The sequence below is a fragment of the Numida meleagris genome, chromosome 2 (assembly GCF_002078875.1).
Source record: "Numida meleagris isolate 19003 breed g44 Domestic line chromosome 2, NumMel1.0, whole genome shotgun sequence".
Taxonomy (NCBI): domain Eukaryota; kingdom Metazoa; phylum Chordata; class Aves; order Galliformes; family Numididae; genus Numida; species Numida meleagris.
In genome coordinates, this window is record NC_034410.1 from 49,088,649 (window position 1) to 49,232,827 (window position 144,179).

Genomic DNA, 144,179 nt, shown 5'->3' on the forward strand with positions numbered 1-144,179 from the left:
CAACCTGTTCCAGTGCCTCACCGCCCTCACTGTAAAAGACTTTTTCCTTATATCCAACCTAAATCTACACTCTTTAAACTTGAAACCTTCATCCTGAAGACTTCAAGAACAACCTAAACATGCTACCTGAATCTGAGGAAAAAAAAAAAAGAAAACAACTTCACTTACCTAACTCCAGTACTGAATTCATGGTTGGATCAGATGTTAATTTGCTGACAAACAACACTGAAATCCTGGGCTGAAGCCTGTTGTTCTTTAAATAACGTTCAGATAACACCTGCCATGGCTGCAAGGTGAGGACAGTTAATTTCTATATGGAAACACTATATGGAAGCTGAAGGTAGGGTTCAGCCTTGGAAGGCAAAACATTTGCTTTCTGAAAATAACCAAACCTGTTTATTATTTTCATTACATAAATGAAAACCCAAGTCTTTCAGATCACTCCTCCCTCTTTTGTTTTTGCCACTGATTTTACCACTGTTATCACTGCCATATAACTCTGGTCCTAGCCTAGGCTACAAGGAGAGGAAATATCTACTATTTTTAAAGCACACCACTCCATATATTGTAAACCTTAGATACCCATTGCAGCAACATACACAAGAATTTTTGGATTGGCAATGTTTTCTGTTTTGTTTTTTAAATGTAGTTCGCAATTGAGTTGTTTCAGCTTACAGACCACCTCCAAACCTATGGGCTTTTCTACTTATAGGCAAAGGGAGGTTCTGCCCCTCTTGTTAAGGGGTAATGGAAAGTGCATTACTGACAATCCCAGTTATTCCGGTAATAATTTATTGCATCAGTAAGAACAATCCTTTGGTACCATTCATAGAGAGACGTGCAAATGAACCAGAACACCCACAGGACACGCCATTCCAGAAACTCGCAACGGCATGCTCAAAACTTTTCCACAAAACCAGTAGTATGTTTAACACTTCTCATCTTATCTGACACTGTGCATCTTTTTTCCCAGGTAACTTTACTCTGTATATACTTATCTCTCCCTCATTTTCTTCGTTTTCCATTTCAGTTGCTTATCTGGAGCCTGTGGCTTGAATGAGAAAGATGGGGAAGAAGAAAATGCAGTTCAGGAAACACAGAGCATAGGTAATGTTGTCAGCACAGAGAGGCCTCTTCTAAGTCTTTACATACTGCTTGCTTGATCGTCTTGACTCTCTTGCAACAGATAGATGGTCTGATCCAAGTTAGAAAGCTTTTAAGTGCTTCCATTACTCCAATAAAACTTCTGCATCAACCCCAGGGGTGGCCTCCAGACCCCAAACCTGGTTTGCCCCAGGGCCACGCACACACTGGGTTTCCGTTCAGAAAAGCTTTCAACAAAATTGGAGCAACTTTAGTTAATTTGACACGTTAAATTAGAAGCCAAGTAACTACCTTACTCATTTGCCCAACAACTTCACGGTGACGCTGTGTTCTGGGCTGATCTGGAAGCTGCAACTGAGAAGAGCAGGTCCATCTGACACAGCAGATCTTTGAGCCACACTTAACTCTCCCATCACTGTACCATGATCTTCCAGCACAGCCATAAGACAACATGTAATTATCATGGGCTTAACAATGGCTTCTCTAAAATGTCACATGGTTTTAGGTGGCCAAGGAGAAAATAGCTGTCATTGTTCTGCAATGAAGGAAACGTCTAGAGATGTCCCTCCTAAGTTTGAGCCAACGTGCCTTTAAAATTACTCTAACAAAGGAAACTGCTTCAGTGCTTACAGGGGAAGACTACAATCCATGTAAATGACAGCCTGCAAGAAAAGGGAAAATTAAAGTTGAAAATTAAAGATCAGAGGCACAGAACAACATCCAACTTGATGCTTACTTCTGTTCTAGCATCTCTAATATGCAATGTTATGAATATACACAACCAACTACAATTTCAAGTCCCACGCTCACGGACTTTTTGAGAACCAGTGAGGAACACAAGGATTCCTGTTTTTGGGTCTGGATGTAGGGAAGCAGAGGAAGGGTTGCCAGTTTCTGCTCATCTTGGTACCCATGATGAATCAGTAATGAAATTGTGAAAGTCATCATTTCATGAAAAAGCAAAAAAATAAGTTGCTCGATTTAGCAAACTATATATAGAGGGATTTTTTTTTATTTTTACTTTTTTTTTTTTAAGCACAGCTATGGACAGACAGTAAGATTGGATGCAGGATGTCTGAATTACAAAATGAACTAACCTCAGCATTCAGTCAAGCTTTGTCTGGAATCTCATTTTAGAGGACCAGATACCAAGTAGTCTGTAGAAAACTACTTTTTAGTACAGCTCATAGAAAGAGGGACTATAAATGGCAGAACTAAAAGCTGGGAGGATTTGCAGATAATGTTTTATAGTAAATTTGAAACTGTACATTGCTAATAAACATCCGCTTAGGCACTGAGATAATACGGGAGTAAAAACCCCACACATATTTCATCAAAATTAAGAGATTAATTCTTAGAACACTAGAGGATGCTCAGTAAACATTTTAAGTCTATACAAATAGGTCTATAAATAGATCTTTTGGTTTTCTACGCACGTCTATGGGTGCACAAAGTTATACATGCAATGTACATTGACTGCATGTCAAACTAGAGGAAAGTTCAACCTAAAAAAATCCAAATACATTCTCTTGCAGTATAGCGTTCTAACATTCCAATATGAACAAACTTGGGATCCTCTAACCTTTGGTAAAAAGTCAGCCAAAACTTTGATACTGCTTTTAGCTACGGGTGTCTAAGCAAGGATATTTTATAATAAGAGGTATTTGTGGCCTGGAGTATCTCAGTTTATAGTTGCATTAGCACTACTATCAGTGGCTGTGATGATACTCCAAGAAACAAAAAATCACCACTCGAAGTAAAGCTTTCATTTTCATGCCTTCATCCTCATTTTCTCTATTTAAACTCTAAAGCAATGCCTTATCTACATATTCTCTTCAAATATATCTAGAAGCAGTTAAAACTTCAGTTTGCCCAAACCCTTGCAGTTATACCTTTCCCATTATGTTAAGAAATACTTATGTGATTGCTTATGAGTAATTTATAGAAGGGAAAATAACTTCTTCGAAAAAGTGAACTTGGGGAGCATTCTTCTGATTTAAATTAAAAAGCACAATCAAGGATAACTCTGTGATCTCCCTTGCATTCTTTAATTATGTCACTTAAGGGGAAAAAAGCCCCATCATTCATTTGCTCTGTCCTTCGCATGAATATTACAGAGCGTTTCAGTTTGGCCTGCTGCACTTAGGTCATACTTGACGAAGTACAGCCCATAGCCAGTAACCTTCATGTAAAAGGAAAAGAACAAAGACAGAACACATGAAGAACAGGCTATTTGTAAAAAGAGAAAAGTACAGTAAGTGATCATAATGAAACTCACTGTCAAATGAACAGATCTCTGCATTTAATTTCCCGAAGCCTAGGAAAATCTATACCTTACATGGAAACCTGAAACACGAAGTCCACGTTTTGGGTTGCTCTAACAATAGTGATAGCCAAATCCTACAAATCCCCAGCCAACCAGGAAGGAACGTGCATTTTTCAGAACCAAACGTACCCTGTGAAGTCTGGTGCAGGCTGCTGATATATCTGGCAACACAATGGAAGACAGGGATCAGATATACTGCAGAAGCAAAAGCTTTTTATAGCTGAAACCATTAGAAACAAAAAAAGTAAAAAAAAAAATCCAACAACTGATGTTAGATACAAGGGTAAAACAAATACTGCAAATAATAAAGCAGCATGAAGAGATTTTGCCCAGCAGCAACTGGATATAAAGATGCAGCTCCGGGTCCTCAGCTATCAAAGACAAGGAACAGATTGAGCATCCCCAGAACAGAGTGGTGCCTGCTCCAGGCAGATACATCAGCAGTGAACCACTCCTTCTTAACATTGCTCACAGCACTTGTAAAGCAGGTAGGGAACCTGCATTAGTAGGGGGGTTGGACTCGATGATCTCTTGAGGTCCCTCCCAACCCCTGCAACTGTGTGATTCCATGATCTTTCAGGCAGGCAGTATGTTCAGAAGGCCTGCTTATGTTCACAGATAAGATTGAGATTTGTTGTTCCTACAGACACTTATCAAAAATCACATTCATGGAGGATCGATCACCTTGAACCACTTAAAACCTTAACAAAACAAATGTCTGTACCTGCTACACTCTGATGCCAGCTATCAGCTCAGTATGCATCTGTTTTACAAGTTGCGTTCCCTGGAAAATAAGAGTATTTCCACTGATTTCTTATAGCTTGGTGTACTTGAACAGCTCTTGATACGAGAGCAATTTCAGCCTGGAAACATCTCAAGTAAGGATGTCTTGAACAGGAATGAGAACAAAACTGGTGGAGCCTTTCAAAAGAAAAAGCATACAACAAGAAGTTCCAAAATTATACAGTAAATAAACTTTATTTCATCTCAGCTCCTGTCAGATTAGTGCTGTCAACAGTCACAGATCAGCATATGATACAGTTATGTATTAACTATTTACAATTTACAGTAATGTAGTTTTTTTCCAGAAAATATAAGTACAAAAGCTAGGAGTAAACAAATGAGGTACTGCAATTTGGATTTATTGTAGGCAAAAGCATATAGGAAGTGACCTTTAGCAAACAATCAGAAGATCAAATTGGTAGAGGAGTAGTCAAACAAGAGTGCCCAGTTCATCCTAAAGTCACCTCAACTGCTATCCATCCAAAAATGTATTGCACAATTCATTCAAAAATAAAAAAATAAATAGAAGAGACAAACCATTTAGTTCAGCTCTTAAAAAACACCCAGTGAAACCTGTATAGAGATACAGTAGTGGGCAATTCCTTCCTAGGATAGTCTTTTCTCTCCTTTAAAAAAATAACCTTTAACACAAAATAGAAGAGAGTGTTCAATAGAAGAGAAAAAAGACTCATCCCCAGATAACCCCTGATTAGCGTTTCTTGTCAAGGCAGTTTTAACTATATTCATGGTCCAAAGGTGGTGCTGAGCTTTGGTTCTTGCTGTTCCATTTGTGACCTTGAATAATAGCTTTTCTTCTCGCCCCCTGTCAAGGGGCAACAACAGAGATACGAACGTATTTCTAAGCAGCATCGTTATGAGACATTCTCACTGCGATTTCTTCAGGATGGTCGTAGCCATGACTGGAAGAATAGAAAGTTAAAAGAAATGAATAGATGTTACATTATTAAGAGCAACTCAGAAGCACTCAATATTAATAATGACATTATTATTAATTGATAGAAATAGGAGATGCAAGAATTTCAGATTAAGTCAAATGACCACATTATTAAGCAATTTTGATTAAGTAATTCCATTCTGATATTATCACAACAGTTGGAAAAGCTGATTAAAAAAAAAAACAAAAAGACCTGTAACAGAATAGTCAGAAGTATCACTGGAAATAGTTAAGTCTACCACATTGTTGCATTTCAAACCACTGAAAGACTCAAGACAATAGTTGTCCTCTCTGCATAAGGCCTGTCATCCAAACTGGAGCCAAGTCAAATTTGGGGGCTAGCAAAAATGTCATTACTTCCACAACGAAGCCAAAAATCACCTTAATTTCTAAGTTTTATGCACAACAGAAAATTATTCCTTTTGCTAGCTAGCTACTAATACAAGTCGTAAAAATATTTGAGGTAAACTAAACAACTACAATCTGATAATGAGGGCTGCAAAGCTTCCATGCCTACTGGCTTAAGCTATGAAGCTGTAACAGGCATTTGCTAGCAATAAAGCCAAAAAAATTGGGCCCTCCCGTGACAGCCACCAAAGTAGGCTGAGAATGCATGAAGCTTTTACACCAGCATTACAGACATCACAGCAAGAATTTAAGTTTCAAACGTGCTTTCTGCAATAATGTTGTAAAAAGCTTTGTTCTATCATTACTAACAATTCAATTATTTTCAACAGAAGGCTAGAGAAAATAGTTGCTGATTTTGTCAAGAAGTGATCAAGGCATAGTCCAAAAGCTATTGCATTTTGAGTGCAATAAAGTGCATTTGCTATTGTATTCAAAGTGAAAGGTTTAAAAGATCACAAAATAAAAATAAAGTGGAGACCATGAATGTTAGCTAAGAGGTTTTTTTTTTTTTCTCTTCAAAACAAATGTTGTAGGCTGTATTGGTAAGAGAAAAAGATAGGTCATCAGCTGCACTGTGGGGTCTGGCAATGGAAAGCCTGGTCCATTTTGGGTTAAGGGGTACAGGCCAGGAACATGTGCTGAGCCAGGCACTGTGTTTCAGCCACTAGTCAGTGACTGCTTCTGCAGTCATTGATTCATGCACTGAATCAATTTCTGGCAACTGTGCAGAGCTTTTCCATTGCAAAGGATGAAGAAGAAAGTTATGCTGACCATATCCTACAGAACTCATCTGAGGAGTTTATTAAATATCATGCTCTAATGATAATTTTAGGCAATGCAAAAAGCATTACCAGTGCACTTGCATGTTCTGCTCCTCTATCAACAACTACTCTTTCACGTTACTTGTTTAGCTAGGTTAGTCAAATGCAAACTTTACCTTCTGATCTAAGCCATCTTTTGCTTTTCTGTAACACTACAAAAAGTGTTCCACTTTCTTCATAAAAATAACTTAATAAAACCTGGAAAACTGCAGAGTAAACTGAAAGCACAAAGCTCCCCAAACTGTCCTCCCTAATCTTGGTGCTCTACATTCTCTTGACACAAAGCCAAGGTTCTGATTCAGAAAGGTACTAACATTTAAATGCCATCACACTCCAATCATTCTACAGAGGATATTTCATTAAGTTTTTTTCCAAATAACATATTCTCATATTTGTAATATGTACAAAATTCATTTCAGACAGTGCAGTCATGTTCATAACTGACTTATCTATTTGCTTATTCAAAAAACAAAAAGGAGATCAGAAAATGAATAAAATCAAGTACAATAAAATTCAATATTACATACCATTTGATTTTAAATAGATTTTTCTCCTATAACTGAGATTTCTGCAGCTCAATCAACATTTCAAGTTGTTCTTGTATCTCAGAAAGATTGATTTTGAATTCATATTTACCATAGTCAAACTTAGATTTGTAATGTAAGAATAAGACAAAGTTTATCATACACTTACATAACAATGTTTCAAAATGTTTTTAATTAACAAAAGCAGGCAAGAGGGGAAAAAAAGCAGAAGAACGATTAACATCATACTACAGGTTTTTATTTCCAGACAAAACAAGTACATATTAGGCTTCACTCACCCACATGCTAACTAAGCACAGACTGATGGAATATTCAGAAGATACCACTGCGAGGTGAGGCAAACTACAAAGCCAGGAAGAAAAGAGCTTATTGGACTATGTGGTAATAGTGTAGGTAAGAACACTGTGAGCATCTACTGATTACAGATGAGATTGTTACAGTTAGATCACGATAAGTAGGTAGCAAAAAACATAGTGCAGGAGATACACTGGTCTAGCATATGCTTATTTATTAAGGAATCTGCTAAAAGTTTAAGTAGAAACCTCTCAAGTATATTCCCACTGTTTAAGGCAGACTCAGATGCTTAAAGGACAGATACTCACAGGCACTTCCTAATATGCACATTTATTCCTTTTCAGTAGCACAGTTAATTGACAATTTACACATTAAAATTAGTTTTAAACCTTTTGGCTATAAATTAACATACAAAACCAACTAAGCTTTATGTTAAAAATGCACATTTATATTATAAGTTTATAATGTTATTACTCGTGAGATCTAAATGCTGGACATTTTCAAATACTGGTATCATCCTGGTATTGTGTGGAGAAACACGATAATAATGTTAGTTCATGTCAGCAAACAAACAAAACCCAAGCATATCTCTTAACAGAATAATTTATGACTCCTCCACTTGTTTCAGTCTTGAACAGAATTACAGAAGATTCACAATAAATATTAATTTGTTCGGTAAACAAATGCCACTTTGAAATTGAAGACACAAATGACTATGCCTTTCATTTGCTGTATGTACAGCATGTCCTAATATTTGACTTTGTTAGATGTCTTTTTTCATCTCTTTGTGTACTTGGAAAGGACAAAAAATGACAGGCTAAATCTGAGCCAAGAAACACTGCTACATGAAACCCAAGAAGTTTCTCATTAGGACATCAACTTTGAATTTTGATGTCCTTAACAGTCAAAGCACTTGCAGCCCGGAAAAAAGGTTCACTGTATGACTAGCCAAAATTTAGTCCCAAGTACCAAAACTTGTTGGATTAACATAAAAGTTTTCTTTAGTATCAGAATTTGTTAACAGCTCTTTTGGGAAGACCAAGATTCAAATACCAAAAAGCACAGCGAACTGAAATACAAGGTCCAACTCTAACCTCACTTCTGACCAACTCAAAATGTTCCTAAAAGTATTAGTAGAGTGTAAAAAAAAAAAAAAAAAAAAAAAGGAAGTCAGCTTTCCAACTGAAGACTCTTTCTTAGACCTTAGGAAGGCCATAATTATTGCTTTATTTATAACTTATAATTTGTCATATTATTTTGGAAGCAAGAGTAGTGCGAATAACTTGAAATAATACGGCAGAGATGAGAAAGTGGTTTAAATAAAAGCTTTCTGAGAACAAAAATAGGATGATTGGGACGCACAAGACATTAGTGTTATACTTCTATCAGCATTCACACAATTTTAAAAGTATATTAAGTATTTAAGATTGCAAGGCTCACAAGGCTACAAAGTCTACAGAAAAATGTTGAAATATCAAACACTTTCCTCATCTGATACTTCAAGCTGATGAAATGATGGAAACTTTTTTTATTAAATTCATTTCAAGCGTTCAACAGGATTTTTATGCTGATGTAGTAGCATTATGAGAAGTGCAACTACAGGTGAAAACATTCAAAAATTGATTTTGTTTCTGGAAGTGTTCAGTATATAAAAAAGGCAAGTGAGAAAGAGAGAACACAGCTCTTTTTCCCACTTAAATATTGTCTAAATAATTGTCTAAGTATTGTACTGCCTAAATATTGTACTCAGCTGATCCACAAAGAGAAGGATCGCAATATTGACTTCAGATACAACATAGGCAAAACTATTACTGCAGTTTTTGTCTTAATAAAAAGTAACTCCACTATATAAAGCAGTGAGAGTAATACCAAGTAAATGTTTATGCTCATATACTCTTCATCGGTTTTGGCCCTGCTTCTCAAACCCCAATTCAGCTCTTCAGTAAATACCAAGTAGTAATATATTTAAAATGGAAAGACAAACAAACAAAAAACAAACAAAACCCATCATCACATACATTCCAAAACCACCAGGATTGAAGCTGGTACAGTTCCACTCTATCTCTCAAAAAATTTAGTGGTAAAAATAAAAAATAACATACAAATAATAATAAAAAAAAATCAGGCAGTATTTAATTATCTACAATTAAAAGGAATCATTCTCTATTCAATGTTCCACCAATTTTACTCTGTAATGCATGTATCTATGCAGATTGATTGTTATCACTTTATTTCCTCCCCCACAGTTGTTCAAGGTCAAATTTTGCTGTTGTATTACTCAGCACCACTGACAACAATTTAGTACTGCAGCAAATATTTAAAATTCTTATTTTTCATTTGTCCTTACTGAGAGTTAACCTGACATATTTTGATGCTTCTCTAGTACAAAAACAAAAAACTGAACATTTATTCTTGATGTATTCTTATTAGGATACTGACACAAAACTCCATGTATATATTCCACTACTATTGCACAAATCCAAGGTGAGTGAGCTAATGAGTGTTCTATTCTACGAGCAAACGTTGTTCTTGTTTTTGTCAGATATTATACTCCAGGGCTGAAAAAACCCCTCTCTTCCTCCATTTTTTTTTCATAAATAGCCATGAATCCACAGAAACTTCTGAATTTAAATAACACAAATATTCTCTCAGTTAACTTTTTGGTAAGAAAATTAACCTCAGAATAGTAGCTTTCACGAATGTGGATTAGCCAGAAATTCTGGTTAAGAAAATATGCTTGGTTTTCTTCTCATTTTTGCTATAAACTCAAACCTACTGCCAGAATTTGACATTCCACCAAAGGGAAAGAGGTGGAGCAAAGGAGTTCTCTTGAACGAAGAAAGTGTGAGAGAGATCAAAGAAAGTTTCCAATTTGTTATTCTTGCAGCATCATCTCTTGCATGAACTTAGCTTATTGGTACAACTTACCAATGGTCGTGCATCTTCTCGTTCTAGTATCTTCTGGGTCTGATCAGCTGGGAACTTCAGCACTGTTGTTATAACCTTGGCCATTGTCTGAAAAGAAACAGATCATCTATAATTATTATCATGTGACCTAACATGCTTTGTAACATTTTAAAATACGCTTCACTTGAGAATACTGGGTGTTATTTTTAGTAATGTCACCAAAAAGCACATTGAAAGGAGTTAAAAAATAACCACCAGTTTCATGTTGTATTTGCACAGCATGATACATTACGTAAAATACATGGAAACCAAGACGAGTCTTCATTTCACATTGTCACAAACTGCAGCTACTGTATTACGATGTAAGCTCTGTAGTATCCAAGTCCATTAATGAAGACAGCACACTTGCAAATCCTGCTCCTACTACATTTAATGTTAATGCAGCCTTTCTGAAAAGCTCATTTGAGACACGTGGCACCTGAAAGAGTCTTTATGAATTCACCTATATTCATATCACCCAAATATTTAGTAAAGAAACATAAAGAAATGAAACACCAGGAAAGATCCAAATGTGAGATGTAGAACTGCAGTTATCAAAATATTGTTAGCAGGTACACAGTAGCTCATAGTTAAATAGCAAAACATTTACACAACCTCAGATGGAACGTGTAAGAATGTCAAACCTTCGTGCAAAGCAAGCGATTATTTCCCTTTTAAAAACAGACTAGTGGGAATAAAAAATTCCAAAAGGCACAGAACATGGTTCTGGTGACTTTCACAATTAAGGTCAAAGAAAGAACTGCAGGGCAGCTCAAACAGAATGTGATTGCTACAGAAGCAGTAGTTGTTGCTCTTCAAGAATGTGGATGAGATAAGATTGCTGCTCTTAAAGTCCACTGTTTATTACCAGCCTCACATGTGGAATGAAGAGGGAGACTGTAGCAACAAAACAGCCGCAGGTCAAAAATGACCCAGCTAAAAGTGAGAGGTAAAGCCCTAATTCGCAGCAACTGCTTCTGTCTATAATTAATTAGGGATAAATATTGAATAAAACAAGTCCTGTTGAAACCTTTCTATTAAAAAAGCTTCATTTTAACATATTGGTAGCTCCCATAATTAAAAAGAGTTGGTAGCGCAGTTCCCAGATACAAAAAGGAACATTCCCAGTGCAACAAACAGACCCTGTGCTTCTCTCATCTCTTTTGCCAAAACCCTGACCACAATCATCTGGGACTAAAAGATTAGAAAGTACTGAGTTTAGAATCTATGCAAACTGTTTATGATTGATCTACCAAGAAAGCCATCTCTTGACAATTTTCCACAGGACACAATGGCATGCAAATGTTAACAAAAAATCTACAAACACTGCAAATACTCCTCCATGAAGGCAGAGATATCATGTGCCAACTTAAACAGAGGCTAGAATCTTCTTTCCTGAATAAGTGTGTTTTGTAATTCATCGCTCTCAGTGACTTGAAATTTTCAATGTTATTGGGGCTACTATGGAGATTCTGAAGCAGAAGAACTCAGTGCTATTCACAGTTGTGAGATTAGTTCACTAACAGCCTACGTCACTCAAAAGAACAAAACAGTAACTGTGAACATACACTGATGTTCCTGTGTGTGCATCCCTGTACCTCCTTACTGACAGACTTGCAGCTCTCACAAATGTAATAACCAGTCCTATTTTAAGAGATGCCAGCTTGCGTTTCTTTCCGAGGTCAATATATGCAGTTACGTGATCTCTGTAAATAATGTTTTCACAGTGACACCGTTCACTTTGAGAGCTGCAAGTCAAAGCCAAACCCTTCAAAAACCATGCAGGAGTTTTACAGAAATATCCCTTGTCATTCTGCAATGCACAAAAGCATGGCCAGGTGCCAGAAAAAGATTTGTATGAATTTATCATCTCTGATATGTATGCTAGAGAGCAGCAAAGCCTGAAGTAAGTCTGACAGAACACAATTCCATACTATTCCATTCTCTCATGTATCTAGGCGATGGAAACACATTTATCAAACACATACAACATTCAGACTGACTTTCTGACCTCAGAACAGACTCTAAACGGCATAAAGAAGTTAAAAGGAGAAACATCTGCCAAAACGGTCCTCCAGGACTTCTGTAAGACTTAAGATTAAGTGTGCAGTACAGCTGGACAGTTCAGCTGTTCACGTGCTTGTGGAAAATGCAGTTTTATTGAACCTAATTATGTATGCTATGCATCTCAGAGTTCAGATATTCTGAACAAGGTATACACTTAAAGTTGGTGATCTCATTTCATAAACTGAGCCAAGAAAAAACGAAAGGAAAAAAAAATTAAAGAACTGCAGGGGAAGACAAACACCCCCCCGCAAATACAAATGTGTACATTGGTGAAACAGTTTACAAAGATTGTGAAAGGCTGCAGATTACAAGGGTTAAACATCATAGTCATAATTCCTGAGTCTTAGCTACTGAACCACTATCAACCCTCATCATTTCTCCTAGCTTTCCAGCACTTCTGCACAACTGATGCATTCATTCATCCCTCCACTTAATACAATACCAGAACTGTTTACCAGGCTGCATAAATGGCAAACTGTTCAGGACAGTTTGCACAGCTTCTATTGAACTGCTTTCACTGAAGAGCGCATCATGCCCTCAGAGATGTCTAATTCCACTGCAGAACTACCTTGGAGACACAGAGTGTTTTTTGTACTCTAAAAGGAGATCCTGCTCAGAGGAGGGCCACTAGAATGGTCTGGGGAATAGACTATATATCTTGTAGAAGAAAAACAGAAAAAAATGCCTTACCTGGTCCAGGAAAAAAAAAAGCTAAGAGGGTACACCTGTACCAAAGAGGTTAATCTCAGGACAGATCTTTTAACTCAATTAAGGTGTTGGGAATAAGAACTGTATATTAATATGCAGCCTAAATGCATTCATAAAGTATTAAATGGATCACAGCAATCACATCACCATTTATTATGGATCCCCAACCAGTGTAGCAGGAAGAAACCAAGCTATAGTTGAGTAAACTTAAGGTATGAGATACAACCCCGAGAGCAGAAGCTAAGCTCAGCATCTTCCAGTCACATATCCAGTGGTTGAAAAGCAGCACATCAGATCAGCTTGAAAGTACTACTTGAAGCAAAAGTGAAGAAACCACCAAAATACCTTCACATTTGAACTACCAAATATGTTAGCCTTCATTGCATTTTAGTTTTTCATTAACAAATGCCCGTATAGCTACAACCTTGATCAGCTAATAACAGCAACAGACAATACCAGAAAACTTTCCTTTTTTGCAATATATTAGAACACTGATCCTCAAATAAAAATTGCTAAGATGTTATTAGATTAATACGAACATACGATAGAGAGAAATACAATCACATTCAATTTAAGTAAGTTTATCATTCATTACCTATCTAAATCTGATTTCCCAAAGCTAATAGCTGTAGTGCTTTGAAAATTGTTTATTATGCTTCTTTATTTGAATTAAATTCACTTCCTCTTTCACATATATCAATTTTAAAACAATGCCTTCACAAGTTATTACAGGAACTCAATGTCTATCTTTTCTGATATAGTTTTTCCCCAATACTCATCCGTTTTCAGGAGCCTGTGTGCAGGAAATGTTGTAATGGCATCTTCTAATTAAACTGAGTGTAATCTCCAGGGCAAATACATAAACAAATATATGTATCTTTTAATCAAAGCAACTGAAGGAATGACAGAATGCTTGCTACCTGCATCAACAATATACACTAGTCATCCATTACGGTCTCAAAGGTTGGGTGAAGTTGGAACCTAAGTTGGAACATGACTGACAAAGTTTTTGTTGTTGTTGTTTTTTTTAAGCATTTTCTCATGCTTAAGTCTTTCACAATTCAAAAGCATAAGATCCAGTAATGTACGTATTTTTCTTTAATGATTTCAATCAGATGCTATTAAGCTAAGGTAAGAGAGCCATCCAATGAGCCACAGGCCTAAGAACAGAAGCTAACTAACAATTCTGGTTTTTTTTGGATCCAGGATTTATAGTTTTTAACAAAAAGGGAGTTAATAGCAAATTAAGGAAAGGGATAAAAAGAAAGAGGAATCCTGTAAGGAGAAGAAGTCCTGTGTAGACCATGTTTTATTACATAAGGAGCACAACGAGAACAAACCCAATTAACAAAGAAACCTACATAAAACCTTTTTACTTAATAGCAGTCCAAGCTGAAAGCAGCAAAAAGAATGGAAGAACTCCAGGGAAGAAAAAAAATATATTCATCCACATAACATTTATCATCCAAGAAAAATGTTTGTGTTATGACATACCTCCTTTGAACCTGGTCAATCTCTTAGCATCAGTATTGTTACAAGCTAGTAAAATTCCTACATGTGATATCATTCCTAAGCTTGTCAGCATACAAGGAGCCTACTGTGCAGCTTTTCTCTGCTTTTAAAAGTAAGTTAATACTATCTAAAGAAGGTACAGAGATTTGGGAGCCTAATAAAAGATCTTTAAGGAACAATTTAAAAAAAAAATATTTCACCATCTTCAGAGCTAGTAACAAGGTAATATTTAATACAACTGTTACTTAATCGTATTTGGACCAAGATAACATCACAAGAGTAGTTTGCTAATACAGTGCATATCAGCTTTCGAAGTCCAGTAAGCTTGACTGACAGCAAAATTTCTGCTGGTAAAACCAGACCTACCTGTAGAGGTATTTGTCTCCATAAGTACCTTGGTGAGGGATGTGACAATCCCTCCCCCTTTCCAGTCCAGTGTTCTCTCCTTTCAGTTCTCCATGTTTTATCTCAGTGTTCCCAAGAAGTTTATAAAGACATGGACCAGGCCTCTTTGTAAAAAAGCCCTGAAAGTCTGTTGAATCTTTTTACAATAATAGACAATATGTGATAAATCACCAACATCATGGCACTTCAGATCTGTACAGCAAGGAAGCTAAACTTTGTTCTAACCCACGTCACATCACTGTATACAACTCTCCATACCTTTGTCTCACGACCCATCATATATTCAAAGAGCACTTTCCTCAAGTATTCAAACTCAGTAGGCTCTCCAAAGAGAGAAACATCAGTATGATGAAGATTTCCATCTGTGTAAACAAAAATAAGTATATTTATACTGAGAGTAACTCATAAGAATGTAAGTTACTCATAGTCAGAAAGTGACTGGAACAAAATGTAATCAACTAAGAAACACTGGAGTAGTGCCCATAATTATGCCAGATGCCTAAAACCTACTTAGAGCAATTTCCTGAAGCTTAAAATAGAATGGATCAGTACATTTAATAAAAAATCCTCAACAATGTACTACCGATGAAACTTTGTTTTTAAATGAAAATTCATGCATCTTTTCTTTTTAACGCATACCAGATAGACTTAAAACCTATTTCTTTAGATTCTGCTGTTTTTCTTGACTATGAGTTGATTCCAGTTTTGTATCAGTGCATCTGAAATCAGAAATTATAGCAATTTAGCTTTCAGAGTAAGTGCAAAAAAGATAAATTGATATAACAGATTCTGAATTTATAACAGTTAAAATACAGGAAAAGTAGATGTAAAAAAAATGAGATAACTACAAGTGTTAATATTTTTTCCGGTGAAATGTGTTTTATTTGTATTAACTATAGGGTTATCAAGGAATGGTGAACAACTGTAGTATGAGATCAAGACAGAAACTTCAGCTGCCTTACAGACTAGGCATAAGACAGGAGATACAGGATACATACAAGGAAACAAAAAAGGAGTACAAAGTTAAAAAAAGAAAAAAAAGAAAAAGGCATTCATGAACATGATAGGCAGTAGTATACCAAACTATGTCTATAATCAAGTTTTGCAAAGACAGCAGTGAAGGATAACTTTTGTGAGGAATACTTATGGAGAATAAACTAATAGCTTAGCTTATTCTTACCAAGCTGAAGATGGAAGATAGAAAGATGTATACTTTAACGTAAGCCCAGCATCACAGGCCAATGGCAAACTACATTAGGTGTTTAGATTAGATATCAGACTAATTTGGACATAAGTCTTGAGAATAAGTGGACTTATGATAGAGAAGAAATGGTCCACAGAGAGAGGTTAAAAATAATAACGAAATTACTTGCTTGAAGTAACTCTGCAAAACAACTTTTTAAAGGAGTATTCTCAATAAATATGGTCAGAGCAAGAAAAGTAATAGTGCAGTAATCAAGATGTCAGAGCAGGTTTTCTTGCAAAGGACCTTTAGTTATAAGAATAGCAAGAGTCCTGACATGAAACACAAGAAAGACTTGTGAAGTGTAATAATTGCATAGTTAAGATTTTTAAACAGTCATAAAGCATGTATTTAGTTAGGTAGGGGATAATTCCCCTCCACCCTATTTTTACTGGAACTGTCTATATCACTCTCCCCAAAGATACAGAACTGATACAGAATGCTGATTCAGAGCTGTTTCACTCGTAAGACATCAAACAAAAATGCTACGTGATTTGCATAAAAACACAATGAAAGCGTTTCGAAAAAAGATTCTCTGAATGAAAGCATATCTTTTAAACAAACTTACGTGATGAAAATTACGTGCATACCTCTGTACGGTGTTCCAACTGATGTGACATACATTTTCTTCTCGTAACTTTTCAGTCTGTCTTCCAGTACGTGAATCTAAACACAGAACAGTCAAGAGTGGAACTGTTAAAGGTAAGTTGGAAGTAAGCAGAAGAAGTTTCAGCTAGAAATCATGACATTCTAGTACAGCAAAATATATTTGCCCCTTAATGCGTTATTAACAACTGTGCCTAACTACCTAAGGAAAACTGGGTACACCTGTATATAGACACATGAGAATATCTACATATATACATATTTATATACCCGTATACATGTGATATATACACTATATAAATATACATACATATCACAGAATCACAGAATTGTAGGGGCTGCTAGAGGTTATTGAGTCCAACCCCCCGCCAATGCAGGATCCCTAGACCAGGTTGCACAGGTAGGCGTCCAGGCGGGTCTTGATCGTCTCCAGAGAAGGAGACTCCACACCCTCTCTGAGCAGCCTGTTTCAGTGCTCCGTCACCCTCACCATGAAGAAGTTCTTGTGCACATGTGTGCAGAACTTCCTATGCTTCAGTTTGTGGCCATTTCCCCTTGTCCTATCACCACGCACTGCTGAAAAGTCTGGCCTCATCCCTTTGCCTCCCATATCTTAGATATTTATAAACATTAATCAGATCGCCTCTGAGTCTTCTTTTCTCAAGGATGAGAAAACACAGATATGAAATTATTTACTTATTTTACCTACAACCAGAAGATTTAGTTTAGAAAAAGTGGGGAACCATAATTTCACAGAGGGCATTCATACATTTTTCATTCTGCAAATGTTTTTGATTACCTGCACCATGAACATTTGGTATTTTCATACCCTGGGAACTGAGGAGTATTTTGAAAACATGCACAGATGTATGAGTCAAAACTATTTTACATTTATTAGTATCATACTTCCTCTATGTAGTTGTGCTACATCATCAGTTGGAAAAAAAAAACAACAACCATGTAATATTGCCAATACAAATCAGCAAAAAATGTTTCCCCCTTGTTCAGGCAGCACCCTTACCTGCTCTTTGAACTCCTGCTCTTTCAACTTTGAATCATTGACTAGTGTTGTCTTCTGTGCCAGCTGTGCCTAAAAGAACAGCCACATACAGAAAACTTCAATAAACTGCTGAACATACCTCTTTAATCAACTTCTTTTGTCTTTCAGTTCACACAAATGTATAAGCAGTACTGCTAGTTTCAAAGTGTTGCAACAAAGCATCATCTAGAATGTAAAAAAAAATTCAAAACTTACCTGAAGTTCTGCTATTGTTACCTAGAACAAGAACAACAAAAGTCAGATGAAAATGCAAGTGAGAAAAAAAATACTGAATATATCATTCACTGGAGATAACTTGGGGAAAAGAAAGACTAATAAGTATCATTCATCTCACTCTGATTAATCAAAGATGATAAAAACTGATATGACCAAATCATACATATATGCTTATATACTTATAGCAGCACAAAAAGTCCTTTTTAAAGCTTATTTCTACTGATAAGTATCAAAGTTTATATTTAAATTCTCTCAAGTCTGTAATACAATTATCATGAAGGTAACTTGAAGAACCTAACATTTCCAAATATATAGTATCCCTAACAGTGCTTGCTATCAAAATGAATACTTTTAAAATAAGGTTAATACGAATTTTCTGATCAATGACAACACCATGTATAGTTTTCCTCGTCTCAGTGTAAAAACAAGTAACATTTTTGTCTGTCAAGGAAGAATTCCTCTAACTAGAATGTGTTCTCAGAAAGACAAAAGCACACAGACACTCTTCCTTCAACAAAGAATTCTCTGTCTATCCTTGACGTATTCAAAGGTCTACTTCAGTAATCTTGGGAATTTCAGTTAAAAGAAAAAAGCACATTCAAAATGAACCAATGCAATTTCCTTTCCTTCTTAAAAAAAGAAGAAAAACCTAACAACAATAACAACAACAACAACAAAACACTTAGAAGGCAAAAAATCCCCACCCTACCCCCCCAAAAAAAGGAACAAAAAGGATTTTTTTTTTTTTTTTTTAACATCTCATTAAAAAATGTAGTATCAAATACTGCAGATTAGCACAGGCTCACTTTGGAAGACGATAACATCTAAAAGAATAAAAAAATGTACATGAAGGTGAAGTTTAGAAATAAAATCCAATTAGGTTGCAAGTGTAGAATTTTATGAAGACTAAAACACTTCATAACTAGAGACATAACAGTAATGTTAATGCCAGCTCACATTTTCACTGTTCCAATGGTCCTTTTCTGCCATCCTTTGCTTGTACTCGTTTTGCAACTCCTCTAACTGTGTCTGCAGCTCATGAACTTTCGTTGTCATTTCTTCCTCACGAGCCTTCAAATTATAGGAAGAAATTATTAGTTAAACAATAAATCATCATCTAACCACTCAAAACTTAATGACAGCAGACTGAATGCAAAGACTTATGCCATACAGAGAAACAGTACATCTGAAATTCAGTATAAGGCTTGTGAAAAAAAGCAAGGACCAACCAACCACAGGAGCTTAACAAGATTTGTTTCTATGGTTTCTTTACACACTTCTATTTAAAAACTCTCAAAAACTAGCATAGTTAATTGATTTTCTCTCTCTCTCTCTTTTTTTTTTTTTTTTTTTAACACTAAGAATCTAAATTCCTTCATTTTCTGAACAACTGTCCATTGAAATAAATCAAAACTGCACACACATCACTTAGTCATAGAAGGTAGCCAAAACACCGAAAAGAAACAACTCAAAAAGATGACCGAAACTTCTGTAAGATATGACTTGTACAAACCCCGGAGTAGATGATTTAGAGTTTGAAATTTATTAATAAGAGATCATGTGGGGTTCCAACATGCTATGGAATCCGTGTTTACATTAACTTATTGTCCTATAGAGCATCGGGCATACTCTGAAAATATATAAACTACACACTATTCAGATTAATTACAGTTGCAAACTAAGACTTAAATAATCCACAGAACTTACCCTTATTCACATGGGAATATGCACCTGAAATTACATATTTCAATTTTACCTTAGACAGGCTTAAGATAAACTAGCTGGAGTACATAATTTAATTTTTCTCCAATTATACACATTAGTTTACCTATAGAAAAAAGACATCGCCCTCAAGTTATAGGCTATATTGATTTATAAGTCCATAATTAGGGAGACTTTAATTAAATCCTATGTGATAACAGTGCTTATAAATGATAAGCAGACAGCAGGTAAAGCAAGACAAAGCACCAGCGAACCATTTTATAAAGAAATCATATTAACAGAATGATTTATTCTTGCTAGTCTTTGAGGATACATACTCACATCAAGTTAGTCTAATTTTTAGCATCATTTACCTCATTTAAAATACAAGAAAAAGCCACGAAGTTATTTTGAGCAAACTTCTTTCTTCCAACTGGCATTATTTTTGCTCCACCTCCTTACAATTTATGATTGAGAGAAACCTCTCTGCATAAATTTCTTGATGCAAAGTTTCTCAAACCTGTCATGAGTCAAGTCAGGTATACTTACCTGTTACTACTACTGTATCTTAACATTAAACTGATAAAATCCGTACATCTGTGGATGCACACGTTTCTATTTTCAGTAGAGACCTCAATGAATATAACAACCACCAAATTTAACAAATATTTATTCACTTCTATGATTCTTGCAATTCTTTTTCAGAATTCTCTGTACTGGTGCAGGGATTCTTGTTATTGTTTCGCCAAAGTAACAACAACAAACACTCACAAATACACAGTTACCTAAAAAATAAACATGTGGTCTGTAATTTAGAATATCACACTAATGCTTATTGTACCTTAAACGTCATTGTTCATGCCTCCAATTACAACAAAGTCAAATTTGTAAACTTGCAACACTATGAACTCTACACAGCATGTGTGCTTCTCACATACATACAGACTAAATATATCAGAAAACAGAAAGGAATTATACCTTCGTGATTTCACATCACAGACCTATTCGAGCCTTCACAGTAAGAACTTGAATGGCAACATACTGCATATCCAGGTATGATCTGGAATGAGTATAAATGCTCTAGAATTGTGCAATTTAGATGAATGTCATCAAAAAAATTAACTTCTATTATGCTATTTTTCTGAATTCTGTGATAAAAAGAAAAGAAAGGGGACCCTATTAAAATCCTGCCATATCCACCCAAATTGCCTAATGTTCAAAAATAGAGCAGAATATATAATCTGCCCGCAAATTCAGGACTTTTTATTACGAAGTATTCAGACATAGCCCTTGGGACTGAACATAAACAACGGAAGTTTTCTTACAATTATTACAAATGGTTCTACTCAAGAAACAGTCTTTTTAAAATTATTTGTGCAAGCAGAACTAAAATTTCCAAAATTAAAGTCTGCATCCCAATACAATAACAGCCTAGCACCTAAAAACAATTCAGTCTGTTGTAGTACATTTGCTGTACCTAAACTCCTACTTGACTAGAACAGAAAGCATCCCTGGAGGGTCAAGTATGTTTGATACTGAAGCTGGCTGCTAACTTCTGGTTAGTATGTTATCGGAGCAAGGCTTAGTCTATCTACAAATGTTACAAAGATAGACTGTTCACTTAGAAGTAGAAAATGGAAGTTTTACTTGCAAAGAAAAATTGCATCGTGCATAGAAAAGAACCTTTAAGAACTGTGGCACCAATCCAGATACCGTATGTCATAGAAGGGAGCTATGCTGTGAGGATGCCTCTAACACTGCATTTAAATCCTTTCTAGAAACAACAACAACAAAATCTAGCGGAACTGAAAATTCAACTTGCTTGCATTTGTCATTACGATCTGGAGCACAGAAAAACTGCTGGAGGAATTAAGGACCTATCACAGATCAGAGTTGGGGACAGATTTTTGCTGTTCTTACACATTCAAAATACAGAAAAATATTTTAGTTGGAAACTAGGTCACCACACAAGTAAAGTATAAGTCAATCAGCGAGATTCAAAAGATCTTTGCTAAAATGCATTACAGTTTTCTGTCCAGTTCTGCAATGAAAAAAGAAAGGTTACTATGAAATGTATGCAGTCATATCATTTTTCAGAAAGATACCTCAAGGATTTCTTCATATTTTTTCACAGTTCTTTTCAGATCATCATCTTTTTCTGCAATTTTTTTATACAACTGTGTTGTCTCTATCTGATGATTTTCTATCAGTTCAGATTCTACCTCCTGGGCTTTACCTATAAAAAAAAAAAAAGGAGGCAAAATCAAAAGGCATATCTATTTGGATAAATTAAGTCACAAAATTATTTAAAAAGCTTAAAAAAAAATTGAAGTAGGTATCTATAAATAAAACCCTTCAGGAAAATTTCTTTTTCACCACACCAGTGACAATTACATCACTTGATCCTAATCCATACAAATTTTATTGTTAGCATTCTGGCATCTGGATCATGTTTTTCTGCCTAATGTTGGACCTTCTCTAGAAGTTATGATTACAATCAATATTTACCAACTAATTGCATCTCCTCCTCTATCCAGAGAAGGGATTTGAAACAGCTGCAAATTTTCAGAAATTCCTCACTCTTAGGAGCACTTTCAGTAACTTTGAAGTCAAAAGATACGTTCTTTTCCAACCCCCAACTTACATTATGGTGGCAAAAGATCAACAGTAAGAAAAAAAAAAAAAGGCTGAAATACACTGTACTCTCGTTATAAACACATGACACAGCTATCAGGCATTATGCTCTGCTTGTGCCTGTTAGTGGTAACAGTGAATGAAGCCTATAAGGCTCAGCTGATTCTATTCTGGTGCAGCCTCACCTCAAACACTGTGAGCAGTTTTGGGCATCACAATATAAGAATGTAAATCTATCAGAGAGCATCCATGGGAGGGATATGAGAATGGTGAAAGGTCTAGAGGATGAAGTATATGAGGAGCAACTGAGGTCCCTTGGTTTCCTCAAGTCCGGAGAAGGGGAGGCCTCATGGCATTCCGCATCTTTCTCACAAGGGGAATGGAGGGGCAGTGCTGAGCTCTACTCTCTGGTGACAGAAACAGAGCCTGAGGGAACGGCACGGAGTTGCATCAGGGGAGGGTCAGGTTGGGGGTTAGGAAAAGGTTCTTCACCTGTGGGTGGTGGGCATGGAACAGGCCCCCCAGAGCAGTGATCATGGCCCCAAGCTGTCAGAATTCAAGAAGTGTTTGGACAATGGTCTCAGATGCAGAGTCTGAATTTTGTATGGTCCTTCGTGGAGCCAGGGGTTGGACTCCATGATCCTTGTGGAACCCTGACAACTTAGTATGTTCTATAGTTCCCACGTTTCACTGAAAGGCTTCCTTCAGTGCCATACAATCAACTATGCAGCATTACAGGTCTGCATTGCTGAAGCCAAAGCAATGCTGCAATGGAAATGCTTTCATCTCTAAAAACACTTTTTTTTTGTACATATGAAAAAAAATTTAGTATCGATGGCTATCTCAGGTATTTGTTGCCATGACAAATACAGACACAGTGCCAGCTCAAAGACACTGTCAGCAGGTACAAGAAGAAAAACTACATACATGTTTTCATGTTAACATACATGTGTTACAATTAACATTTACTTGTTTGCTAAGCAGAAGTTTTCCCTGATTTCTCCAGGAAGCAGCAAATCATTACATACGTATCTTTATCAGAATTCCAAGTAAAATATCTTCTCCAAAACACCTCGGTACTTTTCAGCCTTTCCTGTTTACAGTTACATTAGTATATCACTTACTGATTGTCTCTTTTACAGCTGTTTCCAATTCCATTTCTTTTTGAGCAAGCTGAGTATTGAACTCTCTCATTAGCTGCTTTAATGTAGAGTTGTGCTTTAATTCAATGTCTTCCTGTTCACATCTGTACAAAAAGTAAGAAAAAATTCACAGAGAAAATAAAAGTTTTAAGAGTATGAGAACAGTTTAGCAAGGGAAGAAATTTGGGAAAGTTTCCAAAATTATTTTAGAATGGTTGACTTTGAATTCTGTGAGATTCTCCTTCCCACTTAATGCACCTGGAAGACACGTGCTTCATTTGAAAAAAAACAAAAAAAAACAAAAAAACTCAAAACAACCACACCGGAATTGAACCATTTTGTGTACTCCCATTCTCCTTCCCTCAAATATACACATTTTTTGCTCAAAAACTGGAATTAAATGGGTAGTTTTTACGACATTCCTTGCCTGACAAACTATCAGAACACAGAACAGCATACTGCATTTTTTGCAGTACATATGAACAATTCTTGGTACCACCTGTTTTCCTCCTGCCACCCCCGTTCACAGTCTGAACTTCCAACTGATATTGAGATACTTTTCAGGGTAGTGACATGAAGCTCTCAGAATTGAGCTTTAATAAACTTTGTTTCTTGTTTCAGGATACTAACACTCTCTCTTATGTTCTGGTAATGCTGAATAATCATCACTGAACAATTCAAGTAGTATTATTTTGTCAAATGAGAAACCATACTTTAAACTGATGAATGAAATAACGTTCTATTTGTTCATGAAGTGCTACCATTAAGTTATTCCTTGCTTTCTGCTTAAGTCTATCTAGAAAAAAAAATCACAGATAAATACGAGTCATTGTTTCATTGTTAAAAATTGAGCTATAAAAAGGTCTTCTTAAGGTTTAAGTGGTTAAAAATAAAGAAAGGAGATGTTAACCAGACCAGGAATGAAGAATTTACCTGATTTTCTGCTCCATTTCTTCTAAGGACTCCTTCTTAAGTATGTCAAGCTCCTGTTGATGTTCTTTTCGCAGAGTACGCAAGTCTTTTTGAAGACTGTTTACATCTTTACGTAGTTTCTGTTTCTCTCTTTCAGTCTCTTCCAGTTTAGCCTGCAAGTCCTTCTGCTGGTTCTGCATATCATCTAGCAACTTCTGCAGCTCCAAACCAGATTTAGTCTTTTCTTCAGAATCTTCTTCAAAAGCTTTCAAGCGGACATTTCTTTCTTCCAGCTGTTGCTGTAAACTTTTTAGGTTTTCTTCATATTTCAAGCTTGTATCTTCCATCTCTATCTTGTGCACTTCATTTACCTTAGCTAGACTATCTTCCAGTTCTCTCACCTTCTGTTCTAAAGAGTAACTAACTGCCTCTTTTTCCTGCATTTTTTTCTCGAAATCTCCAATTATATTCTTCATATCCAGATTTTTTTGTTCCTTAGCTTTCAGTTCTTCTCTACTACTCGCTAAATCACCACCACACTGAGCATGCTCATCCACTAACAAGGAGTACTTTTTAGTCTGCTCTTCAAGCTCTTCCCTGAGGCTTTCAGTCACACTCTGCTCCTCTCTATGCCTCGTCTCAGCACATTCCAGTTTTTTAAGGAGTTCTTCCTGTTTGTTTTGCAGTTCTAGAAGAGAGTCTGCACCTTCTCGTTGGTTGCTTTCATACTTCTGCAACAACTTATCTTTTTCTGTCAAGTCTTTCTGTAACACGTTAATTTTCTCTTCGTACATCTGTTGGACACTCTTAAGTATTTCATTTTTTTCTTGCTCTACAGCAGCTTTTGCACTCTCTACTTTTTGCAGTATTTCTCTCTCTAATTCTGTGGAATCTCTTGTTGACTTCAACTTTTCTTCTAGGGATTCAATTTTGGCCTCTCTTTCCTGCACTTTTTGTTCCAAATGTCTTACCTGATTTTCTCTATCTTGTTTTAACTGCTGTTCCTTTTCTTTCATCTGAGACGTCAATTGCTTTCTAATAGAAACAATTTTTTGCTCTGCCTTCTTTTTCAGATCTGCCAACTTAGTGCTGTTCTCTGCATTCAGTCTCTCTTCTAACTCTTTCAGTTCTTCCTCTTTGCTTTTAAGTATTACTGATTTCATTTGATCAAATTCTCTTTCTTTTGCTTCACATTCAGCTTTCAGTGAACCTATTTTCTTTTCAAGATTGAGCACTTTTTCTTCAGCCTCCCTAAATCTTTCATCTTTTTCGAAAGCAACCTTCTCTGCCTGCTGGAGTTGCCAAGCTACCTCTTTCTGCTCCATGTCTTTTTGTTCATTACACCTTTTAAGTTCCTCCATCAAGGAATCATTTTCTGAAGTTTTCTGAGCAACATGTTCTTCTAATTCAGCAACTCTTGCCACTTGGATTTTTAACTCTGCATTTAAGTCGCTTTCTTGTTTTTCTACTTCGTTTTCCTTTTGTTCCAACACACTTTTTAAACTATCCAGAACCTTGCCTTGTTGAGCCAGCTCCTCCTTCAGTTTATTTAGCTCTTCATCTTTTTTATTGGCTTGGGTATTGCTTAGCTCAAGTTTGCTCTGCAAATCTTTAATAGTTTCATGGTTTTGTGTAAACCTTGTTTGTGCTTTTGTCTTCCATTCTGACAGCTTGGCTGTGCAATGATCTACCTGCTCAAGAGCCGATGCTTTTTCTTGACTCAGTAGCTCAACACTGGATGATAACTCCTGTACCCGGTTTAACAACTGCAACTGCTCCTCTTGATGTTGCTTGCTTAACAGAGAGATGGCTGCTTCCTTCTCTGCTACACTTACCATGCTTTCAAGTTTAACATTAAGCTCATTCATTGTTTTGTTGAGAGTTGAGATCTCTGATTCTTTTTCCCAGAGTTCCTCTTTCATCGAGGTGACAGCATTGATATTTTCTGATAACTCTTTCCTGAGCTGCGTTATGCAAGTTTCTTTTTCTGTTGCTGCTTGCTTCTGATTCCCTCCTTCTTTTTGCAGTTGTTCCTTTTCTGTTACAAGTCCTTCAATATCAGCCCTCATGGACCTAATTACATTGTCCTTCTCTTGCAGCTGCTGCATTGACTTCCTCATTTTCACAATTAACGCTTCTTTAACTCTTGTAGTTTGGCGCTCACAATCTGCAATTTTGCATGTTACTACACTGACTTTTTCATTACATTTTTCAATTAATTCACTGCTTTTTGTTTGCAATAGAACTTCAGCACTCTTCCAATAAGCATCTAATTGTGCTACAAGCTCCTTAAACTCAGTTTCTTGTAGTTGAAAAGCCTCAATTTTTTTCTCATAATTTTCACGATCTTTATTGTGAGAAGACTGCACAGTTTGGAGTTTCTCCTCCAGGGTTTTCAGCGTACCAGCCAGCTCGGTAATTCTGGCTTTGTCCTTTTCTTCAATTGCTTTCTGTCTACTGATCTGTTCCTGAAGTCCTGATTTCTCTTTCAGGGACTGACTAAGATCACCCTCCAGCTTTTGGAGCTGCACTTTCAGGCCACTTTCACTATTTGACAGGGCAGTCATCTGAGCCAAGGACTGCTTTAGTTCTTCTTGCAATTGCTTCAGGGTCTCATTCCTCTTCACCTGCTCCTCCTTCAGTCGGGTTATTTCTGTCCTTGAGCCCTCCTTCTCAGCACTGAAGGTGGCAAGTTTCTCTTTCAGATCTCCAAGTTCCTGCTCTTTCTCTTGCAGCTCCATTTCATGTTTTTCCTGGAGCTCCTCAGCCTGCTGATTGAGTTTCTTTTCCCAACTCCGGCTAATTTCTTCCAACTCCCTCTTATGGGCCTCAGCAAGACTCTCCAGTTGCTCTTTCTGATTAGACTCCAGTTTTGACACAGCATCACTGATTCCGGCTGAGCTGGCATGTGCCATTTCCAACATTTTAGCATTGAATTCGCTCTCTTTCTGACTGAACTCCAATTGCTTATTTTCAAGCTCTTTTTTTAGCTTAGATTCCTGCTCAGCAAGTTTCTTTTTGAAGGTTTCCTGCATATCTTTTGATTTCTGCCTCATTCTCTCCATTTTGTTTTCCTGACGTTTTAGCTTATTTTCATAGTCTCCTTGTAAAGTACTAATTCTCGACTCTGTGGCTAACAGTTTCTGTTTAAGTTCTTCCATTTGTTCGTTCTGTACCTTCTTTATGCGTTCAATTTCACTTTCCTTCTCAGTTAGACTTTGCTTTGCCTTATCAGCCTCTTCCTGTAGATCCTTCAGTTGAGATCCATACTGTTGTGTTAGAGACATTACTACCTGGGTATTTTCATTGCTTTGCTCTTGCAAATGCTGCTTCAGGTCACGTACCTGAGAGATGTACAATTCTAACTCATTCTTGACTTCATTCAGCTGGGATTCAGCTCTTACTAACTGCTCACTAACTTGCAGTTTTTCTCCTTTCAGGTCCATCAGCTTTTGCTGGAGCTTTGCTAATTCCTCTTCGTAGAGCTTTGCCTGCTCGTTAGAAGTATTCTGTTGGGATTGTGAAGATTCCATTAGCCTTGCAGACACTTGGACAAGTTCAGCTTCAGATCTCTGTGCAGATTCCTTAAGTTCTTGCTCCTGTGCTTTTTTTTCCTCCAGCTGTCTCTCCTTCTCCTCCAATGATTGCTTCAGTTGGTTCAGTTCCTCCTTCAGTACCTTCTCAACTCCTTGAATAGACATCTCATGCTCTTTTAACAAAATTTCAACCTCTTCTTTGTGCTGATTCCTCTCTGCTTCCAACTTTACCTCAAATTCTTGCTTTGCCTCACCTACTTTACTTTTCAATTCTGAGAGCTCTTGTTCTAAATCCTGACGTACTTTTAGTGCTTCGGATAGCTCAGAAGACAGCGTTTCTAATTCTGTTTGTTTTACGTCAAGTTTTTCTAATGTTTTTTCATTCATCTCTTCTATATGTGTACGGAAAACTGTTTCTTTCTCTTTCAACATCGCATCTATTTCTTGTTCTTGCTTCTCTCTCATTTTTTCTATTTCAATTATATGTTGCTCCTGTAAAATCTGAAGTTTTTCTGCCCAAAGCTTTTCCTGCTGCTGCTTCATGTTCTCCAATTCCTCCTTGTGTTTTTCAACTATATCACCCACTTCCTTATTATGCTGCTTTTTTTCAGACTCCATCAGAGCGCTTAATTCCTCTGATCGCTTTCTGTCATCTTGCGAGCATTTTGCAAGAGAGCTCTCCAATTCAAGAATTCTCTGTTAGAAAACAGTTTTAAAAGAATACAACTATTTCAAATGTAACAAAATGATCACAATTTGGCAAAAAAAACAACCAACAACAGGTTCACGTAGGAAAACAGCGTCTATAGTTTCAGGTAACTTTTTCCATTATTTATAACAAATACATTTTTACATCAGCCTTTAATTTATCTGGTTTGTTATCAGCCTTGCTTCCATTAAGTTAAGTTAGTTAGCTAATGGAAAAAAGAAGTTCTATTCCACTGCAGTGAAAATAGACAAAACAAAAACTTGAAAATAATTAATTCAAACAAATTAATTCATGCAATGTATAAAAGAACAATGTTCTTTATTTGTTTGTTTAAGAACAATTAGGACTAAAGTTTCTAGAGTCTACAAGGACTATTGGGCTTTATACCAATATACTAGTTTTATCTTAATTCCACCTCTTATTTATCTGCTGCTGCAAAGCTGAAACTCCTCCATAGACAAAATTTGCACCTTTTAAGTTTGGGAGTGGTTGAACAACATGCAAACTTGCTTTAGCAGAAAATACAATCTTTCCTGTGATGTAAAGCAAAAAACACTTCAGAAAATTAAAATTAATTTACTACTTAAGCATCTTTGTAAGTGTTCATATGGTAGCAGTACCCATAAATTAATCTGATCAAAGTACTGCTCTCCTGTACCACGCACAAAAAACCTACATTGACGGACATGAATTTATATCCCACACCATGATATAAAGTGAATGAGTTGCTGTATTTTGAAATCAGATCTTTTAAAAAATAAGTATAAGCTGCAGCTTACTATGGCAACACATTACGTTTTGGTCACTACTAGAACACTGTGTAATTAATCCAAACCTGGTCACATAAAATCTGCATTATTTGTAAACTTGTCAAAGTTAAGAATGTACTGAAAGGCACTCTTAGAAAATGTTTACTTTTCTGTAATATTTACTCACAGTTCTAAAAGTCTCTACTTCCTGATGCATATCCTGAAGTTTCTTGTCACATTCTGACTGTATTGCTTTCTTCTGCAGCTCTAGTTCTTCTAAGGCTAGGGATTCCTGTTGCTCTTGCTCTTGAAGGGTTTTTAAACACTCACTCTGATTTTTCTCCTGTATCAAAATGAATAAGACAACACACTATAAAGATGGTCCACACCTTCAAAAACAGTATAATAGGAAATTTACAAACAGGTTAATAGGAATCATATAGTAATCTCATATTTTCTATTCATACAAACACATGGTGTGTATTTCTGTGAAAACAGTTATTATAAATCATTTCCATTTTCTTTACTTGGCAACCATTTGCCCTCTACTTTTTTTTTTTTCCTTTACCAAGACAAACATAATTCAACTCAATCATTTCACTTTTGTTTGGTCACAATTATTAATTGAGAGCAACATCTTTGGGGAATAAACATCTGTCCCCACTTGACTCTGCTAAAAGACTCTTACATTTCTATTTCTTATAATTAAAAAGTAACCTTATAAACAAATAGAAAAACATGCTCAGGAAGAACAGTCAACATCCTCTCTTCTAGTCACTAACCATCAAAGAAGAGCACTAAAGAACACCTAGCTGTTAAGTGAAACTGTACAATGAGCTAAAGTAGACTACAGATTACAGAAAAGAGCAAAGAATTCCAGTGATCCCTGTCAGCCTGACCTACAAGGATTCTTTTTTCCAGAGATCAACTGCTGCAAATGTGTAACTCTGCCAACATAACATAACCAGACATAATGAATTTTAATACTTCTCATTTAACAACCTCATTCTTTGTACCTCTTTTTCTCTAGCTGCTGTGGCCGATCTCCAATAATCCAGACGTAGAAATTAAAAAAAAAAAACAAACAATTCTAACAAAGAGAGTTAAAGAAAAAAACAGTAATAATCTTTCACAGAACACGTAGCTGTCAGTGATTACCAACAGTGATTCATTATCATTAACTCAGTATGGATCATTGTAGCTGCTTATCTTTAATGCTCTGAAGTCTTTGAGCTCCTTGTCTTTTGGCGGGCACCCATATCTGAGTGCACAAGGACTCCCATTGTGGAATGGGTCAGATTTAAGACGTCTAGTACCCACCTCACACTCAAGAGAAATGACTTTCTACACATTTTAGGAATGCTTACAAGAGCTGCCTTCATCTTCTCCCGGAACTCTTTTTCTTGAGCCTGCAATCTCTCATTTAGCTCCTGATCTTTGGTAGCTATTTCTTTTTTATGTAATTTTTCCAGTTCAGCAACACGATCTTCTGAAGACTTCTGTGAACCAAAAGTCACAAGAAAACCTTATTTCAAAACATTAAATAACAAAACACTTTGTATTACTTCTCAATAAGAAAAACAGAGCAGAGAAAGGAAAACAAAAGTATTTGTTTCCTTTTTGTAAGTGACAATTATTTGAGACACTTACTAGTAATAAGCCCTGTCAGATGTTATTTTCAAACTTGAAGTCTTCCACAGCTCTTGTAAAAGAAACATCACATTTTCTAAAGGCTCTTCTACAAAGGTGAGCTTACTGTTTTCTGTTTTAGTTCTGATATAATAACAAATTGGAACACGAGCTTCAGTCTGTGACTTTCCCTCTATTCCCATTATTTCATGAGCCAGAAGAACATCACCATTTGACCTACTTAAATGGCCATCTACAGCTTACATATATGCTTCATTTATGAATAGCATTATGCAAATAAATCACTCCCCCAAAGCATCAGTGAAAAATTAGTAACACAACAAATGTCAAGACAAGAACTGCAGTTTACAGCTTAGTAAGACATGTGCAGTACGCATTTGATACTAGCTGAATAAAATTTGCTTTGATCAAGTAGATTTTAGCTATTCTTAGCTAGTGATCAACAGTTGGCGACAAGTTCTTAAAACTTTTACGTGTACTGTGCTAGCATAATTATTGGAAGTTCTCAGCATTAGAACTCAGAATCCTGTATATTTGTGAGTTAACTGACATTAATTTCTTCATCTGTAGTATATATCAGAATATATCCTTCTTATCATCTCTCTTCAAAGTCTCAAGTGTACTTCTAGTAAATACTTTTATTAAACACTGTGAAACTAAAAGCAATATGGTTCATTTTACGAGTAACATAGTGATCTTAAACTGACAGTGAAAAAACATACAGAAAGTTTTCTATTTTCCTTTATACGTTAAATAAATCTTTAATTTCAGATATTTTTCTACAATGCTTTAAACAGCTAGAATTTTATAATAATGTTCTGATATATTAATGCATTTTACAACTATAGCTAATTTGTAATTTAATGATTGGGTTAAAAAACAGCAATAAAGGTGAGTTTCAGCTTTTACCTTCATAATCTCAACCACCTCTTGCTTCACTCTGGTCAACTCCTGCTGAAGATTTACCCTCTCCTCCTCACTTGCCTTTTCTACTGCTTTGATTTTTTCATCCATTTCTGCCTGTAATTTTTTCCGGGCTTCTTCTGTTCTTTGGGCAATACTCAGAGCCTTCTCAAGCTCTTCAAAAGCTGTAAAGATTTCAAAAAAAAACAAAACAAAAAAAAAAAAAACCAAAAAAAAAAAAACAAAGTTAGTGAGCTTAGGGTTAGATCAAGAATTCACATGAGTTTATTATCTAGAAAGGATAAAACTGATAAATGGCCGTGAATGCCTTGGTTGTTTTTGCATTTCAACAGCTTCTACTTGTTCCCCTAAAATCATTATAAAGTATATAAACCACATAAGTGAAACTACAGCTCCTTTTCTGGCCATATGCGCTGAATAGTTTTGTCACTTTTCACTAAATCATGAAAGAACTCCTCCTGAACAGAATACTGAAGTACAATACCATTGTTCTTAATTCACCTAAAAACTGTTCCTTTCCCAGGGTAACCTTTATAATCTTCCCTTCAATATTGTGTAGAGATGAGTTTTGCTAATTTCATTCTTTCACTGTCTACATTCAATATAAGCTGCTATGAACACAATTAGAAGGGACACTGGAAAAAATGTGGGTTCATGAAGATTGTCTTGTGCTTCTAAACCTTGAAAAAAAAAATCTAAGGAAAAAATATTAGCATTTGTTCTGAAAAGAACTTGAATATTTGTAACGTTTCAAGGAACACAAGCAGAAGTAATGACAGACACAAGTCTGCTGAAACATACCTTAATTTACATGTCGGAAGCAATAATCTCACAGCTGCTTTCTATGATAACAAATATTCTAGCCTATTTCATTCACTTCATAGGTGATCATTTAAATACAGAAAGAAAGCAAATCAATTCCTGAATGGAAGCTGTTTTGTTATTATGATTTTTCAATACCAGTATCTGAATTCCTCACTGAAACAGATGGCACAATCTCCACAGATTTACAAAAGACTAGAGTGTAATCACTACCAAGGAAGTCCCTTTTCCTGAACATGAGAAGCCTCAAGACAGTCTCAAGACAGCACAGTATATGGTACATTCTTTGCAGAAATTAACTTTGGCAAAATACCTCTGTAAAATCTGCAATCATAGCGCCAGTATCACGTTTGTAGTTTAACAGAGCACAGAAAAACTTGGATATTAGTCTGGGAAACAGACATAAAATCACTTTTTAAGATGTTATTTAGTATGCTCGCCTTTCTTCCACTTAATTCTAAATCCGAAAGACACACAGCCCCCGTTTCCTTGATACACCATTACTTAGCAGGCGTTCACAACAGTTACTGCAATCCTTTTTTGTGAAACAAATATATACAGTTAACCATATTTAATAATATTCAGGTATGAATTTGAGAAGTGAATAATAAGTTCTATTCAAAATCTTCTGATAACATTCGAAACCAGTCTTTAAGAACAAACTGCACTTTCTGAGGCAATGCCACAAATACATTTTCAAGTTACTTAAGTCCATAAAATTGCATTCACCCAATTTCTGACCTTTTCCAACTGTTTTGCAAGGAAGCTTTTCTCTGACTTCTCACAGCAACAGTTATGTTTTAGTATGCAACAGGTCTGCTATTGACCATGACAATACCAAACTACATAATCATACCCAGTTTTTCATTCCTCATTCTACTCCAATACCTCCTTACAAAGTACTTCAAGAACTCCTTACAAAAGTCTAAGAGATTATGTCAAAGAGCAAAACAGTGTAAAGTATAATGACAGCATGCATGAGGCCTATAGCTCCTTATGAGAGGCAGCCACCCCGTTTCCAAACATGTTCTTCATCATCCCTATTGAGGCATTTGCCACCCAGGGCCATCAGGACTCCACTCCTTCTCCCTGTGCCCCAACCCATGAATGCAGGCTGCACCACTGCATGTGGAGACCGGCAGCGACTGCTCTCCTCTTCCCTTAGCACTATCCAAAGCACACAGAGACAGCCAAGTCAGCCTAAAAAGCCCTGCAAACTTTTACCAAGTATAATTTGGAAAAGAAAACCTGCATCTAATGGATTTTAAGTTATTTCACTGTTTCACTTTCTGATTCTTGCTATGAGTAACGAAATCTTCATTTCATTTGAGAAATCTCTTCCTTCCGAGAAAGGAAATCTAATGCATTTGCCACCGCCCACAAACTCACTGAAGAGAAGATTCAAATTTGCGCTAGGATTGACTACTGATAAGAGAAAGCTGAGCAACATGCAGGATGACAGCTGCACTGCCATAATTGCAAGCAGGATGCTAACACAAACACTAGGCAGAGCTGCTGGATGAAACGTCAAGGGGGTATGAAAGCACAAAGCAGCAACACTTCACAAACACACATGGTTCTGTAAAAGTTAAATTATATGCATCTCAGGCACTTTTAGCACTTCAGCAAAACAGAACATTTTAAATTAAAGTAGTTAATTCTAGTGTAGCATAATAAGCGAATTTCAAACCAGTAGATGGCTAATACCAGGGAGAGAGAACACAGTCTAAATGACTACTATTACTACTATTTTCTAATCTACTGAAGCTTTTAATTCTACTGTGGATAAAAGCTTGGAATACGAAGCCTGTGTTTTTATCGAAGTACATCTATCCTGAATCCCAAGAATAAAGTAAAGACACTGCCAGTGCTCTTCCCAACCAGCTAATGCTGAGAAAAGATCCTTCTATCTAAGTTATTGGTCTCATACAGGCTCACTGGCAAAACAGAAATGCTAACTAACACACCAACGAAGCCTCAGACAAGTCTTGCAAGACTTCATTCATGTGACCAAAGCAGACCTTGTAGTTAGCCTTCCTGTGCAGAATATAAAATTAAACAGAGCCTGAGCACAGCCTAAGTGCCCAAGAAGGTTGCAGAACTGATTTTTAGAAAATGTGCACCAGAAAGTTAACTGCTTTACATACACTACTCCCAAGTATCAGTCCCAGCTCTCCCTTCCTTGCCTTGGCTACCCTGTGCAATGCCAGTTAGTACTGCGAAGGCTTCCAGATCACCCTTGTCAGTGCTGCAAACATGTATTACGTTCAACTGTAGTGCCATCTACTGCTGGAAACTGTGCACAAAGCACACAACAGAGATGGCAAGAGATCTTTACATTTTCTTACTGAAGGCTGAGAGCAGGCATCTTGTCAAAAAGCTACTTCAGAAATAAAGGTTGAATTAATTTCCTATAGTTGGTTTGTGCAGCTATGCAGGATTCTCAACACAGAGTTGAGGCTTTTTTGTTCTCTGTAGAAAGGTGCAAAGCATAAACTAATTAATCTTGCAAAGGAAATGTCATCTGCAGAACAGCAAAGTGAAGAAATATGAATTCACTTTCTAAAGACTGCTTGTTTATTTTACTTCACAGAATATAAACCGATCAATTAACTGCATTCTGAGAAGTCAAAGAAGACTTATGACAAGAAATGACGAATAACAAACTTCAGTTTAGCAATTAATTTACAAATTCTAGTAATATTATTGTTAAAAGAAAATACAAATAATCTACATAATTTGACAAGCATTCACTAACAATTGCAGTTGCTTCCAGTTAATGAACTGCCATTGCCTGAGAAGCACAGAATTTACTTTTAGAGCCCAGACCAAGCACCCAATGTTCGATGTAAGAAAAGAAAGCCCTTACCCCAGTCCTGTTCATACAAGGCTTGGGAAAGGCACCATGATTCACTTATTGGCATGTGTGGATGCACAAAAACAAGATGCTCTGTGAGATTTCAATACAGTGTACCTCTAACTATAAACAACTGAACTGCAACATTAACTGGGGACACTCAGTTATAGTTTACATGATGTGCACAAAATAAGGATATGCACTTTATATTTCAGTACACAAAAATGCATTAACATTAAGTTGTCACTATTCTTTCTTATATTAAATCAAATACTGGTGCTTTTCTGCATTGTCTAATAATTAATTACAATAAGAAAGTCAGGCACGTGACACTGAGAAAATTTGAAATATGAAGTAGCCACAAAATACATCAATTTTTGTCCTAGTGCTATACTGCAGGTTAAAGTAAATGCCACGTACAAATGTATCACACCTTATCTTTATTTTGTGGTAATATAGATGAAACGTAACACTTCTGCAAATACAATATTGCACAAAGGAAATCTACAATGTATCACAATATAGAAAACAAACAAGTCTACAAACAAAAATAGTCTCAAATACACTAGGCAAGAAACCTAACTTTAGACCTCAGATACATAAACCTATCAAGTTCACAGAAGTTGTGAAAATCAAAGGCTGTGACACAGAACAAATTTCAAGCTTTCCCAATATTCATGGTGTTTTTTCAAATGGCAGAACTATGTGTCACAAATTCTCTGGAATGCATAGGAAAACCTAATAAAGTTCATTGTACTAATTTTCCAGATTGTTCTATTGTTTTAATACCCATTCCATAATGGGTATGTTCCAGCATAAACATTACCATAAGCACTTAAAAATAAAAAAGAACATTTAACACAGAAATCTCCTCTTTGTAATGTACTCAATACATTATTGACGAGTTAAATTCCTTGTCAGTAGTTATTAGTTATTTCTTCCATGAAGACAGATAGAATCTGAAAATGAGTTAAAAACTAACTATGCAATAGTGAGGAAATACTGTACAAACAGGAGTGTGTGGATTTTAGTTCCTCATTAAAGGTTTCTACCACTTCAAAAATTGCTGTGTTTCAGACAACATCAGCAGTAACTTCATATCTGTGGGATGTTAACACATTCTTGAGTTAGTTTAAAAAAAACAAAAACAAAATATAATTAAGCTTTCTAGTCTCCAAGAATTGATCAAAATCCTACTTCAGCAAAGGACTCAGTGATTTCTGAAACATGGATTTCAAAGCTAAAAATTTTCATGAGAGGGCAGGGAAGGAGGGCACCTAATCAAAATATTTGTTATTTTCACAGGTTGTTCAAAAGTCTTCTATCTGACCACTCATTGCTTTGTGTATCTTTATGTTTCCTTTGCTGGTTTTGGAAACTGAATTTGCCCTTCTGTATCACAAATTCACATTTAAAATTGAAAGTTCTGATCTAAACTTAGGCAGATTTAAAATAAACTGCTACGAGGTGTATGCTTTGAACTTCTCAATGCTTAGAGAGAAAAAAATACCATACTGTATGCTTTATGCAACTGACGCATCTTAGCTTCTGCCAAGACCGTGAACTACTTCCTCTAAATGCCTATGAGAACAATCTAAAAGTTTCTGTAAGCATTCTGTTAGATACTGTGCAAAATGGATTTCACTATCTTTGAAGGAAAAAAAATAAAGCTGGGAGGACTGATTGAAAGTACACACAATTAATGTTATCAAATTTCCAACAAAAGCAAACTTGGGTGTGTAATAATTGTATAAACATTAGGTTACAAAAGCCTGAAACAGTATCATCACTGATGTTTTATTAGGAAAAAGATCTGAAATCCTTCTGCTACGATTACTGAAAGAAAATGTTTGTTACGGTTATAACACATCCTTCTGTTTCTAATTCTTCCAAAGTTCTTATGCATTCATTGCTATGTTTTCTATAGCAAATATAGATGGCATTAGTATGATAATTCTTAAAGAAATTTATTTCTGAAGTTTCTCTCCTAAAATTACATCAATGCCAACACTATGTCACTCTTTTCCACTACAAAGAAGGTACAGCTGCTTTGGCAGTTTCCTTCCTTGCTCCAGTTGAACTGATAGTAGAGTATCACACAAAACAGTGAATAACTAGTGACCAGAAATGAAGTTAGTAATGACATCAGCAGCAGTGATGTAGCAGAACATAAGGAAAAAAAGCATGTTTTAATACCCATTCCAAATAACGCCTGATGAAAAACCGCAAAAAGACCATGCTGAAGCTTTCTCATGATCAAATACGAAAGCTAATAAACTTCAGTGTCTTACCAGCTCTTTCAGACTTCTCTTTCTGCTCTTTTAACTCCTCGCCTTGTGTAGTTATCTGCTTGATCCGAGCACGCAGCTGGGCTACCTCTTCCTCCTTCATTTCCAATGTTTCATGCATTTGTCGCTTTGTCTCTGCAATTACCATGCCCTATGGAAAAGGTCCTTGTGATAAAAGCTAACGAACAAATAAAATGCATATCGAAAACAATTTCAAGCTAGGGCACACTCCTTGTTAGAAATAAACTTTAATCCATTAATGTAATATCAGCAATCATGGTATTTTTGAATGTCAGAAAACAGAAAATTCTAATTAAAAGACCACAATAGGAATGATTTTGAAGAGCCAAAATTTATCTAGTGGTTAAAAGTACTCCTCCAGGAAACAAGGACCATAAGAAAAATTTACTTTCTTGGGATAGTAGATAGATATTTCTTTAAAATACGTATTCCGTAAACTAAAGGCACTATTGTGTGTCTGCTTCTCCTTAAAAAGCAAGCTCAGATGATGAGTGTTAGTCATGTTGCTTGTTACACCACCACCAAAAGTTACTCCAAGTAAAAACTGTGATTAAGAAAAAAAAAACTTTTAAGGATCAAAAGTGGAGAAACTCTTCATATTCCTAAGAAACTACAGCTACTTCATTGGGTGTTTAACTCCTTTATGTTGCATCTCATCCTCATTAGATTTTTTAAATCTTGCACTGAGGTGCGTAACCATGGGAGTCCACTTGCTTATCACTATGCCTTTTCAAATTATGTCCTACATAACATGCTTTTCCAGTATTACGTATAAGTTAAGAGACAAATATTTAAAAGTACCTACATAATAAAATTCTCAGCTAGCTTAAATGATTTACTTGTTAAAATTGCATGCAAGCCAAACCAAACTAGGTGACTAAGAACAGCTTCAAATACCATTAAGTCAGATACTTCAAGTTTAACCACTCTTCTTCCCAAACTACAGTTTATAGAAAAATTCTTCCTTATTTACCTTGTCTTGTTCTAGCTGCTCAATCAAATTTTTTGCATCACGCAGCTGTGTAATCAATTTTGTCTTCTCAGCCATGTGAAGGTCCTAAAATGAAATTAAAAAAAAGAGCCCGTCTACAAGAGCTGTAAATACCACCATCCACAAGAAAATGCCTTCTGGCAAGCACTTGAGGTTTGGCTTTTAGAAAGAATGATTTCTAGATCGGTACATGACCAAAACTTGTTACATTAAAAACATTAACCAGGCTAACAATGAGGCCCTGCACTATGCCTTGGAGGTAAAGCAGAGAACAAAGTTCAGGGAAATGAAAGCAGGCAGCTTTAGAATTACTTCTAAATCTTCCAGTCTTAGGCTGCCTCACAGCTTCCCTAACAATTCAGGTATCCGAAGGCACAGGTTTTCTCGTGGATGTCAGAGCCTCAACAGTAAAACGGGCAAGAAATATGCCTAAGGCATCTGCTCCACTATCTGCATCTTGGCTTACAAGATGATCTTAGCAATGCAGCATTTTATCTGTTTGTGCCCTATGAATAAATTCTGCAAGTACTGGAATTCTTACGTTGTTCTTGCAGCTACCCACAAAGTCAAGAGCATTTTACCTTCATTTTCTCCAACTCCTGAAGTCTCTCTTCCAACTGTTCCTGCAGTGCCTCTTTCTCGTTGGTTAGCTGGGCACAGCGCTCCTTGTGTGACCGAATCATCTCCTTGCAGCGCTGTAGCAAGTTCTCTTGGCGCTTCACCCTCTGATTAAGAGTTTCCAGTGTTTTAACAGAATCTTCATTACCCTCTACAGACAATATACCAACATTACCACGTGCACACTTTTTCCAAAATGCAGATCTACTTTCATAATTCACATAGTGGGTGTCTCACAGTTTTTAAAAAAAAAAAAAAAGTTGTGCAAAGTTTGCAAAACTTCCTAGTGACTACTTTAAATGCATTCCAGGTCCAGCCAGAAATCATGCACACACATACACAAGATGGAAAATGCAGTCTTAAACTCCAAATTAATCTGCAAATCCCCACATGCAAAGCAAATCACATCTCTGAATTGCCAAGCAAACTGACCCCTGTTTTCACAGCGCTGGGTACAACATTAATTCTTGTAGAGCAAGGTTGGCAATATTGCATTAGGCAGGAAAACGGCCAAGTTCAGCATCTTTCTAAGCTATGCTCTTCCCTGTATGAATAGCTTCTCATAGCTAGAAAAGCTACTCTCTTCTCTAGCCTATAGATAATATCTTATGTTCTGTCCTGGTGCTCTGAACAAAGGATCAGACACATTCTCAGCCATTCATTTCATGACCATAGGGTCTTACACACTACAATCCTGAAGCAGACTTGAGCAGAGGAAACATCCTGAACTCTAATTCCTGGGGACTAAAAGTGTATGTTACTTTCTAAGTAGCACATGCTTAGGAAAGGCATGACACAGGGTGAGAAAATCTTTGCTCTAACACCACACATTATCTAAACAGAAAAATCATGGCAGATCCTGAAAGAAGATCATTTCAAGATGTATGTTCATCTCTATCCGAATCCTAACTTTTATGAAGTCACGATTGATACCGTCATGGTATACCAGTAATATATTATCCCAGGACCAATAACCAAATCTAAACAACGCTGGGACTTCCATAGCTCAGACATCTCCTGATGAGAGAAACACTTAAAAGAGATCAGTCAACAGCCTGAGTATCAAAACTGATCTTTTCTTCTACTCTTTCTGGAAAAAACACACACACAAAAAGGACAGGAAACTGGTCTCTTCTAAACCCTAGGGATAGTTCCTTGCTTACGGGAGACAGAATCGTTTAATAATATTAAGTGGGGACATCAAAACCCCTACTGGCAACAGTGATACTTAACATTATTCATAAAAGCAAGATAGACCATAATTGAATTCCTATAGAAATTCAGCATCTTTGAATGGTTATTGTGTCCTCTAGGTGCCATTCTCTTTCCAGAAAAATGATCTCATTTTAGAAAACATGTTGTGCCTTAAATACTCTTACTCCATGGTAAATAATAGCAGGCTTATTCCCCCCAAATCAAGATCTCTTAAAAAAGCCCCAATACCTACCATTGCTTCCTGGTTCCGTAATATTTTCTGGATTGATTTCTTTTGTTTGACTTTGAGCTTGTGGTTCAGATTGGTTATTTGGATCAGGTAATTCAATTCCTATCTGACCATTCTGTAGCCTCTGTTTCAGCAACGACACCTAAACAAAAGGTCCTTTTAGTTAAAAGGAATGGATTCTAAGATGACCATGTTTACATTTTCAGAACAAGAGAAAGTTAAGAAAACTGTTTTCAGCAAGTAGAGAAAGGAAAATTCTGTCTGGTTATTTTTTTGCATTTTTTAAAATCATAATTATGTTTCGAAGCAACAAAAAATAGTGTAATTAGGAGTGAAGAAATAACGAAGACCAATTAAGGAAAATCCATACATTTTACAACAGCATTTCCAGCTCAAGTATCTGCTAATGTTATGTTCTTGATAACAAAGACATTACTAAGGTATTTAAGAGAAGATCAAACAACCGTATTTAACAAGAATGAGATTTTTCCAAAGGTATTCTAAAGGTATCTACTCAGTTTCTAGAGAATCTGAAATTCTAAAGCTTTAAAACACAACAGTGCTTATAATAAAACATGGACACTCAGTATAGGAAATTTAAAAAAATGTGGAAAAAATAGTTTTTAAAAAAATCTCTTGGGTTTGCTGTTCTACCTGAGTTTGCAGAACACTAATAAGTTGATCCTTTTCTTCTAAGGAAGCGTCAAATTCCTCCTGGAGATGTTTCTTAGCTTGCTGATCCATCTGGAGCTCCTGAGAATCATAAACAAACATCTCAAATGAAAACTGAAATGTGAATTTAAAAAGCTTACCTATGTATTACAAAATATTAAAAATATCTCATTGCAACTGTAACTTCAGAACAAAACCAAAAACCATCTATTTCTTTTACTAAACAGTGTAACAGGAAAACCCAATTCTAATACCAGCATTTAAACTGTAAGAGATTAGATCTGATGCAAAATTATCAAGGATTCTCTCTTCCAGAAAACAAGTTTGTGTTAGGATCACTTCAAGTCTATTCCTAAAAACTGTTTTCCCCATACACGTCTCCTGGGAACTGAAGAATGCACTTCGGTAAACCAGATTCTGCATTTAGTCACCAGATTAAATCAATATAAACAGCAGAAATATAGATTTCCCTTATGCTCATTCAATACGCTAGAATTGTAATATGACACATGCCATCTGTAACAACAGAAAGTATTTTTTTTTTTTTAAATCTTAAATGTGTCTCAAATGAGACAGAGAATGCCAAAAAACTTCACAGTGGCTTCACTTGCTACTTAATTAAGAATTCACTTGGCTGGACGCCTTTAGAAACTTGTAGATGTAGCCTAAATATGTAAGCAATATCTACACGACGTTATAAAATACTTCCTTAAGGCAGTTTCTGATTGCTTTTAAAGTTTATCTACTTTTTAATTATTATTTAAATAATTAGTTGTTATGATGATAAGTGTATACAAATTTGCATTCAACTTCTTATTGAGAGAACCAGAACCATACATGTTTCATTCATGCACTGCAAATCACTTTTTATACATGTGTTTTTAATTTTTGGTTTACTTCATCCACATGCACCTTTACGAGGAAGAGATACCCCAGAAAGCCAACAGTTCTATAATCATTTTTCTGCAAGGGTGCTGCTTGTTGTAAAAGCAAGTACCACCTGTAAATATGGGATCTGTTAGCCAGGCTTAGCTGTATCACAGAAAGCGTAAAGAAAGGATGAAAAAGCAAACAAGACAAAATACAAGGCACTGAATGGCTCTCCTGCTTTGCTTTCACCCAACTCCCAGTCTCACTTTTATGGTCTCCTGCTATCTATCCCTTCCCCAGCCAGCGAACGCCAACTATCAGATCTGCAGCGGTGAACACTGACCCTGCTCGGCCTCCAAAAGGACAATGCTACATGGCAGCTTCAAATAAAGCTGTTCCCCTCTCTTTTCAACTAACTACATCCACTTCTGAACCACATGCAGTCTCTCGTTCTCAGCAGCTACTGATCACACCTCTTTCTTGTGCTTCTGAGCTGTAGAGGCAATTCCTTCCACAGCAAAGACAACAACAAAATGTTCTGAAACCAACACTGCAATGGACCTCTGCATTCAAAAGCCCCTTCTGACCCTTGTCTGAGAACTGAGGCACCAATCACTGTCGATGAGGAATTTTTTTTAATAGGAAAAACCCAGTGCAAAAACCTAAAGCAAAAATAAATACTTACATCCAAGCATTACTTGCACCATCAGTTCATAACAAGGAAAACTTAATTTGTTCTTGCATGGCCTCCTTAGAACAAACTTGTCTTATCCAACTCATTTATAGGAAGAATAGATTGTATGATGAAGGACAGCTCTTTTGGTTTTCTTTTTTTAATTAAATGCTGATAATAAGTGGCTACATCAATTAATGATGAATTTCGTAACATTTTAGTTTTCACAGTGGAATTTTTCCATTATATTTGTATGTTCTAAATACTATTATTTTAAATTCTAAGAGTGTTTGACTTCATGTTGTAATGTTATGGCTTTCAGAAGACCAAAGAATTGGTTTTTGAAGATTTTAAATTAATAAAAAAAATTTAAGTCTTAGATTTTAGGAATCTTTAAATCTGTAAGATTTTTAAGGAAAAATAAACTTTATATCAAATATATATTTTCTATCTCTTTTTAAACACACTAGGCATGATTTCTATACACACACACACACACACACACACACACACACACACAAATACATCTCTCTCTAAACAAAGAACTTTGTCAAAAGATGTTAAAAGTTCGGTATGCACACATGCAATCCTTTTCCTAATAAAAACATCTTAATTCAAAAAAACAAAAGCCTCTCAAACTTTACAAAGTATCAGTACACAGGAAAACTAAATCTACAGGGGCATATATCTATATACTTGACACGGAATACATTTCTCACATTTGTAGCAAACTGGAAAGAAATACTGACAAGTCAATTTGTCTGCAAGGCTGTGGGTATTTCTAAAATTATTGATATCCTAGAAAAAAAACTAAGTAAAACAAAACGACAAAAAAAGAAACCATGAAAAACCTTCTAAGAAGTGCTTGTTGTTTGTATTTACCTAGTATAATTATTTCTCAACATTAAAAAAGCTAGAAGTTGCAGAGCCACATCTAACGCCAGGCCCAACAACACTGCAATAACCACATTATTGGCATTTCTACCAATTTCACAACGAACAGAAAAGCAATTCAGTTGGTACTATGAACTGCTCTGCCTTAGACTGTGACAATAAGCTGCTGAATGGGAAATAAACAAGAGAAATAGCCCCATGTCAGGCAATAAAAGCAAGCAGTTAAAAACCCTGCTGTGCAATAGGAAATATTTTCCAAACTGAATTTAAAATCAAAAACTAGGCGCAGAGAAAGATTCTCTGCATATATGGTGGAAAGTAAACATTCAACCAATAAAGAAATTTACCTCTCTCAGTTCTCCAATTCTGCGAAGTGCTTTATCCTGACTTTGACTCAGAATGCCCTTAAAAAGGAATAAGCAACACGTGTATCAAATCTAACTTCAGGTACAAAGTATAAATAAATTCATAGGATTGCATTTCAGCAGAAGAATTTACGTGTTTATATTTTTTTTTCTTTCAAATCAAACTTGATGCATAAATATCATAATAAACTGCCAATTGTGAGTTGGCAATCTATTACCTGAATTCAGTTGATGCAGTCAAAAAGGCAGAAGTACAACAGCTTCACAGTTATTTACACAAACCAGTATCAGCTGAGATTTCTAAGGGTGCCAAGCTAAGAGATAGCTTTCTGTTTGTTTTATTTATAAATAAAATACACAAGCATATGTAAACATGTACAAATATACATAAATGAATACAAAGGACTGAAAGTTAAATGTGTACTTGCACTATGTACTTCAAGATTCAGTAAAATCACTCAAATACCAGAGGAAGAATAGTAATGCTTACCTGTAGCTTCTTCTTCTCTCGTTGGATAACTTGATAAGCAGACACTAGCTAAAATACAGAAATCAGGAATAATGACGATAATGCATCCACTTACAGATATCAAAATAATTTTCTTAGTTGTATCACTATCTGCATTTTCAAACTCCTTACTTCATTTGGAAAGCTCTTGTGACAGAAATATATGAAAACAATTGTCTTCTGCAACGTTCACTTCAAATGCTCTAGAGAAAAATAAGGTCTACTTGTCAAAACAAATAGGTTACTCAGCATTCATGTACAGTACTCCCTTCACTGAAAATAACCCTAAGAACTTCCAAGCTTAAGTACAGGTGGTCAAAAAACTACATCAGAAAGTTACATCCCAGAGAATTGCCTCTATGGGAATGTGCACTTTTAAGGGTACACATCCTAGAGAGTTTAAATTTAAAAATGATTTTACCCTATAAAGTACACTTTAAACTCTAGGAGAAAAAGGTTTGTGTAACAGCCGATGTTCTCATCCCATGCGCTTTGCACATACCCAAGCAGACAAAGAAAGACTGGAAATGAACAATATTTTTCATTATAAGCTGACAAAAGGACTTCATGAGTAACTGCACAATTTAGTTTAATTAAAAATCTGATCACAATTGCCTAAGCTGTCCAAAGCTGAAGAAGCATAATGGCACTTGGAACTAGAATACACACTTCTCCAACTACTGAAAAATTATGGGAAAATGAATGCAAAACATCAAAACCAGAAATATGCAAGTCAATAAATATCTTCAAAATGTTGTTTAAAATAAATTAGAACTTTTCAGAATTCAAAGCTACTGTTAAATTTGAGTCATGCTTACTTCATACTTAGAAGAAAACAAAGAACTACTATGAATGATTCCTTTTAACATATTATTGAGATGCCAATTCTGTGATCTGCTTTCAACGAGAAAAATTTTTAAATCTTAAAATTCTCACTATATGCTCAAATGCCTTTCTTCCAAGCTCCAACATGTCTTTAAACTGAATCCAAAGAACTGGAGAAACTCACACACACACAAAATATCTTTTTGATAGAGAAAATTAGAACTTGCTGGACAGACTGCACTAAAAACACAAAACAAAATCTACACATTGGAGAATTTTCATTTTAGCAACACTTTTTTACCTAAACCATTAAAAAATATAATCTTATTATACTAGCTGGAAGATAATGAAAAAATAATAGGAGATAACAATGAATGAATTAATGAAACACAACTATTTTTTAAGACATATCTTAAACACAGTAATTGCTGTGTATGTCTTACATTGCATGGATTTTGACACTGATAGCCAAAAATCTACATAAATATTTCTGTACTTGTGGGTAGCACATATTTAAATAACTGTTAAAAAAAAAAAAAAAAGATGTATACATTTAGTTTTAAGTACAACAAAACATATACTTAAAAAAATAGAAGTCAAAAACAGCCTGGACAGTTTTACTTTTCCAAGCAATTCAGACAGTGACGAGCAACATTACTATCATTGCTTTCCACTGAAAAGGCAAAATAATAATAAAAAAAACTTAGAAGTGGTATACCTAGAAGTTATGGGGAACAGAACTTGATGTCTGAAAACAAAGGGCCTGCCTATGATAAATGCATGGAATGAAGTACACAGTGTAGGTGTACTTCAGAACGAGTTTCAGAAGCAAAGTATATTTGACATCAAGTCAGCACAGGTCATGCTCAGCACCACATTCAACACCAGCCTGGGTACACACTTTCACCAGAAAACCTCCTGGACCTGTATCCAGGCATAAATCCGAGGAAAACACAAAGCAACAGTCAACTCATCTCTGTTGCCAGCAGCAAGTAATTATTTACAAACAAGAGATGAAAAGGGAGAAACTTTCACAGGTTGGAGAGGCTGGTTGACAAGAATCTCATGAAGTTCCACAAGAGGACACGCAAAGCCCTGCACCTGGGGAAGAATAACCCCAAATGCTCAGTTGGGAAGCAGCTCTGCAGAGAAGGGGTCCCGGTGGCCACAAAATTCAATGTGAATCAGCAGTGTGCCCTTGCTGCTTAGAAGGCTAATGGTAGTCTTGGGTACATCAGGCAGTGCACTGCCAGCAGGTCAAGAAAGGTGATTTGTCCACACTATTCAGCATTGGCAAAGCCACAACTGAAGTACTGAGTGGTCCAGTACGGGGCCTCCCAGCACAAGAGAGACCTGGACATACTAGAAAGGGTTCAAGGGAAGGCCACCACCAAGATAATGAAGGGATTGGAGCACCTCTTCAATGAGAAGAGGCTGAGATTGCTCAGCCTGAAGCAGAGAAGGCTCTCATCAATGTCCATAAATACCTGACAGGAGGGCAAAGACTGAGCCAGGCTCATTCCAGTGGTTCCCAGACAAGAAGCAACGGGAACAAACCAGAACACTAGAAGGCTCCCTCTGAATAACAGGAAGCGCTTCCATGCTGTGCAAGTGACAGACCACTGGCCCAGGCTGCCCAGAGAGGTTGTGGAGACTCATCCTAGGAGAACTCCAAAAGCCGCCTGAACATTCTCTGGGTGGCCCTATTTGAGCAGGGGTTGGACCAGATGGACTCTGAGGTCCCTTCCTACCTCAGCCATTCTGTGATTCTGTGAAAAGTATTTCCGCATTATACTACTAGCAAAACTTTCGGCTCGTCAAGGCCAAACATAACCAGACTTAATATCATAATTAAAAGTTCATGGTAGCTATAATAGGATCCAGCTGTTCCAAGCAGAGAAAAACTGCAGAGAGAAAATGATGACCCACTACTGCGCTACGCTAGTCTTATCCGTCCTCTCCATTCAGTGCCATTGCTTACCTCAGCATATTTCCCTCTGTAGTTGCCCAAGCTGCGCTCCATTCGGCGCAGTCGCTGCAGCAGCTGCTCCTTGCTGAGGCTGTCTGCATTTCCTGAAACCTCCTCAGTCTCACTTTCAATGTCAGAAGGTGGATCAAAGGTGGGACCAGCTGCATCCACATCCAGCCGATTCAGTGAATCTCTTGAGGATGTTCGTACCAGGGACTCTTTAGAAGAAGAGCGGAACAGGGACTCTTTTACCGGGCTTCGAAACAATGACTCCATAGAGGGAACTCGGAGCTGAAGACGTTGGGTGAAAGACTGAGCATCACTTGGCTGCAAAAACCCAAAGCAAGAAGTTACTTCTGCACTGTTTTTCGGCAGGCAAGACACTAAGGCTGAGGAAACAGAGACCTGAGTATGGCCAAGGAATCACTGTCACCCAACAGAGTGCCTTAGAGATGACACCAAAAAGCTACCATTCCTTTAGTAGTCACCTCCCTCTGTGGAAAAGCCAGGCATGCAACTACCAGGTGCGGGCAGTTTCAGAGAGCAACTAAATTCAATACACTGCAGCTTTCATTTACTCTCCTGGAACCGTGTATTTCTGTGCAAACCCATTAAGTAGTGAATACGTAACAAAAACAAATAGCTACATTTACTTTTTATCTCAAATTAAAATATTATATAAACGTGACTCACTTCTTGAAGTATTAAACAGAAGCTTGCATTTATCTCAAAGATACAAAGACCTCTTCCTATGACTGAGAAAATAAATAAATTGTAAAAGTCCTTGTACAACAGTTCTAACATATAATCTTGAAGAGTCTTTTTTTTTTATTATTTTTAATGGTTTTATGACTCTTACACAAAATGCAATTACTGATTTATGCAACACAAGTCTTTGTGTGGTTTTAAAACAGCAGAGCCTATGCTACGGAAATATACACTGCTGGTGCCACAGCAGTGACATTACAGTGCTACCAAATGATGTAGCCCGCACAAAGGCTGGAATGCACACAGTAGGAATTGCTGCTAATCCCACTCCAGGAACCCAGACCTGTTTCTGAATCGTATTAAAGAATGACATCCACCCTTATCACTAGTGACGACTTTTTTTAAGCCTATCAATTCTTTTCCTTCAGCTAGAAAGTAACTCTATCTTAATACCATCTTAGTAACGTGCCAAAGTACTTCTCATCCCTTCTCCAGCATGTAGATGCACATTGGGCACTTTGGCTAAATTAATACAAATGAAACATGGCAGTGAAAGACAAAACAAAAGCCCCATAAGTACCTGAGGGAATGCTGGCTCACTTCCATTGTTTTCAGTCGATCTGGGAACTGATTGCTTAGGTAAATTCTGCAGGAGGAAAAACAACTGTTAGAAGGAATAGGCTAATGACTAGATTTCATTATTCCTACAAGTAACACCCATGCTTTTTTCTTGTCTGTGTTTCTAGTACTTTCTTTTAAATGTTTATTACGATATGTTCATGCAAACAAGCTAGTTTGTTAAACTCAAAACAGACTGCTGCAATATAGAGAACTACAAAGCAGCTATGTGTGCGTAGATTAGTATGAGACATCTGCAAACGCCAACATTTCCAATTAAATTATTCATAATGATTATTTATGTAACATTTATGCAGAAATCAAAGGAACATCAGAAAAGGACAAAACAATAGTAGGGAAAAAAAATATTGAACTGGTGGCCAGTGGTGTTTACAGCTGATGTGAGGAACACCAAAATCGCATTATCCTCCTTTACTTAAGGAGGCATAGAAAGAGGGAAAAAAACACAAAAACTTGCTACCTGGATAAAAACACTGTTAACACTCTGTTTAAGACTCCAAGAAAGCACAGAAAGAATATTAGACTTTCAGAGAACACATCTTGTACAACACTCAACACATACATTTTTCTGTACTCCCAAATAAGGAGGGGGGGGGGGGGGGGGGCGCGAAATCTACAAAAAACAATAGATTTGTTTTCATTATGGATTTCAGACGTTTCTGTCCTTTGGCTGTTCTGCTGTTCCTATGCCCTGTGCTCAGATGCTTCCTAACCCGTACGAATTCAGACAGCTTCCTAGTGCTTAAGTCAGGTCAGACTGATGTAGTAGAACAAGCTAGAAACTCTCTTGGATATTATTTTTTTTTCCCCAAGAGAAGCACTGAAAAATATTGAAAAAGATATAAGGAATTACATTAAGAGCAATGTAACTTTCTAATCAAGATGCAACTTGAAATTTATATGCAGTCTGTAAAATCTAAGGTATACATCCAGATAAAATTATCAATTATCACCTGTATATCTGCTACATGATTACGCACATAACCTACAATCCGTGCAGATATGCATGTAAGCATAAGCATAAAAGAGGAATGTATTAGAAAAAAAAAAAGGGGCTTCAGTATGGTTTGATATGGACCAAACTCAATAAAGTATTAAAATAACACAGAAGATAGAAATCTAAACAGCTAAGGAAGCCTGAGAAATTAACCGTCACCCATACAGACTCAGACTAGATGAAATGAGCAATAACAAGCCATGTAAGAAGTCTGGCTCGAGCAAAATCTGCATTCAGTTCAATAGCACCACATTGTCATGGTGGATTTAGTTTTAGTGGATTAAGAGCTCTTACTGGTTTTTAAACTAAAGCACCACCACATTTTATTCTAGGCTGCATTACCTGTCTCTCATTTCCTAACTGGAAAGCTAACAGTAAGGGTAATTCAAATAAAAATCTACTTTCTGCTTTATAATTTATAATAAAGCATCTATTTTATTTCAGTAGTGATAGCCCAGGTCTGTTACTGGACAAACAAGAGAGAAAAGACATACTTTAGCAAGAATTACACACTAAATACATCTTTCAAAAATCAGGTATTCTGATTATCATCAGTAGAGTTAAAGGAAGCCACACAGGGTTCGTACATCTACTTTGCAAGGATAATTTAATAATATTTAAGTCATTTTAAAACACAAGAGTAATTAGGTTTATTAAATCTAATAGGGCATTTATAAACACAAAAAAATTTCATTTTCAACTGTTAAGATCCTTTAAAAAAATGCCATCTCTAAACTAAAACTAGTGCCACCTCTTTTAAAGTTTTCCTCTTCATCGCGCTGGTATTTTTGCTTTCAGCCTATGCAAACAGAAATAGAACCTATATTTAGGATTATATTTGTTGTCAGAATAAATCACAAGGACACACTGGTTATCTTTCATATAGAACCTGGACCCTCACACATACCTAGCTGCTGCAGTTCTAACTCCCTGTGCTCTAGGGCAAAGGGTCATTTTGCCATATCCAGAAAATGAAAGGTAAGCATGAATAGAGGTTGCTATATTTAAGTATAGATTCAAGAGGCTTTGAAGAGCTTAGAAGCCTTTCATAAGCCTCAAGAGTTGTTTTGGTGAAACTGGAAGCAAAGAGCGCAGGCATTTTGAGTCTTAAAACCTGTAGAGCAATGACAGGCTTTCTGGAGACCAACAGAAGTCTTTCTTCCAGTATTCTCCACAGCATAACACAACAACACTATCTATATCCAAAGACAGCTATGTCTACAATTATTAATAAAAAATTTGCTTTCTGTCATTATCATGGATAAACCAGAGCTCATTTTTAACTGAAACCCTTAGGGGATTCTAGTGATATCTGTACTTCCTTACATCCCAATTCCTGAAATGCAAACTAATTTATCTTACTATTTATTTCCCAAGGGTATAAATATTTTCATGTGTCTAAAAATTTAAAGCTTAAGTATCTGTATTTAAAAGCATTTTACTGTCCTTCCTCTCTTCCTCAAGTATTGCAAAATATTCCCCTCGTCCTGTCACTATTCATGGATCACACATCATGTGTACATACAGTTAAAATACCAGTCTGTTTTAGCAAAATTTATTTACATGTTTGTGTGCTGATGAAACATTCATTCTCCTGTATCTTTAGTTTACCCAGGGTTCCCAAGTGTTTATCTTTGGTTTTCTTCTATTTGTAATTAATTAGCACTCCTCTTCCTTAAAGACTTCTCATCACTATTTTCTCTTCTCGCACTGCCCCCCTCCCAAATTCTTACACTGAGAGCAATCCTTTTCAAAAGGTTCAGAGAATAAAATCAGTTTTATAGGTAAGATTATCAAATACTCTTTGGTAACACATTAACTATAACTCCCACATTATAATTACTTGCAGTGTACGCAGTTTTGTACATAAATATACAACATGGTGATTCCTGTCACTGAAGTATATACAGAGAATACAATGGCAACTTCAGAGCACTCACATAAACGTATTCTTTTCAAAACGCAACTGTACAAGGGATGTGCTGCAGTGTACTGAAAAACAGTCTATAATTGTTTGTGCTTAATTTTTATCTGCAGAACTTAAAGTAACTATTATTGGACCTTGAATGCAGTCAAAATACCTAGAAACTAAGAAAGAAAAAAATGCATAAAAATTTTAGTAACTACTCCAAAGCTAGAGATTTCAGTAGTATGAATGTCAATTTTGTCACTCATCAAAAAGCTCAATCTGGAGAGCACCATGTTTGGGCTAGTAACGAAGCTGTGCTCTGAGATAACAAGCAAAAAACCGTTTGGCACATACAAAGACTTTCCACAAATCACCTTTTCTAGCAGTTTCAGTCTTATTCTTTTTAGCTTGAAACACAACCACAGCACAACAGAGCGTATACCCTGTTATAGCTTTCAGTGTCTTTTCATTTTCAGCCTCTGCAAGAGCAGTAGGAAAGGACTCGCTAAATCAGAAAAGGAAAGTAAGGAATCATAAATCGAGGGTGATCTGTGACTCTACAATTTTAACACTATTTTGAATCACTATGCACTCAGGAATGCCATGGCTCTGAAGCATGTGAAAGAAGATATCCCAGTTCCGTGGCAACAATCAGAATCATATAGCTCTGTAACTGCATGTGTCAGAAATTAGAAGGCCGCTGCCCTTCTTGTGTCTGCTATTTTCTCTCCAGTCATCTTGTTCTCTTCCAACCAAGCTTCTCTATTTGCATAATTTGCATATTATGCAAACAACACTTACAGGCAAAGAACTATATATTTAAAATGAAATCTAACAATTTATAAAAAGAGATCATTTAGCCTCACAATAATACTACTCAGGTTACCAATTAGAAGTAGCTGAATTTCTGTATCTATGTATGATAATGATTTCTTACTGCCATCAACAGAAACTTACATTGAGCCTCCCACTGTAGGCAGAAAAACACATGTAATTTTTAGACACAGAAACAATCTCAGTATTTATCATATTTATTTATCTTGAAATACAAGCATACATAAAATGAAGAGGAAGACTTTCAATAGCATTATTGAATTCTAAACAACAAGTATGCAAATTGGTGCAACAATTACTTAAAAGTTGAGTAAAATATTGTTACCCATGTAACAGAAAATGTGTTAATTTTTGTGTTACAATAAATTCACATCATACAGCACACCAGCCAGGAGCTATCAGGTACTAACTCAGTGAAATTTAGTGCAGGGTTAGCAACAATGTAGTTAAGATGCCCTTGTGAGAACAAGCCACAAGCAACACTACGTTTGACTTCTAGTACAGGACTCTCCCGCCTCTCCTAAAGGCATCGCTAAGAGGGGTGGGAGGACTCACCACACCGTCACTCTGTGGCTTAGGTTGCTTGGCGGGATCCAAAGCAAAGATAGTATACTCAGAGAGAAAAGCAGGCTCTGCTATCATCCCGGCTAGAAGCTGTCATCCAATGCAGAAAGTATGAAAATAAATCAAATGGTAAGGCAAAGAATGTTGCAAAATTCTACTGTTTTTCCACACCATTAAAAACATCGTAAAAAGGTACAGCAGTTTATGAGACAACAGATGCCGATAGAGGTAGGACATGAACACAAATTATGCATTAGATCATTCAGTTCAAAACAGCCAAAATACAGTTCTGATTATGTAGAAGAAAGAGAAACATACAATTTTTAAAAAGTATCATAGCCAAGCCCAAAATAATGAAAGCGTTTCAGGTACTGACACTTTTTTTAAAAAAAAAAAAAAGTTCTGTAGGTGACTTGCCTTCTGATACCACTGAGCCCTCTTTGCTGTCAAAACTACATGTGAAAAACCCACTATTCTATCAGTTACAAACAACGTATGTTTCATGATTTTTTAATCTTCTCTTCTAATACTCTTATACATTAGAATCTTAGAATCCTAATCATATTGAATATATATATATATATTCCTCCAAAATTATTTGAAGTACTAGCAGACTACTACTTTATAAAAACTACACAAGTTGAATTTTTATCAAGTCAGTACAAGAGAAAGGATTTAGACTCACAGAAACGAAATATGTGAAGAGATTCTGGAAAACAAATTCAAATAGGATGCAGATGTGCAAGGTAATGCAATTTAATGCTGTTAGGATGCTGTGACAGGTTTCAAAAATATTCCTCTTTCATGATTGTACTTACAGGAGTTCAAAGCTCAACTTTCTTACAACCTGAGATTTCAAAATGTGTTTTTTTTTCATTCACATTATTTCAGAAAATTTTATTTTACTTCCAGTTACTAAACAATGTTTTAGGTATAAATTCTACCGCAAATTAAGGAGAATTTGATGCAAGGTACTAAGGAAAGAGATGGTCCCACATCTCTGGCTCCTAGCTTTCTTGCCCCAGGCCCGGGCCCTCCTGCTCTGTGCATCCATGTGCTGAGCTTGGTCACGCTTTTTAGCAGCCCCTCTCCCATCCTTTCCGAATATTAACTTCTCTATCCGATTAATAAGCTGACACATAGTCACATCAACAGAAACTGGACAGGCAGAGAGGTGCCGCTGATGGAGGGTGGGACTGCTTCTTGCAGCATTAAGCGGTCATCTGATAAGGAAGAGAGCAATGTCAAACTCCAGCCACATTCTGCTGAGGATAGGAATTACACTAACACTTTCCACAAAGGTAAGCTCTGCTAAAGCTCCTGCTAAAAAAATGTTGACAAGAAAAGCGCTACTAAATCCAGAAAATATTTATAAGTGGTAATTGTTGCAGAAGCTCATAGCCCTGACCATGTCATGCATTTTGAACATATACTTCTGAAAGAATATATGCCAGAAAAAAAAAAAAGGCAAATATTATGAATAGAGAAGTGTATAACCACACAGCAGCAGTGCTACAAGCAAGCCTGATGGCCTCATGAATCAGAAGTACGTAAATTCTCAACAAGAAATAAAACATTGATGAAATGTTTAAGACAAAGAATGCTTTATATGTTTAGACAACACCAGGTAGGGTGATGAAACATCATTCTGAAAGCACCTGTAAATAGATTATGGCAAGCACTACTAACCAAAAGATTATGAACATTTTTAAAATGGAACTTACATTATCTTCAGCTTAGATTACTCACTTTCAAAACATGACTGCCGAGGACTTAAAAGAATCCAGATGGTTCTAATTACCATTTCCTAGCAATGGCAGGCTAATGCTTGCTTCTCAAAATATTAGGCCATGCAATTTCACCACAGCATTATTTTGCTTAAACCAAATTCCTTGCATTACCCAAACAACTTGCATTAAAAAAAAAAAAAATAATCTTATTTCACCTCTAAGAAATTCGTCTTCATCTGAAATAAAAAATGTGGACAGTCATCTGTGAATGGTTGTTTTTAGTCATGACCTCAAGTCCATGTCTGTATAAGCATAATCAGGTTCTAGCAGGAGGCCAGAACAGTACCAAGTCTCACAAAAAAAAAAAAAAAGCCTAATTAAAAAAAAAAAGCCAAACAAAATCAAACAAGAAAATAAAAACAACTCCCCATGCCCAATCATATGGGGAAGACAACAAAGAGGCTTAAACAATGGAAAGAGTTGATTTTAAAAATTCATTCCAGCTACTTGGTAGACAATTGACAGGGACTGCATGCAACTCTTCCTTAGTAAGATCAGCATTTCCAAGGTACCAGCATCTGCATAGCCTAAACCACCCCAACGCATATTACTAATTGTTACACTGTTAACAATTCATATAAGCTTTCTTATTTCTTATGCCTACTACTTAAGTTTGCAGACATACAACTCCCGGGTCTCTATCACAACTAACAGTTTACACAAATGATAGAAAGCAATTAACAATACTGCTGAGTTTTACAGATGATGATCAGAAGCCTGAAGCAAGAACATCACTACATTACCATGCTGTTGCTTGAGCCTACTGCCAAGAAGAAAAGGCTAGCACAAAAGGGAAGGAACAAACCCTACAAATAAAGTCAGGTAGAAGACAACAATATTGTCTGAGGCAGAACAGTAATCCGTATTCTGAGGCAGAACAGAAAACCATATGAAAACGAGATTGCAAGATACTTCATTCCCAGTAACCAACAGATGAGCTTCACACTTCAAATGGCTACAAAAGACAATCACAGTGCAAGAATGATATTTACTGGTTTAAGTAACCCCTTTAAAGCTGGCTCTATCTTCTCATTAATGAACTCATCCTCTGTTCTCAGATGTTCAGTGCTCAACACTGAAAATGTTTAAGTAATTGCTCAGACTTTTTTATACACCAGCAACTCATTACCTGGTATGTTTATATAGTTATATTATAGGCTGTTGGAGAACTCTTATAATTACACTACCTAATACATCCCAAAGTATACATCTATTTTTATTAGCACTTTTTCATTTTTAATTAACAGTTCCACATGGCGTTAGCATTAGCTGTCTAACTTTTTTTTTTTTGTATTAGTCACTAAAAATGATTCACCCATACCCAGAAAAAAAAAAAATACAGTCTGCCAAAGCTAAACAGCTGTAAATATTGCCACAATGGGCTCTTGTACTTCAGAATTGGGCCACTCCTAATTACCTTAGTGACTTCAGAAACATCAAACTTTATCTACTGCCATGCTGTCTAACATATCGTTAGCACTATATCAGTCTAACACCAGTTGATGTAATCAATAAAACTAGACAAGTGGAGAATCCAATCGGTCTGACGCATGCTGGGAACAGATAGAATTTGCAAAGATGTAAGTAATGCTTTAACTAGTCTTCTCTAATCCTCTGAATGCCATCACATCGCCCTTGAAGCTTTTTAGAGAAATCCTACTAAAATCTTACAATGTTCTATGCTTTAAGCATGCTCCAGGGTAAATGAACTCGCTATTCTATACTGACTTTTAACTCTGGTACCAAATTAAGTGCGTGATAACGCTGATCTTTTGTCAGAATACAGAACTTCTGCTTTATCTTACTGACCAACAATAAACATTTCTACCTTTCAGAGAATGTTACAAATGAGGTAAATTAAGTAACGTACCAAGAGACCAGATGATGCTACACTTACATAACAATACACAGTACCTGAAGAAGTTAATATTTCTTTAGAATTTCAGAAATACAGTCTCTCTAGCCCTGAAGTCTGACCTTGGTTAAGCTGTCTCATTTGTTCTTTGAAGACAGTCTGAATCCCAGAATCAATCATGTTTATAGTTTTTGCTATTCCTCCTCTCTCTGAAGAATTACCATGCTCAAATCTTCTTTTGTTCTGATGACTCCAATGAATGGGATACATAAACTAAAGCAGATATGACCCTACATCAAAGATCTTTCTTAGTAGGCTGTGAAACAAAACACAGAATTTAATGGGGATTATAATGCAACCCAAATCTTACTGGTCATTGAAGATGGGAGTAGTTGAATAAATGCATGTCACATCTACATAACACTTCCTTGACTGTCAAAAGCAGTCATTGTTCCCTTTCAAAAAAAGGAAGAGTTACTGACGAATATGCTGCTATGCAAACTTGCAGATTCATACATCTTGTTAGTCAAGTACATCATGGTGTATGTGCATTTCCAGTATATTAATGCTTACAAGCTTCCCTAATTCTATGTGTACAGTTTTCCATGTATACGCGCACAGTAAAACACAGGAAAAGGGACTATACTACAAGCTTGACTAAAAGACAAGCCAGCAGCTTCCTCATCCTGCTTAAGGAGCCACAGATGTCAGCTATCAGGTGTAACTAACAAAAGTCATTCCCCAGCAGTACAAAAAAAAAAAAAGGAAAAAAGTTTACCTGCCCAATATGGAAATAGCCAGATAAGTTGTGAATAATTCAGTGATTTGCTGATCTTACACAAATGTTTATTTTATAGGTTTGTGCAATTCATAACAATAGTTCTACGCCACATTCTTCCTGTGTTCACGGAATTAAAATACTGGAGAAAGAACTCAAAGTTCAAGAGTTCTCTCTACAGTTAAAAAAGTCTCAATCTCCAAGTTCAGAACCGTATTTTCAGGAAGAGGTGATACAGAAATTAAACAGCCCTTTCCTAGTTTGCTTTTATTTTCATGAGCAATCCAAACAAATCTGTGCATGCATCAAGAGCTATAAAAAAAACAAGCTTCAGATAAGAACTAGATTATACAGCCTCTAAAATTCAGTTTTAAAGTTGCATGTAACAAAGAGACAGATCCAAATCACACTAGTCCTGCATGGCAGTATTTATTTGGTAGTACTTCAAACTGAATGAATAAATGAAAGATGCAGCACTAACAAAGGTAACAAACAAAAACTATTTCCAGTTTTGCCTTGCTTTATTATTAGCCTATGGTAGAAAAATGTTTCACTTTACTTTAAAACAGTCAACATAAATAAGACTGAGAAGACCACTGCTACTTTACCTTTAGCTCTAAAGGAAGCTAAATATACAGTGCTCTGCTCTTACTTCCACAACACTCCTGAGGATGTGACTGATATTTGGACCTGGATAACTGACAAGTTCTACACAGCAAGCCATCAGCTGTTCACTCACACTTGGTGGCTCCAAACTACCTTTGTTATCTTTACCAGGCAGGCATGACATGCAGTCATACTTGTACTACATAGGTAATAGGCTGCTCCGAAAGTAATGACTCCCATTTATATCCATGGAAACTACAACAGACACAAAGAGCACAATAACACCATTTGATTGACAGAGCAAACTAAAAAGCTGCATGGCTGTGTAGAATGTGGCTTGTCTTTCAAGTTGCTGTTGCCACTACCAAAACACACCACCCACTGCTACACTGTGCTCACATGCACTGGTTGGTGTCCATAACCGTTCAGCAAGTGTCAATGAATATCAATAGGTGCCATTTTTTCTGCATGGAGGAATTCAACAACACACCTTTGCTCCAGATGCACTTCCAAGTCAGACACCATTCTGTCAGACTGCCCCTCTGCTGCCATCTGTCACGCGGCAACAAAATGTAATGGAATATTGGTGGGAAGGTTTAACCTCTACCACCATATCACCAACACTCATGTCTGACATAGTGGGCCGAAATAATAAAATAGGAGGCAATACTTTCGGAGCAGCCCTTGTACATAACAGACAGAAAATTCTGAACTTCCTGGAAAGATGAGTGTGACTGATGCATCTGTCCTCAAATTCTGTTCAAGAATCAACGCAGTTACATATTGAAATTTGAAAATGAAACCCTATTCTTCCCTGGAAAAGACTGGAAGTAGCTGGAATTCAGGTTTAATCATGCAGATCTGTTTTGAATAACACCAAGTCCAACTCAGAAAGCCCGTAATGGACAACTTCTTTGAAGAAGTTCTAGGTAAGTATTAATATATGCTTTTATCTCACATTCAGGCCATATTTTGCAGCCTACTTGCAAGAAGAGACTTCTGCTTTTTCCTTATACAGAAAACAAAATGAGCTTCTCTCTATCCTCTGTGGAGAGTCATAGCTTCATTAAAATAGAAGCTGAAGACAAAAGAAGGTAGGAATAAAAGAAACTTACGCTAGTGTTCCATAAAAGAAGAGCACAAGTTTTTAAAATCTGAAGGAACTCTCAATTAAAAAAAAAAAAAAAGGAAATTTATCACTGAAGAATATCAAGAAAGAATGCTTGTCTGCAGGTTTTATTGTAATTCTATGATCACGTTCATATTGTCAATTACAATTTTAATTCACTCTGATTTTTTCAAATTCTAAAAATATTGAGTTTACAAGGTTTTAACATGCAATACCTGTAGTCTTGATATTGTAGCACCAGAAGTCTGAAAACATGCATCTATTAAAGTATCTATTAATCTATACATATGTCAACGGTTTACGGGCGTTAGGCCTGATTCCGTGACAAAGGGGAGGGGGGACCCAAGGGCCCACGTCCCGGGAAAAGGGGAAAGGGGAAAAGGGTAGGGAGATGGCCCTGAGAGCAAAGAACAGCGGCAACAATCTGAGGAGAAACAAACTAATTTACTAAATAAAATATCGGAATGCAAAACAACATACTATAATACAATATAATTACAATTTAAGCTGATAAATCCAACACAGAGAGAGAGAATGTCCCAAAATCAAGGTAGGCCTTACTCTACTACTGACGATAAGACGGCTGGAGAGCGAGGTGCTGCCAAGACGAGAGACGGCGGAAAAAGGGACAAGGTCTCGTGATCTGCAAGTTTTTATACTGCGAGCTTCTATCTTTTCCCTCCGGCTGGAAAATGGTAACAGAGGAGCAAAGTACCGTGGGGACTGTAGTAGTCCTTCTCTTCTGAGAACTAGGTATGTCCACTACATGATGTTATGATGTGGAATACCAATAACCGAAAATCACAAAACCATGACAACATACTAAAATATAATAGACCGGTGAGAGATGAGAAAATACACACCAGAACTCCGAAACACTGCAGACTTTTATTTGTTTAAGCCTTCTATAACAAGTTGGTTAGTAACTATTCACGTTCTACAGAAACATTTCATCATCCTTCAGAGCCAAACATTTTCAGTGAACTAAATGTTGTCTAGCCTTAGTTCTTTGTAACATAATTGACTAGATGTAATAATATATGTATAATCAAACAAGAACACTGTTTAAAATGCGCTTCTCCTACCATACAATTAGTATGCATATTTTCAGAGATGGTCTGTAGTATCTGCCTCTATTTTTAAGCTTGATAAATACTGCCACTGAATCGAATTTTAGGGAAGTTCAACAGATACACCTGAAAGACTTTCTCCTTTTAACCAGTCTTAGTATTTATGAGGGATATTTGGAGAAAGAAGCTTTCACGTCATTTAAAAGCAGATTTTCATTCCCTTAGCATCCTCTCTGCCTTCAGAATTTTAATTACAGAATGTGTTTCATAAGTAAAATTCTCATAACAATTCCCTATGCCAAGGGATAACTGTAAATCTGGGGTCACTTTAGTACTCTGTTTCCATTCTTAATCTTATTTCTCCCTCCCTCTCTCTCTCTCTGATCACTCCAAGTGTAATCACTGTATTTAGAGCATGATAATGTTCTTCCAGCAAAACCTGGCATGTCCTGTGGGGGATTCTTTGCTTCTTCTGTTTGTTTTGAAGAGTAAACTAGAAAAAGCGAATTGGGGCATCATAAAATCAAATGAAACACTAGAAGGCAAAACTGGCAGAAATGAAGAACAGTGCAGGAAGCATTGAGATAGATAGATAGATACAGGTAATGTCAGAAGAGCTCAACATATTTGAAAATGTTTCTATTTCTTAAAATACTATGTTATCACAATGGCAAAGAGATAAGGCTCGTTTTTTTGTAAAATATTTTTTATTATTTCAACTAAAGAAGAAAAGCTTTTAAGAACATGAACCTTCTTCAGATACAGAAAAAAGTAGCCATTCTCAAAACTAAATACAAGTTAAAGAAAACTACTCTGAGTTTGACTCAATGAGTAAGTTGTACTATTTGAGTGGACAAAAAGTTGGTACTTGTATAATAAGAGGGATGAGGAGCGTAACCACTTATTTTTTTCCCTTATTATTTGCCACTGAAAACAGAGGAAAATTTTGTGTTGGCAGTGCCTAGTCAATGACAGACAAAACCCAGTGAATCAGTCACACCGACAAATGTCACTGTGTCTCACAGCTTTACTAAGCATATCCCACTAAGCTTTTGCTGCTTAAAAGTGTCTGACCACCCTTGCCAAATCGTTCCTTTAACCTTTACCACACTCTAGTAGTTGTCTTGAGGCACTTAAAACAAAAACAAACAAAACCAGCAAAGGACTTTGCTAAAATGCTTAATAATTTATCATGGGTTACACTGCTTGCTGACACTATGGAACACCAGTTAAGAGAAAGCCTCTCCCAGTGACAAATGAAAGTCATTCTATATATGCAACAGCACAGAAAAAAGACGTTTATTAAAAAACTTAATATTGCTGTGCTAAAGCACAAACCAAAACCGCTAGATAGCCTTCACCTTGCTTCTGCTACCACTGCAGAAAATAAACTGTCAAGCTGCAATTACTGGTAGTGTTTTCAACAGTCTAAGACAAATTTCAGGATAACTGGTTACCTCCTGAAGAAAATGTGTTAAAAATTTAAGTAGATGGGCCCACTGTGGGAAAGTGTATCTTTTTTCTCTTTTCCCCAGTCAAATCCAGAAAATTTTGTTTTATAGCTAGGAGCTTAAGATCTCCTCTGACAAATTTCACAGAATCACCAGCATTCCCTGCTTTACTGCACAAATCTATTTTCACATTCTCTAAATCAGGTCTTACTTTATTCATTTTTAATCCTGCCATTTATTAAAAAAAAAAACAAAAAAAAAAAACCACAGTGCTCAATCTGAACAAGGATGAGTGCAGATTATCTCTAGTTTGCTTATGCATGTCATTGCAAATTTAATCATATTTTATACCTGATAATTTAGGCTGGTGTTTTCTTGTTTATGTTTTTTTTTAAATTTGATAATTATTACTAGTATGGTTAGAAACATTCATAAGGGCTCACTTTAATACTTTAGACCACTCTGCCTAATTTACCCCTACAGGTAACAGAACTCCCCCAATTTTTCAAACAAAAGGGACAGAAAAAATAAAAGTTAATCTCTGAATGTAACTTCTGTCATAGTAGCTTACTGAGTTTAGCTCAGGGTAAGATTTTTAAAACTTGGAGAAGGATTTTAAAAGTTTCTTAATCTGGGAGTTAACCATTACAGCTTAAAAGTCCATTTCACTAGCAGTCAACACCATAAAATTTAACCTATAAATTAAGACCGTTCTTGTTTATAAATGCACAGGAAATAGACTGAGAAACAAAAAACATGTTAATCAATACAAAGCTTTTTTTTTTTTTTTTTTAAAGGTAATATTAAAGCTAAAAAAAAAATACAGAAAATCAGTTCTCAACTGACCTCTTTGTCTGGTGTTACAGTGCTTTCATCATTCTGCTCTACCAATGAAGACGATCTGCTTCTTTTGTCAGTTGGTGGAGGAGACTTGGGGGGGACCTATACAGAGATCACATATATCAATAACTAATAACATTACCAATTCAGAACTAATTATTCCATGCTTAACTTATTTTAACAATTACTAGCCATAACATGTCAGTAAAGCCCTATGCACATCTTCCTTCTAAAGAAACCAAAATCAGCTTTCTATACTGTGACAATTGTACCTCAATACAAAGTCTCAATAGCAGAAAATGTCATGAAACATGCAACAAAATACTTATTTTGATTACTAGTGACCATGGTGCTCTTGATCCAGACTTGAAACTCAAGCTTCATAATACAGTAAGTGTATATTAACATTTGTTTAAAGTATTAATAATTGTTAATGGCTCAAAACTTTTGCACACTGACAGGGGTTTGATCATTTACATAAGGAGTATCACCTGAGTCCTTTAAGAAATTAATAAAAAAACTGACAGAAGAAAAAATTTTTAAAAAACGGCTCAAAATAAAATAGAATCTAAGCAAAAGAAAAGGGCAGCAGCAGAACATGACACATTTTCTAGTGTCAACACAGATTTGTTCCTGTCAGCACTGAACATCCATTCAAAGACATTTCACAACTCCACACCGAGTGAGGTTGCAACAAGCCAAGCCAACCCAACCCAAGGGTAGCTTGCCAGCCTCATGCTTCAACGTTCACTTGGAGAACTTCAATATTAAAGTAAGGAACATTAAAATATCACCAAGTTTTACATACGAAGCAACTAATGAGTGAGAATGCAACAATGTAACCAGAACTAACAAACAGTGTCATGAAGAAAAAAGCCTCAAATCTTTTCGAACTTTGTTGTAGCACATAAATTCTTCCTTATAACTATTTGCCAGGACAGCTCCACATCTTGCTCCAGAGGAATCCACAGTTGGAACAACAACAGCAACCTATTCTTGCCAGTAGCCTGCTTTCCTCTTCCTCCCACTATCTTGCTTAAAGTGAGTTATATGAAGAAGACATCCTCTAGCCCTCACCACACAGAGTGAAAAAGGTTTCCAAATGTTCATCAGCACTTAGCAGCTGTTTCAAAGCAGTACGAAGGCCCCTCTTTACTCTGCCCTGGGTGGCTCTGCATTTGTTACTGCTGTGTGCACTCAGCCCTCCGGACAATTTTGGGCGATTTCAGAGGCACTACACAGGGCAGCAGGAGCGACTGTTGATGCTATGCAACGAACAGCACAATTCTGGAACTGAAGTTTGGAAGATCTAACAGATGCCTGCAACTGCAAAAGCAGTTTTTTCTCCCTGTCAGCAGTCAGAAGCTGACGTGTCCTCCATCAGAGAGATTTTCAGATACAGGGAGCTAATATTCATTAGCTAACCACTCACATGGAAGGGGAAGGCCTACAAAGACCTGGTGAGAAAAAGCACTCAGATGAATGTTAGGATGGGAGAAACGGTACCTGCAGGTTTAATGAGTGTTAGGGTGGTAAATACAGCCTCAGACACCACATCCAGAGCACAGCTGACAAATTCTGTGTCCCTGGGAGGGGATGGCAAGTGAGGCCTCCCTGTGTCAGGGTACATGAACAAAAAGAACAAAAATGAATGCAGATACAAGTCCCATAGAACAAAAAATGTTGAATGTTTGGAAAACTTGGGTTGAAAGTGTTTCACTAGGAGGTAGCCCATAGTCTCTGGATGACAGAGCACACGGTAAACTGAACACAGTTTATTTATGTATCCACTAAGAGCAAGGTAACAGAGGAACTTCATTCCCACACCCTTGCAGGGCTCCACTACATTCTACATGCCTCACTACCTTCACCCTCCTTCCTCAGTTACAGCATTTATTTTGAAATGGGGCACAAGGAGCTAACAGATCAGGCTATTTCACTTTTAGGAACAAATTTAATGCCCATTTCCTGCTAGTAGTACCAGAGATGAATCGAAAAATAAGTAACATTGCAAGAAAACTATTTCACACACAAACAAATATCTGTTCTTGTTCTGCCTGCTCCTCCGAGTTACACAGTCCGCCCATAGCAGCGCAGACTAGGTGAAAGTATCTTATATTGGGTTTCATAAGACTTATCAGTGCTAACATTTGTCAATGTTAAACTTAAACAGCTAAGTAAAGACTACAATATATTGAACTGTTGAGTGTGGATGTGAGAAAAAAAAATAAATGCAACCACATTCACTTGGGCCCAAATTTATCCACAATGTTGATTTCTAGTAAGTACACATATAGTGAGTGTCCTACTAACTGGGTGACAATATTGTGTACAGAGTACTGCAATCTGGCTGTTTATAAGTGAGTTTTGCAGCTCTCCTTCCACTGTACTTGAAAGTTCAGCACATATGCCAACTAAGAGCACTATTCTGAACTATGACAAAAATGTACTTTTTCAACTCTCTAGAGACTCAAATAGATAGGAAAGGTTTTAAAATTAATCTTGACAAGCTACAAAGAGCTTTGCAGACAATCCATCTCCAGAAGTACTGCCCCTCCTTGACAAATAAGCAATTAAAAAAAGTATTAAGTAGCTGTATGTCAGCAGGGTCAAAACCAGGAGACCACATAACACCAGATCACGCATGCATCATGTTACACCCAGGCCAGACACAGGCAGCTGATGGCTGATCTGTCAGAAGACTGCAGTTACTGCCTGCAACCTGCCATTCTACGATGCTGAATTTACATCACTTTTACTTTGTTAGATTGTGAGATTTAAAGAACACCTAACCCAGCAAAAACCCAAAGAGGCACGGGCTGCCAGTATCTGTCTCAGCACAAAGTTTGAGAAAGTAAAGTTAACTTGTCAAGGTCTTTCTACCCAAATCTGAACTGGCAGAGAGAAGATTTCTGCTTCAGCACATTCATGAAATCATCACAACATTTCTGGCCACGGCCACTACCAAAGAGACTGTGCACACAGCAAATTGAACTTGCAGTACTTCATTATGAAACAGTTTCTAGAAACCAACACTAATCATACACTTCTACCAAGGCACAGGTAAGGGAAAGAAAAAAAACCTAAATTATTACTAAAATAAATGAAAAGCTAAGAGCAAAGTTTTTCTCAGCTTTTCCACCTTTGAAAAACACCAATGGGGCTAAGGCGAGCAAACGAGGGAAGGGCCTCCAAACGAGGGAAGCAGAAGAGACTCGGGAATGAGAAGGGCAGACATTAGGATGACAAGTGATATCACTGCCGGGTTACGATTCCAGTGCATACGAAAGCGCACACCCCCTGCACCCCACCATCTCACTCAGCGTGACGTCCAAGATCGAGACCTTTAGCCCACCCCTCAGTCAGTCTCCGCAGGGCTGGCCGCAGGCGCAGAGCCCCGGGGCCCTCCCGCCTCCACCCGGCGGCCCCGAGGCGGCCCCAGAGGTGCCGCCGGAGCGCCCCGTGCTGAGGGAGCCGCGCGGAGTCGCTCCCCCGCCGGCCCCCAGAAGCCTCCGGGCCGCTCCCGCTGCGCGGCGGGTCAGGCCCCGAGCCCCACCCGCGGTTGCCAAGCCCCCCCAAGGCCGCGCCGCCCGCCGGGCCCCTCAGGTACCTGCGGTTGGAGGGGGGCGGCCCGGCCCCCCGCGCCGCGCGGCGGCGCCTGCTCCTCACTGATCTTCTGCTTCAGCTTCTTGAACATGGCGGCGGGTCCGGCGGCGAGGGGAGCGCGCTGCCTCCCTCGTCGTCGCCGTCGCCGTCGCCGTCCTCGTCCTTGTCTCTTGCTCCCTGCGGTGAGATGGCGATGGGACACGCTCCCTACCTTGCTTGGCCGCCTCTGCCACCTCCCCCTTCCCTGGTCCCCCTTCCCTCAGCAGGTGAGCGCGCTACTGCGCCTGTGCGGCCAACGTGGAGCCGAGGGCTCGGGGCGGTACGGGGCGCAGTGAGGCACAAACTTCCCCCGGGAATTCGCTGCCCTTCGTTCAGGCCCGGCCCGGCCCGGCCCGGCCCGACACGACACGGCAGCAAGGGTGGTTGAGGGCCCGCCCGAGGCCCCTGGGGGCGGGCCTGGGAAGGGAGAGCGGTGACGGTAGTTGGGAGGGTGGGTGAATGGGCAGCGGTAAATGCGCGGTGTGGCGAGTTAGGGCCGAGATCTGAGTGGGAATTGGTTAAAGGATCTTCATCGGAGGGCGTAGAACAGGCTCCCCAGGGCAGTGGTCGCGGCCCCAGGCTGCTTGAGTTCAAGGAGCGTTTGAACAATGCTCTCAGACATTGCGTTTGGATTTTGTGTGGTCCTGTGTGGAGGCAGAACTCGATGATCCTCGTGGGTCCCTTCCAACTCGGGATATACTGTGATCCTATGACTCACCAAAACGCCACTCAAAGGTTTCTAAACTCTTCCTTACGTGACGAAGCTCTTCTCTGAGGCACCCGTTGCTGGGTGTGTGAAGATCTGTGGACAACACAAACGCTTGGTTTCTTGCAGCTGGCTGAAAACCTGTCTGTTGGCAGCCACTTCGTGAAGCCTTTTGGGTCCTGTTCTGTTTGCGAACCTGAGGTGTGTTATTTACAAACAAGATGTGAATAAAGCGTTGTTGTTATAATTTTCCATTTGAAACTGGCTGGGAGATGTTCTTGGCCACTTTAGTGCAGGAGTTCTAGATTCCTTGTTGGATTTATTTTTTTAATTTTTATTTTGTGTATGTGTGTGTGTGTTCAGTTCCCTCAGTGAGATACAGAGAACTATTAAAGCAGCTGCCATTCATTCTCCAACAATGAGATTATTTCAAAACTGCCATGTTGCCAATGATGTCATACAAAGGCTAGAAATACCTGATGGGATTTGCAAGAAATGCTGAACCATGAATCTTCTGTATAGCACTGCCCTGTGAAGAATGTACTGGGTAATCACAAGCATCCTGACATGTTTTCACTGAAATACATTGCTGTCACCTTTAAGTAATTTGAGAAAAAAAAAAGTATGTAATTGGATAGTTTGCTGCACACTGACCACAAAATGAGCAAGATACGTTCACAGAAAATATATATATATAGTTTTTCCTAATATTTTGCTACATGTGAAAAAAAAATTCAGCAGTCTATTTAGCAGTAGATAAACTGAAAGACTCATTGTGATACTTCTGTATAGGTCGACTTGGAAACAGAGGTGTAGGAAAGAGTTTCTGAGACTAAGAGGGAAAAAATACCTGAGGAGCAGTCCACAAGGAAATGAGGTAGAGTGGGTGATTATATTTAACTGTGGTTTTGAAAAGCAAAAACATGCTACTTGAGTCAGATGGCTTTTATTCCCTCTAAACCTGGCATGCAGTAACATGGGCCATTCCCAGGCAACAAGTGAGGGCACTGCTCGAGGAGCGCTCTGGCAAACTCTCTAACCACTGCACTTCCAGCCTCACCTCCAATCTCCCAGCACATCCCTGGTACCCACACTTCTGTGCTTTTTCATGCTGCTGCTCAGTCTCTGCAGGACCTGTAATTACCCTCTAATTTTAAATATGTCACTAAATATACTGTGTAAATTTGATGGCTAGATGCATATTGAAAGGAAACTAACTCATACAGCCATCAGATAGAAAAGCAGAGCTTACAGCTGCCTTTTGTCTTGCAGGGCATTATCCCAGTGAATTATCTGTCCACATATCAATGGGGTAAGTCAAGTCTTTCTTCCTTTCTCTAACTGTGTCTTCTACTACTATTGCCACTGCTGACCTTACTTTTGTCATTTTTCCTTTACATTTTTTTTTAGTGTTTATAGCTTTGTTCATTCTTTGATAAAATGTACGGAACATGAAAGCAAGCTCTGTATTATTTCCTTGGAAAATTTAGTTGTTTTTTCTTAATATATATATTTGAATTCTGAAGATATATCAGATAATTCCACAAAATATGTTCATTATCCTTCAAATTTTGTAGTGTCTGGGCAAGTTTAATTAAAACATATATACAAAGAATTTACTCCAAGCTCAATGAAGACCTGGGGGGAATTGCCTGGAATCACATTAATTCCCACCCCTTCTGGGTGACAAAACCCTTTTTGTAACTGAATAGTACTTTATTTCTAGAGGATAAGTCAGTAAAAGATAAATGTATTTCTGCACAGTTCTGGATATGGTAGATAATCAAGAATAAAAGTCTGTTCCCAAGCAAATCTGTAGCTGTTGTTAATGTATCTGTGGGAATGGAAACTGAACATTAATGTAAAAGACTGTTTTCATAGCAGTCTAGACTTCCCTAACTGTCAGTGACAGGGGCCCACATATCCCTGCAGTCCCATTCCTCACCTTGTGCTAGAGCAAGTGCTTGTTAGGCCTTTCCCTCAGCCATTGCTGTGTGTTGATTTTGCAGAAAACTGAACTGACAAAAGAGCAAATAACTTTCTGCTGACTTACTGTGCTGAGTCTCCTGACTGCAGGAGAGACAGAGGCAGTCAAAAGCTAGGTAGCTTTACATTGCCAGAGTTCTTATTTCAGATCGCTCAGGAATATATGGTCTTTGCTGAGCAATTTGCTTAATTTTAAACTGAAGTAATCCCACTAAGTGCTATTTCAAGGTTAGCTAACAAGCAGCTCTGTTTCTCAATCAGTAACTTATCTTGGCTTCTAATGACGGTTAAAGTATTCATGAGATGGCCTCTAGTCAGTCTAACCTGATTTTCAAAACGCCCTCTTTAAGTTATTGCAGCTCTGTGGAAGTCACAAGGAAGCCCTGGGGATGAATTATGAATGTGGCTTTCAGTACTCTTTTCCACACCTCAACTCCAATTACTTTGTGAAAAATGTATGAATTTGCTAACAGATAGTTCTTTCAGTCCACTCCTCCATCACAAATATGGGAAGACATAAAAGAAGGCAGCATCACATATGTATCATTTCTGATAGCTTTTTATATTGGTTCATATTTTTTGAAAAGAGTTTTGTCATCAAGAATGCTTGAATTTTTCTTTGTATCATCATTACGTCGTTAAAATAATGTCTGATAAAAACATTACTATTACTCCTACTGAATCTTATTTGACATAGAAGGAGCTGCTATAAAAACAAATTAATGTGTACTGGTAATAACGTAAATGTAAGTGGAAGGGAGCACTATCCAAACAACAGGAGTTACTGTCCACAGCTTACAGTGCACATCGCTGCTCTTTGCAGACAGCTTATGGAATGTGGTATTTTTTTGTGACTGCCGTGTTTACTAGTCATAACATTCAAAATATTAATGCTGCTATTAAGGCAGTCATGCAGTGAAACATACCCAGGTGCATAGGTAGTCAGTATCAGTCAGAAAGTATTTCAATCTTTATTTCAGCACAAAGGTTACAAACAACCACACATTATCTGATAGTACAATGAAAATGGTGACAACTTTTTATGGATGCAGCTTACAGAGTGACAAGAAGTAGTTATGCAAGAAACATGCTTTAATTATATTGCTGTGAGTAGAACCCTACCGATTTTAAAATGAAAGCTGGACTTAGTGAATAGTCAGAGTACATCTTCAGCCTGATTTGATGGACAGTTTTTGTTTTCTATCTAAATGTCATGACTTCCAACTACCAGCAGATGTCAGTGTTCCAGAAGATGACGACTGCCTCTGTAGTCATTGTCAGTAATTTAAATGAGAAACTATACCAGCGATGGAATGAGAGTTCTAAAATATGCAGAACAGAGAATTGCAAACCAACCAACCAACCAAAACCTACAACAACCATCTAACCACCTAATCCTTATGTGTACGAAGAACAGACTGTTCTAAGTAACCTGCTGGATATCTAATACTGCATTTCTTTATCACGTGTTTGCCTTGATGGTCGCATGGCAGTCTATTTGTGTATTTATATGCTCTTCTGTGGTGCCCTGTTATTGGTCTGAGCTCAGTGAAGGGAAAACTGAGCAAAAAGGTTCATCAACAACCATCTGAAAAAAGATATATGTGAGAGGAATAAGGTCTGTGAACTTGTTGAAAATGGACAAACCTATGTAAAGAGCAAGGGCAGTGCCTGAGAAAGCTGAAAGACAGCCCAGAATATGCATTTGTTCCAACTGAGAAGACAAGAAACTCACTTCAGAGTGAGGAAAAGCTGACAGGCATTGCTGCTCTGCACCTTGGGAGAGAAAGGAAGCTCTCTGCTCTAACGGGAAAGTTGTTCAGAGGTCACATTTCATGCAACATGCCTCTCTTCCCAAAAGTACAAAGTGCAAGCTCAGGCTTTGAAGGCTATGAAGAGCCGCTGAGTAAACTGAATCACTACTTATGACTGCAAGACAAGGAAAATTATCTGGATTCATTCAACTGAATAAAACAACTTTTTGTGAATAGAAACATAAGCTGTGGAGAGATTTAATAGTGAGGGCCAGGATCTTGCAAGAGTCTTGCTTTCTTAAAACAAAAATAATCACTTTATCTCTATCTTGGCTAAGTGGCATTCCCATTCTGCTTTGTCTTAATTGTTGAAACTTTTAACTTGTATTTCACTTTAATTGCTGTACTTCCTTTAAAATCTCTGGATGCCATGAAAAGGGAGACAAGGATGCTATAAAACAGAAGATTCTTCACATCAACAGTGATGCCAGTCACGAGTTCAGTTTTAAATGAGCTGGCAGCAGATTCTCACCTGAATATTTTAATTCTTTTTTTTTTTTTTTTTGCAAGTACAATGTGAAGAAACCCATATGGGCAGGGACCTTATATCTAAAAGAGCCAAGAACTTGCTTCTGAAGGCAGAGTGTCTTTATGGCAGAGCAGTAGGCATGTTGGTTTCAAGGAGTCCTCAGTTTGATTCCCAGCACTGCCCTGCTCGTCAGCCCTGGGCAAGCTGTTCGGCATTTCTGTTCTTCTGTTGGTCTTTTAAGCAAGGGGATGCTACCCAATTTCTTGCAAACACATGGTTAGATTTTCTCTTTGCTTTCCCAATTGCTGGTATAAAGGTCATCCTTTTTAAGAATACTGACAGATACATAGACTTAGAATACAGATTCATAGACTCAATTATTTCCCTGTTAGGATTTTTCTGATTCTATGTTCATATTTCCCCTTAAGCATTGTCTTTAAGAAATGGCAAATGATTTTCCATAATAATTTTCAGTCAGCAGCACTTAGAATACATGCAAGTATCTTGAGACAGAAAGGATATTCAGCTGGGAAGCACTAAAAATATATGTATGTAGTCTGTATGAACTCTTTAGCTGAAGTGTGGAACTTCTAAAACCACATTACTGGAGATGCTACACCAAGCAGAATTCACTGCTAAGTTTCTGAATAAAGTAGAACTAGGAACACTCAACCAATTTCAGATAAAGAAAATATACTGGTACTGGTATATTGTTGCTTGAGTATTGTCATACTCTAAATTCCCTACTACTCTTAGTTTTTAAATGTTTTGGACAGAAGTGTTTCTTATCCTCCTTAATTCTTTTTTCTAGCTCCAAGGATTTGCTGCAAACTTTGCCACCCACTGAGTAGGGTGGAAGAGCTGGTTGAAGAGACCCAAGGCCTTTAGGCCTGGAATTCCTTTCATGTCTGACCTATTTCTCAATGACAGGCCCATAGGGCACTTCTAGAAAAAGAATTACTTACCTTTCAACTGAAGAAAGTGGATACTTTATCACCTCCACTGAAGTACTGCAGTAGCAGTGTTATTATTCAGTATTGATTTAAATGCATAATATCTGCTTTTGTTGAAGTGACTTAGAAATAAATGCTAGGTAAGTCTGATGATATGCCCATAAAATGAACACAAGTCATTTCACAGCAGAGCAAAGTGATTTCTAGAAGAAGAGTTCTACAAGTATTGCACAGAAGCTCCATAGTAGGTGTGAGTTTGAATGGATTGGTGCTGTTCCCAGATGTATAATTAAAAATATTTTTAATCTTGTGGTCTAGAAGACATCCTTACTTGTGTACACACATAATGAATGAAAAGAGGTCCCTCCCCTTGCTGTATTCTCATGCTATTTCATAATCTCCAGGGGACGGTATTGGGGCCTGTCCTGTTCAATATCTTTGTTGATGACCTCGATGAGGGCATTGAGAGCACCCTCAGTAAGTCTGCAGATGACCCCAAGTTGGGAAGAAGTGTCAATCTGCCTGAGGGTAGCAAGGCCTTACAGAGGGATCTGGACAGGTTGGATCTTTGGGCTGGGGCCAGTGAAATGAAGTTCAACAAGACCAAGTCCTGTACTTTGGCCACAGCAACCCCAGACAATGCTATAGGCTTGGGGCAAAGTGGCTGGAAGACTGTGTAGAAGAAACAGATCTGGGGGTGTTGGTCTACACTCAGCTAAACATGAGCCAGCAGTGTGCCCAGGTGGCCAAGAAGGCCAATAGCATCCTGGCTTGTATCAGAAATAGTGTTGCCAGCAGGAGCAGGGAGGTGATCATCCCCCTGTACTGAGCACTGGTGAGGCCACACTTTGAGTACTGTGTTGGAGCTTAAGTCTTATGAGGAGTGGGTGAGGGAACTGGGATTATTTAGGCTGGAGAAGAGAAGGCTCAGGGGAGACCATGTAGCTCTCTACAACCACCGAAAGGGAAGTTGTGGAGAGGTGGGGGTTGGCCTCTTCTCCCATGTAACTCGTGATAGGACTAGAGGGAATGGCCTCAAGTTGCACCAGGGAAGATGTAGTTTGGACGTAAGGAAAAACTCTGAAAGAGTGGTAAGGTGCTGGAATGGGCTGCCCAGGGAGGTGGTGGAGAAACTGTCCCTGGAGGTGTTCAAGAAATGTGTAGATGTTGTACTGAGGGACATGGTTTAGTGGGAAATATTGGTGATAGGTGAACGGTTGGAATGGATGATCTTGGAGGTCTTTTCCAATCTTGGATCTTGATGATTCTATGATTCTATTCCATAAGTATGACAGCCACTGGCATGACTCCTTCTGTTATCTCCCCTTGTTAGCAAAGAAATACTGCCTGGCATGAAACACTTCTTGAGTTGAGAAACTTGTTACTTAAAGGGAAGTTATCACCAAACTGTTCAGAATGCTCCAAGCAACAATGTGATTTTGCATCTTCACCTATTAACACGTGTAATTTCAAAGTAATCTCAAACTCTAATTATCCAATTGTTCTCTCTGAGACCTTGAGCACTTTATTTTGTTACTTTGATTCCATGCTCCTACTTCATACACATGAAGTCTTTCCTTGCTCATTCCTAAAAGGCCAGAGACATTCTGTTTGGCTAACAAATGCAAGTTGCAGCTCACAGCACAGTTATGCTTAATTATTGATATAATGTATTCCTTATTAATGAGTGCATCTATTAAAATGGACCAGAGTTGTACAGAGTTAAAAACTGCCTCAAAAAAAACAAAGAAACAAAAAAAACTATAACCGCAAATCAGTGACAAGTCTTCACAGAAGTATCTCTTCTGATAATTTTCTTCAAACAACATAGACAGTCCTAAGGCTCTGAAAGGGGAGAGGGTGTTAATCTCAGAGTTGCAATTTTATACTTCAATTTATAGTAAAGGCAACGTGAACTCAATTTGTTGTAGCAAGAAAAACTAAGCTACCTCAACTTGTCTTCCAGGATCTGAAACTTCATTCGGAGTAATGTCTGTGGGAGATGAGATTTTTCCCTGACACAAGAGATGCTGAGTTGATGGGGACTGCACCAGTTTTAAACTGCATTCAGTGTCATTGCGTGAGTCAGAGGTCAGGATCTGAAAGTTCAGATCTAGAAAAATATTAGCAATTTTACAAGTTTGTTTGGAACTACAACATTAAGCAAACTATTTTGGCATTAGGAAAAAAAAAAAGCAAGACAACTGTGTCTGGCTTGATTTAAAGGATTTTGAGCAATTTTTATTTCTAACACTGCTGGGTCCTCCTTATGAAACCAGGAGCCATATTGTGAGCTTCTTATTCTAATTTAGCAACAATCTGCATGAGTAATGCAACCAAAGAAACTCATGACGCAAGTCTTTGCTTACTAAAGAGTTTGCAATATGATTTTTACTCTATGAATCTTTTAAACACGTGTGCTAATACTTAATCACAGAAGGGCAACAGTGACTTCTTTACCAGAGATGAAGGCCAGACCTTGCACTCTGGCTGAAGGGCCTGCTGCGGGTATTTGGGCCAGAATACACAGAACACACTGAAACACTGAGATGTAATTCTCTTGCTAAGAATTACAGTGGGGATGACATTTAGTCTTTGATTTCCTAGTGTAAGATGCTATGTATTGTTCTTTTATTATTACCTTTATTCAGTTCATCCCTGTAACTACTCCAAATAGGAAGAAACGTTTTTTATACATCATGTAGCTCCCTATACATCTGTTCAACTCATTCTTCAATATAAACTGCAGTGATCCACAGCACCAAGGCAATTTTGTATTTAGGACACTGGGAGAAGAGAAAAAGTGTTGCAAACTGTTAACATTTCATAATTATACTGCGCAAAAATACTTAAACGGAAGGCAAAACTTCCTTTTGGGTTTATTCAGATACTGTAAGAAAGATAACTTCACTTGCTGTCATAACACATTAACCATTGTCATGCTATAATTCTCATTCAGTGTGTACCCTACACCACATAACAGTTTGCACTGAAAATGTTTCATGCAGTATTTTCTCCTCTTCCTCTGTATACTAACAATTGCTTTCTTTCCCTAAGTTTTATCTAATTAAGCACAGTATGAATGTGCTTTTAATTCTGTATAGTTAAGCAGTCCAGATTTTTTTCTAGTCCATTAGGGACAATGCTAAGCAAATAACATTTTGCAGTGGTAAGATCAAATATTGTTCTTGCCAACCTCTGATGCAACCTATTAATCTTTAAATAACTAGGAACAATGCCAGAAAGTCTCGCTGGGTAATATACTGCCCAGAAGCCAAACGGGGCTTGGGGTCTTTTGGTGTGGTATCTTTAGCATGTGCTCAAGCAGAAGAAACTGTGGAAAGTTAAGTATAGGAGATAACTGTGGAATATTATACAATAACAAACCACTGGGAATGAGGCTGCTTTAGTTTGTGTGGTGTTGGTAATCTAAAGTACACAGTGCATATTTATAAAACATTCTCTTGTCACTGTCGGCTTACACTTTGCAAAACAGCCATGAAGCTATTGAACAGTCTTGGAAGCGATTTTTCTTACCTAAGCAGACTGAAAAACTTCAGAAGCAAAGTGATATTTCTCTGGAGATCAAAGGAGAAATTGCTGCTTCAGGATAGTACCTAGTCTCTAAAGCCAAAACTGGAAAAGCAGTCATCATACAGGTAAAAACAGTGGTTGCTTAATGCAAGCTTTAGAGCAAAGAGAACGGATAGGTTGTAGACTGAAAACACAGTCTGGAGCAGAGACACGCACATGACCAGTCTTCAAACCACTCCTGGTCCAAATGTGAATAAAACTTTTGAATTTCTGGATTCAAACATTCACACTTTCTGAATGTAGTTTTGTCTCTTTTCACCACTGATTGACGTGCACATACATCTAGGTGTACCATTCATGTAGAGACACCCTATGATAACAAAGCAGAAAGGATCAAGTCAAAAACTTTGTTATGTGTTGCAAGGGAAATAATGAGAGAGAGTCCCTATATAATTATTTGAGAAGATAAACCACTTCAGACAAGTAGTAACTCCTATGAAATAAACTCCATTAATGACAACTAGTAATCTTACTTCTGGTTAGTGAAACTAATGCCATTTTTGCTGCAATGGAAGAATTTGATTTGTTAATTTAGTTGAGCACTAAGACTGCTCAAATGTGAAGGCTGATGAAAGATAGAAATACTGAAAGTGTAGAAAACTGAGATTTGACTCTAATGTTTGCAGAGAACATGATTGTCAGTGGGAAAGGAGAAGAAAGTAAATAATGAATACACTCCAATAACTTCCTTACTAAAATGGAATGGATCCTTTAAGAATGAGAAACAGATCAGGTACATTACTCACCACAAAATATTCCTAATTTTTAAATCAAAATGAGAATTGTTTGCTTTTTATCATCGTACTGACTCCTTTGTTCTAAATACTTACATATACTTTTGTTTGTATGTTTGAAAATAGGGAAAAGTACAAATACTGAAAACATACGCTTTTAACAAAATTCTGAACATAAGTCTCAAAATCAGAGCTCACAGTACTAATGCAGAAGAGACAAGATAAAGGGTTATAAAATGGCAACTCTTTGGAGAAAATGGCACATTACTGAGGAATGAAAGTAGTGGTACTGCCCAGTGTTAAGGATGGAAAAATTGGGTCTTCAGTGTAATAACACCCACATCTTTATGACCCTTACCTTCCAAGTGCTGAGGGACCGCCAACAGCAGCAGTTCGCAGCAACTGCTCAGGGATAACAGTTTCTTCTTTTGCATGTTACTTCTCTCCTATCTTACCTTTACTAAACCTCTGCCAACTCCACTCCTTTGTCTCCCCTGTGTTAAACGATCAAGTCCTTACTCCTGGGGTTTCGGCCAGATGCCTGGCTCACAGTAGGGGCAGCTGCTATCCCAGGTGCCCAGCCAGTAATGGTGCCCTGACCTTGTGGATCATTGCTGGGGCACCTAGGGGGGCCTCAGTGCCTTCCCCCAGACTCTGACCTTGTGCAGAATAAGCACTCTGCCACTCAGGGGCATGTAGCAGAGCAGCTCAGGGAACCTCTCGTGTGTTGTGCTCTAAACTTTTCTCTTGCTATTCATTATCAAGGAAATAATTTCAAATTAAAAGCTTTTAGATTTTTTTCTAAGTCAGACTCTCACATTCTTCATTTTCACCTTGTATGGTCAACTATGGGTATAAAATAGTTTCATCCAGTTTTGTTACTTAATCTTACATACAGTTGCCAAAAACAGAGGAAGAAAGTAAAATAATTGTATCTAAGAAAAGGCTACATGAATTTTGGTTTGTATAAACTGATATATGTACTGATTTCTGTTTGTGATGCACTAGTATCAACATCTTCCTTGAAACTCTTTTCTTAATCACAGTCATTTCTCAAGTGGCTTTCTCAGAACCATCCCTTTGAAGCCCTTCCTGATGCTACTCCTGTAAGTTTGACACAGATGAACAAACACAACCCTCAAATAGCTAACTTCAATGAAGGGTTTTTATTAACTTTCCTTATGCAGCATGAAAGGTTTTTTTTCTTTCTGTTGTTGTGAGGAAACGTGAACATTTTAACAATAACTACATAGAGTTGGCAAGCCACCTTTTTCCTCTGTCTTCTCTGTATGAGGTTGCATTCCAGACATAATACTACTACACTTGTCAATGACACAACAGTTACATAGTTTCAAGTAACTAAATTTTAGTTGCATCAAACCGTAGCCTTAGGTTCACATAACTGTTATCATCCCACTGGCTATGTCCGGTACCATTTATTGTAAGCAACCCAGACAAACGTCCTTTCCATAATGTAAAAGTAGATAAATGCAGATGCAGAACTGGTTGTTCTAAAAATGAACCTAGATGGTTTTCTTACCAGGAATTGAGAACTGTGGTATGTCCCACAGGAAACAGACAAAGCTTAAAAAGTCAGCGCACATTTTACTTATGCTGCCCCGGCAGCCCTTTACATTTCTTCTCAAAGGTTTTGAAGTAAAGCAGACATGGAAAGTTAGTAACCTAAGGACTCTAAATGGTTATTTGAGTAACTGCTTGTTGTAAGACGTCGTAACCTGTATGAGATTCCATTTAGACTAGTTTTAATTTGTAATTTATTAGCACTTAATGTCCTGGCTTATATATATATATATACATGTATGTATATGTACATGTATATATATATATATATGCACATACATGTATATATATACATATGTGTATATACATGTATATATATGTACATATATATATATATGCATTGCATGTATGTGTATGTATGCATATTTTATATACAAATGAACAAAAGTTAGGGTTTCTGTTGACAGTTAGAAGAATTCTTAAACAGGTTGATTAACCTTCCCTATTTTTACTAATAAATCCTAAAAATAGTTGTTTTCAGTCTTAAGAAATAAAAGAATCTGATGTGTATAACAAAATAGCAAAACTTAGTTGTTGCATACAAGCTTAAGGTGTCATCTGAGGTATGATTTTCCCCTGTAAAACCGTATAAAAAAATTCATATTTATTGTGCCTTCATTCTGGTACCAGATGCGCTTTTTGTAGTCATGTTGAGAGGATGTTTTTTTTTTTATATTTTGGTGGTGGGTTTTGTGTTTTTTGTGGGTTGTTTTTTTTTTTGAGTTTGTTTGGGGTTTATTTTAGATTTTCTGATTTTTTGTTTGCTTTGTTTTTTACCAAATTGCCAGGCCCACAAACCCAACCTTGTCTCCTATAGTAAACCTGCATTACTTCTCATGCATTCTTCACTTCTTGTAATGTAAGTTCTCACTGCAAAAGTGTCCTCTTTACAATTGCGCAATTCTTTTCAGAAAAAAAAAAAAAAAAAAAAGTGATACCCTTGGTGACAACTGTGCAAGCTGAGTTGAAATTGTGTAAGTAACCAGCTGGGTCTCTTAATGCTAACAAACAAGTCTGTACAAGAAAATATAATCCAGTTTGTGCTTTCTCTCTCTTTTTAGATGTGTTGGTCTGAATAGTCAATAAGAGTACAAGATTTTTAGATATGAATCATCAGAAGAGTTACTGAATCTCATTTTGAATGCTACAGAAATATTGAGCAAGACTGTCACGTCACTTTTCAGAATTAAATCATGTTTGGAAGTAAAATTCACTGTATACATTTGGAGTGACATCTTTGTATTTAGTACTCCTTTAACATTTGCTCAGCCTAGAAAGAATAGAAGACAGATTCTGCCTCTTGGATTGCCTATATTTTCTCTGTTTAAGTAATTCTGACTTTTGGTAATGTAATTCAAGTAGTCTCACAGAATAGTGTACATATGATTTTCCTGAACAAAAAACAAACAAAAACACAGTGAAAAGATGAAAAAAAAAAGAACAACAAAAAATCTCAGAAATTGCATATAATCTTTTCTTATGCAGCACATACAGAATTCTACAAAGTTTTTAGATCAGGATTGTACATTACCTATAGAAACATAAAAACTTGCTTTTTACTCCTTCTAGATCATACAGGTTGAGCTGCCATAACCCTCAGACAAATACAACATGAGGTAAACACAGTGATAAAATTACTACAAAATCCAGGTATCCTAGTGTTCAAGCTCTAAAATGGAATGTGCATTTATAAGAATATTATCAACTTCAGTTTAATAAATAAAATACTTTCTAATTCAGCTGGAGAGGGACGTGCTATCTTACAATCCTGAATAAAGTAAATGATTAAACAAAAGACAAATCAATGTGTTAGACTTTACAGACAAGTAAAGTGGGGCATAGACTGTATTGAATTTAAAAGAATTACTGTGAATTACTATTAATTTAAATGATATACTGTCAAAATTTCTGTGAATTTTCACATTTTTCTTTGTCATTGTTTTCTAGTGTTTGAATTCTGTTAACATAGCATTTCTCTGATATCTTAAGAGCAGGAACTTCCATTTGTAAAGCATGATAGTCCCAAATTTCAGGCGTTGGGGTTACTGTTCTAATCATAATTTGGAAAAGCATTTTTTGCCCTAGATCTTAGGTGCATGTACATTATAGACAAATAGTGCTTAATTTCCAGTCCTCCAAAGCTTCTGCATATGTTGATTTTTCAGTTTAGTAAGTGGAATTATTAAATCCAATCTGCTTAATTTGTATGGGCTTTTTCTCTCACAAGTGTTGAGCATTCATAGCTTTCACTGCCTGAAGCAACAGCATCTGCTTAGGATGTGAAAAGAAAAAAAAAAGGCCAAAAGTGATGGTGATTAATTTAGAAGGAAGATGCCAACATACCTTTGACTGGCTTTCACGAGCAATAAAAAAATCTGACAATCTCTGAAAAGGAAAAAAAAGTGGGAGGGCCTCACAAATTTAAAATTTCAATTTCAGTGTCCTGCTGCTCTAGTTGAACAGTACTTATATGAAGGAAGCACCCACCTCCGCCTTCAAAGTATGATGCAAATTAATGACAGATACACAAAGAAGTGAGTGCACTGAAGCAGCAGGGAGCAGCATGCATGCAAGCACAACAGTAAAGAAAGGAAACATCTCTCTCAAGCTGGCTCTGTTGCTCCATTTGGTTTTAGATGCTGAGGGTTAGCTTTGCTGCTGGAGAAAATGAGGTAAAGGCTGTCTTTGCTCTTTGGTGAATCTGTGCAGTTGAGTATTACAAGAGGACTGTAAAGGAGCTGTTCCTTCATGTAAGAGGCAAAGATAAAAAAAAAATATTTTCATATTCTCCAAAGAAAACAAAAAATTGTAGTAGATATGTCTTGGTTATGTTAATAACTTGTTCACCTTTTCACAGCTAGTGGGAACTCTGTAGTAGGTCAAGATAATTTGAATGGTGCTGTCAGGCATAGGGGACATCTAATAAATGCCTATTGGATTTCAGTGTGTTATAAAATCTAAATGTATTGAGAAGTCGTGTTTAAACTTTATATTCTAATGATGTCTACTTAAAAAAAAATATGTAAGTGGTCAGAAAAGTAACTAACAAAAACATCTGAGTACATACTAAAAAATTCACATTTACTTGCATACGCTTAATTTAGAGACTGCTCGTCAGTTTTGCAGACTCAGCGTGACTATGTACGAGTGAGGTGATTTCCTTTATGTGGTTTGTGTGTCACCAGTAAAACCAACAAGCATTTACACAATCTCTTTTTGGGGATACATAACACACATAGAACAAATCATGATTTTAAATTGAGCTTTAAAGAGTGATGTTTACTGTACATTAATTGCTAGTATTTATGTATCAAAAATATATTTAAGAGTATGTCTATCAAGTCTATAAGAATAACAACACTAGTTGTTTTTACAGTGGAATAGTAATGAAAAGCTTTCAGTGAAAATTAAACACACCATGCAAATATTAAACTTTCAAATTTTAAAGTAAAAACTGATTTTTAAATTCCTTTTTTTCTGATTATAGCTTCACTTTATTTAAAAAAAAGTTTCTAACAAACTCTCAGTTCATAAACATCGTTAATATATTTTGTAATTTATAAACATGTAAATGGTATACATGTAAGTGGTATACAAAATAATGCCTGTGTTTTCTCCTTATTTTTTATGTAACAAGCTGATCTTTGGAAACTGCTCAGCACATTACTACTAAAAAAATAAAGTATAAGATGAATAAAAATCCATAGTAGTTATAGAAATGGCCCCATAAATACAGTCTGAATATAAAACACAACACTGTAGTGCTTACATTATTTCTAAAAGTGTTCACTAAGAATTTACTGACCAAAACAGCAGAGAAGGAAGTGAGAAGAGCTCTGTTTTCAATTGTTTGGTAAATTAACAAATCTGCAGTGAAAACAGATGTTTTCTGCAAAAGACTGTATTTACTCAGAAATGTAGATTTCTGGGAAAATACTGGACTACCAGATTTTCAGTTAGTACCACCCACACCTACTCAGTGAACAGCCTTATCCGTTCCTCTGCTGAGCACACAAAGGGTCTGAACCAGAATGAACTCCTGCAATCCTCCTGCCAGAGAGCACCAAAAAGATGTGCAGGTGGTAGTCCCCATCAAAATGCATCACATATATACATAATTTCAACAGTGTCCTATTTTGTGCTATTAAGAGTAAATGAGGTAAGTGGAAAGATGAAAGCTCACTGACTATACAATAACAGCACTACCAGGAACCTTCAAACCTTTATGAACCCCTACAAGAACAGCTATGAAATACGCATATTACCAGAACAAACAGCCTGGAATTTAAGATGCTTGCTTTTGCTGCTATTTGGTAAATGATTTATGTATACGGAGGGAGTCTAATAATAGTCCCTTATTATTCCACTAAATTCTACAAAAGTTTATTAAGTAATTTCATAACTATATTCAGCATACAGTCTGCATGCACTCAGCTTTGTAACTATTTCAGATATTCTCTTGAAGTAAGCCTTAGATTGTTCCTCACCATCTACATTTAACCTATGCAGACTTTTACCTATTGCTTTGAATGTAACTGAAAGTTTGCTTTACTCTGAGTAATGTTGAGCTTTCCCAAAGTGTTCAGCAGTGCTCCTTAAAATCTACGAAATCTTAAAACTCTATGCAAATCATTGCAGGAACTTGATGTTGTTGAGGTGTTCAATACAGCAGACCTTCATGTTCACTTTCTTAGGTGATGATCTCTCTAAATAGAATGAAGATTTTACCCACTGAATGCCTCATCAGAGCAAAACAGTTTCAGAGAGGGCTTTTTAGAGAAAAGGGAGAGTAAATCAGCAGGGTAAGTAACATATGAGAAGCATTCTATAATAATATACCATATAAAAAGAGAAAATCTCTTCAAAGGGAGTTCCAGTGCTACTTAATTTATTTATTTCAGTTGAAACACACTATTAATGGAACAAGCTTTGTAGCAGCTTCAATAATATTTTGTTCAAGTTAGATTCATAAATCAATTTCTATTTTATAACTGCAGCCATTCCACAGCAAAAGTTCAATGTAATTTCATTGTCTGCCTTCTAATTAAAGGTCTATAATGAAAAATGTATGTAACCTGACTGTTTAACTCCTCATTAATGATGCTGAACTCAGAATTGCTACTGTAACATCTTGTACCACCGCCTGTAGTAACTGCTCTGTGTATACACTGCTCTGTGCACTGCTTTTCAGTAAACAATTGCTCTTTCAAGCCACAAAAATGCATGTCTGCTCTCAAGGAGACATGCTTTTTGCTGCATCATTACAGAAAAATGTGCTGCCTGTGATATCAAAAGACCAAACACATGCAAATCCTAACACTTCATTGGAAAAAAAAAAAAGTACAAACAACTGAAAACATTTTTCCTCTTTATATAGCAATACACTGACAGAGAATCATCTCCCACAGACCGGGGGCATAGCATTTATCAGAAGATTCCACACAAATTCTCCAGTCAAGAGGGTACAATATACTTCTCCCAGTAGCTCGATCAAAACCACCTGAGACATTTCTAATGAAGACTCTCTCCATAAAGCCCAGAAAATCAGCACATAAGTCCTTCTGTAATAATTAAAAACTACATCCTTATTTGAGGTTAAGTCAGCATTGTTTTCCTGTCTTTCCTACTGATATTCCAAGAAAAACTCCCTCTGCAACAGCACTTCCTCTCTACTTCATCTCCCTGCGGTGAGATCATCATCTATTACTTCAGAAATTAACATGATGTTAAAAATAAGCATGGAATGGCCACGCTGCATGAAGGAGGAGACAGACACTGTAATGTTTCTCAAGTAGAAAGTCCTAAAATACTGAAGAAACCCCAGGAGGTTGCTTTATGTCTACTGTAATAGATCTAATTCGCCTGGACGTCACTTCTTTATATTCATCCACTTGAGCTTATTTTAGTGTAACATTTGAACTCTGCCAAGGGCTCTTGGGAACATTCCTGAGCCTCACTGCTAGTCTTGTCAACTCAGCAGTGCCTTTTTATTATCAGGTGGCTTCTAACATGAAATACCATCTCCAGAGCTCTAACCATCTCTGCAATTACCCTGAATTAGTGACAGAGGAGTTGGAAAGGTGGATGACTGCAGGTCTGATCCTGCGGCTGTTTCAAGGTGGATCTTCATCAGGGCTCAGGTGAACATTAGTCAACTCCTGGTGAACAAACTGGGATATATTTAATGGCACGCTCCTTTGGTTTTTTTTTGTCTTATATCCCTAGGAACTTCGTTTGTTGTATTTGAAACGTAACAGTGCGTAAGTCCAATGGCATTTGGGGCGGCGTGAGAAAAGGTGTAGTGCTTACACGAGACTTTTACCCGCAAATCCTGACTGGCACCTCCCAGTGCCAATCTCCCACACAGCGCCGTGCCGTGCCACGCAGGGGCACGGCCAGCGGGACCCCGCGGAGCTGAACCCGGCTGCTCGCTGCTGAGGCCTCCACGTGCTGTTCCCCGGGGAACGCGACAAAAAACAAACGCCAGTTAGAACCCTGAGGCGAACGCAGAAGGAAACGCCGCGGACCTACCGCTCCCTGCCCCGGGGTGACCCAGCCTGCCTGCCTGCCTGCTTGCCCGGCGGTAAGGGGACATAGCCCGTCAGCAGGCAATGGGACCTCAGCGCACCCGTGAGCCGGCCTGGCTGCAGGGAGAAAACACAGGAGAAGAAAAGGGCGCTTCCCCTCTGCCGGAACGCTGCACACCGGTACCGGCTGCCACCGCACACCGAACTCCCGGACCGCCCGCAGACGCGGCCCCGCCGCTCACTCAGCGCCCCTCGGCCGCGCATGCGCGGTCTGCGCGGGGTTGGCGGGCCGCCCAGCGGTGCGCGAGTGGCCCTGCCGCTCCTGCCTCGGGGCCGGCCGCGTCTCCTTCCTCCCTCCGCGCCTTCCTCCTCCTCGCCGCGCGGTCTGAGCGCGACCGCTGCTTCTTCCCTGTCTTAGCGCTTGCGGCGGCGACCGCCTCGGCATTGAAGGGGAAGTGGCAGCGTGGGGCGGGGAGAGGAAGAGAGGAGGACGGCCCTCAGCCGCGCGGCCGTCCCTGCTCCACTCCGGTTCCTGCGGTTCCCGGGGCGGGGAAGGGCCGAGGGGGCAGGGTGAGGCGAGAGCGCAGCTGCCCGGCCCAGGCCGCCGGCCCGTCCCCGCTTGCCGGCCCCAGCGCTCGCCCTGGGGCGGCTTCGGCCTCCGTTCCGCGGCCGCCGGCACGGAGCCTGAGGTGGAACCGGTCCCCGCGGTTCGCGTGGGAGGCGGGGAGGGCGCAGCGAGACCCCCCCCCGGCCCCGTCAGGGCGTTCCGGCGCTGCCGTGGGCTGGCCCGCAGGTGAGGCTCGGGCGGGCGGGAGGCCGCGGGGCGGCGGGCAGGGCGCGGTGGCTCGGCCGGGCCCCGTCAGGTGGGCGGCGGGAAAGGGAACAATGCCGGCGGGTCCCGCAGCTGCGCTCCGTGCCGAGGGGAAGGGCGGTGCGGCGGGGAGAGAGAAAGGGAAAGGAGGTTGCCCCGAATCACGGCCGTTGCTGTGCCTATGCCTTTCTCTCCCTAACTTCCTCGAGGCGCAGCGCTGTATCTCCGCCGTTTGTCAGGGCGTGTCCCGCCGCAGGGAGGGCCGTGCCGTGCCGTGCTGCTGCCAGGCCGCCGTGCTGCAGCCGGGCCGGGCTCGCTCCCGCGGGTCGCAGCGTGCCGAGGCGGCTCTCTGTGCCCGGTGCTGAACTGCGGGCAAAGCCTGCTGGTAAGAGATGGGTACTCAGGAAGACAGCGTTGTGCGTTTCTTTTGTAGAAGAAGCAGTGTTACAGTTTGCTCGTTTTGGAGAGACCTCTGGCTGTCTTCAGCTTGAAATTGTAAGGATAATGTCGTATTGTTTTCATTCCTTTAAAGTGTCAATGTTAGCATTGAACAGCTTTGGGGCGTTTATTTACTTGCACAAATTTCCTGTAAGATTAAAAAATACTTCTTTTTAAACATTCATTATGTCTTGACTTTAAAGTGTTTAAGTGGGATCCAGAAACAGGTATCTTCTTGATACGCATCTGCTTCCTTGAGTAGTGTAATTACTTAGTGGTGATGTAAGAACAGATGAAAGGTGTTGTGGCAGTACAGCGCAGTTGAATGTAGGTGACGTGCTTTTCCCATGGCTTTGTGTTACTTACGTTTGGAGGTGTTTACCTTAGGGTGTGAAGCGGTGTTATCTGAACAGAATTCCTGGCTCTTGCAGAGAGCTAGTGCATGTAAGGCAGCTGTGTGAAATGTCAGGTGTGAGCTTGTTCACCACTTAGATATCAACACTTCTTGTGAACTGACTCCAGAGGAGCTCCTTTGCTTTATGGCTGTCATTGTGTGGGAGATGGCATAGTGTTTTAACACGAGTCCAGTTTAACCAGCACTGTCTAGAACTTAAAGTTGCAGGGGGCTATGTAGCACATGTTAAGGTCTTAAATAGAAAATAAATAAACTAGAGTTTTATGTTGTGTGAAAGTAGTTGTATATGCTTACAATTTTTATTTATTTTAAAAATCTAGATGGGTATAACTGAGTACATCTGGTATATAACAACAATGATGAGAAACCAATAACAGATTTGATGCTGTGTTGTTGTATTTGTTTGAAAAATCCTGATGTGAATGCTGATAGTTAGAGGTCAGTGCAATGCACATATATAAAAAAAAAATTATTAGAGATGTTTTCTTAGAAAGTAATATGAATTTATTATCTTGAGTATTTAGAAATGAGTTAGCATGTAAATGTATGCAGTGGACAACTTGTTTCTATGAAAACTTGCTTCTTTGTAATCTTCTGCTTTAAATATCATTCAAAATAGTGCACATAAATAGTACTGTTGGCATGTGTGGATGATGAAGTTCATACATTTGTGTTAGGCTTGTAGAGCTAGAGCTGCTGCTGTGGCAGAGGTGAAGGAGCACCTCCACAGGGTCTGACAGCCCCACGGGGGATCCCCAGCTTTAGAGCATACCCTAGAGGGTTGCACTCTTGCTTCAGTAGCTTTCCTGTAATGTAGAGTAACTGTAGCAATAATAGAAAAGAGTTGGAGTGTTCTAAATATTAAGTTGTTAATGGAAAAATATCTTCAGTAGTTGCAGTTTGTTAGTAGACGTGGGCTGTTACCATGGGGCTTTTTGTTTGTTTCATTCATTAAAAAATAGTCTCAATATAGTAGCAGTGTGTTGCTGTGGGTTTTTTTTTTTAATGAGTAATGAATCATTCTTTTGCAAAAATGATAGAGGATACTCATTTTGGAAAAGCTGACAGTGTAAAAATGCAATTTGCTTTGTTTTTGGAAGATTCATGTGGCTTTGTTTTTCATTATGCATTCCTGTAATTTTTTTTCATTGTGTTCATTGTAGTACTGTCATTTCCTCATATTTGAAAATCATGCTTGATTTTCTTATTTTTTTCCTGAATCTTCAGTATCTGTGGTAACACTGATTCTTTACATGTCCAGCTGTGTCACTCTGCTTCTCTGAAACCTACATATGCTTTACATCATGCCCTAAGATAGCCTTGGTTGTGTGACTCTTATAACAGCTTTGCAGGTACTTCTTGTCACTAATTATAGTATTCTGTATGTCATTTTTATATCATCTTGTGGAGTAACAGTATCTACAAGTGCAGCTGTAAGCAGCTGACTGGCAAAGAATTCATACTTCATAAAATAAATACCACTGATTGAAGTTGCTTCACTCTGTGGTGTTGTCTCAGGATTCTAGTAGTCTGCAAAGACGGAGGAAGGTCACCAAAGACAGATGGATGGGCCTGTGGGTGCTTGGTACTCCTACAGGGGGTTGTAGGATATGGCAGTACAGCTACTGTCTTGCACTGCTTAAAGTTTACCAACACTAGTCAGGCACAGTTACACTCCATCAGGCAGTACTTTTCCAGACTGCATAATATCTTTTTGGTTGTCTTAATTGCTGACTTTCTGTCTATTCCTAGCTTTGTAACACTTAAGAACTAAGGGATTTCAGCTTTCTCTAAGGAGTTGTCACTGTATTGTTAAACACTATGAATAGAGAAAAAGTTGTATTTCTCAGATTTGTAAATGGCAAATAAACTGGGAGTATGCTGTACCAGAGCGGTGTACTGGATAGTTGATAGTTAATGCAGTACAGGCTGACAGCTGTGCATAGAATAATTTTGGTTTTTTTGTGTTTTTTTTTCCCCTGAAGAGGCTGATGTGAGCTTGGTCATTCAGGGCAGAATCTTTGTGCCAACAGTTTCAGAGGTAGGACGTGATTTGAGACAAACAGGTTTTCTGTTGTTTTAGTGGAAATGCTGTTCATGAACTGGAATGACTGCCTCCATCATAGCACTAAGCGCTGTAATCTTTTGGCAGACAGTAATTTTGTCAGTCTTTTTCTTTTAATGCTAGGGTCTTTTACACATATTATCAGTTTCTCCACCCCCCGTGATGTTTGTGGTTTCAGTTTATCTTTTTCTGAACAAGGTGGTGGTGAATGAAAATCATGAATGAGTGCTTAAATCCATTATGTAAACAACTGCTGATTTCCCTCTCCTGCTCGCTCCTTCATTACATCACAGTCACTGTGATCAGTAGTACGTGAAGCTCCTTTTTTTTCCCCCTCATATTCTGTCATCCCCATCAGCAGACATTTCTAATTCCAGACAACGTGCCCTTGCGTAGAGGAATCGTGTGGGTGCTTCCTTCTAGGGAATGCTCTTGTGTCAGTCTTGCGTAATTTAACTCAGTCATGTATCTTTATTCTGTGTCCATTTCTGTTTATATTTTAGAACTTGCTTTCATAAAGCACTAAAGTTTAAACCAATAAGATTGTAATTTTCCAGTCTGATTCTTTCTGCTCCCTCTCGAGTATAAATGCTACTTCTGCTGGCTTGCAAAAATAATACCTCTGATTTGTTTATAGATCTGTGTTACTTGAGCTGCAGTTTCATGAGACAGTTCTTCAAAATTGCTGGGTTGGGAGTGTTCTGCTGAGCATATTAACTTTGGTTTTAATTGTGGGTATAGTAGCTTTCATACCTTTCATACCTATGAAATTAGCTGTATTATCTGTTAAAGTAAAGGACAGGTGTTCAATTAAATTATGAAGTATATTCAAATTCTTTAATTCCATCATTGTTGCATAGCAGTCCTGCTTCTTAGATCTTTCTTCTTAGTGAGGTGTATGAAAAAGCTTTTGTACTTAGTATATTTCACAAGTTTGTTCTTTTAGTATTCTTGGGGTTTGTGGAATTCAGAAATTAAAATGAGTTACTACTGTTTGTTTTTATCAACGATCTGTGCTTGCTTTATTAGTGATGAATGTGTTTTTCCTTCCGCTTCTTACACCCATCCTCCTTACTTACTGTGTTTCTAACATTCATCCGTGCAACCTTAATTCATAGTCTTTTAGGTTTTTACACCAATTTCAAGAAATTCAGCCCTCCTTTTTGATCAACTCCATCTGGTTTCATTGCCTTTTTGTCCTTGTGAAATCATAATTTACCCGCAAGTTTAAATGGAATCAACTTACGCTGTAATGATCTACGTGGTCAACTTCAGATATATTCTACATGATCTTTGGCTTTTGTTGAGAAAATGCTTACTGTGAGCTCTTGTTTGATAAAAGGCAGATAAAAGTGTGTATCATAGACATGTATGTAGTCTAATTGTGTGAAATTACTTCCAGCTGGTATTTTATAATGAACAGCTTCCTAGCAGTATTTTCTGTCTTATTACATGTCAGAGATAGCTATCCATCAGGGGCAGGTAGTGCTTTCATGGTGTTTTATGATCTGTGTGATTCACTTATGGATAGTTAAAGCAGATCAGTACACCAACTTTGCAAGTGGACAAGTAAATTATTTGTTCAAGAAACGAGGTATTACTGACAACAGGTGTAGCTCTTCCCCCAGATTAAAATAATTGCCTTTTTTTAAAATATGCAGCATCTGCTGACTTATACTTTAGTGTTAGAAAACTGCAAGGCTGGCTCAAACAGCCAGTGGTTCTAGAGCAGAGCTGCTCTTTGTTGATATTGGATCAGATGCACAGAGATTATTTCTACACAGGTGAATTTCTTAAGTGTTTTGTGGTGTTACTTTGAAAGAGAAAAAGAGACTTTCAGTTTGTTTATTTATAGTGTCTTCACACTGTAGTATCTGAATGCCTCACATGTATGCGATGCCAAATACACTGGCGTAGACCCAGGCATCGGAACAGGTGGTGCCACTGAAGGTGGTGAGTGATAGGGCCTTAAAATGTAGAGTGGCTTCTGTTTTACGTAAGACGGGTCACCTTTTTTTAGGAAGGAGAAGATAAACAGATTACCTTTAGTCAGAAGATAATAGGAAGAAGAGCAGGCAGAAATAGTTAACTTGTGGAAGGGGTGAAAGTTTATGTATCCCTGAAGTGAAGGGAAATCAGAGAGGGAACTTGAAGGATTTCCTCATGAGTCTTCTGTTTTATTTTAAAAATAAAACTTTTAAAAAATGAAATACAACAGGATGTTGCTTCTTCAGTTTTTTTTTTAAAAACATGTAACCCAGTCTGTGTTAAGAAATAAGCACGTAAAAGGTGTGACTTGGGAATTCCGAATTGTAAATGCAGCAGATTAGAGTGTAGTTTCTTTTTTGTAGTTCAGGAAGCCCAGTGTAACAAACTGTTCTTTGTGTGGTTCTATTTTATTTTAGATTGTATTCTGGTATTTTTTTGTGAAAATTCTACTGTTATGGCACATATTAGATTTATTGTATTGTGCAAGTTATACAAATGAAGCACATAAGAAATATGTTTACTCACACTTGTGAAAATACTTGATGTTTTTTTTTATGAGAAATAACATTCTGATACCTTCAGTATTAGACTTATTGGTCTGTTATTAATGCAACTAGATCTCTTTAGTACTGAATCATATAGCGAGACGTGAAATACTTTGTGATACGTCGGCTTGATTAAAAGTTATGTGGAATGTGAGAAATTGTGTAATACGGTTCTTGAAGGAATATAAAACGTTTTGTTAGAGATTGTATTAAGCGTTAGTTTCAAAGCTGGCAGCAGTAATAATTACGCAATCAAAAGATTTGTTATTTTGGAAAAAACTTCTGGAGATCAGCCCTTGCTCAAAGCATGGTTAGGTAGAGCACGTAGTTGAGGGCCTTGTCTGGCCACGTTCTGAATCTGGAGGTTTCACAGTCTCTTTAGGCCAGTGTTTAACTGTCCTCTGTTCTTCAGCTCCAAGATCTCTGTTTACATTTCCCATTTGGAGGTGCTCTAGATTTGCATGTACCTGTGCTGTTCCCTACAGTACCTGAATATGTGCTGGTGAGAAAGTACCTCAAGGGCTTGCCCGCAGCCAGGCACGGGTTCTCCTTGCATCTTGCACCGTGCACTGGCTGCCTGCAGGCTGGAGGGTGAGAGATGGGCAACCTGGAGGGATGGTGTCTGACCTTGACAGGGATCACAATGTAGTGTCAGACCAGGTTTGGATTGCTGCTGTTTCCTCTCCAAAGCCTCTCCCACTGATGTTTATACTTTTGTCCTATTTTCTTTAAAGCTGATTACTTTGTTTCACACATTTCTTTGTAATTTCCCTGCTTAATATTTGATGTGACTAATAGTCATCTTGCTCTTCACCGTGACCAGTTTTGGGCTAACGCTCTGTCAGACAATTGCATATTTGATTCACAGAAAAAGTTCTTTTCTTCACTGTTGTTATTGTCTAACCCCTAACATATGTCCTCTGCCTTTCTGAGCAATGGCCATACTATTTTCTTAGTTTGTCTTTTGTACTCAGTGTCCTTATAGTCGCCTTTCTTGTTGTCCTTAGCAGCCTTTGCTAGTTCTGACTCTAGGTGAGTTTTTGGCTTTTCTAACTCATTTTTGTTTGTAAAAGGAACATCTCTATGTGCTGTCTAGGTAGTTTGTTCATGCTTCCCTTCCTGGGGTTGAGCTCAGTCGGGAGTTTTGTGCTCATCTTCGGTGAGCAAATCTGGCAGATGGGTATAAGGAATGCCATGCCCTTTACAGCACAGTGACTCCTGCACCTTTATACTCCAGTGAAACTGTGATGAGGTACTTCTTGTGCATTCACTGCTCTTTATTTACACGTTAAATACTGAACTGTCCTGTACTGACCTTTTTAGTAGATAGTTTTGAGTTCTGTTGGTTAAATGAACTGGATTACCATAATAACATATAGTATAATTTCTTGTTTTATTTAGACTAATATATAACCTTTTGACTACTTTTTTTGTAGTAGCATGGTATCACTTTATACTTTGATGCTTCTCCTACGTTGTGGTCCATCTGCTTTTTTACTTGAAACCAGTCAGTGTTAATTACTGAAAAGGGATGTGATTTTTGGACACCCTTTTCCCAAGCGGGAGCAGCAAGCCAAAGTTCTGAGGTTGTATCTTTGCCGCTAAGATGTCTTCAAACTTCTTTCTGAGTATAGATACCTAAATTCATTGAAGTACAAAGTAGGCGCTTGCTTGCTTTGTTTTAAAGCCAAAAAACCTAGATTCTCACAGAGTTGACCAACAGTGGCAGAACTTGTTCTAGACCATAGTTCAGTTTTCGGTCACTGTGAGTTTCAGCTCTGCTGTCCTTTAAGAACCATTCCAACTTCAGATAAGAATGAGGTTGAAATCTTTTATTTCTTCTTGAAAGTGCGCTTCTGTCTAACACCTGCAGTATTGAGTTTTTAGTTTTGATCTCAGAATAGCAACTGAAAATGGATTAAGATTATATTGCATACTAGTAGTGTCTGTCCTATGCAGGAGCTTTTAAGAGGGCAGTTGTGTAGTTTCAGGGCACTGTTGTCTTTTCTCAGCAAATAGAAAATTTCCCTACTCTAAGCATATAAAGATTAGGAAAGTACCGGTGGAATTGGAAGCAGGATGAAAGACATCCTGCCTGCAAGGGAGAGAGGATTTGCAGTATATTACGGTGGGGATGAGAAGTGTAGAAGCTAAATTTAAAAAAAAAAAAAAAAAGGGGGGGGGGAGGAATGGGGAGCAGCATAGTGATGCTACTTGATATCTTTGCCAGAAAATAGCCCAAATATTTTGGTTTTGTTACTCTAATAAAGATGATGAAGTAAGAAATAAAGAAATGTCCATGCATGAAAAATCGTTGTCACAGTTTTGTTTTGCCTGTTTGATTGAAGTATTAGGAATTTTTGAGTATTTCCTAGTTAGATGTGGTATGAGAATTCTTAAACGGATTCACTTTCAAAAGGGTGGCCAATAATAGTTCACTCCTAGACCTTTTCTATTTGCATGAAGAAGTTTTTTTCTAAATAAGGTGTTTTCCCAAGCCTTGTGTGGAATGCTTATCTCCTTTATCTCAAGTAGCTGGACTACCACCAAGTTCTGATCTGGTATTTGTAAGAAACTGGATGTCTAGAAGTAGACTTTCATTAAGATAATTTTTTTTTTTTAAAGCTGATTTAGGTTATTCACCTACTTTTGAGTAATGTTTTGCTCCCTGTGGCTGTATATGTAAATGCAGCCTGTGTCTTGGTTTGTTGGTGATTTTTGTTCTTGCAAAAGGTGTTTGGAAGATTTTATATGTATATGACACTAGAATGTTTCTCTCCTCAATTTCCAAGTTAAGCAAAAGAATATTTTTGTTTTCCTGAATATGTCTTTAATTCTGCTGTAATAAACTGAAGTTTATTATAAGCTGCGTTCAGTTGCAGCTCAATAAGAATGGCTGTATTAAAATGTAAATAAATGTCTATTACCTTGATACTTTGATACTTTGGATAGCTTGGATACTTTGAAAAGGTTCTGTCTGCTGAATTTTTTTCTGTTTTGGAGAGTGTTCTGTGTAATTCTAATTCTTGAACCTGCTGCTGACTATGGGTTCTCTTAAGTCCATGAAATTCATTTAGTTGTTATTTTTAGGAGTTGCGAAAAATGATAGGTTATGTAAGTATCTTCATTGAGCTAGGAGTAGTCGACGGTTGTGCGTAACCAAAGACTTAGAAGCTGTAGGTAAATTGGTGGTTTCTGTTCAGCAGAAAAACTTCTATGTGCAGTTTGTAGGATGCAGTGGTGTTTTATAAAGCTTCTATAAGAATTTGATAGAAGTTTTTCCAAAAATACAGTCTTTATGGCAATGACACATAGGATTCTTGAGTATTATATGGCTAAAGAATAGGTAACCATATTATGTCTGTGGGGTTAGTTAGTGTTAGTGTGTTTTTTTTTTTTGTTTTAATTCCAGATCTGAAAACTGAACTTTTTCCTATTTCTCTTTGCAAATATAGAATTAGAGAATAAAGATGGGGACTCCTGGATCAGGACGGAAGAGAACTCCAGTGAAAGACAGGTTTTCTGCAGAAGATGAAGCTCTGAGTAGCATTGCCAGAGAGGTTTGTTTAATTTCAGTTTGTTTCAAATTTATAAGTAGAGATGAAAGCAAATGTAATATCCAGTAATTACACAAAAGTGAAATACAAATGAAGAGTCCTTTAAAATAAGAAAACGGCATTTACTGGAATATTGCAATAAAGATTCATTACGTATACGGTTATGTGTAACTTCATAGTATTGCATTTAAGATTAGCAGCTATTTCTGCAGATAGGTATGCCTTAAATTGTTGTTACCTTAAGATATATGAGAAATCTGGTTGCTTTCTGAAATGTAAAATTAAAAAACCTGAACATTTAGCTTACTGTAGTGTTGAGTATTCCTAAAGTGGTTAGTGTAGTCTATTAGCATTGAAGGTGTAATAGTTATTGAATGTATTTACAAGAGTTGACAAACGTGTTCTATTTCAAATATGAAGTCATAGTTCTGTCGAAAATGGCTTCATATGCTATACGAGGACTTTTCTAATAGGATCAGCAGCCTAAAGATAAACAGCTGGAAGTAACCAGCCAAAAAAGCAATTAAGAAGTTGATACAACGGGGAATTTTGTTCCAGTGGGTGTTGTAAGGAGGCCTGTTGAGCTTGAAATTTTATAGCTCTCTGTCTGGGCTTCATTTTTTCTGGGAAGAAACACTGTGGATTTGGAAACAAAACCTTAAGCATTGTTTGTGTAGAGATGAATACAGAAGCTTTGAACTACATTATGTCAACTGTGGTTAACAATTTTGTAGATAAGTGCAAAAAACATACTGTGATTGACCTTGTAATGTAAACTATTTACAAGAGCTGCTCTGAAAGAAATGCCTTCTACTTTAATATGTTGGCCCATGACCTCAGAGGTGGATGTTGGTGGTATGGCAGTAGGGGTTAAACCTTCCTGCCAGTGTTCTGTTACATTTTGATGCTGTGTGACAGATGGCAGCAAAGGAGTAGTCTGACAGAATGGCATCTGACGTGGAAGTGCATCTGAAGCAAAGGTGTGTCATTGAATTCTTCCTTGTGGGGAGAATCTTGCACCAATTGACATTCATCAACAATCCTGAACTTTTATGGAGACCAAACAGTGGACATTGGCACAGAGAGGCCAACAGCAAGAGGTGGTAGGACAGTGGGTCACCTCCACTAGTACAGATTTTTATGAGCATGGGATGCTGATTGTGTTCGTCACTGGCAAAAATGCATAGCTGGTGGTGTTTACTGTGTTGAAAGGCAGTGTTTTATAGCTGAGAATTTGCTCTATCAAATATTGTGCTCTTTGTTGTAGTTTCCGTGGAAATAAGTAGGAGGCATTACTTTCAGTATGTATATGAATATGTACGTTTGTGTATATGAAATAAAATCAAATCGTAAGACAAAATAGATAGGTGTCTGAAAACAGTGACTGTTTTCAAACTGTGCTATCACAGACTAAAGGCGAAGGATATGCTCAGTCAGCAAAAAAAAAAAAGTCATTTTTCATTAAGTTGTGAGCTTTCTGAAAGCTGTGTTCATACCAGATCTAATGGGAGTTGTCAGTGTCTCGTATGTTCTGTGTGGGATTTTGAATCATATTCAGTTTGTCTCCTAGTTTTGGGCGAAACGCTGAAAGGAGAAGGGATTTGGCTTTAGTTTGTCTTTTCCCATGTTCTCTGCACGGTTCCAGTAAAGTAACATCAACTTGCAACTTGGCCTAATAAAATGCTCTCAATATCAAAGTTTCATATGTATTGCCTTACTTAGAGTTACTGCAGGGCTTTGTGTTCTCTTAGATTTCTACCTCTCTCAGCTAAAATTTGAGCATGAGTTCAGATTAAACAAAAATAAAGGGTTCCCTTCCATTAATGGCAAATTAATATTAGACATACCTGCTGGATATGTTTTCTCATAGGGATGAATTAAGTTGGATATGTCTCTTCCAGGGATTAATAACTGAAGTCTTCCTCCCTCTTCTATGAAAAATGAACTGGAAAGCAACATTTTGAAAAGTTCAATTAAGTAACAATCGGTAATCCTGACTAAGCTAAATTTGCTGAGTATGGCCAAATTTTTTACGCTGATTCATGTATCATTTAAGAGGCAGACATTTTTATGGTGTCTTTATGTCTATTAATAATTCTTAAAACCTGTTTGAATTTTTCTAAGCACTGATTATATTTTTTTTCCTTTCTAATATCCTAGCATTTTTCTGGATTCACATTTCATGGCTTTCTAGGGAAAAGGGAATTTAACCTACTTTAAAATAAAATGATTTACTGCCTTTATGTGTGTGGTTTTGAGGCTCCATGTGGCATCATTCTTTATTACTATATCCAGTTTTCATTTTAAGAGTCTTAGTTCTACTTTTTTCATGCTATTTTAAAATTGGATGAAGTTGTATATCATGATTATTTCTTACCACTATGGACTACTGTCAAATTAATAATCCCTTGGTCTCTGTAGAGCAAGGTGGCCATTAGATTCCATGTCAGGGAGCAGCTATTGTCATTGAATTGCTTGCTGTAATTCAAGTATTAGCCAACTTTTTTTCTGAAGAAAACTTGTATTTTACTTTAAAGGAACAGAATTCATTTTCCCAGGATGTAACAGCAGAGGCCAGTTAATAAATCTATCTTTAAATAACGTGTGATTTTGCTGTACTGTACTGTTCTGTGCCTTCTACTTTGAGGCTGCAGAAATGTTTCCATTAACATGCTTATGACATAGGGAATTCCAATTCTCTATGCATGAATATTTAAGTACTCAACTGTCCTGAGTCAGTTATCTTAGCAGCATGGCTTCTTTATCTCTTCACTGTCAAAGGGTGTTCTGTTCTTCAACTTCCTACACTGAAATTACCTTTTTAGCAGATGTAGATTACAGGACCAAATTCAACTATTGTGACTCAGATGTCTTGTGAGGAAAATGTTCCTTTAAGGTGTTCTTGACAGCAAGAAACAGTAAACAGAATTTGCTGAAACAAAAGTCTGGCACGCAAGGACGATCAACCTGGAAAAAGTCCATGGGAAGTGCTTTGGGATTCAGAGCAGTCACAAAATGTCACTAGGAATTGTCAGTTGTTGTAATACAAACAGAATTTCCTGGTGTAGTATATGAAGTTTTGGGGTTGTTTTTTATTTCTTTCTTTCTCAAAATGTTCAGATTTAAGAAAGTATTTATCTTGTTGTTTCTCACCAGTATAATTTGACATAATTGAGATTTTTCTTTATTCTGTGGGATGTGTCAAAAAAGTGATGTCTTCCTGTTGGTACCAACAAACATCTGCAATCCAGGAAATTCTGGATGCCAAATTCTTTGATACTGAGCCCTTAAACTCACTTCTCTACAGCCATTTTTTTTTTTCTTCAGTAGTTGAATCTGATGTGTTGTCTTGTATGAAAATATTCAATGGAAGGTCCCTATCCTGGGATCTGAGGGACTTGGATAAATTACTTTTTTAGTTTTCTTTCATTCTCTTCCTTCTCCTCTATCAGATAACTTTGTTGTTACTGTCTCCTCCCCTTCACTTGTTGTAGTACTAGCCTGGAGAATTTACCTGTCTTCTGCTTGCTGTGAGAGTTTGCACTGAGACAAGTATTTCCTTCATGCTGTTTTGCTAAATGTGGCAGGAGTATGCTAAATCTTCATCATGTAAATGTTAAGATTTTGTTGTTTATTTTCTTTACTTTGTGGCAGTTGGAGAAAAAGCAGGCCTATCAGACATATATGTAAAACAAAAGATGTAACTGAGGAGAGATAAGAAATCCATCTGGCATGTAAATGACTGTGCTGTTTTGGAGAAACAGTAAGGAGAGCATGAGGGTAAAAGTGCATGAAAATAAGAATGCAGAAGAAATGAGCAACGAGAGAGAGAACTGAAACAATTTCCCGTAATAAGAAATGATGAAATAAGCTTTTATGAGGCTGGTGAGTTAACTGTGTAGTAGTCTATTAAGTAATTCTGTGAATATTTTTTTAAATGTTCATCCTAACTCTTTACCAGAGATCACACAATGTCTTGGGTATTCTGTCCAACGCCCTGGTAACAGAAACTGAATTTGGCAAGTAGGTGCAGGTAGGAGGTGCCCTCACAACTGCCACCCTGTGGAAGAAGAAAACCTGTCTTTGCCTGAGCCTTGAAAGCATTAGAAAATGCAGGACTGTCAGTACTGCATATACCTTGGTAGAGGAAAAAAAACCAAAAAACCCACAAAAAACCTGTATATCTTGTAGCCCATTATGACAAATTAATGTTAATTGTTTAAAGTATTAATATTTTTTTCACACATGTATTATATATTTTAGCATAGCTTATGCTTTATTTGTATGAAGCTTTTATCTTGAATCTGGCTTATTAATGACCTTCCACCCCAATGGTGTGGAAACTAAAATCAAAATACTGTTACTTCTTGCGATTGCCTTCTTGCAAGTGAGGGGAAGGAGGAAAAATTCCTTTCTACATGGTGAAGGCAAACTTTGTTTGCTTAACATTGTGGAGGGGAAAACTTCTACCATATCAACTTTGTGTGGTTGTAAGCTTTTTATGAAGAATTTCATCAGTGCTGTGAATACACTAAGAAAAAACACTTCTGAAAGAAGACTTCAGACTATCTGTCCAAAGACATACAAATTCAAATCTGGTCCTTTTTTTTTTTTTGCCCTTTCTTACAGAAACTATTTTGATGCTAACTGAAGAACTAGGTGCTAGATAAAATAGTTTGGAAGTTCTTAAAAAGATCACAGCAGAGAATACATTTAAAAAATGGAAAAGAGGAAAAATGGAGTATGCAGAGACATTTTTTTAAATAATTGTAAGTAGCTGTTGGTAACTGTGTTTAGGTGAAAACAAAGAAACTGACCATATCCCCAGTAATGGAAAGAGTGCATTTACTTCAGCCACGTGTTCTCTAAAATACATGCACTAAGATAATGTACTCCAGTGAGAGTGTTTCTGGGTAGCTTATGTGCTTGGAAACAGCAAAAATAGGTATATATATTTTTTAGAATGAAATGACTCTTATACAGGCTCTAGGAAATATGTTTTTGCATATAATACCTTTATATCTGTTTTGAAATGAAAATTTTTGAATGAAATAAATTCCAGAACTCAGAAGTAAATGAATATTTTAGTTCTGCTTTGAGCAACAGAGGTAATACCTAAAGAAATGCAGGTATGGCACTTGATTTAAAATCGTGTTTGTGCTTAGACTGAAGGTAGAAGATGAGGAATGGTGTATGTGTATTTATGTACAGAACAACAACAAAATATTACCTGTATCTTTTTTTCCTGTCCAAATAAAGTATTGAGGGCCTCTGTCCTGTGTTTCTATCTAAACAATATATTTTATTACAGGTATCTAATCAGTGGTCTGTTACTTCCTTTCTTGGTTGTTTCTCTGAATAAATTTCAGAAAAAATCATTGTCTCTACCTTACATCTCCTGTGTGCCTTCCACAGTGTATAATCGAGGAGTTTCTTTTCTTTTTAGCCACCTGTGTCGGTATACTAGTGTGGGTCAAACAGGCTTGGATACCTTATCTTATCTGCAGTTGAAGTAACTAAGAAAGCTCAACTATCACTTTTTTTTTTCCAGTAGCAGTTGGAAATCCCCTTAGAAGCTTTTAAAATAGTTTCATGTTTGCTAGGTTACGGACAGTCCAGAGTTTAATTTTGTTACTTCAGGAACATTTGGATTTGGCGTATAACTTTTTAAGAAGCTGCACTTATATAATATGATATTGTAATATGTTTTTATAAGAAACATATTTTGTGTTTGATCTTAAGACTATATATAAAATAACAACTGATAAAACTGAGGTGAAGGCTGTATTGACCAGTCTTCAGGTTTTTTTTTAAGATTGGAGTTTATTTAATTCAAGCTGAAGAAATCAACTTGTACTGTCTCCCAAGTGCATTTGAACAGAGAGTATTTTATATTTAAGCATGCTTTTCAAGTATTGATTGAATTATCAAAGCATTAGAATCTTACTGTCTATTCTTTCCCTTTTCCCTCCTAAAAACAAACATAAGTCTGAATTTATCTTCTGTGCCACTTCTGTAGTCCAAACAGCTTCATCTTTTCAACTCATCTGTCTGTTCAGAGCTGTTGTGGCACTGTATTTCCCCTAGTAGATATTTTCTGACTATTTCAATCTAGTTGAAGAATTTCTTTTGTTTTTTGACAACTTCTATGAGCTTTCTTCCGTAACGCAAGATTGTAAATAGCATTCTTCCTCGGTGCTGCTATGTTCTTATGAATAGTGATTATTTCTTTGTTAATGCTAATTTTCAATTTCAGCTACATAATTACAGGATTTACATGAGTGCTCTCATGATTTTCATGAGAGGTCTGCTATCTAACAACTCTACAGTAAATAAAGAATTATTTGATGGCCTTTTGAATGCGGTGTGATTTGTCTGATACCTTGCAATTTGGTCCTTTTTTGATTCTGTACTTTTTTTTTTGAAGAATCTAGTTGCTCAGATTAATTATTAATATAGTACCAAACTTTGCTGGAAAATTTTCTATAAAAAGATGGGATTTTTTAATATTTCAGGCATATATCTTATAACAAATGTTTGTATAATTGTTCTGAATATATATAAGGGTTTAGTAAAGTGAAGAAAAACTGAGTTTTCCCTTTATCATAGGAACATGGATGTGAAACTTAGGCTGCAGGGCTAGGAGAGAATGGTGAAAGGGGAGCTGGTTTTTACAGTGAGTCAATGAACAAACAAATTTGCTATGTTTAACCAAAAAGCCTTACTAGCCTAAAGGCTGTTTGCTTATGTCGGCTGATCTATAGACATATCCAAAACCAGACGTATCAGCTGTATGAATCCTTTCACTTTCTATGCTGCGTGCATGTGTGTGAAAGTTCATCTGCCATACAAGCTATGATTATGGGCAATTACAGAGCGGGGTTGCAAGTGAGAAAAGAATTCCTATTCCTGGGGATTCCCTTGCTCTTGTGTATGCTGTCATCAGGCAGGAGGAGTAGCCTCTGAAAAGTGATTAAATAGTGGCAGCAGTGCTGGCACTGACTTCCAATCATTTCATCTCTGTATGCAAAATATAGAGAAAACATTCTTGATGAGAATTGTTTGAAATTAAAACAAGCTGTTTTAAGTAGAATGCTGTGATGTTTTTGCTGCTTTTTTTGTTGTTATTTGACAGTTATTTGATAGATATTTTTGTCCTTGTGGCATAACTTAAATACCCCTTTCTTTGTCCTGAAGCACAGTAGTTACAGTTTTCATGCATTTTATGGGTTTCTAATGTTTTACATAAACCTATGCTGTATCAATGACAAAAACAGGAAAAACTCCCAACCCTTTATTAAGGCAACATCCCATTGAAGTTTGCAATCTTGAAAAAGAAGTTGTATAAAATTGTTTTGGATTATGGAAGTTATCAATTTTTGGTTCTTGCTGCTCCTTATCTTCTAATTGACATTAAATAAACAACTTGAATTTTTGGTGACAAGCCCATCATCAATAGTTTAATATTTCAAATAATTAAGAGAGAAGTTTCATTGATTCAGTATCCAAATGTGAGATATTTGACCATGTGTTTTGGGGAATGTGAACTCCTAAATAGGAAGGAAGTCATGTTTTGGTGACGGTCAAAAATTAAGTTGGTTCTTCAGGAACTGTGAGCTTAGCTTTCTCTTTCTTATTTTGTCATATAATCAGTATAATTCTATGATTGCTTTTATAAGTAATTCTACCTCTACTTGATGTTTGCTTTTTGAAATTATTCCAGTGAGATCAGAGCCTTTAAATAGACCATGAACAGTAGTAATTATAAATCTGCTTTGTTTTTTTCTCTTTAGTTTTAATGTACTTCTGTGGCCTGAGATATTACAGATGCTTACGTGCCTATTTAAATAGTACGCGTAGGCAAATTTATCACTTAAAGTCTTCAAGACCTACATGAATTCTTAGATTACTGGTGGTAATGTTTATAAACTTGATTCTTCTATAAATATGTAGCTCTTTTGACTAGTCGTTACATGTGGAAAGACTTAGGAATGCATGCTTCCTGAAATGTCATTCTGAGAGTTCTGCTTTCGTGACTATGTATTGCAATTTTACAATCTTACTAAATGTTGTGAAGAAGTTATTAAATTGAATGTTCAAACAAACACACAAGATGTATTTTAAACTTCGAATGTTTTCAATTTGCTTGTAGGCTGAAGCCAGACTTGCAGCAAAACGGGCAGCTCGAGCAGAAGCAAGAGATATACGTATGCGAGAGCTGGAGCGACAGCAAAAAGAGGTAGCATTAAGCTGTCAGGAATTACTACAGACCTATACTAAAATTCTTAGTTTTGTCTTTCCTCGTAATTCAGTGGTGTTCTGGGGTTTCGAGCGTCAGATAACTGTTAGCTCTCCTTCCCCTCCCCCTTCTGCCCCAGACTGTACCCTCTTTTATCTTCCTCTTTCCTATAGGTTATATACTCAAGGATATCTTGCTTTGATTTCACCTGTGGTTATCACCTTACAAAATCTTAATCTGAACACTGATTTTGAACTTTATTATTATTAATTAATATTAATAATATGCAGAAAAAATCTGCTATACGAATAGACTATTAGAACTCATGCTTCTAAATGAGCAATAAAATATTTTAATGTTCTTTTTTTTAATTCCGCCGTTACAGGCAAATTAGGTAACTGAGTGTTTTACCATTAACATAAGCGATGAATTCAATGTTAACACTTATAAATTCATCTTTGTCCATTTTTGTTTTTATGGGGATATTTATGTATTACTGCTTATTTCTTGTAAATGATCAGAAGATAATGTAAATGACAATGTCCAGGACTAGAGTGCGCACAAATAATTTTGTGTAGAAAGGAACAGTTTTCAGTATCTAATATTAAACTTCACATTATCTGGATTTGAATTAGTACGCTTACATCTGAGTCAACTGGTGACTTTTTTGTGCTTTTATAAACATTTACTTTAAAACACACCCGGCAGTTTTTGTGAGTTGTTGCTGTGTAAAATATCCATTTTAAGTATGGATAACTGGCAGTACAGCATGAATAATTAACTTAAATGTACACAAAACACTGCCTAATGTATAGGGTAAAGAACCATGAAAATGTAATTTTAGCTCTATATTTTATTTGTAGTAAACTTAGTAATTGGATAATTTGAATATGTGTCTTTAGATATGCAATTTTTAGTCAATTTCTTCCTCTGTTGATTATACTCAAAATGTTCACAATAAATACCAATTATTAGGATTTCTATTTAAAACAGCTTATTAGAATTGGGATAGTATTTACACTCTGTGTTTTACTGCACATTTCTCCTTTAAAGAAAAATCAGTTTTTTTGAGTGAAAAAGCATAAAAACAGATTGTCAGCTGTGTTTGATTATTCTGTTGTTATTGGAGTCTGCTCAGGTTTTCACATGGCATGCAAAAGTTTTGGCATTTCAGTTATTTAATGTAATTATTCAAATCTGTGTAAACAATGTTTGCTTTTTTTTTGCTGTGATAATAAGTACAATTTATAAAATATGATATATTTTTATAAGGCTTTTGTTACTCCGTACCTTGTTTTCTGACTGCTGTGGGTATCTGATGCTCTTCTGAAGATTACGTGGCAATTAACTTAGGTTTGTCTGAGTTTTTGATTTAGAAACTATTTTGCAAATGGTTTATTTGTTTTTTTTTTACATTCTGTAGTTTTCTCAGCATTCATATGATTCAAAGTGGGCTCATATCCAGAAATGGATGGTAGGCTAAAACCACCTTTTGTGCATGTTTTTGCCACTCAAGGAACTAACAGGTTTTGGAAGAAGTAATTTACTAATGGTTTGTGGTGTGTCATTTTGTACCGTTTTTAACTGCTGAAAAAAACATACATAAAAGCTAAGTATGGGTGTGGTTTTGCAAGACATTGTATGGAAGCAAAAAGAAACAAACTAAAACGAGGTGCTTATTGTTTTCATCATATGCTGACTTCAAGTTTTGTGTCCTTTTTCAAATTTACTTCAGTTTCAGCATAGGTAAATGTCTTTTCAATAGTAAATATTTTTATTTCAGTTAATTTGAGGGATTTGGTTTGTGGGATTTAGCTTGTTCACTGTTTTCTTGGCAGACTTGCATTTGTTTCCTTTTTGAGTGACAGCAAACAGTAGTTATTTCACTGATAATCGATTATGTCACTTATGACTTAAATCTATTTTTCAAAGATTTGTTTAAAACGAAACAAAAAAGCTTTGCATTACTTTCTTCCTTTTACCTCTTGCCCTTTGCTTCCTCTAAGTAGGAAGGCATATAAATAGTTGAATTTATGGTCTTAGAAAGCTGCTGCTCAGTTTATACTAATTTAGTCTGCCTCTTTAGAGAGTTCCTTTCACAGACTTCACGTGCCTCTTAAAAAGAAATTTGGTTGTGAGTTTGAGGGATTTTTGGGGGTTGCTTTTGTCCTGGTGTTCACTGTGAATGATTTGAATCAAGTTTGGGACATGCCAAAAGTAATCATAAGGTAGTGACTGTTAATTGGCACTTAGGCTGAAAAATCCGGAATCTGTCATTAGAATTTCATTTGCAAATGTTGTGTTGACCTGATACTGTCTCTTTGCCTAGCTAGCATTTTTGTATGTTAGTTTTCATGTCACTTATAAAGAATCAAAATGATTTCTGTTACATTGTGATAAAATGTGCATATGTGCACACTGCTCCCCCACAGAAAAAAACCAAAACTGCCCAAGTGTTTCGTAACTGTGGAATGCAGATCTCCTTTGTGAACAATTTTACTTCAAAATTAACATTGCTCCAATTGAATGCCACCTTATTCTTGCACTTGCAAGCGGCACTTCTGCTATAGGAATTTTCTGAGAAAATTCTGCTCCTGTATTAGGAGACCTAGCCTCTGTCTTAGATTAAAGGCACATTTCAAAGATAAATTCTTAAGAATCAGGCTTAGAAATACTGATGTTTGCAATATATACTGTACTTCTTACTTTCTCTTTTGATTCCAATATGCTGAACACTTAACACTGACTTCTATGTCAGGAAGATACTTATCAGTAACTTAGGGCAACTGGACAGAAAGTCAGGCTTTTCATTATAGAAATAGGTTGTTGGGGAAACACTGGCGTTATACAGGCAACTAAGAGGACTTTTATCTAACCATCAAGCTGTCTGCTTGCAAGCTGCAAAAATGAGTAGTAGATATTTTTCCATGTCACAGTGATCTGACTGATGTGTTGAAAATTTATATAGCAAAAATGTTCATTTTAAAACTCAGTAGTTGTTACAGAGAGGAAGACTAAAATGTCATGCAATCCACCTCTTCTTATAGTAATACAAGGACAGAATAATAAAAATATGTACATTTTTTATTGCCAAGAATTAACCATATGTCAACGGTTTACGGGCATTTGGCCCGGTTCCGTGACGAATGGGATGGGGGACCCATGAGCCCACACCCCAGGAAAAGGGAAAAAGGGTAAGGAGATGGCCCGGAGAGCAAAGAACAGCAGCAACAATCTGAGGAGAAACAAACTAATTTACTAAATAAGATATCGGAATGCAAAACAACACACTATAATACAATATAATTACAATTTAAGCTGATAAATCCAATACAGAGAGAGAGAATGTCCCAAAATCAAGGTAGGCCTTACTCTACTACTGACGATAAGACAGCTGGGGAGTGAGGTGCTGCCAGGACGAGAGACGGGCGGATAAAGGGCCGAGGTCTTGTGATCTGCAAGCTTTTATCTTTTTCCTCTGGCTGGAAATGGTAACAGAGGAGCAAAGTACCCTGGGGAATGTAGTAGTCCTCCTCTTCTGAGAACCAGGTACATACAATACATGATGTTATGATGTGGAATACCAATAACCGAAAATCATAAAACCATGACACCATGCATTTTTGAATGGTAATATTGCTAATGGTAATATTGAACATGCTAATATACCCAGTGATAACATAGACAGTAATCTTGTGACAATAAGGAGTTTGAAAGCTGTTTATAGGAGGCTGAGCCTTTACCTCTGAAGATAAATAGCTTGTAATCTTCAGAATAGTTTGATATATTGAAAATGGTAGGAAGTGATTTGAGTAAAGATCCTAGTTTTAGAGCCCTGTTCTAGTTTTCAAATGGGATGCTTTGAAATTATTCTTTATATATTTATGTATTGTAATTAAAATTTTGAGATGCTTATTTGAGACAAAATGAACATTCCCTGATCATTCAAAATAAAAGATAAAGGTGTTCTAGCTACCACCCAAATTTTATAAGTTAGGTTCGTCATTTTCCACTGTCACTACAGATGTCAAATTCCTATAGAATTTGTAATTGATCCATTTGTTTAAGAAGCTTTGTTCCTATTAGACAGAATATTTGACATATACATCAGGAAATTGAGAATAATAATCTCTGTGGGGGTTAAAATGCCTTTGTAAAATGTAATTCTGTAAAGCTTTTTGATTTGACTTTCTTTAAAAGAGATCTTGTACATATTTCTACATTAATACAGTAATCAGAAGAAGGTTTATGTACTGGATTCTAATTAATTATATTAACCTCCCTCACCTTCATTTTATAATGTAATGCATTAGTGTACTTACCAAAATCAGGTGAAATCACAGTTCCTCCTGACTTGAATGACTTCACTTACCACAGTGGATTATTGAAAATAACACATGGCATTAAAAATGCTAACAGCATCTTGCTCACCTTTGCTTGCTTTTACTTTGTCATTTTCTTTTTTTTTTTTTTTTTACCGTGAATAACTGTATTTCTTCTTTCTCAGGAAGATTCAGAGAGGGCCAGGTATTCTCACCGGTCCAGTCGACATTCATATTTGGTTTGTGTTTAAACCATACATTTTTCCCTTGCCACAAGGCTCTTTTTAAAAACTATGATTAACTTGGGTTTTGGTTTCATTTTATCAGGAAGCAAGATGATGCTTTACGTCTTCTAAGCAGTAATGATTTTTGGGGACAGTATTTTAAATCAAATATGATGTTAAACTTCATTTGGTAGTTTATTTCCATCAATTCTAAATAAGTATTTTATGTATTTGTATGCATTTATATCTTTGCATTTAAAAAGAATATCAATCATCACATTTTAGATCTTTCATGTTAGTGCTATAAATACCTTGAACTTTTTTCCTCTTCTGTTTATAATGATTTATAGTACATTTCCATGGCTAAAAACAACTGAGTAGGGTTTGAAAACTCTTTAGAAGTGCGTACTGTTAAACAATCGATTCCTTAGAATAACTTACATTTAATGACAGTTTTTAAGGGTCATCTTTTAGTGTTAGTCCAGTCTAATATTAAATCAAGTATTTCTTTTGAAATATCTGAATAAATGTACTCATTTAGGCTTCAGATATTGCCAATTAGTAAGAATTTATTGTTTTTCCTTAAAGGGTAGAGCATTAAAATTCCTGCAAAAGTTGTCCATTGTCTCCGTGGTTACTGTTACACATCAAGAGCTCGTGGTTGGATGTGAAGCTGGTATTAACAATGAAAATTTAGATAGCAGTGGTCTAAAGGGAGGAAGTTCTCTTTTCCACTTTGCCAGTGTCAGAAGTTCTGCAAATAGAAAAAACATTAATATTACTTCTGTTGACTCAGTCGTCTTATGAATAAGGACGACTTACTGAAGATGAATAATTGTAGCTTCAACTTTTGTTCCAAATTTGTTCCAAAGTGTTTCCTTGCACTTCAGATATTAGTGTTTCTGTAACACTTGCGGGATAAGGAGGAGTACCTGAAGGTGTTTCCTGAAGAAGAAATATGATGCAAGGTTTTATTTTTCTTGAGAATGTGGGAATGTATGATTTGTTAGTGACAAAGCCTTATCTGAATGCTGTGAGATACCCCTGAATGCTGTGGTAATAAAAATATTTATTGTGCTCTACAGGCTTTCCCATATCCTTTTTGAATCAAAAATGGGAGCTAAGGAATAGTTGTATTGAGGTTTTGTAAGCGTTTTTGAGATGTCACTAGATTCATCTAGGAATAAGCTTGCAACTGGTTTTGATATAAAAACCCGAGGAAGGGGCAAGTTTTATTTAAAAAAAAAAAAAAAGGGGGGGTTGGTTCTATTTATTTCAGACAGGGGAATAAAATGCTCTGGTGTGACCTAAATAAAAATGATTGCCATTTATTAAGAGATTTGAACAGTTAGATATAATCTTTGATAAACTGAACTTTATGTAACATCTTACATGTCTTATGTGTTAAATAAGTGCTTCTACATTTTTTTTTTCACAGATATTTTCACCAAATAAATACTTTAAATGACCAGGCACTGACTATTTTGCAAACAGTAACTGGTTGATAGGGAGACAAAAAATAGTGTATTGTAAGCGGAGACAAAAACTTGTGAAATAATATGGATTTGCTCAGATCTGTTTTTACACTTGTTCACTTAGCATCACAAATACATGAATATTGAGAGTAAATAATTTAGTGAAGATTAACGGTTACCATTAGAGAGTCTTCTAGTGACTTTATATATTGAAATACTTTTACCGTTTCATTCTTAAGAGTCCTTTGGATATCAGTGGGTCTCACAGGAGCAGAACAAGTACCTCCAGAAGGAGAGATCTTGTGGTGTGTAGCCCGGAATGAGCATGCTTTGATGTGTTCCCATTATAACCCTCTCTATCTCTACTTACCAAAGCTGTAGTTTGGTGAAAGCACGATTCTTTAAGGAAAACAGTATTTATTGGACTGCTGTAATGACTGATGTAATCAGGAACTTTATCTGTGGTAGCAAAGTTGAGGGCTTAAAGAAAAACTCAAGTTGAAGTTTGAAGGGAGTTAACCTCTCGGTCTCTCCTAATGTTTGCAAAAGAGAAGTAAAATCAGGTGACAAAGGTTGTGCATCAACCTTGGTGGGTGCAAGAGCATTCCTAAAAGTTCTGTCAGGAAGCGTTTGTTCTCAAGTATTTCTAAAGTAAATTTGTTGCTATGCTACTCCTGCACTCTGGACTAAAATACAAACAGAAATTCTACTTTTTCAGAATTCTGGATTTGTATCTAATCTGTGTTACTCAGAGCTTAGGTAATTTTTCAGTAAATATTCATATGAAAATTTAAATTTTTTTGTAAGCTGTTAATGCTGTATAGTTAAGGTGTAAGTTAATCTCTGCAGAATTTTCAGACATACCAGAATATAAGAAAAATTATTTTTCTTGCAGCCCTCTCAGTAGTTCTCATCAAAACTGACATTTGGTAATGCTCTAGCATGCTATTAGCATATTATCATGTTCTTGAATCATCTTCAATTTCTGTTTATTTTTGCTTTATGAAAGCTTAGAATGATAATGAATAACAGTTTGGATTGTGCATTATGTACAGTCAGAATAACTAAGTTATACCTATGACTTTTTGATTAAAATCAAAAGAACAAGCTTACTGTGAAAACCTAAGATTTGTTTGGTTTTTTTTTAATTAATATATAGATTCCTTAGAAGTCTTTGAATGATGAAAGACCTGGGAACACTGGAAAACTTACTACAAACCAATTTCCTGAAGAGTTGTTGAGTCTGGTAGACTGATAGAGATAAATGAGGCCGCTGCCATTCCATGTTCCCAGATTCAGCTAGTAATATTGTTGCTGAATGTCCATAAAAGGCAAATATACAACATACGATTGCTAAATTTATTTTATATATAATCACATGCCTGATGACACAGATCTGCATGGACAGGAACACTCAGCATTCATGTGAACACAAACAGCCTCAGGTCTGTTAGTGAGAAATAAATACATGTATGCAATGTTCATCCCTCCAGTAACTGGCCTTAGACACTCAGTTTGTCTACTTACTGGCCCCACATCCGTACCCACATGTGCACCCAGGAAAGTAGCTAGAAATGTGGTTTAATAAGAAGACAGATCAGACTGTCGTGACGAGGCAGAGGGCATGGCCAGACAAAGACAGTCACCAGAAGTGTTTTTACACACAGACAACCTCTTTTATCCCCGTTATTCCTCCTTCATGCATCTGTTCCTTCTGAAAACACTTTTCTCCCTCCTTTTTTTCCCCACCTGATCCCTAAATGCTATTTCCCTGCATCCCATACTGTCTTCCATGCCGTAGGGGCTGTAAGTTCTCTTGGTCTCTAAGGTTCTCTGGAGAGCCCCTACATTGTGATGGGTTTGGACCTCTACACTGAGGTTGTTTGATGGTCCTCTTGACTCCTTTTCTTGTGTAACTATCAGCCTTTCATCATGTGACGTAACAAGTACTGCCTCAGTTTAATGCAATTTTATTTCTGTTCTGTTTTCTGTTTGTAATTAAACATTTTAATTTCTTTCTCTTTTACCTCAGTATGACAGTGCTAAGGATAGACCTACAAGATACTCAGTCCCTGTATGTTAACACTTTGAATGTTTTTTGTGTGAATGAAAACTACTTTGTGATTTGTTTTTGTAAAGTGTAATGACACTAACTTGCTACTTTAAAAATGGTTTTTAAAAAAAGAGAAGATTTGTACTATCACACTTTAAGATCAAGAATACCAATTTCGTTTTAAGACTTTGCACAGAGTGCTTGTATAAGCCTTCTGTGGGGAAAAAGTCTAATGAAGTAACAGAGATCATAACAGCTATTTTGCAGTAAGCACTTTAGTCATTGCTAAATCTTAAGTGTAATTAAATGTGACTTACAGAGGACATAATTAAAAAAAAAACTGTACATGTGTATACACATTTGTATTCTACATTTCATATAGAAAATGAAGCTTAATGTAATACACTTTTTTATCAGTCTAGAGAAAAAAGTGGTTTGTATACCTTCTTACCATTACGAACTCATGGTATTTCTGGGATGATATTATAGCAAGTAAGATTTGCATGCATGTCCTTAAGCAAAATCAAGCACCAATACCACTCAAAGAAGCATGTTAACAGCTTAAAAAGCTGACTTTGCTTATCTGAATTGTCTGCAAATAGGCAACATAATACAATGTTTTAAATAATCTGCAATATTAAGCATTCTTATGTTTGCTTTTACATTTCTTGTGAAAGGTAAATATTGGCTTAAGCAAAGCCTGTGCTAACCAAAGATAAGGATGATTATAACTTCACTTACCACTTTTTTTTTGCACAGTGTTAGATGTATGGCCTATTTTTCTAGTCATATAATTAGAATTTTCTGTGATGTTTCCATTGCAAATATCTTAAATCCTTGTTTGACTTCTTGTGTTTTAAGACTGAAGCTGCTGTTACGTAGTGGTATTAATTATTCTAAATTTTATTCTTAGAGTCATGCTTACAGTGAATCTCATAGTACAAAGAAGAAAACTGCTTATTCCCGTAAAGATTTATTGGTTAGTTTTCTACAATAATATTTATTACAGATATACTAACTGTCTAGAGTTACATACTAATACAGTACAGGAATAAATTTATTAGCTTGCCGATATATGCATAATTTTTTGGTAATAAAGAAACTTATAATATTGACCAAATTCTGGCTGAAGTTGAGTGTTTTAAGCTGTGACATGTCAGTAGGGTTACATGGATGGAGCTCATCTGAATAAAAAATACTATTCTATGAGAGGCCTTTTCAAATGGTTTAGAAGTGGCGCTTCTGTGAATTATTCAGTCAGAATGTTTTATTACTTATGCTTTGACCACTACTTGTTAGAGTTTAAATGTGGACTTGAATTAGCTAAGGTAGAATTTACCATAAACTTTGACGTTATTCAAGTGAGTTAGTTGTTGAGGCGATGCTAAAATAATTTTTATCTTTCCTTATGATTGCTTGTGTTGCAGCATTTCTGTGTGCTTCTGAGGTGCATTTGCCACCAGGTGTTATTTTTCCATACCCTCAGTTTTTGAACATGTACTCTCAATCTTCCTGCCTCTTCTGGCCTGGTGGGATACAAAGCGATAATTTGTCGAAGTGCTACATTATGCCACATACTTGCCTCTCTGTTTTTTTCCCTTTCTTATGTAATTTTTCCTCACATACCTATATGCATATATATGCTATTTGTCTGGGAAATGTATAAAAACAACAGCAAAAAGCCAGAAATTTAACTGCTAGACTTCAGAATTTGTGCTTGGTGTAAAGCACAGTCTTAGGCTACGGACTAATGATGAAGAAGCAAACATCCATCCCTATTAGATTCTTCTCTCCAAGTTCTGATTCAAGATGGTATCTAATAGAAAAAAATCAAATAAACAATTTTAATAATTATTAGTGAGTTCTGTCTCATGTATTTTATATATTTCATGTTGTACTTATCAGGGGTTAGTCAAACTTTTTAGGGTTTTCTTACTTATAAGGTAGCGTAACACAGCTGTTCACTACTTTGGATAAGACATTAAAAGTATGGCATATGCTAATGTATGGAAAAAAATCCCAAGTTCTAAACTTGGAAATAGTTGGGCTATATCAAAATAGAACTTTTGTTTCTTATTTTTTTTTATTCCCAAGATCTTTAAATACAATTATGCAATATTAGTGCTTCTTTTCTTTTTCTTTCCCTTTCACAGAGTGGACTTTACCATGATCAAAGAAATTATAGCAGCCTTAGATATAGTAAACCGATTCCTTCCTACCATACTCGGGTCTGTCTTTTCTTCCTTTATTTCTTGCTTAATAAACAAAGTATATAAAGCATGTTAAAAATTTAGTCCCAGTATGCTACTTCTTTGTACATTACTGTAAGTGATAAATTAACAGTCTGATGTGATAGGTTGCATCTCACAGTAACTGCAGGTATGTTCATGGTCACGTTTAAGTAGGCGTCTAAAGGAAATTGATGTCTTTTAAAAGCTACTTAATGTATTACTATTTTCTTCTACAAATCTTTTGATAAAAAATCTAGACTATTTTAATGAGTTTTATGGTATGTTTTCCTGGAAGGTTTATCCATACTTTTCTTGAAAGTTCTTCTCTATTATAGTTGTAAATATATTACTTCAATTTTCAGAACTTTTGGTGAATATAAAGCAATAGATAAAAACATTTGCTCTATACAGAAAATGTTTCTTTCTCTATTCTTTTCTCTATTCTTGACATTACAGTCATCTTCTCTATGCAGTGATCCTGTGGCAACAACTAGGAGTTACAGGGTTAGTACTACATGAAAGACATTTTTTTCTCTAGATGTTTTAATGGCCCTTGAAAATTAAAATTACACTTTTCTTTATAGGTGTCTCCTTCTGTAAACACGGGTTTGATAAGAAGTATCAGTTTGGTTCGTAAGCCTCATTTGCACGGTTGCCTTAAGTTTGAATTGTATGGCCGTGTGGCTTGACAGTATGACATGTGCATTCTTTTTGTGCTTTATAAATACAGACAATTAGTGTGTCTTATTTTGGGGAGGCATCAATTCAGGGTCCTTAATTGCTAGGTTCCCCCTTTAAATTACTTCTGTAATTGCTATTTGCTGATCTTTTAAATATAGACAAAGTTTATGAATATGGCAGTAATGTTCATGAATGCTGGCCTTAGAACAAGTTAATCCAAGCATGCTAAACAGCTGCATATGTAAAATTTTAAAAAATCTAGCAATTGAATGAGAGAATCATTGGCAGGACGTTACAGAAATTTGTGGTAAATACATTTCATATACTTTGAAATAAGATGACAGAATTAAAATTCATAAGCGTGCAAAAATGTAAGTGGACATCGTTACAAAGTACAAAGCAGCTAGAACATGAATGGATAAGTAGCTCTATAAAGCTTCTATGGAAAAGGTACCGCATATGCTCGAAACTTTATGCCATTTACTGCTATGGTAATTCAACTCTAACTTAACTGCCATAAGTTAGAGAAGAAATAAGAAAGTAGTCAAATTTTTAAAATGTAATACTTTTATGCAGCTGGGTCCTGTTTTACACTTGAATTGCAAGCAGTTTGCTTCTTGATTTTGTGTGTGTTTTTGATATAACATTAGAAGATCCAGTGAGAGAATGAGACTGTAATAACTGCCATTACATATAGTTCTTAATTTCTATTGGAGATTGCTTCAGAGGTAGGGGAAAACAACATGAGACTGTAAGTTTTTATTTGACCTGGTGCCCAGAGCTTCTGTTATTATTCCATATGTAAATAGATTTCAGCCTTGCGCTCTGAAAAATTCTTCAGGAAAATCTGCATGGGCTTGCAAGATGGATAAGTGTGTGATACAACTTCAGTTCCCAGGGTGGTTTGCAACTTCTAAAAACAAATTTCACTTTAAATATTTATTTTTCTGAAAAAAGCTGACTTTCTAAAATTAGTCAGCTATTTTTCAGTGAAATTTAGATTTATATTAGGAAGTAGACATCCATGTTAGTTGGAGGAAATGCTACTGGCAGTTCTTAAAAACTGTTCTTCATCCTTTCAAAAAATATAAATAGTAACTGGAAAATGCTTAGTTGGGTAAGATAATAAGAACGAGATTTAATTTCTCGGTGCATTTCAGTGTGTGAGTGTATGACAGTTATTTCTGAGTCAGAATGTAAATGGTATTTCATTCCCTCTGTTTCTCAGGCATCTTTGCATGGTGATGGATTACGTAGCTCCTATAGTTCTTGCACTGTAAGTGTTACAGGTTTTTGGTTGCTTCCTTCAAAATTTTTCTGGAGACAAAAAGCAATGAAAATTAAGAAAATCTTCAAAACTTTTCTTTAGCCATCTGAATACAGTTGGTATTCTTCAAGAGCAAGCTCAATTCGAAGTAGTCCTGTGGTGAGCGTTCCTTTGCATGTTTTGCCGAATGCTTTGATACTAACACACAACAGCTATGAGTGTTTTCACTGAGTCATTTTACTGATGAACACAAATTAGATTTTCAGTTTTTTATTAAAAAAATTGCTGTTTGTCAGAGATGTAGATTTTACCAAGATGTGAACTTCTGGCAGTGACACAGTAAAATAAAGAAGTAGTAAGGAATTTTCTGTACTAAGCATCTCTCTCAAATATTTGCAATGTACTGAACTGGAAACAACTAAGTGCTGAAGCACAGTACTTTGTGGAGGTACCATGTTATATCACAGCTGGAGCAGGCACATGGAAAAAGTCTTTCTTTGAGGGAAGAGGACTAATGTCAGCTTCATTATATCATGCAGTAAGAAGTAATTGCCTCAGTTTTCTGGTGACTAATTCTTAAAAATGAGATGAATTTGTTCCCGTGTATCGTGCTAAAACTGTTGTTCCATAGATGACTTTTTGTGCTGAAAAGTGATTTTTAGTAATTACACCATGTTTCTGGCCCAGAACAACTGTCTAGATTTCACTGGTGCAACTGCTCGTCTGTCATACTACCAAGAAAAGTATGTCAGCGTTTTGTGTGGGTTAAATTGAAGTACTCATTCGTGTTTTCATTTTTCACATGTTCTTAGGAATGTTAGAAAGGAAAAACAAAAAGAGATTTGTCAGAAACAGGTTGATTTTTAGCTACAGTAGACCTTAGAGTAAATTTTAAAGGAAAAAGGGGCTTTTGCCTTTTCTTTAAAGGGTTCCAAAACTTAGGAGTTATTGCCATCCATATCTGAAGCCTTTTGAATGGTGAATGTACTAATCGTCTCCTCTGTTTCTCAAGATGGAGTGTAATTTCTTATATATGTATAATATGTATATATTTAGGAGTTTATTTATCAGTTTTCAGTATGTTTATGTGATATCATTAATGCCAAGGTATATTAGTGAAGATTTAGTAGAGTTCAAAGTTGAAAAAATTGAATGAAATAATTCTGAAAAGGATATTAAGTAATACTTAGTTTCATTTGGGTGTTGCATTGGAAATCATCTCAGTAGTCATGGGAAATCAAAAGGGAAAATAGAAGAGAACATGAAATCGGAGTAGAAAACAACACTGAAAAACGTACGAATCCATAATGCTCCCCATCTGAAAAAAACGTTAGGAGAAAGATGCAGGTGTGCCTGCCAGTTTATTAGTTACATTGCTGACTACCTTCTGAGAGAGGATTCAGAGATAGAGAAACCTTCTCCTGGTATGCTAGTTCTTACGTTTTCTTATGAGGCTTTTGAAGATTCATTTTATGAAATTAGCAGTAACAAATTAAATCTTTATTGAAGACAAAAATCAGGGTAATTTGAGGAGCACCTGAGCAATTTTTTTTCCTCCTGTTGGCCACCATTAAGGTGCATACTGCTGAGTTTTATTCACAATCTAAGTGGTTTGATCCATTATTGTGCCTTTTAGTTGACTTTGTGTTGTAAATATGTTATACCCATAATAATTGTTTAGTGCCGTAGGATTATTTTTTTAATGTAAGCCATTCATTGTAAGCTTCAGCCTTCTGGCTTAACTGTTTCCTTTTAAAAAAAAAATCATTTTTTTTTTACTGTGGAGAAAAATTATGCCTAAATAGCTGGTTTTTAAGCTTGTGTAAGTCATTCATTTTATCTCATTTTAACGTTTTATTGGTTTTTATAATGCTTTAATTATAAATGTAGTTTTCTTCGCTTTTCCTCACAGAAAAGATTTTTTCATTTGTACTATACAAATTTATTAGACAAACATTCAAGCATTGTTTTATCTCTATAAAATATAGGAATATAAAAATTGTACTTAAATGAGAAGGTATATTTTCAAACCTTGTGATGTACACATGATGAAATAGCGAGGGCTGCATCCTCTCTGATCTTGCCATACAAGAGAAGAGTGAGTGACAGTATGGTGAGCTGGGTGGCATAGTGGTGTTTGGAATTCTTTCTGGTTCCTTAGTTATTTTAAGATGGCTGTAGGTATTCGTCAGCTGACTATTTTATATGTTATAGGTCACATTTGTATACAAGGCATCTCACCATCTTTCAATCAGAATGAGATGAGGCTACATCAAGTATTTATATAAAGTACAAAGATGTTCCGAGTTATTTTTTAATGGTGAAAATTGAATAGACGCTATATATTTTCAAACCATTTAAAGATTTCCTTTCATATAAGTACTTTTAAAACTAAATGTATTGTTCACATTAACACATTTAACATATGCAGTGTGCTTTTTGTTAAATATTTCACTTTAGTTCCTATGGCAATTGTAGTGATTGTCATGTGTTTAGATATATATAGCCTTTTCTGCGAGTGATGTGAAGTACTAGTTCTTTTTCTCACTTTTTAGGTGTCTGACACTTGAGGGTGGCTTCAGGGGGAAAACTTATATTCCATTTTAAAGATTCTTAACATTGAGAGAGTAAAAGCCCAGATTAGATTGTTAGAGTGTGATCCAAAGAAGAAACAACATTTGAAGAGAAAAGTATTGTTTCTTGACTTCAGACTGTGTCATCTGTTTTTATCATTTATGACCTTATTCTTTCTATTTTTAAAAAAAATTATGTAGTTTGTTTGGCACTACTAATACAAAGCCATTTTTGTATATTTGACTGTATTTTTCATATTACTCAAATTACAGAAAATGAATCAATAATACATGCTGATTGGTCTTACTTTTAGATAAATACCTAGCTAGATAATGATCAGAATAGTAAATGTGAAGAGTACTTAAAAATTATGGATGGCTAAAGTATTGATAATGCTGTGGCACATGCATTATTCATATAGGCTCACTTAATGTATCAAAAATTCAGAAAAGAGTATTTTACAGTTGTACTTAAAATGCAGGAATGAATTGCAGTAATGAAAATTAAGTTGTTACTATATTTTTTTAAAATATCTTGTTCATTCTGTGGTATAACCTTCAGTTTTCTTTCAACCTCCTTATTTTTTTTTGAAGTCCTCTGATTTTTCTGATCAAAGTGAAACTGCTGCTGACTATTTCAGTCGCTCCAACCGCAGGGGAAGCATTGTTTCTGATACAGATGATGTCCAAGGTTTGAATAGTGTGAGTGTAATGCTTGTTGTTATACTGTGCCAAAAACAGCAAACTCACTAACCATGAATTTTATTTTCATAGTACAAATGAGTAAATACTATAAAAGAACTCTGAGTTCTTTTGTCAAATAAATAGGTTTGTTGAAGGATTGGAGCTTATTTCAAACTAAATTCTGTGTTATGTATAAAAACGTCTGGTCTGAATTTCTAAAAAGCATTTCATGTTTGCATGCTGCTTTACTTCAAGGGGATTTTGCCTGTTGCTAGAAGCATGTAACATGTCAGCACTTCACACGTTTTTAATGAGTGATAAGCTTAACCATCTCTTCAATGTAAAATTCTTTTTTTTCTTGCAGAAGTTTATTTTATGAAGTTAGCAATATCTAGTTTTTCTTTGTGGAGTTTTGGAATACTAATAATTGTTTTAATGACAAAAATAGACTTAAGTGTGCTCTTGTTAGCACACTTTAGTGTTCATTCATCCAGTGTGAGTTTGTAAGGATCCCTTATTGGAGCACTCATTGCCATCTATGCTTTTGCACTGAGTCCTAGATTAACAGAGCTTGTTACAGGAAAATTGGGATGATGGTTTTTCTGTGGATTCATTTGATATGAGCTTCAAAAACTTATCTGCTTTTTTTTTAATTGCTTTTGTTAATTCTAGGTAACTTTAAGTGACAAAGTTTTTATGCTTAATAATTGAAAGAATAGGGAATTTTCTGTTTTTAACCTTGTCTTTGAATAGTCAGGGCTAGCATATGCCATAGGAGGAAAAGTTGGGAGAATTGGGTTTGTCTTGTTGGGAAGAGGGGAGGCAACCTGATCTACTAGCAGCCTGCCAGTGCTTAATTGGGTAAAAGCCAGACTCTTCTTAGCTGTACATCTTGCAACCTCATGCTGCTTCTCAGGGCTAGAGTCTGGAAGAAGCTCCATAAGGAAGTTAGTGTTGCACTCAGTTTACAGCAAGGCTGGAGAATCCCCATCCTCAGGAGCTGGTGAAAGTTAACCACACAGAGCCTATAAATAAAAGCTAACCTGGATTTAGGTTCGCAGCAATTCTGCTTTGGTTGGAAGGCTGGACTAGATGACTGCTAGAGTACCCTTATAACTGGTGTTTCTGTGATTCCACATTCTGACAATTTAATAGTCCTATAGTGCTGCATAACTTGTAGTATTATATTTGTCTCTGTATGTGGTCGAAGTATGACGGAGAGCAATCATTTATCTATTTTAAATATTAGCTTTTTTAAACTTAGACTAAAGCTCTTCTACTCTAGCTTGCTCTGTTGAGAGAAAGTGTGGAAGCTGAGATGAGCAATTGTTATTTTCTCAGTTGTTTTTATCATTGTTGCTATGTAAATTAATTTGGAGTATGTAAAATTAAATTAAAAAAAAATAAAAATGTTCTAAAAAATAAAATTGTTCTTAATGTAAATGTAGGTAATAATAATACTTTTTCTTTCCAAATGATAATTCAGATCATTTGGATTTTTCATATCATTTTTACCATCACAGGGATGACAAGTATTACAAATTAAAATTTCAGTATATCATAGGAGATAATAGAATCTGCCACAGAAATGCATTGTTGACCTGTAGAAACAATAGCAGAAGGAAAAATATCTCGTAACATTTGTTTTTACTGTGACTGTAGCAGATTTCCTAATCTGTTGTCATTGGGCTGAGAGCAAGATGGGTGGCTTTGGAGAAACAAGTTTTTGAAGAGGTCATGCTTTCAGAAAATGTTCATCAGTGTGTTATAGTCTTCATTTAATTTCACTGCTTTGTTTCAACATTTCCAGTTGAAACTATGGAAGTCTACAATGCAAGTTTGGATTACCAAAGATTCTGAAATAAAAAGTTGGGGTGGAGGTGAAGTGGGGGAGGTTTTCTTTTGCTAAGGCTCCGGTTAAAAACAAGAATTAAAATTATTTAATAATTCAGAGCTTTCACTTGAATTTTCTCATCCTTATGTAACTTCTGGTTTTACTGAAGAGTTAGAGGTAGCAAACGTATTTTCTAATAACTAGATCATTCACACTGATGTCACTGGTTGTCTGAAGTGCACTTGCATGAATCTTTGCATTTGTTATGCCACCAAGTGTTGTAGTCACTGCTGTGCTCAAATTTAAAGTAATAGAACTTGTTTTGTTCTGTACTTTATTCTAAGTAATGACCCTTTGGAAAACTTTGTAAAAAGTTTCTGGCTTTTTCTTTACAAGCATTCATTAATTTTGCAGTTAAGGTAAAAACTACATTTTGAGGCTGTACTTTTTTCATGCATTTTGATCTGTGTTAACTTATGATATTTCTTTTTCGTTTCACTTTTTGTTCTCAAATGTTTTTCAGCATCTTTGAACAGAATAGTGCTTCAGTAGTCCTTTGTTGCAAAAGGTGTATTGTGACCACTTCCCTTTTCTTTTTCAGCTGGAAGAAAAGAGTGAAAAATCACATTCAGAAATTTTTTCAAGGGTAAGAGTTTTTAAATTAAAATTTTTGATAGTTGGCATTCACCTATCAAGTTAAAAATATTTAAAATATTTCCAAAAGTAGAACTGCTGTGTGTTTTATTTGTGGACTGTATTTTAGTGATTTTAAGAACTTGAGACGAAATATTTTTAGACATTTCATCTACCAAAATTAATGCATTGCGTCTTATTCACAAAGGAAATAATTTTATTTGTTTCCTCTTAAGGAGTATTGATTTCTTGTAGAATTCATGTTCTGAGTAAAACATTCAGCAGGAGAGGTTGTATTTTAAAAGACTTAAGACTTTAAGAACATGGATGTTGGATTCTGTTGGAGAATTCTGAATCCTGTGTGACAGAAAAAAAAATTAGTAGCATTTTTCACCACTAATAGCCTCCTTATGGATATCTTCTGAACAGAAAATTGGAAATAAACTTGAAATGTTATAATAACTGATATGTTTTCTGTTTTTTTCTGTGCTGCTACATAACATCTGTTCTGTAAGCTTCTCATAAATCAGATGACTGTAAACAGAAACCAACATTTCATCAAGAAGTAGCATAAGTGCTGGAAAACATTTGGTGGAAAATAATACTAAGAAAAAGCAAAGATGAGAGAAAAGCGCTTTACGATTATGAAGTAATTTATAAAGAATAATGTCAAATATACCAGTATATCATACCTGATGCAGTGTTTTCCCCTCTTTAAGCCATCGTCTCGCAATTCAATTCCGCTGAGTGGCAGCTCATCGAGGAGAGGAAGTGGAGATACAAGCAGTTTATTGGATCCTGATGCCTCCCTCAGTGAATTACGGGTAAACTGCATTATCAGAGAATTTGGAGCTAGCTTAAAATTATATTTGTGGTTAGGAGGAATGCTGTTTCCTTCTGGTTCTGTAATTGTAAGAAAATACTATGAGGGTGGAATAATCAGTTGGGAAAATGTTTATTTTTTTGTCATTATAATTGTTGTGTATTTATGTTGCTGATAGTGTATTTTCATATAAAAATTTGTTTATGTCAAACTTGAAATAATTACATCCTCTTTGAGATCTGTTTTAATTCTCATAGCTTGGATTCAGAGATGCAAACAAAATCTTAATTTCCATCTAGTTGTTGTGAATTAAATACTTCTGTAAATTAGTGCAGGCTTTGGCATTTGACAGAAATGCATATAAACATTTTGATGGTCTTTCAACTACAAATTTATTTCCCCATACTTCTTATGCAATGGTTCATTCCTATGTCCTGCAGGATATCTATGATCTTAAGGACCAGATACACGATGTAGAGGGGAGATACATGCAGGGACTTAAAGAACTAAAGGTATTAGGGCTTCTCCCATGCATGCATTCTGTATGGGTATTTTTGGGTAATGGAGATATCACTGGTTCCACTAACTGTATAAAGCTTTACTAACAAGTTCTTAAATTTCTTTAAAGCATGTATCTAACTTTTAATGCATAGAGGGCATCAGATTAAGTTTGTTATTTAGATAAAATATTAAGATATACCATCTCATTGTACATTTAAAATCATTATTAGGTTTATATTAATGTTATTTTAACTTTCACATTTTAGGGAGTGTTTTGTGGTAAGGTTTTAAGAGATTTAATGTACTTTTTCAGTGCTTGGTTAGCTAATAAATAGATATTCAAAAGTAGTTGCTTTATATCAAATGGGGAAGAAAGAGGTAAGATAGAGTTATGACAAAGGACTTAATTATTCTTCCAATTTCCAGGAAGTACTGCTTTTATAAAGCAAAATTGAAGTAATGCTTTTGGAAGATAAACACATAGACAGGCATGTTGTTTGCAGGAGGAGATTATTTTGTTTGGGACATTTGTAGAGTGCAGTTATGAAGGATAATTATTATTTGATTCTCGTGGTTTGCAATTCCAATTTTATTTCTCTTAAATTACATATTAATATTTTCAGTATTAGGTCAGTGAGATTTGTCTGTATTTTTGGCTTACTTGAATTAATATGCTTTTCTTTTGTAAATTTTCCCACAAATAACAGTTTGCAGTTAATCTAACGTACGAGTGGTCTCTCTTCTGCACTGAAGGGAAACTAAAAACAAATCAGACAGCTTACTATATCTTTTCCAAGATTTGTTCTCTTTCCTGCTACCTAGTCATGAATGGCTATGTATAAAAGTAAAGAGCTATTAACATACTTGTTTTACATCCACATAGAGGAAGAATTCAATGACTTCTTGCTACTAGAGCATATAATGGTGGCATTTAACAGCTTCTTTGAATTTTCTTAATTAAACAATATGATATATATCATTATAGTAAAGAGACAATATGTAATTTAAGCTGCTGAAGGTAGCAAAAATGTTGTTCTTTAGAACAATGTTGTTCTTTAGAACCTTTCAATCTGATGGGAAAGAGCAATCTAAGCCTCTTTTTAACTGTATTTGCTATATGACCATTAAAAAGACTTCAAAGAGCATCAAAGTTATTACAAAGCTGATTTTTTTTTGATAGTATTAAACTTCTTTTGCACTTTGAAAGTTTTCCTTAACAGACATGAAGAATGGCTAGATTGTTAGACTTGGCTATGATTGTACTAACTTCGAGATTGCATTGTATTTTCAGAGTGGGTCTTCCTCTAACACATCTGCATGTTTACCAGCTTGTCAAGACAGCTGTTCTGTCATTACTAAGCACTATTATTTTTATATTATGTTAGAGTTGTCAGAGAGCACAGGTGTACAGTAGACAGTAAGATCTTGACCTATGCTTGACTTAAAGAATACATTTTATACTATTTTTAATTATTATTAATAATATATTCTTAAGTTAATTTAGAGAAATTCTTTCAGGAACTCTTCTTTCTAGTTAGAAAGATACTGCCTTCTTCTCAACCTCTGGTGTTTTCTTTTGTTTAAAAAGAGCTACTAGGGTACCTGCTTCTACTTGTGTTTTTCCAGTGGTTGAGTGACAGTGGTCTGTAGTTCCACTACCTGCGTATCTCTGCAGTTGCCTGTTCCTCGTACTACGAAGAGGTTTTCTTTTTCTACTTGGCTACAAATCTGGGTGTCAGCACAATAAACAGTAATCTGAGTACTTCTGATTTAATCAGTTCTTCATATCTTTTAATGTCTCAGTTAGCCGCTGTTTTGCTGACTCTTTCCATATTCTCCTGCATCAGCTAGAAAGGAATCATTTTTCTTTCCTCAACATTTTTTCTCTTATGCATTTTATGGAGCTCTGTCTTGATGTCTGCTTTGTTAAATCATTTGGGTCTCGCCACAGAGGCATATTTGCACAGCCCTTTGGCTTTGCTAATATTGGTGGTATTTCTTCTTAGATATGGGTTACATAAAGAGTTTTATTATCTATTTTCATTCCAGCCCGTTTCCACTGTTTCATCCTCAGGCATCCCAGTGCCTCATCCAGGTGTTTCAGAGACTCTTCCAAATCCTTATTATTTCTTGCAAAACTGGAAGATGACTGAAAATGCATGTAATTTTTTCACCATAGGGAACGTGATGCTTAAATAAATCATGAAATCAGTAACTGCACAAAATGAAGCTATGGTAACTTAAGCTAGTGGAGAACATAGCATAAAAATTGTACAGGAATATTTCTCCAATGCAAAAAGAAAAAAGTATTTTCTCATGTGGCTGGTTTAATCTCAAAAGCTTCTCAGGTGTATTGATCACTACTTAGACAGAGAGATTTAACAATGTACTGTATAGTTCTGGCGGATTTTGCTACAAGTATTCATACCTGATTCAGAACATCTGTTGCTATATCCTGAAGTCAAACTTGCATAGCCTACCAGCACAGAAGGGTAGGTGTGGTATTTAAGGACATCATGATGAGGTGATGGGTTGATGGTTGGACCAGATGATCTTAGTCCTTTCCAAGCTTAATGATTCTATGAGATAGTCTTCCCTTTAAAAAAGGGACAGTTCCAGAGATGTCTTAGTAAGATTCAATTTTTTTAATCGATCAGAGACTCTTAAGCATAGCTTCTTTTCTTTCTTGGAAACAATTGCCACTGTTCTATCTCAAAACCAATTTATTCCTCTACTATAAGTGAAGATTTCTCTGCATTAACTTGCTGATTAATTATATTTTAATTTGATCTTTTAAGCTCCAAGCAAGTCTTTTTTAAGGCTGTTAGGCATCTGTTTCACTAATCATTATGTTTGCTTTTTGCTTAGTTGTAGATGACTAGTGTTCTGGAGCATGTGGCATAAAATAAGAGAGATGTGGATTTGTTAATGTGTGGGGTCATCTCATTGCTGTTTTCAGCTGCCTGAAAGGAGATGTGGAGAAGACAGAGCAGACTCCATACAGAGGCAAACAGTGGTAGGGCAAGATGCAACAGACAAAAGTTGCATTGAAACAAGAGAAATTCCAATCTGACTTCAGGAAAGAGTTTTCACAAGGAAGGTAGTCAAACACTAAAATAAGTTATCCAGTCAAGTTGTACAGTCTGCATCCCTGGAGATGATTCCAAAATGAACTGGAGAGAGCTCTAATCAATGTGATCTTGGCCCATCTTTAATTAGGAGGTTAGGCCAGATGGCATTCAGGGACCTCTGCCAACATTCATTGCTATATGATTCCACTCAACACACTCAAAGAAATGATAGGCATTTTTTTTCTAGCATTTTTGTTCTTGCTTTTGTTAAATCTGTTAAAGATAGAAGTACTGTATCATTCATCTTTTATCATTCATTTTATTTTCCTTTTTCCTCCAAATTGAATTATTCTTTGAAAATCTTGGAAAGGTTTACTGTCTCTTGATGTTTTGTTCTACCATTTATTACAGGATTTGTCGTGATTACGTAATTACATTTTTAAATCTAAAATTTGAATTATCTGAATGTGCTTATAAGTGGTCTTTATTTTTTCATTATTTGCTTGTATCTCATCCTGAATCTTCTTTGCTACTTGTTATTTTCTGTCTCCCGGATGATAATAATACCTTTCTTAGTACTTCTTGTGTTGTCTGTTCTGATCTTTAGCCTATCTGGACATCTCTGGAATTGTTTCTTCTGGAGTTTCTAAAATACTGTATTTCTCAGCACAAAATTCCAGAATTCAATTTATTGAACTGATAGGTATTAATTTATATAATCATGATAGAATAATGAAAGGGAAAATATGCACTTTAAGGATGGCTTCCTAAAAATGAAGGCTTACTGTAACGTGGATGAATAATTAAACATACATGTTATGATACTTGTGCATGACTTCGTATTTCTTAGAAAATTGTATTTATTCTACTTTTTAAAAATAGGAAAAAAAAACAGTTTAAGCAGATGTAAGCATAATTGCTGAAAAGATGTGTCTACCTTTAAACTTTGAATCTAGATTATAAAGCCCTTCTTAAATAATGAGAATAAAGTTAAAGCTACTCTGAGAGATTTTTCTGTAAATATTTATAATCATTTGTCTGAGTTCTTTCAAATTTGTTGCTGTATTCTGAGGTGTTTTCATGTGCATGCACTGAATATGTAGTAAATAATATAGTGATAATGCTTTGTTCCTATGTTGTGACGGTTGCAAAGCAGAAAATGCCAAGTGAAATACTACCCTATAATTTTCATACTTGTGTTATGATAATTATCAGTTGCTGTCTATAACATAACCTGAATAATGGAAATTAAACTTTATATCCATAAGGATGTCTCACAAATAATAGATTAGAAACAAAAATAGTTGCAGAATTTGACTGTGTAACAGTTAACACTTTAATTTTTTTTTATTAAAGCAATTAATAAAAAAATTAGACAAATGTAACCCTTTCTACTACCTGTAGGATTCGCTAGCTGAAGTTGAAGAGAAGTACAAGAAAGCTATGGTTTCCAATGCTCAACTAGACAATGAGAAAAACAACTTGGTGTACCAAGTGGATACTCTAAAGGATGTCATTGAAGAGAAAGAAGAGCAAATAGCTGAGTACCACAGGGAAAATGAAGAGAAGACAAAGGTACTGATTTTTGAGGTGGTTTTCTTTTTTGTTTTTGTTTTTGTTTTCTGCTCTACAAAGACAGTTCGTAGGAAGCCACAACTTCTTAGTAAGAAGCAGTCAAAAACCTCTGGATTAACTGAAGAATCTATCCAAATACTAAAGCAAAATATTCATTTGAATTGAATAGGACAAGTTTGGTCACGATTTCTTGGAAACAGAATATCTATGTGGCAGTTTTTTTCAAGCAATACGTAGATAAACTTGGTATCATTAATATTATGCATAAACCTTTATATAGAGTCTTTTCTCTCTATTCCATATGTTGTTAATTTTCTGTACAGTACGTGTCTGGGCAATTTACCTAAAACTTAATCTGTGGTTTTTAGGCGTTCTGTAGTTAGAATTTCTTAAGTTGTTACAGGGGTTTCTCATGTTAAGATAGACTAGTAACGTTTTTAACTTAAATGTAATTAAGGTGCATGTCAAACCACAATGAATAAACATCATGAATTTGATACAGGAATTGGAAAGACAGAAACACACATGCAGTGTTCTACAGCATAAGCTGGATGAACTTAAAGAGGGCCTTCGACAGAGAGATGAATTGATAGAGGTATGTTGATGTGAGGTAACTGCATGATGGAACTTGTACAAATAAAATCAGTGTAAGATTTGAAGAGGAATAGTCATCACACACAAAATTAGCTTAAATATTAACTGCCATTTTTAATAAAGAATTTATCTTGTTTTAGAGGATAGAATTTAAGCTATCAGTCTCTTAGCTTATAACGTTTAAAATGTTCCTGAAAGATTTTCAAGTGTATTATGTATTAGAAAATCCTTTATTTGTGCGATAACCATGATTCTCACATGGATGTTCCTTGTACTTTTACTTTCTTGTGAGGACAGAGATAATGCTTGTATGACCAAAATCTCTTCACACAACTAGAAGTTCTGAAGCATGGATAGTATAAATTATTATTCTTTGCTTTTCCCCAAAATTTCCATTTCAGCTTTTTCTTACTTTTTGTGACCATCAGCCACTGGAGTTTTCAGTGGTCAATGTTTGCTTGCTTTCCAGTCAAGCATAAATACAGCAACATTGGTCAACGTGTTACTCAGTCATAACCATGTTGCTGTTTTTTTCTTTTGTCGTATAGTACTACACTTGAAATATATAGATTAAAATATCTGAAAGCAGTCAGCAAGTATACTTCACTTCCTGGATGCTTGATTCAAACATTCTTTATGCTTTCAAGAGAGTTTTCTATTTTGTTAAACACTAGTAAAACCACTTGTCAAGAGAAGTGTGTAAAAAGCACTAAAACAAGTGCTTTTTGCCAGTTTAACTTAACTAGTTCCTAAAATAAATATAGTTCTGTAGATATAATCGTACAGTATAGGTAACGGCTTATTACTGTCGTTGTCTACTAAATTTTGAGTATCAGCTGATAATGAATCTTCTGCATTAGTTCATCTTTTCTTATTGTTATGTCGTGTGCATTTACTATTATTTCAAGTTTCTTTGCTGAACAGTATTGGATATTGCAACTTGTCTATTAATTGTGCACAAACTTCTTACTGGTTTTGCCTAATGTTGCAATGCTTTGAAGGCTGATTACATGAAGGATGTATTACATATATGTAATACTCTCCTCAGCAGTTAATTCTAGATTTTTAAAAATTTTTTGTTTAATAGTCAGTATCTTGCAAACATCATCTTTTAAATGTATTGACTAAAAGGTAGGTTTATGTTTATTAAATAAAGTATTTATATTTTGCCACCAGTGGTAGACAAATTTTTTTGAATACAAGTACAGGCTAAAAATCTATTAAAGTTTCTTGCATACTATCTTTCATAGTTCAAGTTTGCTATGTGGCAGTAACTTTCCTAATGTATTTAATTATGTGGTTCCTCTCAGGTCTTACTCCATAAACAAGATTGTTTTAGTTAACAGTGTGTGTACCTGTGGAGGGGTTAGGGGGAGATAGCAGGTGGGATGGAACATTCACTTCCAAACAGTACTTAAAGGTATCTGGGAACTACCACATAATAATTGTTCATCTGAAGAAAGCTTGTTATCCTCAAGCTACAGTGGGATCTGTTACTGAAGAACAGTAGTGCTAGCTGTACAGAATTCTGCCCTTGACATGAAGTAATGGAATAAAATTACAGTTCTTTTGCATGAATTCAAACAAAAAATATTATGCTACACCTAGTCACACCCTTTTCTTTAACCTCATGTTCATACACTCTTTGGTTGGCTTTTACTGTTTTATTTCCTAATCGCTATTCAAATGTGAGTTTTTTTGTTTTTTTCCTCATTTCTTACTTGTCTTTCCTCTTTTATTCTTCCCTTATACTATTTACTACAGGAGAATCAACGCATGCAGCAGAATATAGATTGCATAACCAAAGAGGTGTTTGAGCTCCAGGAGACAATTAATTGGAAAGATAAAAAAATAGGGGTAGGAAACAAATACGGGGGCAAAAGTGTTTTTTTTAATTTTAGACATAGACTAATTCCCCTCCTCCTCCCAAGGAATGCTGTGTACTCCAAAGAAATGAAGGCCACTCCCAATTTAAATATTTAAAACGTTTTGCAGTCGTCTTGTTCAAGGGAGAAAATTAGCTCCACTTTTGTTACTTGCGTAATGGTGAATAATGCTGATATATACAAAATATGTAATGAACTGTTACACGTATTTTTTTTGCAGAACGTTTTTAATCTGTAGTCAAGACTTGTGAAAGTAACTGTTTCCTTATCCTTAACAGATACAAAAATTGTTCCTTTACACTGATCCACAGATACATGGCATTGATACAGTTTTACACAGAATTGAATTGATTTTTAACTCTTTTAGTCTTCATGAAGGTAAATTAAATTTTTCAAAACCTGAACAGAGTTCAAACCTTGCTAGTGATTTGGCTGCTACCTTTATTGCCATCTTAGCAGTTTGCCTAAGAATCAGTGGATTTTTAAATGGTCTGCTTTCCACTATTTGGAATAGTGGAAAACCCAGGGAGCTGCAGGTGCTGAGGATTAAAATGCAGAGAAGTCTCAGTGAATGCTTGTTAAGCTTGCATTTAGGATACCAAGTGCTAAGATATGCATCCAGACTTGAGTTGAATTCTTCGGCCACACATACATATTTCCGTATTGCGCTCCTGATTCTTCTAGGGCCTTAGTTTGGATACAGTACTGAACCAGGCTGACTGTTACCACCTCTTGGAACTGAGAGTTGAAATTGAAACACTGGCTGTATCAGCTCTTTTCAGGAGTATCTCTGGGGTTCCTGTGTAGCAAGAAAGGTGGTACAGCAAGAATGGAGTCACAGATAATGGAGTTAAACAGATAATACAATTCAGTCAGGGTTTGTCAGCTTTGCTTCTGGGCAGTCAAACTGGAAAAGCTGCCTCAGAGTCAGGCTGACCCTAAGAAATAGTTACATGGCCCTGGATTTGTGGCTGTTCTGGACTACAAGTAAATTTTCTAGTGGTAAGAGGGAGTTAACTCTGGTTAGTCTTCAGAAGGGAAATGCCTTTTAGTCACTTCAGGGTTGTTTCTATCAAGCTAATTTTATACCAGGATTTTGACTTATTCAGATTTCTTTGAATATTAATGTATTTGCTGGAGCTCAAGTCAGAGTGAAAAGTTATCTTCAGCTTGCAGTGCCCAGGTTTGTTTAAAAAAAAAAAAAAAACAAAGCTCTTCACATCATTTTTATTGTGTTTCATTCCTTCAAACCATACTGCAACCCTCTCCTCCATCATAAAAATAGTATTCAACTTTTAAAGTTTATTTTTTGTGAACATCCTCCAGGAAGTTTTTTTTATTCTTTGAATTAACTGATCATATTTCTTCCATATTTACCCTTCATTACCTCTATGTACCGGACTGTCTCAGTTTCTGTTTTTTTCTTTCAAATACCTCACTGCAGTTAGTGCAGAAGCTATTACTTATCTAATGTTCAAAGAACTAAAAGCTATCTTGACAATTATTTTTTCCTTTAGTTCCTGCAGACAGTCACAAAGTAAAAAGCTAAAAAACTTTCCTCTCAGTTTCTGTTCTCATCTCAAACTTAAAATCTCCTAGTTCTTGAAATGTAATAATGCCACTGTCTTTTTTTTCCCTCACATTACCTAAAACATTTACATCTTTTTCTTAGCCCACAATTTTTGTCTTTCTCCCCAGTACTGAGTCATCTTGCTAATTTTACTCTATTCCAGTTTCTGAATTTCTGAAGCTTTGCAGAGGGGTTAGTTTGGCTTAGAATTATAACCTGCTTCTAAAACGTATGCAAGACTGATGGTACCTCAGAGGAAGGAAGAGAGGCAAGCAGAACAAAGATAGCATGACTTGTTTTACCCATGCCTCCTTATATTATCCTGTTTCTACAAAGTAAACGAAATTTGCAGTTGTACTTAGTTTTAAATGTGGTCAATTTGAAGACATTGAACAAAACTTTCAGGTTAGATTATTACTGAAATATACAGCGGTTTTAGTCTAGTACGTGCGTGACCAATTTGCAATAAGCAATGTTGTGTCTGAGTTTGGTACAGATTTCATGAAGGTTTTTGGAATATTTAATAAGTAGCACCCTAGACAAACATGCTTTTTACCAGACAGTCAGATTTTAATCATATTGGTATGTTAAAACATATTTGCAGAGTTCAATTGGCCTGAATTTATTATTATTGTTATTTTAATTTTCCCAAGAGAAGAATTGCAATAGTACAACATCTTGTGTAAAATCCATGTCATATCATAACTCTCAGGCATATGAAAACTAGCAGTTTTACTAAGATTTCTCAGTTTTGAGTAGCTATTATTAATCTCTCTATAGACAGAGGTCCATGGTTAAACAATTTCCTGATTGTCGACACTTTTATTTATTGGGAGAGGATAGAAAGGGTGATCTAGGAAGGCCAGTGGCATCACAGGGCACTGCCAAGGACACAGGTTCTGCATCTGCAATGTGGCTTTAGGCCTCTGTGTCCACACTTCCATATGGGTGAGCATAAAACACCTATCCCCACCCCACCCCTGTGTGCTTCAAAAATGGCAAAGTCATCTTTAAGTGGAACACAAAACAGTGTACTGATTAAGGTTCTTCACACTCATGTTGTTACAAAGATATAGTATGGGTCTGGAAGTGAAAGGACATCTTATAAATTCTATATTTTAAATGTTACATACCGATTATTAAAGTTCAGCGTACTGCAGTTGTTATGTGGAGCAATTACAAACAATGCAGTGGTATTCACCTTCATTTCTTTCTTGTTATCATTCCTTCCTAAATGCATGATGCAAAGTTTAGTTAAATAACTTTATTGGGAAAATTTGTGCATGTTTTTGCAGTTGCTGTGTAGTCAGGATTATTTGTAATGCATGCAATATTGAGCTTGAATGGAATACTGGGATCCTGCCCAGTCAAGCGAAAATGTCTGATTAACTGCCAAGTAACAGAGCTGCAGCTTAGTTAGGTAGGCAGACCCATCTATGTCCATATGTTGTGCTTTTAGCTGTGATCCTTTCTTGTGCTGGAGTAGTACTGCTCGTGCTTGTTTCTGCTTTTCTGTAAAAGTGATTACTTTGCTTATAAAAGGTTCTTAGTACAAATAACCTAGACTTTTAAGTGGATGACAGACTTGATATGTGCAATGGTTCAGTGAGGTAAGATTTCTATTTCTATGCCCTGTAGAAGTTAAAGAAATTATCTCAATGAGTGTGATGTTTTAAGATCTGTGACATCTGAGTTCCAGCAAATTTTATTTCTGGCCATGTTAAGAAGAATGACTTACTCTTTTGGTGTTTAGCTTAGTTTATCAAAAACTATCAAAACCAAAATATTCTAAATAAGCTCTATTATAGAATTTACTAAGACCCCTCTGGGGACAAATTTGTCCTGAGAAACATGGCAATGAGGCTACATGTGTGACTTGCAAAATGCAGTTATTAGATGTTAGATATAGATACATTTTACATACATAAAATACCCCTTTTAATTTCTTTCATTAAGATTTTTTATTTATTTTTGGAAAATCTTTCTTCTATCTATCATCATCTTTTTCTCTGTGCCATTCTTTTTCTTGCTATCTGCCTGAACCCAGGCCCTAGAAAGACAGAAAGATTACTTTGACTGCATTAAGAATGAGCGAGATGAGCTCAGAGAGGAGTTGGCTGACCTGAAGGAAACAATGAAGAGAGGAGAGGTATGTTGGTAGTAGCTACTTTACAGTATCAGAAATCCAGCAATGGGGCATGAAATCAAGGTCAATGAAAAGAAGGAAGAATGGTTACTATTCTTGTGCAGTCTCAATAAGTGACCTTGGGGTCGGTCAGATGGAGTGTTTTATTGTAGCTGTTTCAATCTCTTCAAGAAACCTTTTCAAAAACATTCTGTACAGTTATGTTTTAGCAGTGGTCTTGTATGAGTACCAAATTCTCTTGTATTTTCAGAAACATGGATTAGTTATAATCCCAGATGGCACACCAAATGGTGATATAAACCATGAATCAGCAGTTGGTGCAATAACAGTTGTATCACAGGAAGCTGCTCAAGTCTTGGAATCTGCAGGAGAAGGACCACTAGGTAAAAATATGCAAAAATAGAGTTAATGAGGTCTGCTTGCTTTCTGTTCCCAGTAGTATATTTCTGTGGTTGTAAACCACAAACCTGTTAGGCTTCTGGGGTACATAATTACACTATTTTTAAGATTGTGGCTTTTTTTATTTATGCTGTGTAAACAGACATGCATCTTTTCAGTAAAAAAAATAAAAATAAAAATGATGTGCTTTGGCATTTGTAGTCGATGAGATTTTTTTGGTCCAATTTCTGTTTTACTATGATTGGAAAATATCTAAGACTTGCCTAGAAGTGTATTCTTTGGATTAATCTATTTTCCGTGGTGTTTTGTGGTGCAGAGGGTATGCATGTATAATCAGTTTTTATGAAGTACTATATTTGAGCCTTTACTAGCATAAAGCAAGTGCAGATTTTCATTGCATTTGCTAGGGAAAAAAATCCACAAGTTTTAAAAAGTCAAATAGCGATAAAGATAACAGATGTCTTTTTTTTCTTTTTCCCAGACCTCTATTTTAGCTTTTTAGCATAGTTTAAACAAGTTATTCTGTGCGTAGCCAATACCCTGTAAAACTGTTAGTTAACATGCGGATAAATTTCTCTAAACACTTGCATTATATTTGCATATGATGTTTAATAATTAAGTGTTGTTTAGACAGAGACTGGACTTGATACGTGTTTCTGTTGTGAAATACATGTCTTTAGGCTTTGTTACTGTCAAAGTTATAATTTCCATGTAAACTGCTATAGTCGTTACATTTCATTATCTGACAGGGTATTTTGTAGCTATTACTGATCTCCTAACTGATTTGAGATTTTGAAACATTCCTGTGGGACCTTTCCCAAATACTTTTCTGTAGTTTGAGAACAGAAACTATAAAACTTTCTATACAAGCCTACTGCTATACCTGAAGAGAGAGCAATCTTTAAGAATAAGACAAGGAGAACAGTATGCAACCAGGAATAAAACGCATTGGAAATGGCTGCTCTATACATTGAAACAGAGCTGTGTTTTATTATTTAAAACCAGTCTTCACTTGACGTCGTGGTTGTTAATTTACTTTGAAGAATTACTAAACTCAGAGCTCTTTCTTCTAGAACTGTTATACTAATATACTTAACAATTAAGTATTTTTTCATTTTTCTGCTATTAACTGAAAAGCATTGTTATTATTAGGGAGACATCAAGGTTTTGTTCTCCTAGTTTTATTAGCTTTGTTTGAAGAACGTTTTACTTCAGAAACAAAAGTTACAAGAAATAGATACTTACTTAAAGATTCATATTTTCTAATTCAATTATCTTGTTTTAGATGTCCGGCTACGAAAATTGGCTGGAGAAAAGGAAGAATTATTGTCCCAGGTAAAAAAAAAAAAAAAAAAAAAATACTGGTTATTTTCAGAAATACGCCTTTTGTGTATCCTTTTACAGGATATTAATAAAGTAGCAGTAAACAAATATAGGCACCTTTTGATTACGCACCAGTACTTGAGCACTGAAAATTAGACTGAATATTTGACTTGTAAATTGTCTGACTGCCAGGAATTATCAGCTCCTTTCATTAGTGTCTTTATCAGTGTGACTTGGATCTTGGTTGTTAAAGAGCCCTCATTTCAGTAACTGACATCTAATTTGCTGCTCACTCTGTTTCTGGCACTACAGGAAAAAAAGTGTTAAAACAAAAGTTTAGTGCACATAGGTTTCTTTTTGGTCTTACCAAGAAATACTGAATTCAGTAAAATACAGTTCTCAGAAGCTCAAGCATATTTCTGCCAAGTTGCTGAGTGGTAATAGTGTACTATTTCTTTAATCACTTCAGTTACATAAACAGAAGGTTACTATTACCAAAGTAGCTGTGTTTTAATGCAGTTTCAATATTGAGAAGAGCTCAAGAAAAGGTATCCAGTGAGTATTTCTTAAAAATACTAGTTTCTCTGCTTCTAGTTGAACATATCATAAATACAAAAAATATAAAATGATGTTGTCAACATCTGTTTTTGCTGAGAATGTGCCTACATCTTATATGCATAAAAATATGTGTAACTATAGCCATAAAAGTGTAAAAAATCAAAAGATTTGATTTATATCATGAATGGGGATTTTGCAACTCCCGTTGCAAAGATGACTTGCAGATGGCCCTCCCCTGGAACAGTGGGGAAAGGACTGCACAGGCAGATGTCTGGGAATGGATTCCCTGCCTCTCCTGCATGGCTCTGCTACTCCCACTTGCAGAATTGTATCAACAAGTGGCATCTCAGGACTGCTTGGCCTCACTGAATGTTTAGGTGTACTACTACTGAATTTCTGTGTTTTTAACAAAGTGAAACTTGTGTTTCAGGTTAGAAAACTGAAGATGCAGTTGGAAGAAGAAAGACAGAAATACTCTAAAAGTGATGGAATGAATCCAGACATAGTAGGCTTAGAGAATGGCTCTGACTTGCAACTAATTGAAATGCAGAGTACGTATATGGTTACTGTTCAAAGGTATTCTTACTGAGGAGATGAAGCTGACTACCTTTTCCTGTACTGTTATGCAGTGGTAGTATTGTGAACAGATACGTTATTGAGCAGGTATTTTTTTCATTGGTGTGACTCCTTGCAGGAAATCTCTCACTGTATAATACCTCTAAAAAATATGTATTTATATGTGGTTAGCTGGTTCTCTGTTGACAGTCTTGCCTAGAATGGGTGCCAGTACTTGAACAAATGCATTTTTTTAGCTTTTAGAATTTCAGCTTAATTGTTTCTGTTAATATGTTCTGATTGTTTTGTTTGATACAGAAACTTATTTAAGACCTTATCATTCCCTAAAGCAAAATACGAAAAGGTACTAAAATATAGTATGAAATTCAGTGTTGCTTCCTAGAAGCATTATGCTGCTTTCCATTCCAAGCTAGCTATTTCTTCAGCTGAATATTTTATTCATTTAACAGGTTGTCATATACCTGAATATAAGTAAAATGGTCTTTTTAATGAATTTGAATTAAAGGGAATATTGACAGTATAGAGAACTACTTTGACAAATGTGTTCTTGTCAATTTTTGTCTAGGAGATGCCAACAGACAAATTAGTGAATACAAGTTTAGACTTTCAAAAGCTGAACAAGATATAACCACCTTGGAACAAAATGTAAGTGCATCTTTCTTCAGATTTATTTATATCGCTACACTTCTTCTGCAAACTTTTACAATACTTTTTTCAAGACAACCTGTGAAAACATATTTCATAACTTGATTTACTACTTGTTCTTCAGTTTATACAGAACAGTGTTACATTTGTATTTTCTTCCTATTTCCTGCAAGTAAACAGCATAGTCGAATCATAAAAGAAAATACAGAGTTAATTTACTAAGATATGAGCATTCAGCCAAATGTAAAAAGGGTCTGAATCTATCATTTTAAGAAAATCCATTTATGTTAGTTTAATTGTAAGAAGGTAGTATTTGACTGTGGGACACACTCTTAGAAATTCAGGAATTTTAGCATATTAACTAAGCATGACTAAATTGGTATAGGTGAGTATCATGGTGGTATAATGCAGCATCTCTGCAGATCACTTGAAAATCATTTAAAGGATTATAATGTGACTCAGAGGTGCACAATTGCACTCTTGCACAGCAGTGGATAATTACCCTGTCCTGTGGATTTGTGGGTAGCAGGGAGCTAAAAAGAAAACAATCTAGCAAGTGAACTTCATAATGTGCGGGTCCAAACCGGGATTTGTCTTGAGTCCACACTTTCCTGTTGAAGTCTGTACTTCAGCTTAAGATGTCTTGCATCATGTTACGAACCTTTCTTCTTTGCACTTTCATGTGGTCTCTGCTTTTTAGCTTTCCAGGGTTTGTATTAATTCCTGTGTATGCCCCAGTTCTTTATTTTACAGACTCCTCTCTCTGCTTAGTTCAGTGCCTTTTCATATCATCTGAAATATTTCCTATACTATGTTCCATTCTCCACTGCTTCCTGTAACCTTTGCCAGGAGGAGACCAGCAGTGAAGGGTGTTGGAAGTTCTGCACGCCATTTTGTTGTTTTTAGCTTCTTGTTTTGGTGGTAATAGTGTTTTTTTGTTTGTTTTTTGTTTTAAACACCTTGAAGTTATGACTGCTGCTAGACACATTTAAACCTCCTCTTTCCATACAGAGATACTGTGGATAATTCACAGGATGCCTTGTGTTAGTGTTCCTTTAGAAATGGAAGAAGAGCTGGTGGTAGGTGAGCTCAGAGTGGAACACCTTGAGTAATTGTTCCTTTTGTCTTGTTTGGGTTTGCAGATTGGACGGCTGGAAGGACAGGTTGCAAGGTATAAAAATGCCGCAGAAAATGCAGAAAAAGTGGAAGATGAACTCAAAGCTGAAAGGAGGAAGCTTCAGCGAGAGGTAATTTACTTGATTCCCTTGTCTTGAATTTTTAGTCTTGAACTGCACTGTCTTTTGTGTCTAAGCTCTCTTTTTAGTAATCTTCTGTTACAGCTTTCAAGTGTTATCAGAAGGCCTCTGACTCTTGGTGCTGCATTCAGAGGACAACTGTAGCACATGAAAGTAGTACTAAGTACCATTCAATGCCGTTTTGTCCTTGAAAGAGAGGATCTGAAGTTATATTTTCTTCTGAATGTGGTAACTTGTGTATCTTAAATTAATCCTTCCATAAATAGTACTGAGGAGCCAATCCTCCCATAATCAATTCACCCTAGGAAGTTTTCATCACACACCTCACAAAGAGCTGGAAAGAACATGCTTGCCTCGGAGCTACTGCATGACTCCTGTGATGCCTGCTACCCATGGGAGTATGTCTCCATCAACTAATGACTGGTGGAGAGGACCTTACCTTTCAATTGCATGTAATGGGAAGCTGTTTGGTGATGACAGTGTTTCATGTTCAAATTGCTTCTGTATTATTATGTTAACAGTTGAATTCTCATTCATCTGGCTGCAGTAATGATATGGCTACTCTTCAAGTATCATGCCTTAACTCGCACAGTGTTTTCATAAAGAGTTTAATAGCTATATTTCTGATTTTATTTTCTCTGTCAAGGCTTAAAAACAGCAAAAAGTCCAATTAAATATAGTGATGATAACTTTTGCTTTCATTTTATAGTTGAGAACAGCACTGGATAAGATAGAAGAGATGGAGATGACCAATAGCCACTTAATGAAAAGGCTGGAGAAGATGAAGGCAAATAGGAATGCGCTTCTATCTCAACAGTGAAGTGGAAATTGAAAATACAATGCACTGCTCCTTGAATAACTAGCCCCTAGCTCGTTTTTAAATACAGACTTTCATTGGCACACACTATTTGAACACAGAGTTGTTCAGTGGTGTTTTAGTTTCATAATTAAATGACATACTTCTTTTTGTAACTTATGAGAAAATGAAATGTAGTTTGAATTCCCTTGTGAATAACAGCAATTTTTCTGTAGCATTGAATTCTAGAGTCAAAGCTAGAGCACAATGCTGTTTTTCGACCTAGTGATAGAAAACATTTTCACAACTGCGGAATCAAGTTTACTCACGATCTCTTCTGGCTGCTTTAATGATGCTTGATGCTCAGAGACAACTGCATGAATTCAAGAAGACACTGTATTACTGTATTATAAACTTAACATACGTTTGCTCAAGACATCACACAGCACAAGTGCCTTTTATCTGGTGCAATTTAGACTTCATTGTTGAAATAACCCTTGAAATCCAGATAACATTTTATTTTAAGATACATTTGGCGTGTTCACTGAACTTTATACATTTTGAAAATGCATTTTTGTAAAATATTTAAATTTATAAGAAAATAGGGACTGTATATAAAAATCTGCTTTTTTTTTTTGCATGGGCACATCTGAGTTCTTGATAATTTTGTCAAATACTAGCCCTTGATGCTCTTAGTTTAAGAGTCGATTTTGAAACTTTTGTTGTACACCGTCAATTTGTCATCTGCTGCTTAAATGGGAATTGAAATTTTAGGGTGGGAGGAAGAGTTGGGAAATGTGGCTAAGGAGTTTATTAAACGGACACTTTACTGACCAAAGGCAGATGCTTTGTGTTTTCTTTAAAATGCTGAGGTTCCAACAGAATAAAGTCTTCACAGAACAGTGAATTTTGATCTTTATATTCATAAAAAAGTTTTTTTTGACTTTTTAATCTAAAGGCTTCGAAGTAGTGAGTTTCTATTAATTTTTTTTCCCTAGGCACGTCTGCTACTTCTTGATAATACTGCCATCGAGGCAGTACAAGTTTTTTTGCAACTGTTTTGTGTGTAGCTTGTTCTCTGTGAACAGTGAAAGCTATTAAGAACTTCCACTCTTTTCAAGCTGGCACATCACGTGTGTTACTGAATAATAGCAGTAGTGGCAATTCTCAGCTGATTGTCACAGTGTTAGCCTTTCCTTTAGGCCACCAAGGCCAAACATTTGACCTGAGAGGAATCATTCTTTTGGACTCATCAGGTACTTTCCCGTTGCAAATGGTTGTCTGTCAGTATTTCTCAAGGCAGAATAGATTTCGGGGTATTTGCAATCCAGAGCATTTGTGATTCTGTCTTAATGGGAGCTTCTTTCCAAAGGAACAGCCATCTTTACATTGGAAAAGTGAGTGTACTTTCTTTTTCTTTGGATGTTTTTATGTTTCTTGGACTTAGAAAATGCTTTCCCTGTTGAGAAACATCCTTTAAGTAGCAGATCTTCATAGACTTGTTCACTAATAGGAGCCTATTGTAGTTTGGTGATCATATAAATCATGCTCTTTGCTGTTAACTCTGCTTTCATATTGTGTACTTTCTCAGAAGAAACTATTAGGGTCTTGTTCCTACAGCGTGTATTCTGGAGATTGAGATATTTCAGGGTTTCTGAGAGTGTTCACATGTATGAATCACAGAACTGCAGGGGTTGGGAGCGACCTCAAGAGATCATCAAGACCAACCCCCCTGATAAAGCAGGTACCCTACAGTAGGTCACACAGGTACTAGAAAAAAAATAACCTGAGAAGATATTGGTCTCTCTTGACAGCCTCCTGCAGGAGCGGTAGAAGTTTATAGTGCTTTTGTCTTTACTAGGATAACATCTGGGGATTATGATTTCTATCCCCGCAAAAGTGGGACTTCCAAATAGAGGCAGACCAGTATGATCTGGTCCAGGGTGGTGTGGCACTGGAACAGGTTGCCAAGAGAAGCTGTGATCTCTCTTAAAGTAAACTTAACTGAAGTCTGGAAAGATCAGAATAGTTAGTCTTCAGTCCTGTGGTTCTACTACTGCTAACAGGTGTATGTTAACTTTGAAAAACTGTTGCTTACGTGTCATGAGAGATGTCAGCATTCTGCATGGCATCAGTGGACATTAATGAGATAAAAATTTCTCAGAAGCAGCAGCGTGTGAAGCTCCCAACCCTGATGGTAGCACAGATGCAAGCAGTGTTCAACTCTAGCAGAACGGTGAATGCAACCTCTGGGGAAAGCCAAGAATGGATGCTCATGGCTTCTGGCAGCAAGAGGAAGGCTTCTCTAATAGAGGCTTACAACCATGAAACAGATTGACCACGCTCAGAGGTGAAAGCATCCTTTCTGCTAAAGCATCTGAGCCAACTGACACTCAACTATGCAAGAGGGAGGAAGTGTAGAAAGGTAGTGTCATGTTACTCCCTGCTGACAGGGACAGGCCATCGTCTGGTGAACTACTGCCTAGAGCAGCTTGTTGCTTGCCAGGGGCCCATATCTGGGATGCTGTGGAGTGCTATGAGAGAGCTGGGATCATTGCATAACTACCTGACAGGAGAGCACAAAGAAGATGACCCAGGCTCTTTCCACGGATCCTCAGTGCCAGGACAACAGGCAGTGAACTCTTAGCAGGAATATAGGAGGTTCTGTGGAGTCTCTTCCTTGGAGATCTTGAAAAGCTGCCTGGACATGAGCCTGAGTTACCTGCTCTGGGTAGACCTGCTTGAGAGGGGTTAGAGCAGAGGGACTCAGAGGTTCCCTCCAACCATTCTGTGAAATGGCTAGATAGCATTGCAGGACTTTGTGAAATATTAGTCTTGCTGCAGAGGCACTTAGGAGACAGGTGTCCCCTCATCCTCTCTTTCTGCACTGTGTCCCCTGAGCATCAGCCATTTCAACCAGACTGCTGACCTCTTCCATTTTGGCATCCTGTAGTCTAACTGCACCCTCCAGAGCTCCTGTGTTAAGGTTGTTGCTTCGGTGTAGCCTGTACCTGGGAGCTGATCACCAGCTGAAGAAAAGCATACAATTTCTGCTTCCAGGAATCGGTGTGAATCAGAATTTAGAGATTTACAAACAATTGCATAGAGAAATGTCTCAAGGTGTTTCTGAGACTGCTAGGATTACCATAAAAAACTGTTATGAGAAGAAAAAAAAAATTATTTTATCTTAATAGTAATATAGGCATGGGGGAGAAAAAAAAAGTGTGAGTAACCGGGGATGATCCTTAGATAGCAAAGGTTTCAGCCATTTTAGCTTTTCTTTTCTTACTTAATGGATGGTAAGCTGGACATGGGCCAGCGATGTGCCCTTGCAGCACAGAAAGCCAACTGTATCCTGGGCTCCATCCAAAGCAATGTGGCCAGCAGGTCAAGGGAGGTGATCCTGCCCCTCTGCACTGATGAGACCTCACCTGGAGTACTGCGTCCGGATGTGGAATCCTCAGTACAGGAGGAGAGATGTGGACCTGTTGAAGTGTGTCCAGAGGGCAGCCATAAAAACAATCCACAGGATGGAACACCTCTCCTACGAGGACAGGCTGAGAGAGCCTAGGCTTTGAGGAAACCTGATAGCAGCTGTTCTTTATCTAAAGGCAGCTATAAGAAAGAGGAGGACAGACTCTTCAGCAGTGCTTGTTATGATAGGACAAGGGGAAGTGGTTTCAAACTAAAAGAGCGGAGATTTAGATGGATATGAAGAAAACTTTTTTTTTTATGGTAAGGGCAGTGAGGCACTGGAACAGCAGCAGGTTGCTCAGAGAGGTGGTGGATGCCCCGTCATTGGAGACATTCTTCCTCCCCACAAGCTTGTGGTGGTTATGCTCGATCAGGTGGTAGTGGTTGGGGTTGGATAGAAAGATTCAGTAAGCATTTGGTAAGGGGCTCCAAAGAGCATGCCAGAAACCAGCACCAAGAAGGTAAAGAAAAGCTAAAATTTTGCTGATTTGCTGTTGTTTGTTTTTTTCTTGTTGTTGTCTGTGGGACATCACATAGCAAAATGCATCCTCTGGTGCATCTAATTTGCTCAGCTTTTTATACCAAACCTTGGTGAGGCTGTGAATCCCCACAGGCTCATCTCGTGCCAAAATCCAGACATTCACACCTCAGACTGAGCACTGGGCATCTCCCTCAGATGTTGGAGGGCCGGGGCCCTGCCCTGTGCTGTCAGCTACCCTGGCCTCACTCCCCACAGGCAGGCCAGACCACCATCAGGAAGAAGGGCCAGGCTCTTGCCTCACTGCCTGTGGTACACTTGGCCACCCCAGCTCCCACCAGTTGCTCCCCACCTGCTGCTGCTGCTGGAGCTGGTTACAAGGCCCTGAGTAGCAGTGGAGACTGTGGCTCAGATGGGCCCAGCGTGGTTGAGGGAGCCATAGGATATTCCTTTGTGTGGGGCACTGCTGCATATCTGTGGTGGTGCAGTGACTTCTTTGTGAAGGTGGGAGGCGACAGAGTCCTTGCAAAAGCTGTCTTTAGAAGTCAGAGCTACCTGAAAGAACTCAGAAAAATAAGACATAGGGCAGGGTACAGCCTCCATGCCCGTGGCTGCAAGTGGCCACAAGTGTGGTGCTTTGAGCCAGTGCCGCAATTTGCCCTGTGCTCGTTCTTTTTCATTTCTGATGTGTAATGAGAGGTGTCTGTCTTGCAGCCAGCAGCCCTGTGTGACTGAAGAGCGTCCAAGCCAACAACAGAACTCTAGCTCTGGCTTTGCAGGAATGAAAGCTCAAAGTGAGAGAAGCCTACGATGCCTTTTGCTGTTTAAGGAGGGAGAGTCAATTCCTAAAGCTCCAGATTCTTTATTTACAAACAAAACTTCAATCAGAGCAAGTACAGGCATCTGTTGAGTTATTTTGAACATGTCTTTGTCTTGAAATAATGGTGAAAATCAGAATTTGTTTCAGATGAGCATGAGGTCTTTCTGAACATCAGTGACTCCTGACAAATAAGTGGTTGGTTTTTTTGTTTTTGTTTTTTGTTTTTTTTACACTTTCTCTTATTCTCAAACATACAGAGTTTGATTTTGTGTTGTCTGCTCTTACCAAGAGGCTTTTAAGCAAGCATAGCTATGAACTTTTGTTTTCAGAGAAGAACTTGGGAGTGGATAAATCAGAATTGATTGAGGTGTTCAGGTTGCCAGGGATTAGTATGATTTGTAACAAGGTACGACTGTTACTTGGGGTCTTACCCGCTTTGCGCATGGGAGCAACGCTGCTTGGGCTCAGTGCAACTATCCCAGGGAGCTTGTAGGCTTTTTGGATAGTTCTTGGTGCAAATGGTTTGGGAACTGACTGCTCTCATGCAGACTGTGTGCTTGGTATAAGGTAGATCTAGGGAAGTGGGAGATCAAAGTAATTCAGGCTTAGCACTGTTAAAGCTCTTCTGTACCGGTATAACATATTGCTTCAGCAAGTGTGGAAATGGTCATCTGTTGAAGCATTTGCTAAACTACATATG

At 36.8% G+C, this 144,179-nt stretch overlaps 2 protein-coding genes across 13 annotated transcripts; one reads left to right on the forward strand and one right to left on the reverse strand.

The window, feature by feature from the left end:
• GOLGA4 (golgin A4) lies at positions 4,382–66,683 on the reverse strand. 3 transcript variants are annotated; one of them, XM_021385842.1, is made up of 25 exons: positions 66,554–66,683; positions 62,950–63,045; positions 49,062–49,127; positions 47,786–48,100; positions 44,962–45,009; positions 44,454–44,510; positions 41,652–41,750; positions 41,001–41,139; positions 39,517–39,704; positions 38,918–39,001; positions 37,927–38,074; positions 31,942–32,120; positions 30,750–30,881; positions 29,570–29,725; positions 24,410–28,620; positions 23,459–23,580; positions 21,806–21,936; positions 18,957–19,070; positions 17,979–17,999; positions 17,745–17,813; positions 16,708–16,783; positions 15,133–15,236; positions 10,165–10,251; positions 7,221–7,284; positions 4,382–5,133 (listed from the first exon to the last, which is right to left on the reverse strand). In XM_021385842.1, exons 1-24 carry the CDS (start codon positions 66,638–66,640, stop codon positions 7,255–7,257), a joined length of 6,759 nt encoding a protein of 2,252 aa, XP_021241517.1. In that variant the 5' UTR covers positions 66,641–66,683; the 3' UTR covers positions 4,382–5,133; positions 7,221–7,254. The 3 variants fall into 3 exon arrangements, with proteins under 3 accessions (XP_021241517.1, XP_021241518.1, XP_021241519.1); XM_021385843.1 differs by lacking the exon at positions 7,221–7,284; XM_021385844.1 differs by lacking the exons at positions 41,652–41,750; positions 44,454–44,510; positions 44,962–45,009; ... (2 more) ...; positions 62,950–63,045; positions 66,554–66,683 and having other exon boundaries at positions 39,517–39,660; positions 41,001–41,137.
• On the forward strand, positions 84,741–139,614 carry LRRFIP2 (LRR binding FLII interacting protein 2). Of its 10 annotated transcripts, XM_021385862.1 has the most exons (16): positions 84,741–85,008; positions 94,671–94,775; positions 102,925–103,011; positions 120,957–121,001; positions 121,708–121,812; positions 122,252–122,323; positions 126,788–126,958; positions 127,461–127,553; positions 129,317–129,409; positions 133,056–133,157; positions 133,405–133,537; positions 134,839–134,888; positions 135,865–135,985; positions 136,576–136,655; positions 137,798–137,902; positions 138,621–139,614. In XM_021385862.1, the coding sequence occupies exons 2-16, from the start codon at positions 94,686–94,688 to the stop codon at positions 138,729–138,731; spliced, it is 1,458 nt and encodes a 485-aa protein (XP_021241537.1). In that variant the 5' UTR covers positions 84,741–85,008; positions 94,671–94,685; the 3' UTR covers positions 138,732–139,614. The 10 variants fall into 10 exon arrangements, with proteins under 10 accessions (XP_021241537.1, XP_021241530.1, XP_021241535.1 ...); XM_021385855.1 differs by lacking the exons at positions 122,252–122,323; positions 129,317–129,409 and having other exon boundaries at positions 84,774–85,008; XM_021385858.1 differs by lacking the exons at positions 84,741–85,008; positions 122,252–122,323; positions 129,317–129,409 and adding an exon at positions 85,037–85,132.

What these genes read in the sequence shown, in the direction of transcription:
- GOLGA4 (XM_021385842.1), bottom strand. Translation starts at nt 66,640, where the DNA reads ATGTTCAAGAAGCTGAAGCAGAAGATCAGTGAGGAGCAGGCGCCGCCG. An exon ending in AGAGAAGTCTGAAAGAGCTG is followed by an intron (nt 32,121 to 37,926) that starts GTAAGACACTGA and finishes AAATCTTTACAG; the next exon opens with CTTTTGAAGAGCTTGAGAAG. An exon ending in AGCTGTAAAAGAGACAATCA is followed by an intron (nt 21,937 to 23,458) that starts GTAAGTGATATA and finishes TTTTTTTTATAG; the next exon opens with GTAAAGCCCAGGAGGTAGAA.
- LRRFIP2 (XM_021385862.1), top strand. Translation starts at nt 94,686, where the DNA reads ATGGGGACTCCTGGATCAGGACGGAAGAGAACTCCAGTGAAAGACAGG. An exon ending in TGAGTAGCATTGCCAGAGAG is followed by an intron (nt 94,776 to 102,924) that starts GTTTGTTTAATT and finishes ATTTGCTTGTAG; the next exon opens with GCTGAAGCCAGACTTGCAGC. An exon ending in AAAATGAAGAGAAGACAAAG is followed by an intron (nt 126,959 to 127,460) that starts GTACTGATTTTT and finishes AATTTGATACAG; the next exon opens with GAATTGGAAAGACAGAAACA.